The sequence below is a fragment of the Spermophilus citellus genome, assembly GCF_964194105.1.
Source record: "Spermophilus citellus genome assembly, chromosome: 16".
Taxonomy (NCBI): Eukaryota; Metazoa; Chordata; class Mammalia; order Rodentia; family Sciuridae; genus Spermophilus; species Spermophilus citellus.
In genome coordinates, this window is record NC_138196.1 from 35420051 (window position 1) to 35564229 (window position 144179).

A 144179-nucleotide genomic window follows, 5' to 3' on the forward strand; every position below is an offset into this window, starting at 1 on the left:
TGATGACCATCACATTCCACCGTCTTTCCTACCCCCATGCCCCCTCTCTTCCCTTTTCCCTTTTACCCTATCTAGAGTTCATTTAATCCTCACATCCTCCTGTCCCCCGAAGCATATTATGAATCAGCATCCTTAAATCAGAGAAATCATTCCACATTTGTTTTTTGGGGATTGGCTAATTTCACTTAGCACTATATTCTCCAGCTCCATCCATTTACCTGAAAATGCCATGCTTTTATTCTCTTTTAAAGCTGAATAATATTCCATTGTGTATATAGACCACATTTTCTTTATCCATTCATTTATTGAAGGGCATCTAGGTTGGTTCCATAGTTTAGCTATTGTGAATTGCGTTGCTATAAACATTGATGTGGCTGTGTCCCTGTAGTATGCTGTTTTTAAGTTCTTTGGGTATAGACTGAGGAGAGTCAAATGGTGAGTCAAATAGTGGTTCCATTCTCAGTGTTCCAAGAATTCTACATACTGCTTTCCATATTGCAGTCCCACCAGCAATGTATGAGTGTGCCTCTTCCCCACACCTCGCCAACACTTATTGTTGTTCAAACATCTTCATTTTTTTTTTGTCTGTTTAATGAGGATTTCTCTTTTCTTTACTTCTTCATATATCTTGCCATTTTTTCTAGGAGTTGTGCATTGTTTGTTTTTCTGTTTTGATGTGTGAGAAAATAAACTTTGTGAAGTTATTGCACCAAACTTTCCTATGTCTATGACTAAAAATTATTTATTTTATATTGTGTTTTATCCCACAAAAATGTTAAAAGTTTGTAGAACTTAATATGTTCAACACTTGTCATCATGTCAACTTTTGTATGTGTCCAGATTAAGAATGGCAACTCTAAGAAAAAGATGGAATGAAGGAAATAGAGAGATAAGAGAGATGGCTCAACAGTAACACAGGTATATTTGGGGTAAACACGCAGAGGGGGTCCTAACAAATGGTTCCGTCTTATGCTTACAGCCTATGCAAATTATAGGGGAGTGAGGAAGTGGGGAATTTTTGCTATTAGGCTGTTAGGGGTTTGTCAGGGAAGGGTCCTGTGGTTATCACCTTCATTCTTTCTGGTAGTCACTGTTCCATATTGAACCAGGAGTTTCTCAGGATTTCTGTCCCAGATAACAATTCCTTTTCTTTGTGTAATGATGGAGTATTTTCTCAAAGTTCAGGTCAAGCTATGTCAGTTATCTTGGGGTGATGTTGCTCTGAGATGGAGGAAATGTTTCAAGATGGTGTTGCCTAGGTTAAGTTGTCCCTAACAGCAATCGTATCCCATGTTTAAGTGAACTATCCCACGTTTCTCGTATTTTAATTATTTTTCACATGTAGGTCTCTGTTTTACTTCTTTCTGTAATGTTGAAATCTATGGATTGATTTAAAAATTTACCAAATGCATGGCCAGCTTTTCCAAGTTATTTAATATGTTAGAATTTCTCTTCAATAAAAAGGTTTTTCATAATGTAAGCATTTCACACACACACACATACAAACACATTTATCTATCCATATATACATAAACAAACATACACACATATGATCTGCTGTGTTGGCTGTTTAGTATTAGTTTATTCTAATTTCCATACAGTTTTGATATTAAATATTTATAATATCTAGGTATTTGCTAGAATAAGAGTTCTCTCTTTATTTTTCACTTTCAAAGTTGCCTTGGTTTTTCTTTAACTTTTCTCTTTCACATGAATTTTAAAAATACTTCATTAAGTTTCATGAAAAATTCTCCCTTTACTCTTGAATGTCTCTTCCTCTTGATTATGGTGGTCAAGAATTTATTCATATTATTGGCCTCAAAAATTACATCTTTTTCTGGGTATCAAATTACAAATCAAGTTTGTTTTTCCCCAATAATAACTTCATGTTTCCTCATGGCCAATTCAGTTCTTTTTTGTGTAAGTATAATATCAAATAATATAATAAGTATAATATCAAATCTCATTTTGGATTTTCTTTTTCTGATTAATGTGTTGAACTGTTTCTAAATGCAGATGAAACAGATTTTTTTAAAAAGTTTTTATTTTATTTTATTTTTTTAGGGTTCTGTAGACCTTTTGTTTTGGGAGCTCAAGTCTTGGATTAGAACCGAGGTATACATATACAATTTTATCTTTTTTTATTGTTTTCTATTTTTATTTATTTATGTAGATAAGGTTGCCGGTATCTACACATACAATTTTAATTAAATAAATGTGAATTTGTTATGCATGCATTTTATACACATATACATTTTTCTTAACTCTGTTAACTGAAAACTTTTTAGAATGGTGACTCTGCCAATAGTAATCATCATTCGTAACCTTAAATCTTGGAGTTTAGGTACCATTTTCCAAAAGAATTAGGGTTCTTTACAGTAAACACCAGTGCCAAAGCTGGGACTAAAAATGAGTTTTAAAAGTAAGGAAATGCTCAAAAGATGATGGGAATATGTCAAAAAGACATACAAACTAAATCGAACAAGGCCCTTATTGGTGAAATTTGAGATAATCTGGGTAATAACAATAAGTTAGTTTTTTCAACCAAAAAATAAGAATCTACAAATCCACATTGAAGATGAATATAAGTGAATAAATGAATGAATGAGAGGAGAAGAGAAAATTCTTCTCTGGAGTAGGATCTGGTGAAATGTTTGTGTAGAGTTTAAAAGATGCTATTTAAAAATTATTTTGGCTTCAGAAAGTTATTTGCAGTAGAATAACAACAATAAGTATGGATGGCATAATATATCCAGAAAATTATCATTCAGTAACCACCATAGTAATGGTTGTTTTAGTTAAGAATGAAAATGGGTGAAAATTTGATGAGAAACCTGAACAAAATGAACAAGTTGACATCATCATTAATGAAACAAGTAGATATCATGTGGCTCCTGATAATTGTGCACTAAGAACAACACTGCTCATGTAGTGTTTCTTGCAAAAATGTATTTTGTGAATCCAACCTCAAAGGGGCTTCAGAATATTACAAACTGAGTGTTAGTCTATCAGACAAATGACCATTAGTCTTCAGAATAACAATTAATAATAACAATGAAGATTATAAAGAATTAGGGATTATTTCTAATTAATAGAAAATAAGAAGCAAATACTGCATGAATTCTGGATTGGGTCCTGCTCCAGAAGAGAGGGAGAAGGAGAGGGAGAGAGATAGGGAGGGAGGGAGGGAGGGAGGGAGAGAGAGAGAGAGAGAGAGAGAGAGAGAATATTTAGCTAAGGTCTATAGATTAGAACACAGAACTGTAGGGCTGGGATGTAGCTCAGTGTCAGAGTGCTTGCTTAGCATGTTTGAAACCTGAGTTTGAGCCTCTGCATTCACACACACGCGTGCGCGCGCGCACACACACACACACGCACATGCACATGCAGAAAGAGAGAGAGAGAAAAAAAAACTGTACTAATAAGGTAAATTCCCTGATTTTGAAAACTGTATTCTGGTTGTGTGAGAAAATGTCCTTGATTTTAGGGAACACAAACTCAGATAATGGAGCATTATCTTTGTGACTTGCTCTCAAACAATTCAGAATATTTTTTACATCTACACAAAGAGAGGGAGAGAACATCAAAAAACAAACATGGCGTAAGCTTAAAATTATTTGAAAACAGCAAGATAGATTCTTTAAAATATGCATTATTGGCAAAGTATCCTACATCTGGGCATAGTAAGCCAAAGTATGCAGGCTATAAATTCCTGTCACAAGCAGATCACCAGAGGCAAAATTACATGCTGTCCCTTTCCACTGAATGATGGAGTCAGCATAACAATGGCCAGCTTTCAGTGATGCTATCTCTACAGCCTGTTGGCAGAACAAGGATACCATTTGAACAAATGCATAGCTTGGGCATTTAGCAGCTGAAGACAGGCCAACAAATGCCATGTAAATGGATATTAACCTTGGCTTAGTTTATAACTGAAAGAGATCTCCAAAATGTCCCAGCTCAGGCAGGTCTGCTTCAGAAAATGGAATCAATCCAAATCCAGGCATCACTCAGACAGATCCCACGTCTGATTTTAAATCATGCTTCCCCAAACCCTTGAGCATGAAACAAAGTAAAGTAATAAGCAAGTGAAATGGGTTCTCTGGAACTGCAGGGCACCAAGAAAACATGGTTTGCCTCGGTATAGTCTTTGGGTAACCGATAGTCACATTCATGTGTCTTACTTTAAAAGGCCATCCATGAGTGGGGGATACCCTCAGGCAAGGCCAAAAAGATATTTTTTTTCCTGCATCCAGTGGCAAAAAGTTTTACATAAACAGGAAATGGACTTGTTCAAGTTTTCTCATTACTGGAAATGTAGACTTGATTGAAGAAAGATGTTCAATGATTATTTTTCCCTGGGGCTCTGAGAAAGGAAAATTATTTTAGGTTTGCCTCCTATGACTTTTTATTGTCCATAAAGGGCTGTTAATGTAGGGTTCCATGTTTATGGGCACATTCAGTTTTTTAAAAGTCCTCTCTCACTTTCTTTGCCTTGACTATTTCAAAACAACTGAATTCATCTCTTAAGAAAGCTGAAAGCTCTGTGGGAAAGACAGAGAGAATTGACCCAATAAAATTGCTCTGACCTGATTCTTTGCTCTATTGCTTGACTCTTCTTCATGCTTCCTCCATTTATGCCTACAACTGTTATATCAGTGCATTCATTTCCTGGTTTATTTATTCATTCATCCATATGTTCACTAATCAAGCATTTATAGGGCACCTGCACTAGGTCCTCTGTTGTGGGAAAAATGGAAGGTCAAGACATTGTATGTGAGTGGATCTTCTCATACTTCATTATACAACACATACAGCAAGTAATAATATTAATTGCTAAATTATACAAAGCCCAAAGGTTTAAAACTCAGAAGAGATTTTTTTTCTAAGTTTACCAAAAACTTATGGAAGGTAGTGAAAGAAAAAGATCAGGTTGGTTGGGAAAGGCACAGAGAAGGGGAAGTTCAAGGAGACCTTGACAAATGGGTAGAACTGGGAGTCATACAGAAGGAAGGGTAATCCAGAGAACCGTGGTGAGATTGTTCCTAGGAAAGACTTGTGTGAAGAAAAAGTGGAAATATCTATCATGTCCTGTAAGCTCCAAAATGTGAATTCCATGTTGAACATATCAAAAGAATTTAGCTCAAAATACTTCTCTCTCCTCTTCCTGTCCTTTCTCTCCTTCCCTTGTGCCTTCCAAAAGATTGCACACATAGATATCAGACAGCCATATCATCTAGGACTTTGTGTTGTGATTCTAAGGATATGTGAGTTTATCCTACAAAATTTAGGGTAGCAACACACCCTACATTCTCTTTATCAGTTCCTCTATGATTTTACAACTGAAGGATTACAGTATTCTTTTAAAGATGTTTCTGGGGTCTGAGTGGGTCCATTACCAATAAGATAGCAGTCAAGCCTGTCTTGTATAAATTGATTTCATTTGGAAGTTAGTAAAAGCAAGAAGTCTCTCTCTTCTGCCTTCCCCTTTCTTCCTCTCTTAAATAGATAGAAATGTTGAAACTCAAATAGTTCTGGGAATGTACTCAAGGCACATAGTAAACTGATAAGAAAAATCAGAAATAGGGTCCTGCAATGGCTATTTAAAATTTTGTCTCCCTGTTAATATCTTAAATATCACAGGCAAGGCCCAGGGCAGTCCATCTTGGTTTCATAAAAGAATATGTTATTGTTAAGAAAAGCAGGTAAGTTGGCTATAGATAATTTTGCCAGTAAATCTATTTTTTAAAGATTTCTCTGGGCTGGGGTTATAGCTCAGGGCCCAGCATGCATGAGGCCCTTGGGTTCAAATCCCTACCACTGGAAAATTTTTTTTTTCCTTTGCCAAATGAGTGAGATTTTTTTTTTCAGACTTAACTTGGCTCTGGTTTCTTTTTAGCACTTAGATTTCTGTCCTCTTATTCCTATCTGTCTCCATCTTCCTGTTCTATCCTTGCCATCACCTATATAAATGGATGACATTTTTTAATCCTCATTTTTGTGAATATAATTCCTACCACTATCCCATAAGTTATCAGAACTTTTACAGTAACTCAGAGCCTAAGACCAGAGGCCACAGTTCATTCTCGGTCAGTGTTTAAAGGAAAGCCCAACTATTTCCATGAAGATTATAATAATAACAAAACAGGCTGAAATAGAAACAATGTCAAGGCAGGTCTACTGTGTGGGTTGGTGGGGAGAGAGGTGGGGCAGGGGTTCTAAGAGATAAAATGACTCAAAAGCATTTTAACAATTTAATAATTCAATTCGCTAGATCTATTAAATTCTATGTTTGAATAAATTGGTCATTCAATTGGATTGATGTTCAGGATGCTGTTTTAAAGCCCATCCATCTGGAGCTCATGGAAGGACTGAAATCTCCTTGGTAAAACATCCTCTCCGTCTTGGACAATGACCTTAGCCCTGTGGTCAGTTATAATGTCTTGATTTATTTATTTTTCTGTCCTCTGGGATAGACATGTTGCTCCAGTTATACAGAGGTCATATTAACATCCCCTTGGGGAAGGTTGCATGGACTTTTTCCCATCAGTACCACACTTTTTAGGATTTTGTTTTAAATATCGCAGTGAAAATTAAATTATTGAAAATACATGAATAAGATTAGAATGTATTTTTTCCTTTAATTTTTTCCCTTTTTAAGTGAGTTCTTAATCATTTTACAAAATTTAGAATCTAGTGCCCACGGAATACTTAAAGTAAATTCTTTGTCCTGGCTTTGGGACAAGGTTAAGTGGGAAGAGAAGGGGACAAAGTTAGGTGCAATTATTATGTTCTGGGACATACTTATAACATGACACCATTATTCTCTTATAATTGTATCTCTCCTTTGTTTCTGAGAATCGTGGGCCTCAGCCTCCATGATGTCCCGTTTCTCTGGAACAATTTGCTGTTGTTTTTAAGATTTCACTACACTGAAATCCATAGTACATAAATTAAATTTAATGGAGGGAGTGGGCAGATGACTAAAATCCTTTTTCTAAATTGTAGAACAGTATGGTTATGCCAGCATCCTGACTATTATTCACTAAACGGCAGGATTTTAATGTTTTGATATGCCTTTTATAAGCATCCACATGTATAGGTTTAGGTTGTATTTGTAAAGCTGGTCTTTGAAATGGAAGGGGCTACAGGGCAGCTGTGCACACAGTGAGACTTTTTTTGTTGATTTTTGCCCACAGAGGCACTCATTACCATTTTCTAAATAAACCTCTTTTTTTTTTTTGTTTGTTAGTTTGGGGTTTTGTTGTTGTTGTTTTTGTTTTTTTGGTACCATGTATTGAACCCAGGAGTGCTTAACCACTGAGCCCAGCTCCAGCACTTTTTATTTTCTGTTTTGAAACAGGGTCTCACTACATTGCTTAGGGTCTCACTGAGTTGCTGAGGCTGATTTTGAACTTTCCATCTTCCTGCCTCAGCCTCCCAAACTGTTGGAATGGTGTGCACCACCGCAGCTGGCTTACTTTTCTATTTTTTTCCCTTTCTCCCTCCCTCCCTCCCTCCCTCCCTCCCTCACTCCCTTCCTTCCTTCCTTTCTGATTTTTAAATAAACTTTTTATTTTGGGATAGTTATATATTTGCAGAATTACTGTTAAGGTGGTACAGAGAGTTCCCATATATGATTACCCAGTTTCCATGATATTTTAAGAATTTACATTAATATGCCAGAAGTAATGAGCCAATATTGATATGCTATTACTAATTGAATTCAATATTTGATCGAGATTGCCTCAGTTCTCCCCTGATATTCTTTTACGCTTCCAGAATCCCATATAATATTTAGTAGTCATGACCCCTTAGGCCTTTTTTGGTAGTGACAGATTCTGTAATTTTCTGTTGTTGATCATCTTTATAGTTTTGAGGAGTACTGGTCAGGTATTTTGTAGATTTCCCCTCAACCAGAATATGTCTGCTGATTTTCTCAGAGCTTGGTTGTGGTAATGTGTTTAAGGAAGAAAGACCACAGAGGTGAGCAGATCATAAAGTGCCCTTTTCATCATATCATATCAAGGGCATACACTATCACGTAACTAATGAGAATTGATGTCAATCTTGACCATCTGGATAGGGGCTGTATTTGCTAGTTTCTCCACTGTAAGGTTACTCTACCAACAGCCCTCACCACTACTATGCAGTATCCTTGCAAGGAAGCCACCATTTGCAGCATGGGAGTTGGGGTACATCTCCTTAAGAGTGGAATATCTACACAATGCAGTTGGAAATTGCTATGGTTCAGATGTGGTGCCTCCCGAAATCTCACCTGTGAGAAAATGTAAGGTTTGGAGGAGAAATGATTGAGTAATAGCCTTAGCCTAACCAGTGAATTAATCCCTGGTGGATTAACTGAGTGGTGATTGGAGGCAGGTGGGCTGTGACTGGAGTAAGCAGTTCACTGGGGGCGAGGCTATGGGGTATATATTTTGTATCTGGAAAGTGGAGTCTCTCTCTGCTTCCTGGTCATGGTGTGAGCTGCTTCCGTTCATCACACTCTTCCCCCATGATGTTCTGCCTCTCCTTGGGCCCTGAGGACTAAGTCTATGGACTAAGACCAGTGAAACCCTGAGCCCTCAAACTTCTCCTCTACAGTTGTGCTGGCTGAGTCCTTTAGTCACAGCAATGAAGAGCTGACCAAAACAGAAATCAACATGGGAAATTTTTTTCTAGTCTCCCCATTTATGTATTTATTAAAGCATTTATTTACATATGTGTAGATTCATGGATATTTACATTCTATTTTTTACTATAATCCATTATTTATTTAATTAAATTAATCAATTTATTGCTCAAATGGCTCTAGCTTTGAACATTGAGAGCTGTTTTGTTCAGCTCTCATGCTCCTTTGACATCCCCCCATCAATTCATTATAGGCTTTATGTGTGTGTGTGTGTGTATAAAATTTCCTTACATAATGCCACAGTACAAGATGATTCAGTCTCATCTTGTGTATTTCTCTGCCTCAATCCAACAATCTGCCATTTCTCCAAAGGGCCCTGGTTCCTTTTACTGAAAAAATTACAATAGAAACTGAAATTTGGTATGCTCCCTTTGTTACTTCTATGGTGTTTATATAAACATTTAAAAATCTGAATTTTCAATAGAAAATGCAAACTTGTTATTAATCACTGTCCAGAAAGCTGCCCATTACAGGATTTCAGACAGTATAAATACTTTATTAATTAATTTATTTATTTTGTAAATGGACACAATACCCTTATTTTGCTTATCTATGTATTTTTTTATGTGGTGCTAAGGATTGAACCCAGTGTCTCACATGCGCGAAGCAAGTGCTCTACTGCTGAGCCACAACCCCAGCCCCAATATGAACATTTTATTAACATCAATTCTAGAATTCTTGAAATAGCATGAGGAAAATCTAGCCTAGCCTCTGGCAGTGGACAAAAAATAAAAGAGAATTTGAGGTGGTAATATGGTAAATGTAGAAATGACTTTTTTATGTCAATATCCAACAAGCAGACTTTCTCAATTATAAAGTGGAAAATCATTTTTCTCTAAAGAAAGACGAAAACAAAACTGCTTTGTATAGTACACTTTATTTTCTGAACATTTTCTAGATTGTTTCTTCTTTCTAGAACCAACTTGATTCAAACTTAGGGAGTGAATAGGACATCCTCCTACCACTCTCTCCCATCTTGGCTTTCTGATATTTATTCTTTTATTCAATGAATTTTGAGCACCTATTATTTTGATGAGGATAGATCAAAGTCTAAGGTTCTAATCACCATTGCTACATAAAAAGATGTCCCAAAGCTCAGTGTTGCAAAAAAACAAAAAAACAAAAAACAAAAACAAAACAAAACAAAAAAAACCCCAAACAGGCATTTTAATTGGGGGATCAGGAATTATAAAAGGGCTTAGCAGAGGCAGGTCTATGGAGTGCAGAGTATATCCAAAGGCTGGAATCCATGGCTTGTTACTGATCTGAGGAAATTAGAAATGCACTGGAAATCACAATGCACACCCTACTGCTCCTGCCATTCTGCTGCAGTCTGGCTGCAGCAAAATAACAGGGTGGGGGGGGTGCGAAGAACTTGTGAAGGTTGATACAGCAGGAGTGGGAGCCCGACGGGTATATATCCATTCCACACAGCTTATTTTAATTAACATAAACTAGATACAGCAGTCAACCAATAAGGAATCTCCACACTTAATGGCTCGCTGGCTTTACTTCACAAACCACTCCCTCTGCAAAATGCCAGGCGCCATCTTGACTTGTTTATAGACTCTAACACCATTCTGCTTCCCACCACCTCACAGAGCCTCCTGTTTTCAGATGGTAGCCAGAGGCAAGATGGAAAAGAAGCCTTCAGCCCCAGCTTCTCATATTAGATAACAGATGGTGAGCTTGAAGATGAGAGAAAAAAGTAAATACCTAGCAAAGTAAAATTTAATAAGTATCTTAGGACTTCTTTAAGCACTGAAATTTATACAGGATCCACTTTAAATGAATATAAAATTGTGGACTCTCCATCACAGAAGGTTCCATATTTATTATTATTTTATGTCTCAGGCTCATTGATCATCACAAGGATCTATTGTGTTGTGTGAGATTCCCTGACTTCCCCAATATCAACTATTCTATCTCCTTTGAGATATTACTGATTTGTTTAGTTGTTTTTGTTTGTTTGTTTTTCTTTTCACAAATAGGTTCACACTCTTCATGTCACAGCTGAAAGTCAGGCCTGCCCTATGTCTGTATTTGTATTTCTGTATTTTCAGCTTAGTAATTAGATATGAACACTTATTTAAAATAACATAAAATAGCAGAACATGTGCATGTCAGTAATCCTAGCCATTTGGGAGGTCAATGCTGGAGGTTTGCAAGTTCAAGGCTAGCCTCTGCAACTTAATGACACCTTAGCAACTTAGTGAGATCCTGGCTTAAACCATAAATAAACAAATAAATAAATGAAAGAACTGGTGATATATTTCAGTAATATAGCTCCTCTATATTCAATCCCACGCACAAAAATAAAATAAAATAACTAAATATGTTTGAATAAATTCCTTAAGTGTTCATCTGCAAGTCAAATGAATCATCCTAATACAGTCACCATTGCATGCAATTACATAAAGGCTTTGCTTCTAAGTTTGGAGTATTTTAGCCCACTAGAAAACTAATTTCTGATTTAAAGTTGTATTATTGTGGAAAATGTTCTCAGTATTTCTTTTTCTATTTCTATTTAGGAAAAACAAAGTAAGGCTTTTGCTTTGAAAACAAATGGGTTTCTTTTATGACCTTTAGGTGGTCAGTGTCAAGAAGAGACACACAACCAGGGTTGTCCAAGCAGAGTAGGCACAAGAAAGCTGTTGAGTAAAAGGATGTTGGAGAGCAACTCTGATTTAGTATTTATTTCTTGATCTCTTAGGCTGCAGATTAACTTATATACCTTTTCTCCATAATGTGGGTGTGCAAAAGCTCGTAATGTAAAGCTCAAATGTAGTTAATGCAAAGAAAATGTTTGACTTAGCTGGGGCTATTCAAGCACAAAGAAAAAACTTTCTCTCTGGGGAATGATTTTTGATCATATTTGATTTTTGCTTAATTATTATCATCAAATCTTTATTCTCTCTCTTAGGAAAAATAATTTCAGATTCTTTAGTAACTTCATGGATATCTCTCCCAGCACTGAAATTTGGATAATATGTTTCTTGACCTAGTATCTGAAACTTCTTTTGGAGTTCCTTTTCATTGTCCTAAAAAGTTGTCTAAATTTCTAATTGCAGAATATTGTATTAAATGCCCAAACTCCTTAGGATAGAGTAGACCTGGTCTCTAAGCTTTGCGATCACTCAGTGAAGCATAAGATGTTCCTACAATTGATGATACGAATGTAGTTGTACAAACAGATTGCATGTTTGCAGAAAATGTTCTTATTAGAAAACAAGTCTACCTTAACTGGTACTTTGATAAATACATTCCCAAGGCAAGTAGGAACAAACTATAGGGAATTCATTGAACTATTATCTTAAGCATCAAAATATACAGGAATTACAAGTAATGAACAAGCACTACTAAAGCACGGTCCTGGAGCTGAGTATGTATCATACCTTTTCACTGTGCTCTTGTGGAGATATTAATAAGGCAGCTGAAAATTCAAATTTGAGATGTTGAAACCAAGAAAGACAATGGGATTCCTATAAATAGGGTGTAAGAAATGGATGTAGAAGTGTGTCGGGTTTCTGTTTGCGACTAAAAGGCTCAGGGGTCACTCCAAGTAACCTGGGCTAACTGGGCTATGCAAAATAACCACACAAATACCTTTTTCTTTGGGGTCGCTGTGATGGCTCCTCTGACCTTAAGGGTTAGCAGGAAGAGAGAGAGAGAGAGCATGTGCTGACCCCTTTTATTGAGGAGAAGCTATTCAAATGAGGCAAGGGGTCAGGTTTTGGGGCCTGAGTCTATCTTCATGATGTCCACTGTCAGCAGGTTGACTGACACCTGGGTAGGCCACACCCAAGGGCACAGTAAGAGAAGGGGACCCACAAAGGCACTTCTATGGAACATTCTATCCTAAACAGGGGAAGGGGTAATATTACAAAGGAACAGAGGAGCATAGCTTCACCCATGGGGCTGTAGGAGAACATAGTCACTGGAACCCTAGAAGAGTGGGGCAGTCTAGCAGTGTGGGTGCCTGAGGACACATCGCCCAGCAGGGGAGTTAACTCAGTCAAATGCTAGGTTGGTCTCCCACAGAAGTGTATTCTGAGGAAAAGGGAAAGAAAACTGAGGAGCAACCAGAGATTCAGGAGGAGAATCATAAGAAAGTGGCAACATGAAGTGAAAGGAATACTTTCTATTAAAAGTAAATGTTCAATTGAAAGATCAAAGAAGATGAGAACTAAATATTAGTAACTGGTACGTCTTTGATCGGACTCTAGACAAATAAAATGTGATAGCTCAATTTAAACTCAGGTGACTCAAATTTTACAATCTGTGATCTTTCCACCATACCATACTACCTGCTATTAAAACAAACAGAAGTATGCACAAACTTCAGCTTCTGTAAAATTAGGACAGATATCTATGTAGAAACATAGGTACTTATCAGCTAAATGTTGATTCCATGACTGCTTTGATTGCACATAATCTAGACACTAAATGTAGAGTGGAAAGCATATATGATATCTCCCCTTTATAGAGTTTCCAGTATTTTGAAATAGCTAAATATTAACCAAGTATCTACATTTACTAAGTGTTGTGAAGGAAAAATATCAGAGAGGGATATAACAGTGAATGACAGTAAAGGGATACACTCAAGAGTATCCACCTGGGGAAAGCTTCAAGCATATGGCTTCAGGTTTGAGCTAAGAGCTTGGGAATGCACATAGCAATGAGGTGGGATGGGCTGATAATGCCAAGTCTGGTAGGCTGTTTGAGGGTCTTTGTGTTAAAGTACAGAGAAGTCTGTACAAGGCATTAATGTTATGGGCAATCCCTGTACTGTGTTTCTGACCTTCCACTCCTTAGGTCATTCATTACCAGCAGACAGCAAGCACTGCATTCAAAGGAAGATCCTTATAGCTTTTACTGAGAAAAAAGTGCAGCTATGAATGGTATTTTTTTCTTCTTCTTCTTGTCAAAGCCAATTTAGCACTCACTGGATTTTCCTTTCTAACATCACCTAATAACCATGATTTGGCACCATCGTAGAGTTAATTGCTCTGAAAACACTACTGGTGTAATTCTACAGTGTAGATCCAACCATTACCGATGAAGTATTGGAGCACTGGAAAATAAATAAAGGAAAAAAAGTTAGGAAAAAGCTCACTGTGTGACAATTGAAAACAGGGAATTTCCTTTGTTTTTAAAATAGTGTAAATCCAGCAGTAAGCAATGCATTTCTCTTTGTAGAAAGTAGTATCAAACTTGTCCTAGTAAGATTTAGGATGACAACTTCAGACCTACAATCTAATCTGTCAGACAGGGCACTCATTAAATCAGTTTGCCATGTGAATTGTTACCTTTGATTCAGAATGGTGCAGCCCTATTGAGTCATTATCCTAAAACCCCCTCAGTGGGGGCAGAGGTTGGGAGTCCCTGAGATATGCACTGTTTGTGACTTGAGTAATGACTGTGCTTTGTTCTCTCTGTACTTCCTGCATTTGCCTAGATCCAGTCACTGAAAATCTTATCTGATAGACATCCATGTTTGCTCATATTTTTTCCTCTTCAGAGCAAGTTGCTATGCAAAACACTATATGTCTCATGGCTTCATCATTCACTATGAAATCGTCAAATAGCTCTCTTCAGCTTATTTGATCTCTCCCCCATACTATAATCTTACATTTACAATGCATACAGGGTATGCATTCAAATAATCATCTGTTATGGGTTAAATGGTACCACCTCAAAATTCAAATTTTGCCATTTCCCCTCAGTATCTCAGAATATGACCATATTTGAAGATAGGGTCCTAAAAGTGGCCATTTAAATAAAATTAGGTCACAAGAGTGGGCCTCAATCCAAAATGACAGGTATCTGAGTCGTTTAGAAGTGAATTTTGTATTTGTTGTTTCAATATTGGTGGGTGGGACTTCACCTGTAAATGAACACCTGAAGGTCTCCTTCATTGATTAATATTATGTCATTGTACAAAATCTGTCTTCTTAGAATTGGATATTTGAATGGAATAAAAGTCAGAAGAACAAGAAAGTTGTAGCACATGCAGCTAGATTCTTCTTTAATGGGTAGTTTTTTCTTAAAAAACAATTTTTTATAACTTTATCTTATTTATTTATTTATTTATTTATTTATTTATTTATTTATTTATTTATTTATATGTGGTGCTGAGGATCAAACCTCACCCATGCTAGGCAAGTGCTCTGCCACTGAGTTACAGCCCCAGCCCTCGAATGAGTTTTATGTATTTATTTTGGTTCATACTGGGGGATTGTCTCAGCTGTACTAAACTGAGCCACATCCCCACCCTATTTTGTATTTTATTTAGAGACAGGGTCTCACTGAGTTGCTTAGCACCTCACTTTTGCTGAAGCTGGCTTTGAACTCAGGATCCTCCTGCCTCAGTCTCCCGACTGCTGGGATTAAAGGCATGTGCCACTGCCCGGCATTGAACACATTCTTGATTGCCACTGAGATGGCCTGAGGATATCAGATTCTTATTCCTCCACTCTTCCAAAGCAGACTCTGCCAGTGATTCTTCAGGGAGTTTTCAGAAGCCTTCTGTCTCAAACTGGGGTAGCGTTGTTGATCCTTCTTGTTCTGAGGCATCAGTATCTTGGACTGTGCAAGTACTGCTTCCTCCAGCTCTCCAGCCTGCAGATGGCCATTATGAACTATCCAGCTTCTAGTTGTATAAGCCAATCTAATAAATCCCACCCCCATTTTTTTGAGGTGCTAGAGATTGAACCCAGGGTCTTGTACATTCGAGTCAAACACTCTACCAACTGAGCTATATCCCCAGCCCAATAAATTCCATTTTTATAATCATACTTCCTGTTGGTTCTATTCCTCTAGAGAACCCCAATACAGCACCTATCACCTAGGTCTGATATGAGGATTAAATGAGTTAATAAATAGAAGGTGCCTATGCCAATACTTATAATAGTAAAATGAATGTATATAATTATTCTTCTAAAGAGAATGGGGAATAAATAAAGGAGTTCTCTCTCTTTTTTAGTTGCCCTCTCAGTTTATGTATTAATAGCCACAAATCTTATTTCCCATTTCTACCATTCACAATTCTTTTACTTCTTACCCACCACCAATCCCTCGAATGACTTTATACTGAGCAAAGGAGGCTGAGCACAACTGAACAAACAAATTTGGTGATGATGGAAAATAGTGAAAATTATACAGACATGATCAGCGGAACAGTGTGGGTTTTATGGTTCTGCCTATGAACCAATAGAACTCCAAAAATAAACTCTGGCTAAAAGCAAAGGCCAAACTACTGCTTGGTGTAGACAGGGTGATCATACAAAGTATGTTTCTCCTGATTCAGGAAATACCAGACCTCTTCCAGATCAACATGAAAGATCCCCAGAGACCAGAATGAAATGATCTTTCCATCAGACAAAATTGCATATTTCTGACTTAATCTACTTACCACAGGCTACAGGGAAGTCAGTTAATATGCACTATGTCCCTCTCTTCCTCTTTCCTAAATTTTCCAAGGAATTTATGTAAAAATATTCTTTATGTAAACTAAAAAAAAAGAATGATCCAGTAAAAATCACTCTTATATAATCTTCTCATTCTTTTCTCTCCCCCCCCCACCTATTTATTCATCTAGTGGTCAGTTTCCATATGTCTAAAATGAGGAATCCAGATCCAATGACCTCTAAAATGCTCATGACATATTGTAATCTATGTGTCTTAGTGAGCCTTCTGTCATAATCAACTTATAAAGAGAAGATTTATTTTAGCTCTCGTTTTGAAATGTTAAATCCATGGTCAGTTTGCCTCATTTCTTTAGGGCCTGTGGTAAGGTACCACATCACGGTGGGTAATATATGGTGAAGCAAACGGCCAGGAAGTAAAAAAGAAAAGGAAGAAGGAAGTAGGGTCCCACCATCCCCTTTAAGAGTACACCTCCAATGGCTGAAAATTCTCCACACTAGGCCACACCTCTTAAAGGTTCCACCACCTCCCAATAGTGTCAAACTGGGGACCAAGTCTCTAACACATGGACATTTGGAACACTCAAGATTCAAACCGTAAAAAAAAAAAAAAAAAAAAAAGATTCAGACCATAGCACTATGTTACTCTATGCTTGTCACTGTGCTAAGAGTTATGGAGATTAGTAAACTCCTACCTGGGAATACTTGCTCTATGGGGAAAAGAAAAACCCATTTAAAATAAAAATCTTTTAAACCAAGCAATCAATGTATTTTGAAACTAATAACAAATAACATGAAAGAAACTATAAATGTGGTAAAGAGAAGAGACTAATTCTTAAACGACTGGGGGTTGGAGAAGAGTTTCTTGAGCTGAACTTAGAACCAGAAGAGGAGGAGAAGTAGGAGAAGATGCTGAGAGAGGAGAATGAGCAAGGCCGAGTCTAGAGCATGTGTCTCCTGAAGGGTGGTGAGGGCTGAATAGCTGAAATCTAGATTTCAGAATAAAAGTCAATGGGGGAAAAAAAGATAAAAGAGAAGTATTGAGACCACATCATGAAGAATTTTGAATACCAGGATAAGAGTGAATGCTCCACTTTTAGGTTTATTCTTCTCAAAAAATTCTACAGATGCATCCCCAAGGGTGTTGAAAATATCTGAATGCCTGTGTTCTCATTTAACTGCAAAAGGAAAAGTTTTGAGGTTTTTCTAACCACCTATGTGGATTCCTTTAAAAATAAAATAATGTATATGAAGGTTGAATTTTATTCATATTTATTTAAATTGTACTATAATAACTATTTTTTCCTTTATCAAAACTTCTGGAAAGTCTAAGTTGCAGCAAGATGTCTTATCTGAGAACTATACATGTATCAAAGAATACTTGAGCTAAAATTATTCCAACTAAAAAGCACCAGCCTCAGGCTATAGGAAGCCCTTGTAAATATTTTGACAAGAGAATCACACACTATTTAAAGATATGAGATTCTTTAAAAGAAACAAGAGCTATAGGCAAATAAAAACTCTTTCTGTTCTTAGGGATCCTTTCCTAAGCTCTCCTCCACCCTGCAGACTCCACACAGGACAGCAAAGGCAAATGCCATCACTATCATTGCTAAACATGGACAAGCTTTACCTCTTAGAAGCACTGGCACATGTATTATTTTTATTTCATCATATTCTCCCAGTATGCAACATAATCTTCAGAGGCCAATAGAGGACTACCAAGGAGTTGATTACCAGAAAAATGCATGCATGTCAGAGACCACGCTTTCTTTATTAAAATGTCAAAAGTTTGGAAAAGTTTGTGTCTTATGAAATAGTACATTTTCAGGTACAGGTCTTTACTCCACAGTGATGGGCCTTTCTTAACGGTGGAGCAATGCTACGTTCCATTAATGAATGTATCTGAGCACGGCTAAGAACATTGCAGTAGAGTCTCTGTGAAGGCGAGTTGGCTGATCCTGGTTCCTAGGAACTGGCAGAGATGCTTCCTTTGAAGTACATCTATTCTTGAGGCTGTTGTGAGAAATTGTCCATTGAAACAGAGTGTCTACATTGTCCTGATCCCCTGTACTTGTGATTGACAATATTTATTTATAATTGGGGTATAATGATATGCTGGAATGTGCATGTTTCTTCCTATTGCTATTCTTCTTTCAACCCAGGGACTCAAAATCCAGCAAAATATTATGGACTGAATTTCTGGATATCTTCTAGGAAAGGGAAGAATGGAAATTAGTCCTATTTGAGACCCATGATATTTGAGTTTGAAACTTATAAATAGATATTAGAAAAGTACTGATTCAAGTGGGAGCTGTGAAAGTCTTCCCAATAACAAATATCTCCTTCTACTTCCCTGTCAAGAATCTGTCAAAAATAAGGTCATCAAAAGTCCCTTACTACAATATACACACCTTTTCTGGGGAAGGACTTCGGGAAGTGGCTGTGAGGGGGTGAGAGTCAAGGCCAGGTCAACGTTAGCTCTAGCTGAGAATCTTAGAAACTTATAGGAGAATGAAATAGAAAGGGTCATCCTGTTCAGTCTTTCACCTAGGACCCAAATGCCTTGTAATTGCTAAAAATTATTCATCCTGCTTTAGTACAAAACTAGACAATAGCTAGGATTTCACCCCTGAGTAAGGCAATTCCTTCCATAATTACACCATTACAATGGTATTTGTTTTAACCATTATAGTGCTGTGCCACTTTCCGCATACCTTTTCATCTGTATTGTGTATTTAATCTTTCTCTATTAAAGCTTTCTTTCTTTTGTTGTTTGTTTGAACCAAAATCTACCTTTAGGCAACTCCCACCATTGGATCCCAGCTGTTCTACTAGGAGCAGTGCATACAGTGTGATTTCCTTGAAAGCTCTTCATGCAAGCAAAATTTATGCTCAAGCCCTCTTAAGCCAATCTGAAGTAAGGTTAGGAAACTTGGAGAGGGGAAGAGTTGCTGACCTACTGACAAACAATAAGAGTTTGGAAGAGAATTAAAAACTATACATGTGTAAGTTTACTTCTCGAAATTTAATTGTACAAAATCATAATAACTTAGAAGTCCATCACTGGGAGCTTAGTTTAAAATATTATGTGTGTATCCTATCATATGATACAACTATTAAAATGAGAATGTAGTGATACATTTTTGGACTAGGGATGATAGTCATGGCATATTGAGTGAAAGAAGCTGCTAATAATATATATATATATATATATATATATATATATATATATATACATTTGTATATATATGTTATTTAAAGATTATAAGTGTGCAAACACATATGTATGTGTATATATGTATTTATAAACATGTATGAAAGGACAATGGAGAGTTAATCAATAATCAATATTGATTATATGTGGGTGGTGAATATTGATTATATGTGGGTATGTTTTTCAATAGGAAGAAGAAAAATTGAAGAAAATATAATTTTCCCAAAAGCAATATATAGCTATTTTCAAACAAAAACACAAACAAATGATCACTTACTGTCACTTGGTATTCAGAATATATTTGTTGAACTTAAACTTGATAGTTAAAATGTATTATCTTCATTCTTTAAGATCAGGAATGAGACAGAGAGAGAGAGAGAGATATTGATGTGTGTGTGCATGTAAGAGAAACAGACAAGCTTAAAATTTTTTTTGGAAAATATTTTCAGGGTGGTCTAAAAAGAGCAATAGAAAGGAATTAAGAAAAATGTCAAAGCTGAATTTAAAAACTAAAATTCCCAGTGAGAGATGCACTGGATAGTGGCAGTTGACCACACGGGAAGTGGCAAGAGTCTGTTGCTTGAGTCAAGTTGAAAAAACAAAACAACAAATAACCTAAAGCACTCTTCTCTTTTTGGCTTTTCCAGTTTCTAAAAGTTAACCTTTCAGGTTAACAAACATCTCCATGTCTTTTTTTTCATTATGAGGAAATAGAAAAAGTTCAAAAGTATGTATCAAATTTCCGCTAAAGCAGCTTAGGCCAAGGATGAACCATCTTTGGTATAAGAGTGACCACTTGGTGACTTCTCTGTCCACAGCACAGGCTTTCATCTCTGGGGAAATGTTCTTTGTAGAATTGTAGCCTGGGGCCTTCGTAGCCAGCTGGCTGGGCCTCAGCCTTGTAGGTGCATCATGGAAAACCCAAGCCTGCCTTTGTGACATGTGGGCTGTATTTAAACAGTATGTGATGGCCTCCTGCCTGTGTGTAGGTTTGGAGAAGGTCAGAACACATCTGGTTCTAGTCTATGCTCACAGTTTGAGCAGGCAGAAAGTAGTCTCAAGATGCTGTTTTCTTACCAGTAAGAAGGGGGCTATGAAGCTATCCTTTACAATGAAATCAGATACAAAAAGTATTTTAACATTTTTTATTTCTCCTTTTTATTCATGTGATCTGATCTTTGTAACTCTTCATTTCAAGCCACAAAAATAAAATTAAAAAACAGCTATGGCATTGAACCTGTTATCAGATGAATCATGGCAGTTTATATTCACGGCAATACTATATTTGGTAACAGGTAGCCTCTTGATTCCCATTTCCTAAGAATCTCAGGTTCCAAAACCAAATCCAACAGACATTAAAACAAACAAAAAAGCAAACAACAACTACCCTACCCAAAGTAATAAACCTTGTAGTTGATGCCGATGTCTCTGTAACTGCTATTCTGCATCACACTTTCTAGTTTGTTCTTACCCTTTCTCATTTCTTTCTGTGATCAATATTCAGCAACTTTGTTTAGCAATCTGCCTTCACTGCCTTCTAAATTAACTGCTGTGTTCTGACTTGAACCATAGCTACTCCATTAAATTCAGCTACTTCATCCTGTGGAGCTCATTCTCAAATTCTACATCCTTGATGTCAGTAAAATCTTGACCCCTGTGCCTGTCTGCTTCTCAGAGCTCTTCTGTCTGTTTCCATAGCATTGCATCCCAGTTGCTTCTCCTCCTATTCCTTCACTCTGCTTTCATGGCACACTAAAGATCTTTCCCATTCTCTCTGCTCCTCTTTTTCATTCTAATTCTGTTGGAGAGAATTAGCCACTAGTGGCTACCAACACAATCACACTACCTACTGTGCACATTCACAAACTCAATATGCTAAATCAAGCTAATCTTCCTCACTGAAATCTGTATGCAATCACAAACATATTCCCAGTGGTCCTGTTCTCCATCTCCTCAATCTTGAAGGCTAGAAGATTTGCAATTATGTTTTATTCTTCCAATCCCTGCTTCTGTGTCCATCCTTCCACCAACATCTTCTATTTGAAATTATCATACAAGCTTATTGGTTGATCCACCCCTCTCTCATTTATGGGTTCTTATTGCTGCAGCTGCCCCAAAGTTTGACCTCTCTGGAAACAGTTCAACTGATATGGTACATGGCTATAAGATTAGTTCTCCTGAAATAGTCTATGTATTGGATTGTTCTATTTCTCAAGAGCCTAGAATGATTTACTATTATAAGTAAAAAGTGTTTAGTATTAGGTTTAGTTTCCTAGGCCCTCCAAACCCCATTCCTGTCCAATTGCTTCCACTACCTTTTGAACTTTTTAGCTCCCTACCCCACCACAGAAATCAAGTCAAGCTGTACAAGGTAGATTTTCTTCTAGTCATCATGTCCTTTCTTCCTCTTCTGCGCCAGCAACTTCTGTATTAGGAAGGGACAGAGTCCACCTAGAGAGCATGTCTCCCATGCCTTTTTCAGGGCTTTAAGTGAGTTTAAACTCAATAACCAGTGAGAAAGAATTTTAGTTATGAACTGTGGAAAAGAATTTTAAATAGAGAATAAAGTGCTTTCATCTTACTTTTTGCCTGAAGCATTCGTGTATAAATCACTGCAGAAATTTCATGTGAATAAAGCATTTCCTTCCTCACATCTGAATTCACGTTGACTTTAAAATGAAACCAAAAGCAATAAATATAAGTTGTTGGAGAAAAAATCCAATTCAAATGGGTTTAATAATAATGTCTTTACTCATTTATATTCTCAGTAGGGAATGAGTATCATAAACACTTTTCTGTTTTTATCCCTGAAACTATTCTCCATTGCTAGGTCAATCTCAAGGGGATTTTATGCACATATGTACTGAGAAATTTTCTGTTTAAAAACCAGATAATGCCAAACTCCATCCTGCTTAGATATTTATAAGCATCCTTCATTGCTGTGATAACTGGGATAAATTGAACATTTTCTTCACTTTTAAAATTCAGACTGATAAAAATATTGTAAATATTTTAAGGCTATCTATTTTGAGGTTGTTTCACAAGCTGGCAATGGTTTTGAGCTTGCATTAATTGAACTTTAAATTTTCCTGTTAATGATTAAAGAATCTTTAGAAAATAAAAATTAGTTATTCAAAACCCTCTGGGTTAAAATTGATTTGCGATGGCAAGTAAGAATATTTTGCAAAATGGAATACTATAATTTGGGGATTCACAATTTTTTTCTGATTGAATGATAGAATTCTGACAGCCTACATATGACACTTTCAAATATTGCTGGGAAAATATGAAATAAAGGATGAGTATTTCTACTTCACAATTCTAATATGAAATTAATAACAGAAAATAGTATGTAAAACATATCAAATATTTCACTAACAGAAAACACATGTGCTATCATTCACCTCACTCACAATCATTCACTCTTTCCCTCCTATTTGTTTAGTTGTAAAATATATAGAACATGAAGAATAGTTCATGAAATATGAATGTACGGTGATAAGAATGAATAATAAAGTGAACCCCTATGGGTTGTCTGCCATATTAAGGTATTGAACATTCCCACAGAAGTCCCCTGTGTGTCCTCTCCCTTCTCAGTTCTCTTCTTGGGCTATAATGAGAAACTGAGGCTACATCTGCTGCCGTATACAAATGGCCTGATAAACCTTTTATTGGCATTTCCAATTAACCCCTATCTCTTTTCTTTTCCTGTGCGGCCCTGCTTCCAAGTGCTCAGACTATTGGTGTTCTATATTCTGCCATCTAGAAATCCAGTCCCACTTCTTTTGAACCCGTATCTGTCGGAATCCCAACATGAAATAGATGCACATTCAAAGTTTGAGAAGAGTTTAATAGAAGATAGTATTTTTTCACAAAGTTCTGTGTGGAATATAGGGAAACCAATATGGAATGACTCCCTTCCTGTAATGCTCTAAAGTAGCTTGACAATGGAAGTTTCTGGTGCCCAGAACTAAAACAAAACAAAACAAAACAAAACAAAAAAAACAAACATGTGCAGCTATATGACACATACCCTTTTGTAAGAGAGAGAGCTACCATGAGTATCTAGCAGAGCGTGATCCAAGAAGTGATCTTCCTCCAGACTCACCTTCTTTTTGGCTCTGACCTTGTGATGCTTATTCCTCATCCCACTGAAGGAACCAAATGAAAGACACAGGGCAAGAGAACCCGTTTATGCAGCCATGAGTTAGTCTCCTGGGGTACTAAGTAGATGAAGATGAGTGGAGAATATATCTGGACAAAAATAAATAGGTAAATAAAAGGCATGCACCACTCCTAAGGTGCCAGTAAGAGAAGCTCTATGGAAACCACCTTGCCCTAGTGTCTTTGGATAAAAGGACAACTTTCTGATGCTTCCTTCCTCTTCTTCTGTGCTTTCTTCAGATTTGATTCCCACATTCTTGGGATCCTCCAAGGATCCCTCTGCAATCTGATCATCTGAACACACAAAAAACACTTCTTTATGATATCTTTTTTATATGTATGTCTGGCAAAATATAATCCATCCTGCAAGACTCATTCTTTTTTGAGTGGAACTTTCCTAATTAGAACTGTCTTCTCTTCTCATCTCTTTTTGCATACCCTTAGTCCATACCCCCCCTTTTTTTCAAATTTTTAATCACACAGTTTTATGAAGGAAAAGAAATGAACACATCTCTAATCTATGTTAATTCATGTTCATTTATAACTTATATGCATTGGTGGTATTAATATTTACACTATGAAAAGGTATACATATAAACCTTAAGATAATAAATTAGTACAAACAAAAGTTCATACAATTTTTTTTTTCTTTTTAGTCACCTTATTAGTTTACCCCACTATGGAGTCTCAATCTTTGGTCCATACCTAGGGAATATTTGTATACTTTTGTGCTCACGATGTTTTGAGCTCCTAGTGCAATGTTCTATAACTCTTACCATCATCCTAAAAATAAAAGAAATATAATAGAATTATCACTATGTGTAAAGTTGGTAAGTTTTTGTATTTGTGTTTGAAACTTTTGTTTCATGTGTGTTTGAAGGGGAGGGTTACATGGGTGCATATATTCAGCTATATCCAGCCATCCTCCAAGAAGAATCCCTGGCCTCCTAAATTGTTACACTCTATTTTCTCTTATATTATAGTGCATATTTCCTCACCTTTACTTGGTTCAGAGGTATGCCAAACCGGACTATGCTGATACGCAAGACAAACTCCCATTACAACTAAAATGTGGCTATATATAAATATACTCTTTCTTTCCAAAAACAGAATCACAACATTTTGATGATGAAAGGCTACTAAAGATCATTTTACTTCATTCCCCTTCATTCATTGTTTTCTCTATCTCTAAAAATAATTCATGTTTCATATAAAAATCAAAAAATATAGAATAAAAGTATAAAATGAAATATATTTCACATCTAGAGACACCAGATATTAAAATTTTAGCTTATATTTTAGTGTTTTTTCCATATAGCATCTTTCATAACCAAATAGAAATTGTACTTGTTTTAAAAATCTTTCTTTCAGACTTAATATATGATGAACATGTACTTTGAGAATATACTAGTCACTGTTTAATAAATATTCCACCACAAAAGTCCATAATTTAACAAACCTTTACAGTTACAAAGTTGCATTGTTTCCAGATTCTTACTGTGAAGAAATCTCATTCTCAACTCTTTGTATAGCTCTTATATAATATAAATTTATAAAAGTGCTATTTCTGTTTCACAAATATAAAACTTTCAAAAATGACTCATACTTATTAGCATATTTCTCTCCACTTATAACTATAAGAAGATGCTGAACATTCATTTAGTGGAGATTATATAATTTTTATCTACTTGCCAATTGAGTAAATAAAAATTACTAAATATTTTATTCATCACGTTTCTTTGATTGCTAGTGAGGGCAAATGCTTTTCCAATGTGTTTGTTTGCTAGTTGTATTTCTTATTTTGCAATCTGCCTGTTATATACCATTTTTTCTGTTTTATATTTATCTTTTTGAAGAGTTCTTTATACATGGAAAATGTTAATCATTTGCCTATCTTATATGAACCCAGTATAAAATCTTGCGCTTTACCTACAAAGATCTGGGTCACAGATAGGCCTCATGAACTATACATGGTAAAATACCAATCAATGTTTTAAGAAGCATTCTTCAGAAACCAGATCTTACCAAATATCAGGCCCTTTTAGAGATTTTATTTATACTGTAAAGGTAACCAGTTACACTGCCTATAGCTGTAATTTCCTTTCTTTCCTTTATCCAGATATCCAAAAGTCTTGGTGCCTTTGTACTGATTCTTATCTGGTTTTGTCCTTAGGTCCAAGCTCTCTCTGCAGTCTTTTCTGCAAGAACCAAGAGAACAAAAACATTTTCTCCTGGAGTTGCATAGGAACCAAACAGTTTCCTTGTTAGTTTATAATTCTGACACTTAATGTTAACAAAGAGTTTCCAACACCACAGAGGGACAAGTTTTACTTAAAATATTAAGATAATCATCGAAATAAATCATGCTAATCTGACACAAGCAACCTGACAAGCAAAATGTCTACTTAAATGTGATATGAAAGTGGTGTGATGTAAAAATGTCTAAAACAACTGTTATTTTCCTTTTGAGGAAAGTAAATTTCCTAGTAAATAGTTTCTTCATAGTCTCTATCACTTTTAGCTTCATGTAAAACAGACAGATTGTTGAGGAATGTTTTAAATTCATTGAGGTTGAAGTTTACTGTAGCTTAGATCTTAAATGCTCCCCAAGGACTTTTGTGTTAAAGGCTTAGTCCCCATCTGGGTGCTATTGGGAGGTTGCGTAAACTTGTATGAAGTGAGGTCTGGTGGTGGGGCATCTTTTGGTCATCAAGGGTTTGAAATGGACTGTGGGGCCCTAGGGCCTCCACTCTCTCTTTTTAATTCATAGCTATGAAAGGAATACTTTGCTCCCACATGCACTCTGTGTCTTGAGGCACCAATCTGCTGCAGACCAAAAGCAATGGAGCCTATTGATCATGGACCGAAACCTCCAAAACTATAAGCCAAGATAAACCTTTCTTCTTTATAAGTTGTTTATCTTGGGTATTTTGATATAGAAATGGAAAGCTAATTAAGACTTTTAACATTTTTTGTAGTACTCTTATTTAAACAGGATCTTCTTTAGAGCTTTGTTGAAATTATCTTGTTTTGGGCCTCAGTTGTCTTAAATGTAAAATGCTACTGAATTAACTGTCTGAAGGAAAGAGACCAGAAGAGATCTCTCCTTGTGTTCCTTCTCACAAACCCCTTAAATTAACCCTCCTCCTCAAACCCTTCTTCTTTGATGAAGCAAATCTGGTTTCTTCTGTTGATCCTTCACTGACTCAGGATTAGCTGGTATAAATAAGTAATCCATGAGACTCCTTATGTCTTGTAACTCTAGCAGGATACTTTTTAAATATTCTTATTTTTGTTTAATAAGATGCAAAGCCATCACCTAAGCCACTGTTATAGAGGTATAAAAATGCTAATGTAATCTTTATAAGTCTGTTATTGCTTCTCTGGGAAGACTATAAGATAAATCAAACCTACATCAACACAGCAAATACCAAATCGTTCAATGGAACTTCCTTTTCCTGTGTTGCCACCAGGCAGTGATAATGGTTGTAAACAGCATATGCCAGACATCTGTATTTCAAATTCTGGAGGGTTCCAGTTTACCTTCTGTCTCTATTTGTTCTTCCAAAAATGAGAATTCATCAGCTTTTCCTCAGAAGTTACTTTTTAATTATCATTCTACTTAATGAGTACAGAATTCAAAACCACATTTTTATTTGACTTAATTTACAGAAGTACATTATGATGGGCTCCTTTATTCTTTTGTTTACAAATCTGAAAATTGAAAATGAGTGAAGCACCTGACATTCTTTATGTCCTAAAGCATTTAGTTTCTCAGAGTATCCAAGGTTATCTTCAATTGAACGTGTACTCCTATCTGCACTCCTTTCTCATCTCTGAGGAACAGTGTGAACATTCGTAGGAAACTTCCTTTGCCTCACAGTTATTATGGTACTCGGTGGCATAATAACATTGATAAAAGTTGCTAAAATTATTAGACCCAGTTGGATAATAAATAATTTGACAGATTTTTGTCCCTGGTTCCTGAAAGGGAGACTCTAAATCTTTGGAATTTTCCAAGTGATATGAGTGAGTGCCTTTGTTATTTTTGATGGGACTTTGGGATCTCACTTTGAGGTCAGCCAAATCTCCCAAACCTGGGGGAAGGAAGAAGGCTGGATATTGAGTTCAATCATATAGCCAGTGATTCAATCAAATGTGGCTATGTAAACCCCCATAAAAACTCTGGACCCTGGATTTTGTGGAAGATTCCTGATAGGCAGACACATCAGAATCTATGATTCATTGAACACAGGAATTAATCCTCTACTTTAAAAGGATGTAAAGGTATACACAAAAGCTCAAAATAGAGGCTGTATTTTTTTTAAGCAATAAAGAGGCACTTTTTGTCTGTGTTTCACAAGTCCTTTCCCCTGAACTGAGATCTACTCTGTTTTAGTATTGCCAATTCAAATCATGTCAGTGAGAGACACCTAATGACTATGAAACCTTTCCATTTAAAACTTACTTTGATGTCAGAATAAGACTCTGAATATACAAATTATATGCAAATGATAAGGAGAATGTGCATATGAATACTTGGAAATCAAAAGGAATAAATCTAACATAATTTTCCTATGTACACTTATGAAAATACTTAAGTGAACCCCACCATTGTGCCCACCCATAAGATTGGGGTCCTAATTAGAATGAAATATATAGCTTATGCTTATATAATTTTATCAAAATGGATTCTACTGTCACGTATAACTAAGAAGAATCAATAAAATAAAAAAAATTAAAGAAAAGGTCACATATAGACAAAACATTGTCTACATTAAGAATGAAATCACCATTTCTTTGCTAGGTTGTGAGATTTTATATCCAGAGATTTGACCTATTTATTACTCAAATATTCTTGAAGTTGTTCCAGAGCAAAAGGTATTTCATATAGCAATAAAATGAAAATTATTGCAGTTAAACCTATTGGCCACACTTTGCAAGCCAGAGTTCTACAGATATTTCTGAGTAATATCCAAAAGACTCAACAGGTAGATATTGAAAGATTCTCTAATATTGGATTGCACTCAGAATGACAGATGAGAGTCAGATTTCAGTTAGGAGTAGCATCATGGGAAATAACCAAGATGTCAAACAAAATTAAATCCATCAAATTTTAGAAAAGCTTAAAGATAATTCATTGAGCCTAAAGAAACAGACAATAAAATAGTAAAGGAAATTAAAAGTGGGCAGGAAGGATAGAGGGAGAGGAAAAGAAACTTGAATAAACTTAAAGTTACAAAAACAAACAAACAAAAAAACCTTTCAACAAAATCTTTTGCAAATCAGCAAGTTCAAATTGTTGAGAACAGCTCAGTGGGAAATATATATTCTATGCAATGGACAAAAGAAACAAGCTCAGTTTATTACAATAAGTTTTTAAATGATATCTCCATAATGCACAGATTTGTCAACAAAGCACCACCTGGAACATGGCACCAGTTTGCTTACTCTGATCAGATTTTCCTTACCTTGACTGTTTAAAACTTCACTAATTCAGAACAATTAGTACAACCTAGCATAAGTGTAAATTGTGGAATGTTTTAAAATAATGTGACCTGTATCAGGCTGCCTATACAAGTGTACATTTGTCAAGATAATAGAGAGTATACTATAGTATATATAGTATAGTATATACTGTTTATTTTATTTATTTTATTGATATCTTAGTGAAAATCCTTCATCAAATATATTAGAGAATTGAAAGAAATTATCTTTTATCCCACCAGTTTCATCATTCTGTAATTTGGGCATAGAATCTTAATTGTCCGTAAGTGGATTCTTTAATATTAGTAAGTAGTTTATACTCTTCAGTAATTCTAAGCAACTCTACATTAAATTTTAATTTAATTATTCATTTACTTTGTAAGCATTATATTAATAATTAATAAACACTTGCTGCATTTCTCTAACATTGCTTTAATTGTATCTTTGCACATATCTAAAGGTCCTCTGTTTTCTAGTGCATCAAGCCAAATACCACAATGTTACCTCTCTCTATTACATTAGGTTAACTTCATGTAATCGGCAATTATCTATTGCATGATATTAAGAAAATACTACATAAATTATTACATGCACGTAACACTATTCTCATCAATTTGCAGAAGCATACATGAAAGTTTAACACATATTTAAGTTTCTCTTTGCATATTCTCTTGTTTTTCAGGCCTACTTTTAATTTACTGTTTTCTGCCAACATGTTTTTAGTTTGACTCCAAGTTTTTATAGCCAGTTCCTTACCAGAATTAATTTTTTCCCTACCTCCCAATTTAGAACCTACATAAACTTCAAACCCTCGAGTCACTCATTACCTCTTTGGTGACTTCTTCCTTGACCTTAGTCCATGCAGTTCCACACTGAGTCCTCCTTGGTCTTCAGTTGCAGCCATGGGACTGATGTGAGTTATAGGCCATATTATTCTCAAGTTGACTTAGTTTCTTCATGCATTTAAGGCAGACACCATGTCTTAACGTTTGTTGTTTCCTTCTTGTAAATTGAGGAGGACAGTATTGAGATGATATTGGATATCATTGACAACCCATGTAGTATTCTCTTAATACGATGAAATAAATAATTGACAATTACATGGTATTTATCTAATATGATAAAAATGCAGAGATTAACTTCTTTTGAGAGTAACAGAAGAAAGGTTCGGGGGTGTAGCTCATTGGCACAGCACTTGCCCAGCATGCATGAGGCCCTGTGTTTCATCCCCAGCACCACAAATAACAACAAAAAACCCACAACAGTATAAAAATACAACAGGTGAGCATGAGAGGATTTTTTCTTGAAGACCTAGCCACATTGTTCCAGGTGAGTGAAAAGAATGTTCAAACAATAGAAGAAAATGTTACACCCCAAACGTTACGCCCAATGACATAATTTATAGAGGCCACCTGCAACTTGGCACAAGTCTGCAATAGTGGCACGAAGTCTCCAGCAGAACAATAAAGCGCCTGCCTCTCCTAAGCAAGATGAAACCAACAGGCCCCAGAGAGGGAAATACAGGATTTCCCCAGCCGTCAGCACAGTGAGTCAGTGTCTCCTGCACTGAACAATGGATGGATACACAGCCACTGAGTGACCTTTCATCCTTCTCCTTTTTTAGCACAGCATGTGCCCTATTTTCATAGGTAGGATCACTGACGCCTCAGTTTTTTTTTTTTTTTCTGCCCCTCTTTGCCACCATTTGTTAGGCAGGAAATCTGCAATGTTATTTTCAGTAAGTGGGAGGGGTCCGCTGTCAACCAAAATGTAGGCAAAAAAGTTTTAGGTCAGGCCAGTCTTTTAGAAGTTGCCTAAAACTGTTGGGGGTATGTAAAATAACACAGAAAAATTGGTGATCAGCTGCAAAGAGAGAGTTATTCACGAATCTAAGTGGTGTGAATTTTATCAAGAGATCAGGCCCTGGATTGCTTAAATACTTGTTTAAAAGGACATTTCAGATAAGTTTACCCAAAATCAATCCTAGAGCTCTGAGACCTGGAAACTCACCTCTAAAAGCAATGCTTATGCCATAGTTCTTGGCATGATTTGTACTGTTTTAAACCCAGTATATGAAAGAAGAGAAAACTATTTTTTTAAATTCATATTTCATTTGACTCAGTGCCATTATCCATCACTATCCAACACAATGACCTTGGAAACTCACAACTTAAAGTCCCACATTTTATGTTATAATCTGCCATGTTTTATTTCCTAGGGAAAGTTGGAAACCTTGAGTATATTCCACACAGGAACCTGCTAATAACTCCTGAGCTCCAGTCATAGGTATCACCCTTGGGTCTCTGTCCCTTAGGGATTGCATTTGGCCACTTGTAACAGAAACCCCAAATTGAATGCCTACACAAATTACGGTTTGTTAATTCTCCTCACCAGACCATCCAGTGTTGGTATGGGGGCTTCACAATTGCACCAGGACTCAGAATTCCTTAGTTTTGTGCTCCTCCATTCTTACAGAGTGACCTCTGTCCTCATGTCCCCAGAATGACCCTAGAGCCATCATGAAAAGAGAAGAAAATAGGATGATAATGCTTTTGATCACATGGAAAGAAATTTTCTGGAAGTCTCATTCAGTGACTCCGTTTGCATCTCATCTAGAATTCAGTCACATGACTGCATTTTACTTCAAGGGAGGATATGATCATGGTCAGTTCTTGCGAGAAAAGATCATTTTCAGGTAACAGTCTCTACCCCAGTGGAGAAGTCCACTGCAATGCCTATCCCCAATCAGAAGCCTGCCGAGACAAAGTCATCTCAGAAAGGTCCTCTGTTTCCCCTTGAATCACAGCGAAGATAACAGCAAGCATCAGAATAATGATAGCTGTCCTGCCTTGAACATCAGGTACTACTTCAGGAGTCCTGTTTAAAATTTTGGCTACAATTCTTCATTCTTTTAACAATCTTTAAAATAACAGAACCTGTTTGCTATTGGACCGGTATAAAATATCTATATGACAGGTTTTCCTTGTGGCGTTATGTTCATTATTTCTACTATATTATCTAGGATTTGGGGCCATGTTTAAGTACAAACTACTTGATTTAGCTTTCATGAGCTTTTTCAAATAAGTTTCTGAGCTGAAATTCTTAGTGCACACTAATAAGAATACTTATTATTACACTTAATCTGCTGTTCTTACGTTGGCTGTATCCCAAAGAAAGATCCAGGTTCTCTAAAGTTTGCCAAGTTCAACATTAATTTAAAAAATGGTGTCTAATGGGTCATGCCAGCTCAGGGACACTTCAGATATCACTAAAATAACACTGGGCATAATTTTCTGCAAAATACATTATTTTTGTTTCTATTATCAAGTTGCAATTTTTGTATCCTTCAGTTATGCCATCAGATCTTAAATTATAAAGAAATTTTATTTAGATTCTGAATGGTGCCAAGTAGTTAAGTCTCTCAACTATCTCGCATTAAACAGTAAAACAACTGTACTAGGAAGCAAGTCTTAGAAACCATTGCTTTTGCTTCATCTTGATCCCATATTGATGTGCAATAGATCCAATTAGAGCAGTCAATGTATTTCAATATAAGGATTACCAATTTGCCTACTAATGTATATAGAGCTAGACATTTTTATTCACATAACTCATTTATTTGCCTATAAGCTAGCAGTTATTTTTAGCCCCCAAACCTGGAGCCCTCTGAGACCATTCACAGATGTGCAGGTGGTGAATAATTTGTACCCCTGATGCACATGCCCTCTACCAAGGCCTAATACAGGGGCATTCTGTTTTCATGCATCATATTACAAACAAGTGTTCTTTAGCAGTGTATTTTGTGCCACATTTTTCCAAATTTTATTTTTTTCTGTTGGTGATTCTGCTGCTTTAAATGGCCTCAAAGACTTGGGGGTGTAGTACAGTGCTTGCCTAAAATGCACAAGACTCCAGGCTTAATCCCAGGACCTGAAAGAAAACTAAAAGGCCCCAAGGGTAGTGCTAAGTGCTGTTTAGTGCCCCTAAACAAAAGAAAGTTGTGGTTTCCCTTTCAAATAAAACATATTTATAAACTTTGGTCACGCATGAATTATAAAATGCTATTCACTGAGATCAATAGTAATGATCTGACAGTGCATATTACATAAGATTTCTTTAAGCAGAATACACATAATGTAAGGTATGCATTGACTGCTTAATGCATATGTTATGACTAGAGACTCACAAGAAGCTCACCCTACCTTTCTCCTGAAAGCTATGTTTCTATTATTTACTAACCTAGGTGCCAGTGACTTTATAGCTAAGAACTATGACTAATAATGAGAATCAATGGTATTCTGTCCCAGTTGGTCCTTACACTGGGCCTTTCTCTCCACAGGCAAGCCACAGTATATAGACCTTTCTTGTTTCTGATTTCATGCCTCCCTGGTCTCATTACCCGCATGGCTGAACTCAAGAGGTCACAATTCTCAGCTGCAGAAAAAGAGTGGATGAAACAAGAGAGAGAGAGAGAGATAGAGAGAGAAAGGTGTACTCATAATATTTTTTCTGAATACTTATAAGAATTAAGAGTATGCAATTTTATGCTCTATTAGTGTGTCTTGGAGGTCTGTATGTTTTTAATCACTTGATTTTCCAATCATTAGTTACATGGAACTGCTCTTCAGAGAAAACCGAGTCACTTTCTGGTAGCCTGCATAGGTACACTTTTGTGGCCAACCACCTCCAACCATCTAGCAGGTGGTATCATTTGACAACTATACTAAATTCTTTCTCTCTCTCACATGTACACATGGCATACACAGAAACTCACATAAGGTACTGCTGATTTAAAATCAATCAGCACCATCAATTTATGTATTGAACACTATGGACCAAGTAAATCATTCTGGGAGAGGAAAGAGTTGGCTGAAACTTCTCAGAAAACTCAAGGTCTATTGGATCAGTAACAAAAAAGGAAAAAGAAAGATTAAGAAGGGAAGAAAGAAATGCAAGCAGTAGTGTGTGCTTATTCCTGGCCCTGTTTACATTTGGCTTCTTAGCCTAGAAAATCTAGACACCTGTGGGCAGAACTTCTTGTAAAATGACATCACTAGAGAGGGGGCTATGTGTTTGCCTGTGTGTGTATGTGTGTGCATGTGTGTATATGTACACATATTTATGCCCGTGTGTATCCTTACCCTTTGGTTTCTGTGCCTTGTACAAAGCATTCTAAGTGAAGCCGTGCATGTGGGTTCACATGTGCTGTTTACTTCAGCTTTAATTGGGAGTTCTTCCACATTTCCTGGGAACACTTCGAAAGTGTCACAAGTTTCAGCTTTGTTTCTAAGATTGACAAAACTCTGTAATTTACCTAAGTCAGTAGCAATTTATCTTGTCATGTACAGCACTCTAAGGAACTCAAGAGATGACACCACATTTATAGGAAGTATGAGATAATTAATTCTTGATGAGAATCTAAAATTCATCACATCATTTCTCCCTGGTTTTGCATAATGAGATTAACTTATGCTTGTGTCAGGTAAAGAAAAGCTTAACACTTGTTGGCAAAGAATGGAAGCCCCTGTTCACTGGGGGAGCAACGCTTCTTATAGGGGTGTTCAGGTGTCTTCCCCATTGGACGTAAAGTTATGTCATGGAAAAAAGTTTTTCAATCTTGCTCCCTTGAAAAATCAAACTACCATACCTGAATTTAATCCAAGTTCTCAGTTCTGAAAAGTCAGTTTCTGCAAGAGATAAAAAATAAAACAAAAAATATAAAAAATAAAAAAAAACAAATAAAACCAGAAACAGAGGGAAAAAGAAAAGAATCAACCAGAGAGAAAAGAGAGAGACAGAAGGAGAGGGAAGGAAGCTGGGAATTTACCACAATAACACTTTATATTTGCACTCAACCTACTTTCAGATGTTATTTAAGAAGCCCTACAAAAAATTAAATATTAAAAAATTAAAATAATGATAAAAATTTTGAAAAAAATAATGAAAGGAAAGCAGCCACTCTAAGCCAGGAAACACTGAGCAAAAGTATTTATGAAAATTGAGGGTCACAATTTAACTGTGTTTTCTGCAGCTGAAGCAAAGTTGAATATCCACAAAATAGAAACCCCTCATTATCCTATTAATTGAGAGTGAACCTCTGCAGGAAGGGATGCAGAATGTGGGAGAAATGGCATTCTATCATTGGTGAAAAAACTCATAAACATCCTGTGGCTTTGTTCTTGCTCTCTTGGAGCATTAGCTCTTGGGGGACTCCTTTTGGAATCTAGTTGCAAGGATGTGGAAGAACTCATGGAAAAATCGTGTTCAAAAGCACCAGCTATGTTTCAGGCCAACAATAGGCATGATCTTCTGGCTTATGAATGAGCTTATCTTGGATATGTGACCTACTTGAGCTTTAGATGACTATGGCACCTAACAACACCTGCCTGAAAACATGAAGAACCACAGGAGAAAGCACTTAGCTGAGCCACATCCCTCTCAAAAACATGAATGTGTGTTTATGTGTGTGTTGGTAAGAGAGACTTTAGAAGATGTTCTAAGAAACATCTGAAAACAGAAAAATTATTGATAAAAATTTTGAGTCAAGTATACTTGTGATATTTCAAATCTACTTTAGTAAAAATATTAATATTGGCACAGGAAAAATACAGGACAGCAAAGGAGAGACAGTGATTGAGAGGGAGAAAGATAGAGTAAAAAACCGGGTGCTGTGATGCATCCCAGCGGCTTGGGAAGCTAAGGCAGGAGGACCACAAATTGAAAGCCAGCCTCAGCAAAAAATGAGGCACTAAGCAACTCAGTAAGACCCTGTCTCTAAATAAAATACAAAAGAAGGCTGGCAATGTGGCTCAGTGGTCGAGTGTGCCCAAGTTCAATCCCTGGTACCTCAAGAAAAAATTAACTGTAATAAATAGTTTATTTTCTGATAAACTAAATTTTAGTAAATGAAACCATGAAGTCAAGTCTGTAGCTATAGCCCTAGAAAAATGTACCATACTCCTTCACCTTTGTAAGAATTATGTCCTCCTATGTTGCCCCTTGCTTCTCCCCAGATTGACTTCCAAACCATTTTTCCATTGAATAGGCAGAGTGAACAAAATCACCTTTTCACTTAAAATCATCTGAAAATCTAGAAGTTTGAAATTCAAATTCCTGATCGTGATCTCTACAGATCTATGGGACCTGATCCTGCTTCTATCTGACATCCCTTTTTGCATCACCTACCATATTGGAGTCAGATTGGCCTTCCTTCTGTGGTGGAACATATCTGGCTTGCTCTCATTTTAGACTGTGCACTTGCTAGTTTTCTGTCCACCTGCAGTGAGGCTCCCCAGTCATGCTTAAAACTGTCCCTTCGTAATAATTTAGTTTCAATTTCTATGAGGGGATCCTCCTCAAATCTTCCCTTGACCCTAAACGTAAACATGCAGCCTCTCACATGTGTCACTCAAGTTCCAATGGCTCCATTTTATTTCCTTCCTGAACTTGCAATTACTTGAAAAAAAATGATTTGTCTATTTATTTATTTAGCTGATTGTTTAGGTGGACTGTTGTGGCCGCTAGACTGTAAACTCAATGAAGGCAGGTTTTCTGTCCCCTATCATTTTTATAACCCCAGTACTGAGGTCAGTGTCTGTCATGTGGAAGGTTCTTAATACACATTTTTGAATTATTTTATAATGATATTTTTCCCAAATGCAAATTGGAAAAAAATAATTTAAAAATTGGATAAACTTTAAAATATCAGGAGTAAAATGAGAATCGTATTTGCAAAATAATTGTCAAAGTATTAATATATTTACTATGTATTAAACATATAATGATTCAGTAAAAGAAATATTAACAGACAAAAAGAAAACTCAAATATATGATAGAATAGGGAATATAAAGAATATAGAAACATAGAAATCATTTGACCTTTGTGTTATTCAAAAACATTAAAACATTATGCTGTTCTATTTGCATTTCAAATTTTTCCAAATAATAACATTAAAAACTTGAAAGAATAAAAAAAAACATTAAAACAGTGAAATTCCATTTTTACTTATTTAGAAATTAGGTGCTTGAGTTTATGCTGTGTGTGCAGAGAGAATATAAATAAACTTCTGGATGATGAATTGGTACAAATGCTTTAGAAGTATTCACACACTTCATCCCTACAATTCTACCTGTGTGAATTTACCCTTGAGGAAATAATCAGATGTAAGCGAAGATTAATGAACAACAATATTTACTGAAATATCATTTATAAATTAGCAATAGCCTAGATTTTCAACAATGGAGGTTTGTTAATATATAATGTATTAATGTAACTAAACACAGGGCAACAATTTAAAGTCACATTCACACTCACAAAAAAATAATTCACACAGAATGTGAGTGGAAGAAACCAATATTTGTGTAGCCCCAAAGACAAGAATGGTACAAAAACCATATATTGCATACCATATGCTCTAAATTTTTTAATAAACATATCCATATTTTTGTGTATTTATTTTATGCATATGTGCACATAAAATCAACTGAAATAAAATACACCAACTGTTATCAGTTCTTATTTGAGAATAGTAAGACTAACCAATTTATATTTTTGGCATTGTATTTTTTGTGTTTTCTAAATTTTTGTTATAAATGTACATTGTTTTATGCTAATTTTTTTTAAATTGCATGAAAATAATGATTCATCATACTCAGAAAACTATGGATATTCAGCTGAACTTTCTAGCACATCATGAAAGTAATTGAGGGTTTGATTTTGAAAGCCTGAAATTTTCAGCAACAGGACTCACCTGTGATACTCAATATATCTAAAATCCCATATAGTTAGGAAAAATAAAGTAATACCAGTTCAAAATGAATCAAATAGATGACATGATGAATCATTGCATAAATTACCACTTTCACTTAGCATAACTGCAACTCAGATTAAAAAATGAACTTATTCCCCAAGATGTAAAAATAAACATTGTTTAGGAATCTCTTGTATAAATTCTTAAATCATGGGGACAGTTAAAAGTAAATGGAAAAAAAAAAAGTAAATGGGATGTTTTCACCTGATATAATATTTTTTACTTAATTGGCCTCAATTCTTTTTGTACTAACTTGTTATTGGTATTGATTCAAATATAGAGCTTCACTATAGAAATCACACTGTAACATATATTACATATTCCTTATGTGATACAAAATCACATCACAAAATTTATGATAATAGGCTTTGTTTGGAGATTATCTGAGATTAGTCCTATTACTGGGGTCACCAAATTCATGCATTCATTCAACAGATGCTTATATGGCCCCATTATACCCAGGCAATTTTCTAGATGTTCAATAAACCAAATAAATAATCTTAGTACTTTCAAATACCCATATATTATATATAAATATAAATGAATGCAATTACTGCACACACAGGAACATAAAAATTATTTTAGAGCATGATAAATAGTGCTGATAAAAATAGAATTACAGAACAGGAGTTGGTTGGGGAGAACTTTTGATTAAATTCTGAATTAGTTTCTTGGGGCTTTAATACGTATGACCATGAATTGGGTAGACGAAAACAACAAGAATTTATCCTGCCTGAGTTCTAGAGGCTAAAGTCTGAAATCACTATGTTGACGGGGCGTGTTCTCTCTGAAAGTTCTCCTGAAAGAATCTTTCTTTGCCTCTCCTAGCTTCTGGTTGTACTGGAAATCCCTGGAATTTTTTGCTTGTAGTTGCATCATTACTCCAATATTTGCCTTCACCTTCACAAGGCCTCCTCCCCTGGGTATCTGTGTCTAAAATTTCCCTCTCCTTATAAGGATACCATCCACCGATTAGGACCTAGCCTGATCCTGTATGACCTCATCTTAACTTGACTATATTTGCAATGACCGTATTCTCAAATAAGGTAATATCCATGGATTCTAGGACTTAGGGCTTCCACATATCTCATAGGGAGACCCAATTCAACTCGTAATGTTAAAGGACGCTTTATCAGATTTAAAGAAAAGGAGGGGGACAAAACAAAACAAAAACAAAACAAAAACCCAGTCCTTGGAATGCCCTTTCTGTTCTCAAAAACCTAAGTAAATAAAGGGAACAATGAAAACTGGACTGGAATGTGCAGCTCATATGATCTTGAAGAACCCTGGCTTTTCTTTCATGATATTGAGAATTAGAGCAAGTTTGTGTTACCTGCAGAAAATGGATTTTGCACATACACCAGGACAGTTGCTCCTTGGGATGCTGGTTATATGAGGAGCCAAGCAAGCTAAAGCTGATATCACTGTTTCTGTAACCTAACTTATAACCCTGCCTCCATGCTGTAACTGGCACTTACCAGAGCACCGTGGAGGGGGACACTGTCATCTAGGTGGCTGTCCCCTGGATAGCGTTTATAGGAAAGGAAGTGCTACTTTCTGAGATGCTGCAGGAACTCATACAATTGAGGAAAACCTGTTCAGATCATTGCCACTGAACCTACTGGGGAAGCACCTGTCCAGCCTGTTACCACTGGACATCCCCCATAAGTATTTCTCAGTAAACCCTATATCTCATCTGTAAGTGTCTTTGCTAGTCTCTTGGCAATCTATCCCCCTACCCTAGCACAACTGGGTAGTGAATGGTATAGAATCCCTCTATAGAAAGGTGACAATTAGAATTAGGTTGACTGATAAACAGGAAAGCACAAGGTCTTCTGGGGGAATAATAAGTCCATATAAAGGACAGTTTAAATGTCCTAAAGAGGTCAATGTTAAGAGGCAAAAGTTAATACTCGCCGGGTGCAGTGGTGCATGCCCGTAATCCCAGCAGTGTGGGAGGCTGAGACAGGAGAATCACAAATTCAAAGCCAGCCTCAGCGAAAGTGAGACTGCCAAGCAACTCTAAATAAAACACAAAAAGGGCTGAGGATGTAGCTCAGTGGTTGAGTGCCCCTGAGTTCAATCCCTGGTACCAAAAAAAGAAAAAAAAGAAACAGTTAATACTCACAGGTTGAAGCAGTGAGTTGCTGTGAGATTTATTTTTGACACTGTAAGTAATATGATATTGTAGATAAAGCACATCCTGGATGTAGATACCGGAGAAAGGGGGAGGGAGATCCAGAAGTTTGACCAGGGTAACAGCGTGTGGATGCAATAACTTGGTGGAAAGACTTGATCGGGTCTTAGATTCAAATAGATTCAAATAAAAAGCAAGGCTTAGTCTTAGGGTATAGCTTAGACGTAGAGCATTTGCCTAGCATGCAAAGGGCCTGGGTTCAATCTCCAGCTCTCCAATAATAACAACAACTACAACAAAACCCTGTGTATTAATTTCTTTTTTTTTTTTTTGTATTAATTTCTTAACTGAACCTCTCTCTCCACAAATATCTGATTAGCTGTCTTAAAGGGTCCTGGTGATGATTTATAAAGTGTATGAAATGTGCCCCCAAAAGGGGAAACTGAGAAAATTATATTTCTTTTTCCTCTTTCTTATACAAACACTTGGACTTCTGTTGGCTATTTCCCATTGCTAGTTGTTTATGAACATCACCTAATGTTCAAATTTCCACAGTAAGTTTTCTCGAACAATTTTCCAAAAAAAAAAAAAAAAGAAAGAAAGAAACAAGTCTCCCCCTTTCACCATCAACAAAATAAAAATAATTGATAAATCAGCCAAATAGCAATATCTGGGCTTAAGAGCAAAGTAAGAACTTTTTAGTTGCCTCCTTAAAATGATGCATGTGTGGTCTGAACCAGAAGCAGAAGGTGAACAGTAAGATGGGTCTAGGATTGCTGTAAGGCTGGATCAGTCTTGCAGGTCTCAGAGAACCAAGAGCAAATTTTCTGAAAGAGGGTGAGTTGAGCTCTACAGGACAAACCTCTGACCTTTCACACACATCTCTTTTCTAAAGAATGTGCAGCCCCTCTCAGCTCTAAAATGCTCAAGTGCACTGATTATGGTTTTCAATTTTAGTGTAAAGAACTCAACAAGGCCATTCTTAAAATACCTGTTAAATAGATTTTTCACTCTGAGGTAGTTTTTCTCAATTTTTCTACTTCTTGACAAACAGAAAACTGTGATCTAAAGTTGAGAGGCATTCTCTTCCCAATTTTCAAGTGGTATGTTTTTGTTTGTTTGTTTGTTTGTTTATTTTTCCAGAGCTGGGGACTCAACCCAAGCTTTGCACATGATAAGCATGCTCCCAACACTGGACTACACCCCCTAGCCTTTAAATGTCATATATCAGTGACTTCCTGCCAGGAGTACACCAAGGAAGGAAGATGAGGATGGGGGAACAGTCAGATTCTGTTTTCACACAGCCTGAACCTTTCTTGCAAGCCCCAGGGCGTGGGATTCAGAAGCACCAAGGGCCAGTGAGCTGGTAAACTTGCATCTGCTTGCTGTACAGCCTCTGGCTCTGCCTCCCTACTTCCCTGTGGATTAAGCACTGGCCGAGAGCAAACATGCCAAGAACGGCTATAAACTCTGTGGACACAGAGCCTGACTGGACAAGAGGAAAATCCGGGAACTTGGTGTTCTGAAGTCTTTAAGGTTAGACAAACAGAGTGTTGGAAATGAGCTAGGAGCTGGAGCTGAAAAACTAGCCACAGTTTGAGTGAACATAACTTGCCAGAATGCTGTGCACACTCCTTTGAAAGTCAAAGTAAGTGGGCATCAGGCTCGACAGCAGCCCTCGACATATGCTTTGTGATTTACCAATAACTACTACTGGTCAGATGTGAAATCCAGTAAGGATTAGTGAGTGAGAAGTGGAGTACAAATTGTGACCAGGAAGGAGGGTTGACTGTGCCTTTATTGATAGTGGAAAGCTGAGGTTCTACAACATAATAAAAAATAAGGCTCACATGCAAATACCTGCTCTAAAAGATAACACAGAAAGTTATTCTCCTTTGCCCTGAAGTATAAAGTGCTGATCTCTATTCAGTGGCAGAGTATGAACAGAAGGGAAGGACTTTGTTACCTTGAAAGAAGCAGGAAGAAGAGGAGGCTGGGACACTAAATACCAACTTTGCCCACTGTCCAAACTCCAGGAGATCATTAGATACTGATTTCTAAAAAAACAGGTTTTAGTCCTCAAAAAAATTACCTCATCTTCCTGAGTCTAATCTGTTAAATAGATTATCATGCTGCCATTCTGTTCACAAAATCTACATGATAGGACAGATGGCATAGCTCTGCCAACATTTCAACCAAATTCATTTGTTTTTTACTGGAGGAATTATTCAATGTAAACAATTCCTAAATGATTTACATTAAATAATTCTAAAGTAAAATTTAGAATGCAGTTAGTTAAGTAACATTTAATGAGATCTGAGAGCATGTGCAGTGCATCAGACCTCAAGAAGAAAAAGACAAAATGCAAAACAAAGTTTTTGTCAAAGACATTTTATTTATTTATTTTAAAAAGGTTTTTTTTTTAGTTATAGATGGACACAATACCTTTATTTTATTTATTTATTTTTATGTGGTGCTGAGGATCGAATCTAGTGCCTTACACATGCCAGATGAGTGCTCTACCACTGAGCCACAACCCCAGCCCCTCCAGTCAAGGACATTTTAAAAAAAGAAAATTATAGGAAAATAAAGAAGGTCAATATACTCTAAAGGGCTCAGTAAACACTTAGTCAATATGGTTCAATGACCATGGACGAATTAGTCAATGTTCAAAATGAAAGCAAGGTTCAGAGACCATGATACATTTCATCTGCATCTGAGACATAAAATCCATAACGAATTCTTATTGAGTGCTAATCTCATCTCAGAGTAATCATGAAACACATTATTGTGTTAAAGACTAATGTCCTTTTTTTTTTTGGATAGATTTCTATCATCTGCCTTAAAACTTAGGTTTGACATGCCTGAGCAGAAAAGTAAGTATACATATAGAGATGTATGCTGAGATTTAATAACAGTTAAGCAGCTTGCCTAGTGTTTTAGGGACTCTCAAATTCATGTGTCAACTAACAGTAAATGAGCAAAGGGTCAGCTTTTGACTCTGTAAATTCTGAAAAGAGAGGCTATTGAGCATCCTGGGAGTGTTTTTTATCTACTTTGTCAACTTTTACTCAAGGCCACCATGATCTCCATCATCCCACACCCAACAGCAGGATCATGGTCCTCTGTCTTGCCCCCCTTGGTCTCCCAGCTTCTGTCCCACTATCTCTCATCACAGGAAGAAGGAAAAAATCAGGATTTTCCAAGGAGTGGTAAACAGGACTAATAAATTTATATGGTATTAGCTTCTTTAGAAGCCAGTAAAGTGGATGAGACATATTTGAAATAAAATTTTATTTTATTGAATAAACATACAAATGAACAAAGGAAGGAATGACTGCATGGTCTAGGCTATTGAGACACATTTATGTAGTTCCATAGTTATAGAGTTTTTTTAAAAAAATAATTTCAAGAATAATTGTAATGATACCCTTTGTACTGAGGTGTCTCATTTTTGGATGACTATTGTGAAAGTCTTAAACACAGTCATCAAAGATAGCAGCGATAGCAACCACCTCATTATGTGCAAGTTTATTGAAGAAAATGATGACTCTCTAGGCAGTATTGCAAAGTCATTAAAATTGTCTAGTTCAATGGTTTTCAAAGTACAAGTTGTGGCCTATTAGTGAATGATGGGATCAGTTTAATGGATTGTGACCAGACATTTCTAAAAGATTATTAAATATAATAGAATGGAAAATAGAATAGGGTATAAATCTAATCAGTTGATTTTCCTCTGAAATTTGTGTTCAGTATAATGTTTATCATTTATAGATGCATTTCATATACACATACATACATCCTTATGTATCATACTTGAAACAAAATTGTAACACTTATATATGTATATAACTTGATGATAAAATCTATTCATAGGAAAAATAAATATTCATCTATTTCTACTACTTACCTCTAAAATATTCCTAACTTCAGTTGAATAATTGTTCACCACTGACTCTCTCATTAATTCTCCTTAACTTTACCAAGTCAAAATATATCTGAAGCTTATGTGTTGATCTGACTTCTGCCAATCGGCCCCTTTCAGATAAGCCTAATTTTTCTACCATGGAACACTTCAATCATTGGAACTGAGATGTTCTGTGCCTGCTCAGGGTTCTCTTAACCTCAAAAGCTACATCTCAATGGACTCTGTGAACCTTTGCTGAATAGATTTTTCTATGCTCCCTTGCAAGTTTGAGAAACATACATTTCTTAGAAAGTCAGACAGACTTAGGTTGCCCTGCAGAAAGAGGTGTCGGATATGACTACCCCCTGTAGGAAAGAAAATAGAGGAGGAGTTTTAGGAGTGACCCTGAGTACCATTTGCAACTCAACAGAACTTATAAAATTTGGGACACGCATGCAAGAAGTTCTCATTTCCCTTAGTAGTTCCATTTTGAGAATGACTGAAATATGCCAACGTCACAGCACTGAGCCAGAAGCATGCCATGAGTGGGTAGGAGCTCTGTGTGGGAGGAGATGGTTCAAAAAGACTTATTTTGGTTTAGTCATAGATTATAGAAACACACATGTTGCTATAAATATGTATAAATATCTCATGCTCACTTCCTGAGAAAAACATGTTAGTTTATGTTCACAACTGTTTTCTTTTTAAAGAAGCTATAAATATCAGGGCTCACTATCTGAATCTGAACAGCTAATTAAAATTATAAAAAGAAACAGTTTATCTTCAGTTTCTTTTTTAGGAAACATTTCAAATATAGACTGATGGTTTAACCAGAGACAGCTGTTTTATTTCACATGCAAAAGCATCATTTAAAAAGAAGTACTTTGCAAAAAAACATGGTTTTGGCTTTAATTCTTTTAAATAAAGCTGTGGATTTTCCCCCATAGTTTGAAAGACTTTGAAAATGCATTTACTTGTTTTTTTTTTAATTTGTGTTGCTTCGGAATTTATTATTTTCTCTCTATGATACAAGCTAAATGTCAAAATAAGAATGTCTAAATACAACTACCACCCTTTCTTATCAGCAATAATTCAAGATTTAGAATATACTTAACAAAGTTTACTGAATAAAATGTTTTCTGATTAATTTTCAAAAGGGATTAACTACAACTATAGGAGAAATGGAAAGCTAGAATAGATCTCAGATAAAAATATGAAATATAACAAAGACTTTAAAACAATTACTAAAAATAATAATTGTCTTTTCAGTTGTTAAGTATAGAAAAATGGAGGAGAGGGGCTGGGGATGTGGCTCAAGTGGTAGCGTGCTCGCCTGGGATGCGTGCGGCCCGGGTTCGATCCTCAGCACCACATACCAACAAAGATGTTGTGTCCGCCGAGAACTAAAAAAAATAAATATTAAAAAAAATTCTCTCTCTCTCTCTCCCCTCTCTCACTCTCTCTTTAAAAAAAAAAGAAAAATGGATGAGATTCAACAACAAATAAAAAGCAGCAATAAAACCACTCACCAACTGTTTCAACTTTGTGTGCGACTTAGTCCTCTTAGAGCTAAATTTAAAATTATTATTAAAATATTTAAAATTATTAAATAGTTTTCTTATGTAAGACAATTCTAAAACGAGTTAAAGTCTACTTTGTGCCAAGAACTGTTCTGGTTTCTGGATTTCTATGTAAGTGGGATAAACAAGCTATTGTCAATGCTGATTTCTTGACAGTCTTTACTGCGGGGGGGTGGGGTGGGGTGTGGTGTAAGAATTAAAATCACACTTCAGATTTTCCTGTGAGCATTAGCTTCCCATATTCCACTGTCCTGGCTGTTTCCCAGGTATTTCAGATTTACCGAGCACATTACTGAACTCATGATATTTCTCTCCTATCCTCTTGGCCTCCTACCTTCCTCATGTCAAGCCTTCCCACCATGCTGGAAGTTACCCTAATTCATGACCAAGTGCCATTAGGTTTATTGCCAAAATACATACAGAATAATCAGTTTACTCTCTAAAACCACAATTGTTTTCTTTATTTATGTCTTTGATTGTTCTATAGCTAAAGAAATTTCAAAACATAAAATTAAGAAGACTGAGCAGTTCTCCTTCCATGCTTATAATATTTTAAGAGTATCTACTCCACTTAGAATGAAGCTTTAAATCTTTAACATGTCTATCAGCACACTCCATAATGGGATCCCTGTCTGCCAACCCAGCATTGCTTTTTTCTTCTCATTTCATTGGTTTCTGTTTCCTAGGTACATTAACTTAATGTCTGTTCTTTTGCCTTCAAACCCATCCTATCTCAGGGACTTTGCACAGAATTTTCCTTCTGCCTCTAAAGCTCCTTGCTGTGATCCTCTTATAACTAATTTCTATATTTATTTCAAGTCACGGCTTACAAATAATTTCTTCAGAAATATTATTCATGACAACCAATTTAAATGAAATGTTCACATTGTTTTCTCTTTTATATCATCTGATGTGTCTCCTTCTCAGGTACTTTTAACATTTTTCTTCATATAATTTTTGTTTACTTGTTTACTTAAAGTCTCGTCTCTTTTCTAGATCTAATTTCCAAAAACACAGGGATAATTTCCATTTTCCTTTAATGTATCCCTCATGCTCACAGCATTTTATCTGGCACATAGTGAGTATTCAGCAGATATTTGTGAATGAGATTTATAATTCATTGAATGAATGCATTAAAAGATAAATAGAAGAAAGTTATATTTAAATTTAAAACTACAGAATTTGAGAAAATTATAAATATAATTTCAACATCACTAGCCATTAGAGAAATGCAAATTAAGACTACACAGAGATGTCATTTCATTCCAGTCAGAATGGCAATTATCAAGAATACAAATAACAATAAATGTTGGTGAGGATGTGGGGGGAAAGGTGCACTCATACATTGCTTGTGGGACTGCAAATTGGTACAACCACTCTGGAAAGCAGTATGGAGATTCCTCAGAAAACTTGGAATGGAACTGCCATTTGACCCACTTATCCCACTCGTTGGCATGTACCTGAAAGACTTGAAATCAGCATACTATAGTGACACAGCCACACCTTTGTTCATAGCAGCTCAATTCACAATAGCTAAACTATGGAACCAACCTAGGTGCCCTTCGGCAGATGAATGGATAAAGAAAATGTGGTGAATTTACACAATGGAATATTACTCAGATTTGAAGAAGAATGAAATCATGGCATTTGCCTGTAAGTGGATGGAACTGGAGGCTATCATGTTAATTGAAATAAGCCAATCCCCCCCCAAATAAAAGAAAGAAAAAGAAAAGAAAAAATCCAGAGGCTGAATATTCTTTCTGATATGTGGATGCTGACATACAATTAGCAGTGGATAGGGAGGAGTAAAGTTTCATCAGATTGGCCGGGGGAGGATCAGGGGAAAGGAGGGTGGATGGGAATAGGAAGACAGTAGAATGGATCAGACATAATTTCCTATGTTCTTATATGAATACATGACCAATTAACTCCACACCATGTACAACCATAAGCATGGGAAGTTATACTCCATATATGTATGATATGTCAAAATGTATTCTACTGTCAAGTATAACCAAAAAAATTAAAAATTAATTAATAGAATCAAGATGCTATCTAGTGGTGGAAAGAATGCAGGATTCAAAATCAGAAAGTAAGAGTTCTAGTGCCAGCTCTGTCATTTAATTAGCTCCAAGATTTGGGGAAGATTAGTTAACATCTGTAATATTCATTCTTTTAATAGATAAAAGAAAGATAGTACCAGTGATGTTGTGATAGTCAAATGGGATAATATATATGAAAACACTTTGTAATTTGCAACATAGCATGACATCTTCTTTGCTGAAACAAAAATGTATAGGGATAATTCAACTGAAATTTAAGGTACAGATTTAAGAATGCTGTTTTCTATATTCATATTCAGGATGTTGTTACACTGTTAGAATATAAAGTGTACATCAAAGTGAATTCTGTGTTCTTACATTCTTTTCTTATTCATGTAATAACTTACTTTTTGTTGGACATATACTACATACCAGTCACTATATTAAGCATAAAAGAAATAAGTAAGAAAAAGTCATAATTTCTAATATAAAAGGATAATCCTAGATATCAGTGACACTAACAGGAAAGGAAAAATTTCATTTAAATGTCAGGAAAATCTTCTTCCTTGAGATTAAAAGAAAAATCTAGATATGAAATCAGCTTTCACCACTTTCCAGGGCAGATTTTTTAGCCTCCCTGAGTCCATTTTTTTTTTAATTTTGGTGAAATATTCAAAAAGTAATAATAATATTATTATAATATTCCAATAATATCCCAAAGAATGATCTCAATATTATATGTGTAAAACTGAGTATACTCATGGCTCAATAAAGGCTACTTTCCCTTTGTTTTCTCAAATCTCTTCACTGAACACAAAATTAACCAAGCACATTCATTGCTGGCAAAGAGACATTCAGTCTCTAAATGATAAATATCTACTGGAAAACTGATGGCCAGGAAGAAGGACATTAGCCAAGAAGCTGCTTCTTTAATTCACCTTCATCATCTTTTGTCTCTATTGAAGAAAGAAAAGAAAAACCTATAAGGCATCCATGTGCGATCTGTGAATCCCTGCAAGAAACCCTTAGATTCTGTTGTTCACAACATCCACTGAAAATACTTGTACAACAAAAGGAACGAGTAGGATGGTATTGCTAAAAGTCTCTCTAAACACACATGGAGTTACCTTTGACAAAGAGCACCAGGAGATCCTAACTTTAAGCTTTGTGTGGAATTTCTGGGAAGCAGACATTGTTTTCCTGTGGATGGTTTGTCATCTAAACAATTTCTACACTTCTTAATCTCTCAAGTTCATCTGAATGCTCTAACAGTGCTTTAATAAAATGGCTCAATGTCATGGAAAAATGATATTCAGACTTGATGAAAACAAAGTTCTCAGCTGATTTGAGAGCTGCCTCCAGAGGATTTAAGAGTCCAGTAGCACTGAATTCAAGCTGTCTTAACACAGCGGTAGGCATCTGGGAGTGTATATTTGTTCCTTGTAGTTGCTGAAACAAATTACCACAAATTTAGTGGCTGAAAAGAATATGAGGTTATTACCTTACAATTGGGGGTTCAGAAGTTTGTAATAGGTGTGCAGGGGTACAGTCCTAGAGGATGTGAGGGACTTTCCTTGCTTTTCCCAGACCAGTAGAGGACCCTGCACTCCTCTGGTCCATGCCCCTTTCTGCCATCTGTCCCTAACAGTACTTAAGTTTCTCTTCTCTCTGATCTTCTGTCCCCTCCTTGTAAGGACTCCTATGATTGCATGGGCCAACATGGACAATCCAGAGCGAATCTCCACATCTCAAGATATTTAACTTATTCGTGCCTACAAAATATCACTTGCCACATAAGTCTCTTTTGCCTGTATTTAAACATTCCAAGGATTAAAATATAGACATTTTAAGGTTCCTTTTCTTTTTTTCAGCTTAATGCAGAGAGTAGGGTTTTTAAAATTTCTTTATTTTTTGTTTGTTTTGTTTTGAGACAAGACCGCTCTGTGTTGTCCAGGTTGGCCTCATATCCCCAGGCTTCCATGATCCTTCTACTTTGGCCTGCTGAGTATCTGGGATTATATACATATGCCTCTGTGCCTAGGTCTCTTATTTTTAAAATGGAAATTATGATAACTTCTACTTCATAGATTCATAATGAGGATTAAATTAATCACATACATTGTCATTTAATGCTACTATAAAATCTCTATATTAAGTAATCTAGGAGTTCTGAACACATTCATGAGAAGGGTAGATAGGATCCCTGCTCAGAGATAGACTTTAAATGAACAATCACCAAACTAAACATATGTTTGCAAACTCCAGTTACTAATTAAAATTAGTATCACTAAAGAAATGAAATGGGTAAGTTGGCAGAGCTCAGAAGGTCTATCTGAGCAAGTGTCTTTATTCAGCATTTTATGAATGACTAGGAATTACTTAGCTGAGATTAAAATGTAGAGAACATTTCTGAAAAAGGAAAAAAAAAAATACATGCAAAGCCCTGTGACAGGAATGAGAGTGGTGGTATATCAAAGAAATTGAAGGTATTGGGCGAGTAGTGGCAAAATCTGAGGCTTCAGAAGTAGTCAGAGATCCCAGAAAGTCACATTTATGCCATGTTTAAAATTGAGGGCTAATCCTCATTGAGGGCAAGAATGGTTTAATCCAATTACTTATTAGAAAATATTGCTCTGGGTACTGTGTAGAGGACGTAAGGCAAGAGCAGAAGCAGAGTGCCAGGAAATAGATTTGGCCTTAGATCAGGTGAGAGAGAACGCAGTCACAGGCTGGGCTCTGGAGGAAGAAAACCCTGAGGAGATCAACAGGCAGGTGACTTATTATGAAGCACTGTAGGATCAATGCCTGCAGAGGGGAAGAAACGGGAGAGGACAGGCAATATTAAAGATGCTCTGAAGTATGGATGATCCCCAGGGTTAGGACACCTGGAGGGGGTGGGGTTTGACCTTCCATCATCAGTCACTGGACACAGCTGCTGTGGGAAGGGGGAAAGGAGCACCCTTGGTCAATGTGAATGCTTTCAGAGGTGACAGTTCCCAAAGGTGCTGATGGCTGAGCTTCTGAAAGAGAGTTTTGGGTTGTGCATTATCGCATTCACCATGAGGCAGCTTGACTTTAATAGTGGCAGTGAAAATGGAGAGAAAGTGAATGACTTTGAGAAATATTTTGGAGATAGAATTGGAAGTACTTGGTGATGGATTACGTATAGGGGCAGAAGAAGAGGAGACATCAAGGATGAAAACTAGATTTCTGCATTTTATAGGGAAATAGAAATTTTATCATGTTCTATCTAGTTGTATTGATGAGTTAATAAATAAATGAGTCTGTACTTCAGAGGTCTGATCTGAGCTGGAATCAAAATGTGGGAGTACACAATGAATAGATGATAATAAAAACCATGAGCCCACATAAAAATCACTTTATGAAGGAGCATGGCATGACAGGTTGAGGAAGCCTTGAGCAATTAAGATGAGTTATGTAAATTCCTTGTCATCATGCATGGTACATAGTAAAAACTCAGTAAATCCTCGTTGCCATAGTAATAATCATAAAAACAAGGTTTTTTTTTTTTTATTAGCCAGAGAAATGGACTGTCACAAAGATGTGTCATGCATGTCAGCAAATCCACAATCTTAGAAGTCAAAACATAAGTTCTTACAAGGAGAAACTGGAACACACATTAGCTGTTGTGGTTGGTGAGCTGAACAGCAGGTCATGGAGAATAGTCCTTCAAGGAAGCATCTGTGGAAGATATCATCCATTCTAACATTTTTTTGCTTGAATTAATTTGAAAGTCTCTTAATTAGTCTTCTTGTTCCTCCCTCTCTGCTTTCCTCCCTACATTTTATTCTTTACTGATAAGTGGCAGATATCTTATAAAATGATAAGGAAAATCAGGCCATCTCTCTGCTGCAAATTCCCCAGTGGCTAACTACCTTGCAGAGAGTAAAAGTTAAATCCAGGACCAAAGCTTATGAGGTCGCCTGCAGTCTGACTTTGCATTTTTTCTAGTGGCTTTTCCTCCTGACCTCATCTCCTTTCTCACTTCCTGGTTCTCTCTGCACTGACCACACTGGTCTCTGGCTATTCTTCATACACTCTAGACATACTCTTGTCTTCAGGCCTCTGTACTAGTCATTTCCTTTCCTTAAAGCACCCTTCCTTCAGATGTCTCTCCAGTACACCCACCTTCAGGTCTTTGCATAGTAACAGATTAAAAGAAGTTACCCCTGACTGTCCTGTGAAAGTCTCCACCTTCCCTTCCACTCTTACACAACTCTGTTTCATTTTTATTCACAGTATTCATTATTTCCTCATGTGGACATTACATCTGCACATTCTTCCACTATCTATCTCCTGCTAGAATGTAAACTTTATCAAAGGAACATAAGAATTCTTTTCCATTGCTTTCCTTTGTTTGTTTGGTTTGTTTTCTTATTATATTTCCAATGCCTAGAAAAGTTTAGACTAATAATACCCTTTAAGAAATATGAATTAAACAAATGCTTGGGTGAAGCAAACAGTGAATGAATGAATAAATACAAAGAGTCCCTAACTCAATTTTCTAGTGAAGTGACTTCACACCATTTTCTACCTTTATGCATTTTCCAGATCTAAGTTGACTAGATAACAAGAAAACATAGACTTGTCCTGCTCTTTTGGAGGGCTAGAAAGTACATCAGGTATCAGGTCTCTGTGGTCCTTTGTTACTAACATTTAGTGTATGATAGCTTCACACATCTGTGGGGACACTGGCTGTTTGAATTTGTGGATGACAGGAATGATAAATTTAAATTCTTTCAAAAAACTCTCTGGGTGATTCTTACAAAAGTAAACTCACTTCTATTGGGCATTCTGTATAAAAAGCACCCAATTCAATTTTCTTCCCCAATTTTTCAATTGCTCATGTTGTCCATACATGCACAAACTTAAGGAGATACTACTATTGTTGTTGTTAATTTGCAATTTTATTCAGTGATTACAGATGAGCACTTGTACTCAGTCTTTGAAAAGTAATGGTTTCAGGCTGAACTGTGTCAGCACTGTGTAGGTAAAATTCAACTCTATAATCAGACATTCTCAAAACTGTTTCCTTGATTGTTCAAACTTTCTCTCAATAGCTCTGGTATCGCCCTCAAGGGGAAGTCCAAAGGGCATAAATGTGGGCTTCTGAATGTTTGCAGTGCTCTGTAATAACTTTCTTTGGTAATTAAAACTTTCCTGGGTTTGGCGGGACTCCTTGTTTCAACTGTTGTTTGGGAAGATTTATAGAGTCTAAGCTATCTCATTATGTCTCATATTTACACTTCACTGATTTCAACTTTTTTTTTTTTTTTTGTAAAGAAGGGCTCATGTTTGTACCATGCAGTTGCCACATACGATGTGAAATCTCCACAGCCCTGCCCCTGGTCACTGAACGCAGCTTTCAGAAGCATTTTACACAAGAACAGGATATTGGCAACTCAACTGTTAAATCTGTCTGTGATTATTCTTCCTTGAGATCACTCTGATGTCACCAGTGTAATTTGAGCCGGGAGCTTTTGTTCACACTTTAAATAGTAGTCCCGGAATGATTTTGCTACAGACTCTCTGGAGAGCCCCGGAGCTGAATTCCAGAAGATCCCCATATCGATGAAAGCAAAGCGAAGCCACCAAGCCATCACCATGTCCACGTCGCTTCGAGTAAGCCCATCCATCCACGGCTACCACTTTGACACAGCTTCTCGCAAGAAAGCTGTGGGCAATATCTTTGAAAACATAGATCAAGAATCACTACAGAGGCTCTTCAAAAACTCTGGAGACAAGAAAGCAGAGGAGAGAGCCAAGATCATATTTGCATTAGATCAAGATTTGGAAGAGAAAACCCGAGCCCTGATGGCCCTGAAGAAGAGGACGAAAGATAAGCTTTTACAGTTTCTGAAACTGCGGAAATATTCCATCAAAGTTCACTGAGGACAAGAAAATGGATAAGGACGTTATCCACGAATGAACATTTAAAGACCCAGTGAGTTTGTGAGACTCTAACAGAGGCAGCATTTTGTGGCTGTGTTGCAAGCTTCTCTCCAGTCAGGACTCCGAGCCTGAGAAGGGACAGAGCAAACTGGTGGCAAAGACCCCAACCAATTCCACACCCTGTGCGATTACAGTGGAGAACAAAATGCTTTCAGCAAGAATTTGAAAACTCTCCCTGCAGGAAAGGACAGATGCTGGTAGAAGAGAATGGACAGATGCAGTGCCAACAGATGGCCCAGGAAGACAGACAGACATCCAGGGCTACATTGTCAGGCCCTGGGACTTAAATCCAAACTGAACTGTGTTCATCTATTTTTCTCCCCAATTGAACTGAGCAGGGAGAGAGGAGGGTGAGAGAGAACGGAGAAAAATACCAAGCATCAATTGTTTACTGAATTATTTTTATCAGAATGTTTGAAATGTTGTCAAGTCTCAATATTGTCTATTGGTAGAGATTTTTAGAGATCTAAAATTATTTATTTGCATTTATGACAATGCCTGAAAAAGTGTACCACCTGGGTGTTAAGTACAAATGGAAGGAACTTTCTCAGCTCAGTGAAACCTACGCCACCTTCTGGTTTGTTTGTAAAGGGATTTTATACATTTCAAACAGGTTGCACAGAAGTTATTAAAATAATGGGGTTCTTCATAAATCTGAAGTACTGTGAAAAAAAAATTTATAATGTTTTTTAATCTTCTGACTAATGCTAAAATATAATCTAATTAAATTTCTTATAGTTACCGCAATAAGCATTAGGAAGTGAATATGATATACTAAGTAGTTTATAAAGATGCTATGGTTTCTATAATTTATTATACATGCCAAGTGATATGCAACCCTAATAAATTATTATAAACTTAGCTGCTCTTGGTCTGTGATGATTGGTCTCGAAGGAATAAAATAAGATGATAAATTTTGATTTTTATAAACTCTTTTAAATATTTGACCTTAAAAATAAAGAGTGCTTTGAGAGTGAATTTACACCAATTGCCAAACTTTAAAAAAAAAAAATTTACACCAAAAATTGGGGAGATTTCTTTGTCCCAACTTTAAAACATAAGATATAAATATAGAAATTCATAGACTGACTTATCAACATGGTATTCATCTATCTATTCAGAGTGAATTTTAACTGGCTTTGTCTTCATATATTTGAATTTTGTCCTCTGTGATTAGAGTAGATATGTACAGGTGACATTTACTTCTCCCTAAACAATATATTTTAGGGTTAGAGTCTGAATTGTAATTAAGATTCACTGTTTAATATAAGCCAATATGGGAATGACATTACCATCTCTTTAATTGTTTCCTTATAATATTATAATAAATACACATAAGAAGGCATACATCAATGCTCTTTCCTAACAGACAGAAATAAAAGTTTCCCAGAAATTGAGCATTGCGGAAATACTTACAAAATTGATGTTTTTATGTCAATTATAGTAAATAAAACAAGTCTAAATCTTTTGGAAAGGTTACAAGTCAGGATTTCGAATACTAAATTTTTTAAAAGAAAAATCACATGATTAAAAAGTCAGTCTTTTAAACTACAAATTGACTGATCTACTGAAGATAATAAAATAATCACTGCATTATAAAGAAGCTCTTTCCAAGAAAGAATCAATGAAAACCAGGAACCAATATGCAGAGTGTGTGTGTGTGCGCGTGCGTGTGCGTGCGATTGATGGCTTTTTTCATCATATTTTCAATGACAACCCTGAGACCAAAAAAAGAAAAGAAAGTTAAAAGATAAGAAAGAGGAAGGGCATTGCCAGGGGTGGCTTCGCTACTGGTGCTGTCAGGGGATTATGAAAGTGAAGGTTGTTAAGAGGGCCCTGCTCTGTCACTCCATCTCCCCAGCCTTTCCAACTGAGCTAGCTTAATGTTCTCTGCATGTGCTGGAAATAAGCTTCCTACCCCTTGCAGGTCCCCTCTGGGGAAAAATGTAAAGTTACTTTCTATTCAAAGATTGAAGCCCACCTTAGCTGTTGAAGGCAGTTCAAGTGCAATATTTATTATATATACCCATAACCACATACTCTATCATTGTTGTTTTCTTTTTCATTTGCATGTATTAAGTTGTTTTATTTCAGTATATTATCATGATTTTCTGATTTCTAATCCAAACCAAGGGCAACAAATTAAAAAAAAAAAAAGGTAGGGTAGAATGCACAATGGTGTGGAGAATAAGAACTCTTCTGGTAGATTATTTCCTCTTCATGGAGAACAAAGGGAGGAATCAATGAGATTGCACAGGCATATTTTTGGCTCCATAAAACATTTATTATGTAATCTCAGGTGAATAAGCATTATTAGACCAGGGAGGACTAGTTCAGTTCAGAATTCCATCTGTGGCCCAGAGATGGCCACATAGATTTCAAGACATATTATTTTAATAGAAAAAATAAAAGAAGTAAAGATTAAACAGCTTATTAATAGTATTTATCTTATTGGTATCATTGAGCAGGTATTATTGACCTGTTTTCTAAGATTTTTTTTGTATTAAATCACTAAGTTCTATAACATAAGAGGGAAGAGCAAGTGTGTGTATGCATGAGCATTTACACATATATAGGCGTATATATAGTAATAAACCTGAAGCACAGAGAGATGAAGAAATTTGGCCAAAGTCACACAGCTCATAAATCCAAGATTCAAATCCAGAAAGACTGGCTTTCATTTCTAGCCACTAGGTTTGCCTGCCTCACTAGGAGAAAACAAGCTTCTCTTTTTCCTTTAAAGTGATAATGTCTTATATGCTATTCAGAAAGGGAGAGAGAAGGGAAAGCATATGGAAATGGTAGGAGACCTTCAATGATACACAAAATTATAAGAGGTTATGAGGGGCAAGGGGGAGGGGGGAAAAAAGGGGAGAGAATTGAACAACAGCAGAGGAGATAGAGAGGGAAGATGGGAGGGGAGGGGAGGGGAGGGGGGATAGTAGGGGATAGGAAAGGTAGCAGAATACAACAGTCACTAATATGCCATTATGTAATAATGTGAGTATGTAACAGTTGTGATTCTGCAATATGTATTTGGGGTAAAAATGGGAGTTCAAAACCCAATTGAGTCTAATGTATGAAAGATGATATATCATGAGCTCTGTAATGTTTTGAACAATCAATAAAAACAAGCAAACAAACAAACAAAAAAAAAACATGGGAAGTCGTGGCCTCTGAAAAATCACTGTGATCACACGTGTCCATTTGTCTGTTTAGTTAGCACTTGTACTGCATGGGGAAAGTGTCTTGGTTTAATACTTTTAATTGCACCAAGCATTTCTTAGATGGAGGCTTTGAAGCCCGCAGTTAAAATAACCACTGTATTGGCACCTTGGTGTAAAAGGCCACGCCTAGGGTCTCTTCCACTCAGCTAAGGCATTGGGCCTTGTTTGCTGTTTAGGGAAGTCAGGAACCACAGATTCATTATTCCATTTGCTCAGTCCATCACCTGGCCCACAGCAAAGGAGGATTTGCCTTGTAGTTCGGATTTACTGAGAAAGGGGTCCAGGTTATGTGTCTGACTATATTTTTCCCATTGTCCAGGGGTAATCAGAGGATGCAATTGATGTTCCCCTGGGGAGTCTTATCTGTTAATAGAAAATGATTAAGCCATGGTCTGGGGACTGTCTGTCCTTTCAGAGCACATCCTCTGTCCTTCTGGACTGCAGAGAAGGGCCTCCCAGCCTGGCATGCTATTTAACTAACCCCTTTCCCACACAGTGGAAATCAGAGATCACAAATAGGGAAAGCATTTGAATTTTATGCATTCATACAACATTTTCCTTCTCAGAGGAGTCAAAATGCTTTAAAAATGAACACCATACAGTGAGATTGGGGTTGGTTCAAACTTGATGCCATGGAAGAGAGTGTAGAAATTTGTGTGTATGTCTGTGTGTGTGCATGTGTGTGTGTCTATGTGTGTCTGTGTAGATGGCTATGTGTATATCTGTATGTATATGTGTGTCTGTGATTTTGTGTCTGTGTGAATGTGTGTGTGTGTATGAATGTGGTTGTATGTATCTGTGCATGTCTATATGATTGTATGTCTGTGTGAATGTGTGGACTTGCCTGTGTGTCCGTGTGAGTATCTGCATGTGTGTGTGTATGAATGGCTATATGAGTGTGTATGTGTATGAATGGCTAAATGAGTGTGTATGTGTGAATATGCATGTGTGTGTGTGTGTGTGTGTGTGTGTGTGTGTGTTAGCAGAAGAATGGGAGGAGATCTAACCCTGTCTGGGGAGACACTGGAAGATTCCATGGAGATCTTCCCCATTTCAAAATAGGAGTTGGGAGAGCAAAGGGGAAAATTTCTATTTCAGCTGAGCTTAAGCAATTCTGGGTGATAATTAGAAAAACAACAGGGCCTTAAATGACGAACTTTAGTATTAGTTTTATTCTGAAGGTAACAGAAACATTTATTGCCTAAGTATTATGTATTATGCCATAGAAAATGTATGATTAGTATTTTGAAGAATAATATACTGCCAAGCAGCTGAACTCATGGTCAGAGTCTATAGTGATTCTTCCATAACTCTGTGGCCTTAGCTTTGGTCTACTGAAGTGAAAATTCATCCAGGACCTTTGCAATTCACTAGCAGTGAATTTAGCTGCATAGCTAAATTCATCTGAAGATGAAACAAAAGAGATTATAAAGACAAGTGTTGTGAGGTCAGACTGGGCAAACATCTTGTGCCTACTTAAATTTTGAAGGAATTGTGAATATGCTTAAACCTTGTGATAGGCCTTCATATTTAACAAGTATTATGACGAAATGACTACTAAGCTCTCTCTTCACTTGGATAAGCCTTCTGCAAACAGTTTCTAGACATTTGGAGAGATTATCGCAGGTACAAACCAATGTGTTCTATTTCAATACACACTGACATCGGAGATGGGTTGGCTAAGTGTTGGCAAAACTGTCTTACAGCATTTTGGAAATAAGCATCTTCTTCCTATGAAGTTTAGCAGAGATTTAAAAAAAAGTAGATGAGTAGTCAGAAGATTTTTGTTGCAGTCACTTCACGCTTTTCCGTACTTTACACACACACACACACACACACACACACACACACACACTGTAGACTGGCAGTCCTTCAAGAGTACAGGGGATTCTCTTCCCGAGCCTTTGTTCCCCCTGCATACAGCAACAGCATGCAAAGCAAACATCACCAGACTGATACTAGGATTCTGGGTTTTCCCCCAACTCTGCCTCTGGAAAATTCATCTTTGATCTCTGGATTTCATCTATAAAGGAAAAAAAAGAAGTTTAATTAGATAATGTCTGTGGCCTCTTTTAGCTCTCATAGTCTGCATCAGTGGCAAATCATAAGGGTACAATGTTACATGATAGGATTTCTCTCTGGATCCAGTTGGCATCTGCTATAGGACAGGAATTTCTCTTAAATACAACAAAGGCCCAGTTAAAATTTTTTGATCATTAGCAGTGGCTGCCAAGGGCAGGGAGTTAAATTTCTGTGGCTAGACCTGTGATTTTAAATGGAATGTATTATTTTTGTTGTTGTTGGTTTGTTGGTGCCTGTCCCAATACTAGCTGTTAATATTTCGATTATCTCTTCCACATCCAAACAATGGCAGAACCACTGAGACTATCACCACTGTTGTGCGAATGTTAATCTTCTGTGAAGTTGGAAAAATATAGATCCCTGCTTCCAAATTCTCTGGGAACAGTGCCCAAGACTAGCTATTTTTTACAAAGTTGTATGTCTAACATCAGATTTAAGGAGTCACTTCTTAGTTTACATTGGAACTTCCATTACTGGCATTTCATAATATAAGATCAAGGAAAAAGATGAGTTGATTTCATGGAATTAGAGTTTTTCTTACCATAGTACTTCTTTCACTCATGGAAAAATGAGAACAAAAAAATTTGAGAAGACGACGATTACTTTAAGTTTTAATAATTGCAGTCAGTATAGGTTAATTCTTCCATCACTTTTCTTGGTGTCATTTAAAAAAAATGTATCATGATATTTATTTACTTACTTGGATACATACAAGTTTTACCAGGGGAAAAGTTTCTGCTTCCTACCACTGCCTTTCCCTCCTATTCTCCTGAAATTTGCCTATATTTGTTATTTACATCCTAATCTTACCATCTAAAAGGTCTCGAAGAATGCCGCTGGTCCTGGAGTGTACAGGGAGCCACAGTATCTGAAGTGCTATTTACAAGAAGCATCTTCTACTGGTACTGCAGACAACCTAAGGCAGGGCAGCATGCTAGTTTCCAAGCCTACTCTTATCAGAATCTCCTGGGGGACATTGGAAAATCCAGGCCTCTGGACTTAATGATTCAGAATTTCTGGGGCTAGGCACCCACTCTTTGCATTCCACAATCACTCCCCAGGTAATGCTGCTGCTCAGTCAGATTGAGAACTGCTGACCTAGATTAAAGTCACAAGCTGTGCTCGGTGTGAGGACATGGCTCACTCTAATTCATACACACATCCCCGGGAGTTTTGCAAGCCTCAGTGTAGTCTGCACCAAACTGCTGATCAAGGATGTGATCCGTGGACTTACTGGTGGCATACATTATTTTTTAATCATCTTTAATCTAAATAACACCATTATTTTGACTTTGCTCTAAATTCTATTTGTTCTGAGAAATCCTACCTTATCACAGCCACCTGAAGTAATTGCACCATCATTGAAACTTCTGTAAAGCATAGAGTCTTAGCAATCACAGTATATTTTTCAAAAGAATGGAAGCCTTCCTTCCCCATAATATGCTTACCACTGGCCTTCTATTTTGGAGATTTATTTCTTAATTTAGACAACTTAATCTTTTAAAAAGGATATTTACATGCACCACTAGTTGTCACTTACATTTTGGTACATTTAACAAAACACACTGCCTTCCTAACAGCAAATTGTCTGCTATTGAGACAATATGGCTTTAATTTTAGGGGGAGAGTGCAGAGGAACAAATCTTTTGAAACTAGAGATAGCAGACATCTGAAATTGGTAAAGGAAAAACACCTAAAGGTGATGCTCTGGAGGAGAACATCTTTCTGATTTTTTTCTATTACCTATCTTGTATGCTGGAGAGCTAGATAGTTCAATGGACATGTGGTGTGGTGGACATTAGAAAGATAAATAGAGCAGAGTAGAGGGCTTGTGTGTCCAATTTTGTCTCAGCCATTTACTGGTTACATGTACATTTTGAGTGAATTATTTATCCCTCTCAAGCTCACTTTATCATCCATAAAAATAGAGACAGCAACACCATCTGTATTGGTTTTGAGCACTGCCAAAACAAAGCACCTCTGACTGAGGAGCTTAAACAACAGAAATTTACTTCCTGGTAGTTCTGGAGGCTAACAGTTTGAGATCAGGGTTGGTTTCTTCTCAGGCCTCTTCCGTGGCTTCTAGACAGCTGTCCTCCCCCTGCATCTCCATGGTCTTGCCCCCATGCATGTCTGTGTCTTAATCTCTTAATCTCCTGTTCTTATAAATGCCTCAGTCTTTTGGAATTAGGGCCCATTCTTGTGACCTTGCTTTCACTCCACTACTAACCTTTCAAGGTTCTATCTCCAAACACAGTCAGATTTTCAGGCTGTGGGTTAAGATTTCACCATATGAATTCTGACTGGAGTGGGGTACAATTCCACTCCTAATACTTCTGTATTTATTTCTCTTGATTGTTGTAAGAATAGCACCAGGTAATAAATGTGAAAATGCTCAGAGGTTAAGTACCTGTAAAGGTATGTTTTTCTTATGGTTAAAGATTACAAAGCCTTTAGCCCAGAGCTTAACATGAGGTAGGTACTTTAGAAGTGTTTATTTAAAGAAAAAAAATCAGACCCATGCACACATCACTTTAACATAAAGTATTCGTTTGATGTATTGGTTTATTAATCTCTGAAATCAACATCTGCATCCCTTTTGTCTCTCAAAAATCTCCAAGGAGAGCTCAGACCACAGTGGCCTATTAGCGTTCAATAAGTGAACCATGGCAAAAGCCATAGTTCACGCTGGAAGAGCCGTGTCCATAATGGCCTTTTGCGATGGTGCATTTCTACCACTAAGCACTTTGTTTGCTTTTCATTTCACATGAATGGCTTCAAAATGTTCAGTGGAAGAGAACAAGTTCTTTGAACTTCTGTGAACTGAGTTTGCTGATACTGTCTAGTCCTGTTGTTCTTGACATACTTTCTATATCTGTGATTATAAATCTAAGTCTGAAAAGTGTTGTTTTTTCCTCTTCTGAGTCCAGCTGCAGAATCCTATTATAACCAGCCACTGCCACTGGGCATTTCATTTGTGTGAGTGTGAAGAAGGGAGGGGACAATGCTGGAAGGTTTAAAAGCTCCAAGTGCTGATCACAAAGGTAATTCTATATATCTTACCTTACATGGTAAGAATTTCAGAATGAATGCCATGGACTTAGAGTTCCATGGTCTGTGCTTAAGAAGTATGAGAAACTTTTTGAAATAAAGCCTTCCTCGTGTTAGAAACCAAATGCCATCAGTATTGTCTAATTGAAATTGAGAAAAGAAAAGTAAATATGTATCATACCAGCTATAAAGATCATACTGATAGGACACTGAACAATCACTTGATACAATCAATGGGCTAACATAAATCAGTCAAGCAAGTGTAGGTTATTATGTAGGCAAGATAACAATCTGAGTGGATTTTACTTGTGATCATACTGAGTTGGTGAATGAATTATTGTTGTCTTTTTATTTTACATTGAGAAGATGAGGTTACCTGCTTCCTCATCTTGCTTACAAGATCAAAGGGGCAAGTGATGTTTCAATGACATCTAGTCTGACCTATGGACTCTTCATACATGAAAGATATCATGACCCAGAATTTGTATTTTATTGAATGCATTTTGTGTTTATTTCAGTTTCTATTCCTTTATAGCTTTTCCTATTATTTTAAAGTAGCATAAGAAAATGATTTTTAACTTAAAATTTAAAAGCTTGATGTTGTTGTCAGTTACATTTGTTATGATTCTAGATAAATAAGTCAGAACTGGTTGCTTGCACAAGGCAGGGACATGCCAGATGCATCACCTCCCAAAGTCTGCTCTTTGGTAAATTAATACCAGAAATTCAATATTCTGAGAACTAAGGTTAAGAGACATGAGAAGACTAACTCTTTCTTACTAAAGTCACAATTTGCAATATAAACAAGAATTTACTCATTAATGGGAGAAATTCACCTACAAAGAGGAAGACAAAATATAAGTAAATGCAAAGGGAGATCCAGTGTCCTGAGGACACCCTCACCCTGGCTTTGTTAATGTTTAAGAACTTGCCTTTCAGCAGAGATCTATTATCTACTGATATCTACAGCAGTGTTCATCCTGCGTGGCAAACCAGTCCAATACTTACTGATGTAAACTGGCAACTCTATTTAGCTCATGGTTCTATGTGTCAACTTGGACATTCTTCTGCCCTGGGTCAACTCAACTATCTTCAGCTGGGCTCTCTCATGCATTTGTTGGTGATCTGGCAGGTCAGTTGGTCAATGATGTCAGGTGGCCTTACTAACACGCCTGGTGATTGACTGGCTCTGAGACAGGGCATCTAAACTCTCTTCCACCATTTCCTGCAATCTACTTGACTAGCATATAAGGATTCTCAACCACAACTGTGCTAGAAAAATATTTGTCAAATCCCATCTTTCTGTTTTCCCCATTTGTAGACACCATGGTCACCATCTACGTTTTTTTTTTTTTTTGTGCCATTATCCTTTCTATAACATAGTACATTATAATAATTACATTATACCTTATTCATGAGAATCACAACCTGGACCTTCTTCCTGAGATCAGATCCAGATTTCATTCAGGAAACTCCATCATTCATTTAGAATTTTAAAAAATATTTATACTCATGGCTAGCTGATTCTATGCACAAAGTTCAGTCATTTCAAAATGATTTTTCACTTGCTCCTATTGCTAGCTGAAGTCTTCCACAAAATGTCAATGTTAAAAATGTAATATTCAAGGAATATTTGTTATTGTCTTTCTAGAGTCTTTGATTGAACAGGAAGGGCAGAGACTTCACTCTGAGCCTCAGGTACCAGTGCCAGTGTCAAAGCAGTGGACAGGGATAAGCAGATTGCTGACAAATCTTAACTGTCCTAATCATAATCTTTAAGCGCTCTTCTCCCTATGGAATGTGTAAGTTCAGACTATTGATCTTCTGAGCTTGTTCTTCTTGCTAACCTTGCTCTGTGGAGGGATCAAAATTAACTGCCTGTTCTGTTCTCTGGAATCATGGATGTTGAGAGCCATTAGCCTGAGGGAGACAGACTGACTCAGGGAAAAGAATTAATGGAAGCACATGGCTCCCGCAGGCAGGAAATGCTTTGATAGGCCTTTTCCTCTTTTTGTTACCCAGAGAACCTTGACAATAGACTCCACCTTGGAGCAGCTGCTCTCTCCCCCGTATGATGATCGCAGCACATTTTCCTTGTCAGACTTGGAGTCTGCACCCGGGAGTGATCAGGAAGGGACAAGTACAATGTTGGGGATCTGCCCTTGAGTCTCCACGCTGTGTGATGGGTGGAGACATCACCCCAAAGACACACACGGATCCCTCTGGCACACGTTTCAGGAAGACCATCTGTTTCTATTGTTCTTCTGACCTTTTGTTAGAACCCACCCTTAAACTGAAATGAAAGCATCAGGAAAAAAGTTAAACTCTATAGCAGTGTCAGACCCTGTTTTCACAGCGAGTCAAATTAGAAAGTATTAGGTTAGTCCCTAAGATGCGCCCTATATCATGACCAATGTTGGCAGTAGAGGAAAAGCTAACATTTCCCATGCTTAAATAGTATTAGGACTACATAGAATGATATAAATTTCATTTACCTTTTCCAGCGTTTCTGAAATGCAAATGTTGTTTTTTTTTCCCCATTTTATAGATAAGGAAACTGGGGCTCTGGGTGGCTTGTCAACTTCTCTGATATCAGTGCAAATTCATAAGAAGATAGGGGAATACAAAATAGGAATTCTATCTCAATTTCATGTAGGATACACTTTTGGTTCATGTATCTCTGATGTTTAATAGTTTTTGTTCCCCATTTCTGTGTTCAGTGTCTAAAAGGCTCCAAGGCAATTGGGAACGAAGGGGTCTGGTTCTAACTTCATTCTGATAGGTGACATGGAGTGAGTCACTTACCTGCTGGGTTTTAGCTTCCTCTAAAATAGAAGGGACACGAACTAAATGAGATTGCAGCCTTTCTTATTTCTAAATATATAACTGTGTTATACAATGTGGTCTGGACTGCATAGTCATTAGAACAGTTATTACCAAAAACTAATAACTATAACCCAGGAAATATCAAGAGATTGTGGAGAAATTAGAACCCTTGTGCATTAATGGTTGGAATCCAAAATTCTAAAAATAATGTGGAAAAGAGTATGGCAATCCCTTAAAAATCTGAAATTTAGAGCTAACATATTATCTAGCAAGTCCTCTTTTGGTTATATACTCAAAATAATTGGAAGAAGGATATTAGTTTATAATAAACGTCTAAACTGGGAAGAAAAACAGCATATACAAGAAAATTAGAGCAAGGCGATGTTGCTGCAGCCGAGAGAATAGAAGGAAAAATGGCATGTGCTAAAAAATGGAGACAGAGGCAGGACAAAATCATTTGGGGCCCAAGGTACAGAGTTTGCATTATGTTGTACTGCAGATAGAATCACTGGAGAACATCAAACTGAAGAATAGCAATATTCGAATTTGTGTTTTTAAAAGGTTATCCTGGCAGCTTTTGTGGAAAGAGCCAGAAAAATGAAATAACACAAAATATTTATTTTATAGTTGGCTATGTAGTTTTCTGCCTTTTGTAAAATGGAAAACAGAGAGAGAAAAAATTAGATTTCAGAGATACTTTGGAAGGACATGTCAGCAGAATTTGGAGATATACTGGTTTAATCCTCTGCATTATTTCTCAAATCAGTTATTTGCCCTGGTGCCATAGTCACCTACCTGGGCTTCAATCATCTTCCACTGGAGGGTTGCTACTATTGATGTGGGTCACTGCCTTTAGTTCAGAGCTTGATTTGGTTTTCTAAAATGCCACGCACAGTATACATGTAACTTCCTTGATAACAATTTTCAAAGTTTACCCATTGCAAGAATCAAATCCAACTTCCTTAGACTAATGCTTGAAACCCTTTGTGGTCTGGTCTCTATAAACTTGCATTGCCTTAACATGGGCTTAGCTAATTTAAAAAATTTATTTCTTTAGCATCTATTCTAGGCCAGATGCATGGCCACTGGAAACTCCTTTATAAACATTCTTGTTGCTTCTGTCTGTCTTTATGGAGTACCTCACCTTTCCTGCCATTTATGGAAATCCCACTCTTCTTTGTCCTGGATTAGAACTCATTTTATCAGGAAGGTTTTCTTGTGCTTTTAGCTTGTACTATGCACAGTTAGCATTGTCTTCATCATCCATGGGCACTGGCTTGTTGCTAAAGTAACTTTTTTATTTCTCACTAGAAATATAAATCTCATTTTCTGTGGAGAAAGTACTCAATATTCAGAGATTGCAGCCTATGATGTCAATAATCACATGCTTCGCTCAGAGTGGTAATGAGGCCTGAAGGTTGGGGATGCTGAGAGGCTGTGGTGGGGGAAGTCCCCAAAAGGGAAGGTGAAACATGTCTGGCATTCAGGAAACAGTTGTTGGATAAGTGGATAGATGATTGATGACTTTGTCTAGTGTACAGTATTGACATACAAGTGACTTGGGGATAGGGTAACATCTGACTCTTGTCCGTTATATACTTGCAACTTCAGTTCAATTATTTCTTGCATACTACTAGGTTCAGAAGATGCAAAAAATTAGATTTATTTCAAATGTTGACAGTGGGTTTAAGGGAAGGTGGGAAGAGGCAGACACATAAATGAATCATCATAACATAGGGCAGTAAGTCTACCAAAAGAAAAACATAGGTGACAGCAATAGCTCAGAAGAGGAAGCCATTAATGATGCCTAAAGAAGGTATTCATTGCCTAGAATTTATTACAACCCCAGTTTGACTGAAGAATATCACTCTCATTCCACTCTGATCTTTCCTCTCTCAGGTTCTTGCACCTACCTTGCGCAGCTGGGCTGCACTGGCCCAGCTTGTTATCTTCCAAGAAGCCACACTTCTCATTCTGTGTGCTAGCTCAGTGTTCCTCAAACATTAAAATGCATACAGACCATTTGGGTATCTTGTTAAAATGTAGGTTCTGATACGGCGATGCTTGGAATTTTACTTTTCCAACAAACTCCCGGGTGATGCCAATGCTGCTGGTCTACAGAACAAACTGAGAGTAGTGAGATTACTGTCACATCCCTGGAATAGCTTTTACCCACATTCAAATTCTCTATATTTTTTATAAGTAAAATCAAGTATCTTCCCTACAAAGATCATCTCCTGAACTTCGGAATTGGGCATCAGTGTTTTTATCTCTGCATTCTCTGAGAGATATTTCTCTCCAAGTCTTGCCCCCAGGAGAATTCAAAGGTTTCATAGGGAAGGTCTTGGTCTAATTCATCCAGACTCCTGGATGGTATCTGTCACAGAGTTGTGACTTAATAACTATTTGTTCAATTAAATTTGAATTGAATGGGACTTGTGGGTGATATATGCCCTATTCAATGTATTCAGACCAGATCAGAATCCATAGACAAAACCAGGTCATTGTAGCAGTATGTTACCATGAACTGTAATAAGATACAGATTATAGTTATCAGGGTGGGAGAAATCACATATTTGATAAAGAATATATATTTTTTACTTGTTGATAACTGGGTCTTCAGAGTCTAACCTGTGCCTTGCATATAGCAAATAATAATTATTTATTGAATGCTAAAGGATTAAAGGATGAAGGTACTAAACTTCAAATCTGTAGTTATCACAATTTAACCCCTACAACATAAAGGGGCTAAAGTCATGTTAAGATTTTAATTTTGCTGAAATAATATTAAAATATACAAAAAAGAACAATATCCTGGGCTTTTCCACTTAAGAAAAATAGGGCTGTAAAAATCTGAAACTCTTTCTCAATACTGAATACACATCAAATTTGTTAACTTTTATTAAGAAGATTTTCATACTTATCAACAAAGCAAAATCTAAGGCAGTTTTCCATGTGAATCGTCTTTTTTTCCTAACATACCAAATTGTTTTAGAAAAACAAAGAATTTGTTTTGTTACTATTAAATATCAAAAGAGTCTCTTCTAATTGCAAACATGAAAGATTCTTCCCCTGCATCTCCCTTCTTTTTTGCTGATGAGGAAAATTTCATAGTCTTGGTTGGTACCAAAATAGCTCTGTTTTGCTGACCATTATCATCTTCATAGGGTGGGGCAATGATAGTGAACTTAGAACACAGGAAGTTTACCATCTCACAGTATTAAATTAGAATATCTTGTTAAAAAAATGCAACTAGAATTTTTATTTTGTGTTTAAGCAATTAAAAGTTTTATTTTTTTCTGTCTGTTGATATTAATATGCTATATTAATATATTAGGACAGTCAAGTAAGTAATACTTTAGAAATATTGTTTCATTGTCTATTTTTATTTGAATGATTTAAAATGTCCTATTGTCTGTTAAACAGCATAGTTGTCATAGTTTGCTGAAGCCAGTGTTAAACAAACAGCAAACTTTTTTAAAGCCCATGTTTCTCTATAAAGAATTAAGTGTTAACAATTATTTTTAAGTGCCAATGTAATTACAAGGATAGAAATTGAGAATAACATTTGATGAGTACTGTACCTACTGTAAAGTTAATTCAGAATAAATGTAATCTCATTTAATCTGAATAGTAATTCTTATAGATATCTATAGCCATTCCCATTTTATAAGTGATAAAACTATCAGAGTGATTTGGTAATTTGCCAAAGGTCTCATAGAGTAAATACTGGAGGTAAAAATTTCTCATCTTCCTGACTCCAAAGCCCACATACTTTCTGTTATAGCAGGTTGACCTCAGAAAGCTACTATTTTATTAAAATGTTATGCCTCTGTGTAAAAAGTATACTACACTAGGATGTCTATATCTTAGATAATAGAATTTTACTTTGTTCGTTTCTTCAATAAACATTTACTGGGCTTCTCATATTTAATTGGCAGTTTGCTAAGTGCTAAAAATAAAGATAAAATATAGTGGAATTAGGAGAGACAGACAATTCAAAGACAAATGCAATATGAAATTGCCAATGTTCCTCCACTTTTGAGTTACAAAAAAAGCCAATTTCATATGGTTTATACTAAAACATATTATCCAATAAAGAAAATGGCTTATTTTATTCCAACTATTCCAATTTAGCATTTTAGAAAGCATGTCAGCATTATTTTCCCAACATTTTAATCATACTAGATATGTAGACAAATTTTTTTTTGTTGTTCAGTGGAATCCTGTGTTCTTCTGAGGACACAGCCACCAGAACAGAACTGGGCTTTAGGTAAGCTGGACCCTTAATGTCTCATCTGCCTGTGTCATTTACGAGTTTGGCAAGTCCTATAATCTCTCTCAGTTTTATTATCATTATTGGAATAATGGAGAAAATTTAGTCTATTTCAGAGTCTCATTCTTCAATAAATGAGTTTATGATTAACTTATGCCATAATGTCTGGTCTTCCTGTACCCAACACCTTCATTCTAATTTAAATCCATCGATGTTGGAAGAGAAACAATCAATATTTCAGGTTTCAAATCCTTCAATTGTCGTCGCCTTTCATTGTTATTTAAATTCATTCTTAATAAATTTCTGTTTTGGATTTTATTATTGCTGGGGGTGGGGAGAGTTTATCACCAGGCAGAGTCTTTTTCAGAGAGCCTGTCATTGGTGCTATATTGTCGTCCATCTCAAACTGACTCACCAATTCCAGCTCCCAGGGGTTCCCTGAGAAATGCCCTTGGATCTGGATCTTCTCTACCACACAGAAGTGACAGCCCAGATGCCAAACCAGCCTGGTTAAAACAGAGATCAATCCCCAGCAAGTCTAGTACCACACTCAAGGAGTGCCCAGAGCAAACAGGAAATGATTCAAGACTAGTGTTAGCCAGAAAGAGTATGTGTGCCCCCGCCCCCCCCACCGCGGACTATAATAAATGGCTTGCATCAGCAACCTTCCCTGAGTCCTCAGTGATTCAACAGGCTCCAAATATTGTGAAATAAGGGGTACTTTGGGTGCACATCTTTGATAGTGTTTACTTTAGAACAAGGGGTATTTGTAGGCCTGTACGTCACTCCCCTTCTTACACTCTCCACTATGTTTAAATGAGATGAATCCCATTCAACTTAATCAATGTATGTATAGTTTCTATTGCTTCCCAGAAATGGCGTTAGGCTGTGGGTATAAAGTGACAAAATAGGTTTGCTGTCTGCATTTTTGGACCTGCACTTGTTCACGTGGAAATAAATGCTAGTCACAAATACAAATAAATATATAATTACAGAATGTGACCGTGGATCTAAGGTACAAGGTGCTATTGGAGTATATCAGGGGACACTTTATTGACATTGGTCCTCATTGAAGTAAGGTTATCCCAGTAAAGGACAGAAGAAAATGGAGAGGCGTTGGGATAGGAAAGAGGTAGTCCAGTGGATTGGGGAAGGCTAATCTGCTGGGGTGAAGCTCCTACAATTTTGGTGGGAGCAAAGCAAAGCAAATGAAGCATTTCAAAGAGATGGCTGGTGAAATGAGCCCATATCTGTAAAGGTGGAACATAGATGGGATAAGGGACAACAGCAGGAATAAATAAAATAAAGGAAATGGGTTGTCAAGGAACATAGAAAATGATGTAGAAAAGATAAAATTTCTGGAAGGAGTGGTTGGAGGTGAAGAATGGGGAAAAACTACATCTGAGACATAGGCTGGGTGCAAAGTCCTCGAGACATAGTTGGAAAAAAAGGTCAACAAAGCACAAAACCAGTGAGGCAAACTGGTAAGGACTCGTTATTGTGGATGAGGACTGGGGAAAGGGTTTGCAGATTTTGAATCACATTCTTTTAAGGAGATCTGGATGAGTCCACTCATTTTCTTCCTTATCACCACTGCCACCCTGATTAACTGCAAGAGAATAGAGCCCATGCAGCAATGCTGACCACATCCTGAAAATATGAGTCCACTTGCTGCCCAATCCCCACTGGACCTAGCCCCATTCACCCACTAAGTACATTATGGTCAAGCAACAGCACCCTGACGTTCTCAAATGCCCTGAAGTAACCCTCTCTGACGGCATGTGGTTAGCAGGAACTCCTCATTGTCCCCTCAGATGAAAGACTAAGCCTACTGGGTGGCTCCTACAGAGAGCAGCTCTTCCTGAAGAACACTTTGCCCTTTTGAGTGTGAATAGTAAGACAGAGATGACTCTATTCTTTAAAGGTCTCCCAATGACCAAATTTGGCCCCTGAGAACTGGACCGAAACATTTCATATGAGTCATGTCTTATTCCTCATTGTCTGTCGTTAGTTGTTATGGAAACTACACAGCACAGTCCAAGGGTTCAGAATTCCTGAAGTTAGTCTCAAACTTACCCGAGGTTTATTCAGCAAACAAGTTTGCTTACTTTGTTAATCTTTAGCTATTTCCTGCCCTGTTCAAATTGGAAGCTGAAGAACTCAATATTGCCTGGAGCCGGTCCTGGTCTTTTCACATGAAACAATATACATCCCTTTGTTTTCTGCCCTGAGCATGGTATTGATCTTTAAAAGAATTCCAAATCATTTCTAGGGTTATCTGATTGCCGGATCAAAGCTGCTCCCCAGCTAACATAGAAACTCTACATATGGGAAAGGAATTTAAGAGCTCTTCACACTGTCTTTTTGGGTTTATCCCAATCTCTTGGCAAGATCTCCAGCCAAATCTTAATAGCCACCGGGCTTACTCTGGGAAATATGTACTTCAGAAAGATGTTTGACAAATTTTTGCTAGCTGAACTTCTTTGATGATATCTTCAAATCTCTGAAACAGACACAAGTCTTATGTCCATGATGCCTCCTGTTTATTCAAAGACCAGTGATGAATATTTTGTGACTTCTTCAGCAAGGAATCTGAATTAGACAGACCCAGCTTTGTAGTCTGGCTCCATCATTTCGTAGTTGCTTATTTGAGTGGGTAACTTATCTTTGTTTATCCATTTATAAAATAATAACTTCACAACTATAAGACCATGCAAGTTGAATACATTTGTAGAATAGATACATTTGCTGGAATAGATGCAAATTACTTAGAACAGGTTTTACACATAGTAGATGCTATGCACAACTTGTTAATATGCTATTAACAAATGTCAATAATCTTCCTTTTCCATCAAACTTGCTGCTTTGTGGCCATTTTGCTGCTCTGTAGCACTTTCAATTGCACATTAGCAGGATGACAAGGATGAAACCACAGGTAGAGATGGGAAGAGTCAGGGAAGTTGGAATATCTTTCAGGTGTTGTATTTAACTTCAACTGCAATTTAACTTGGGCAGGACTGTAATCTGGATGAGCTATGACCATAAACTCAGAAGGATGGAGTAGATAATTCTGAAGCCAGGCACTTTAACAGTTGTGAAGAAAGTACCATTCATGACTACAAAACCAGATGTATGTATGTATATATGTAAAATCTCATCCTGGTATTTCTGTGGATCAAAGGGTCAGTTTCCCATAAGCTCTCCATTCCCCTCTCAGGTCCATTAGTTCATATATTCTTGTTGATGTTGGTGACCTGTGAATTCACTTAGGGGAGGTCACGCTTCACTGCTAGTGGTATTGTATTCTCTGTGGGAATGCCCAGTTCACATCTGTAGCAGGTGGTTTTCTCCTAGTATTTTACATGCCAGAAGGTTGCCAAGTTCCAGCAGGCACCTGTTGGATCTGCACTCCTGCTCTATTCTGCATAGCTATGAGAAGAACAAGTCTCTACCATATTCCATTTACAATCAATCATCTGGACTTTGGAGTAAACTCCTGGGTCCTGTGTACTGTTGTTCCTCAAGAAATGAGCTGTTTACAGCTTCTGCATAGAGCTCAATACCAATCAATGGAGCCAGAATATGGACAAATACTAATCTTGAGCCAGGTGCGGTGGTGCACACCTGTAGTCCCAGAGGCTTGGGAGGCTGAGGCAGGAGGATCACAAGTTCAAAGCCAGCCTCAGCAAAAGCAAGGCACTAAGCAACTCAGTGAGACCCTGAATATAAATAAAAAGTACAAAATATGGCTGGGGATATGGCTCAGTGGTCGAATCCCCCTGAGTTGAATCCCCAGTACAAAAAGAGAAGAACAAAAAACAAAAACAAACAAACAAAAAAACCCCAAAAAACAAACAAAAAAAAAAACCCCACAACTACTCCCCCAAAGGCCTTGCCTATTATTTAGCAAGTAAATGCAGACAGATTAGAATATCAACTGAAAATTAAGCCAGAACTCTCTACTAAAAGGACAGAACTTTAAGAGTGAAAGGCAATTATACTGAAGAAAGGCAAGAAAATAATGGTTTAGAAAATTTGCCATAGAAGTCCTGAGAGATAGTTAACACCAGGACAATATTATCAATGGCATCCAGTGCTAGATATTAATTTACTGAATCTGACAGACTACATGCAGATTCATTATAGATGTGAAATAGATTTACATATGCTATTTTTGTAAGTTTAGTGACTCAGAATTAAATCCAAACCTTAAGTGTTATTGTACTTTTGTACAAATTATGTACCCTTTATAAACATTGCTGTATTCTGTGAAATTGGGATTACCCTACTTTTATTAAAGATTGCTGTGAGAAATATTCAGATGATTCATGTTGTTTGCACAGAACTCAATATGGGAGGCCTTTATTTTTTCTCTTAATACTAGACTAAAATGAAATTGTTTGACAAAAACTAAGGCTAAAAATTAACTGTATGCATTAATTATTTATCCATCAGTGATACATACCCTCAAAGATGACAATGGAATAAATAAATAAATTTATTTATTTATTTATGTATTTTGGAACCAGGGATTGAACCCAGAAGCACTCAACCACTGAGACATATTCACAGCCCTTTTTTATTTTTTATTCTTATTTTCAGATAGGGTCTTAGTAAGTTGTTTAGCATCTCACTAAGTTGGTGAGAATAGCCTTGAACTTATGATCCTCCTATCTCAGCCTCCCAAGCTGCTAGGATTACAGGCATGTGCCATAATGCCTGACAACAATAGAATAATTTTAATGTCATAATTTAGGAGCAAAAGGGCAAAATGGTAAAATTATTCTGCTAACTGTTCAGATTTTTTCCCCTTTTAATCCATCATAAACTATATCTGAACCCAGAAAACTGAAATACAACAAATAATGATATCAATAAAGATGTTCTTCCCTGTAGTAGGTATGGTGTTATTGGAAAATGAGTTTGCCACATTAGTTTCTCTGAGCTGATACTATATTATTTAATGCTCAATGTGTTCTCTAAAATGTATGCTGCCACTTATGCCCAAGAATTCAAGAATTTTGGACTTTTCTTTGTTTATTTGTTTGTTTCTTTGGTTCTGTGGATTAAATCCAGAGCCTCAAACATGCTAGGCAAGCAGTCAACTCCTAAACTATATCCCAGGCTTTTAAAAATAAATAACAGTACTCTCGGCATATGATCAACATAATACACAACTCAACGGTTTAACATGTGAATTCAGTACATTTTATTATATTCACAGAGTTGTGCAACCATTGTTTATCAAAGAACTTCTGTGATCTTCAGCTGTCACGCCCCTCTGTGCCTTATTGCTAGATAATCGCTGGTCTACTTTCTGCCTCTATGGATTTCCCGATTCTGGTATTCATATATGTATAAAGAATCATATATAACATGTTCTCTTTTGTCTCTTGTTTCTTTCACCCAGCATGTTTCTGAGATCCATCCACATTGAACCATATATTACTACCTCATTCAACTTTATTGCCAAATACTATCCCATTGTATGACTATACCATATTTCATTTGTCCAGTCATGACTTAAGGAGATTAGGGTTGTTTTCCGTCTGGGGCTATTATTAATAATACTGCTATAGAATCAGAATTTTAAACCTAGAAGTTGCTATATGAGAACCAAACCTGATCCCTGTTTTTATATATATATATATATATATATATATATATATATATATATATATATATACACACACACACACACACACATATACATGCTCAATAAAGCATCAGAAAGGTTAAGTGAATGGCCCATTTCTTACTGCTTTTAAGTAACAAAATTTAACTGAAACTCAGCTCCTCAAATTGTTTTATGATTGCCATCTGATTTCCATCAAGAGTTTGCCAGATTTTAGAGAGCCTTCTGCCAACAATTATGATGCATCCAATAATTAGATAAGAGCCAGTCTCTGTATCCTCAGCAACACCCCATTTAGTGAAAAGGTGATTGTTCCTATTCTATTCATTTCTGAGACACTTTTCTCAGCATAGAACACACAATGAGTACATAATAGGACATTGTGCAAGTGGTCCATTGAAATGGCTGAACTCGTGAGGTATGAGCACAGAAGCAACTTAATGTTCGATTTTTATTTTCCCTTTAAAGCTAATCAATATAGTAGCTGTGATAAATAGATGCAAAATCGATTTACATATGCTGTTTTTGTAAGTTTAGTGACTTAGAATTAAATCAAATCTTGGGTGTTTTTTTATTGTTTTGCTTTTTTTTTTTTTTTTTAAAGAGAGAGTGAGAGAGGAGAGAGAGAGAGAGAGAGAGAGAGAGAGAGAGAGAGAGAGAGAGAGAGAGAATTTTTAATATTTTTATTTTTTAGTTCTCGGCGGACACAACATCTTTGTTGGTATGTGGTGCTGAGGATCGAACCCGGGCCGCACGCATGCCAGGCGAGCGCGCTACCACTTGAGCCACATCCCCAGCCCCTTGCTTTTTTTTTTTTTTTTTAAAAAAAAAACACATTCCTAAATTTAAAACTTGGATAGGCCCCAAGAAATTAAAAGTCCTAGAATCTATATCACAAACAAGTCTCAACTCAGTATTTAGAATGCTAATTCTATGTAATGGCAAAACGTTTTCATCTTCATTGCAATTCATTTCTCTCCCACCTAAGATCCGTGATAGGCCACCAGCATGCAAGGGATGGGTTGTCAAGACACAAGGAGAACTGGAGAATGCATATAGGGCTGGTGCTATAATAAAGTGACCTGGTGCTCTCTGGACCTGGCAGGTGTTTACAGCCTATTTCTGTCACAATCATTTTTATAGGTTCCAAAGAGACTTTTTATCCTCCATCACTGAGTGGTTACAATTCACTTAACTTGGATAGTTTGCACTGTGCTTGTTTGTCACATTCTCATTCCAGGAGCACAGTAACATTTCAGCTTCTCTGCTGAAGCCAGATCATCCTTTAAGGTGGCCCTCTTGGAATGTTCTGAATGTTTCGCTTAATGGACAGCCCTCTTCAACTCACTGGAAATTGATTCTCCAGAATCCCTTGCCCTTCAAAGTCAAAACCAAATGCCCAGTGCAGCTTCTCTACAATTAGTCTGTCAACAATAATGATCCATCCTTATTTATTCTTTTTTTAATTTTTTTATTCGTTGATAGACCTTTATTTTTTTATACATGGTGCTGAGAATCGAACCCAGTGCCTCACATGCCAGGCAAGTGCGATACCGCTGAGCCACAGCCTCATCCCCCATCTTTATTTATTCCTTATTTTTCTTTAGACCATTCAAGGCTGTCCTCCTTCTTTTCTTGCTATGTACTTCAGACCACATATATTTACACTTTGGGTCATTTCCTTGAAGTCCCCTTTTTCATCTGAGATACGGAATAATGTTTCTCCTTCTTTAGGTATTGATGTGTCTTGGGACTGGGAAAATTCACATCAGAACTCTGTCCATGGAAATACTTCTAAACATTCCCTAAGCCTTTGATACAATGCATGTAGGGGAAGGGTTCAAAGGCCATCGTATTGCTTTTCATTAAACAAACATAAAAATTTGAAATTTTGCATCTTGGTCTGTTACCTTACTTTGGAATATAATATCTGTTATTTCTTGATGCCTCAAAAGTAATTTCCAATTTAACATCTGGTTGCACTCCTAAATTATATTGAAGACAGGGTGATAGAATGAAAAGAAATGCTAATCGAAAGCAATATTAGCTATCATGTGCATAACTCTACCTTACACCAGATTTTATGCTAAATACCTTATCAATATTATCTCATCAGCCTCTTGCAACAACTCAATGATACCACAATTGTGATCTTCATTTAATAAATGAGGGAACTAAATCTTCAAAATGTGTCGTTTAGAATGATATCTTCAGTGCATCATTTAGTTGAATGGTTTCAACAGGAGGAAACATATGACAGATGACTTCAAGAACAGAAACAAGTTCGACTTTACATAGTAGTGAATCCAGACATGGGGAAAATCCAATATTCATTAACTTAATGACTCAAATATATCTGAGAATCTGAGTTCTTTCCATCTCTCTGTTTTGCATACTTGGTATTTAAACCTGTCCTAGGTTAGTTTTTTTAATAGTCAGTACAGTACTACATTTCTGAAATCATGTCTAGTTAAGATCAGTGGTAGAGCACTTGGCTAGCATGCCTGCCCTAGCAGCACTACTGCAGAAAAGATAATTCTTAGAAGAATTGTTTTTCCTTTAGTAAAACTTTCCCCTAAATCCCCACTCTAAATACCTGAACATATTGGAATTCTGTAGCAGAAAAGAAAGGTTTGGATGTATGACAATTGTGGAGCAGGCAGTTTACAGTCTTTACTACTGGTGACAATCATACTCCCAAAAGACAACCCCACAAATCATAATCCCAAATGTTAAAATCCTAAAAGATCAAAATTCCTGAAGACTAAAATTTCTAACATCCCCCAAATCACAATCCTAAAAGATTAAATTGAATCTTTTTTAATTGAATAACCCAAATATAGAAATCTGAAAAGCTAAAATCTCAAAAATTTCCATTTCCATTGAAAGAAAAAACATATAAAGATAGAAAGCTGAATTCTGTGGAGAGGATAATGTGTTTTTGGTTGTACCCAGGACACTTACTTGCATGATATTAGGATAAATACTTTAATAGTGAAAGAGAAAATCTTAAAAACTAATTACTCCTGGTGGTGCTAAAACAGAAAATCACTAAATTGTAACAGCTAACCAATAACCAGGCTTGAGCTATGGCCAGCACATATTTATAAAACGTGTATACCACTCTCTAAACACTAATGCAGAATTTTGAAGATCACAGAAGTGAAAACATAGGTGAAAAAAACAAGAAAGCTCCCTTGGCAAATTATTCATTCAGGTACTATTTCTGCTCCTTCACACAAAGCACCATGCTTGACTTAAAAAAACGTCCTTTGTCAGAGAATATAAAAGAATTCAATAAGCTCTATGACCTACTGAACCAAAGACACTTGCTGATGTAGAGGTTTCTCCAGTGTTACAAAACACATTAAGGGGTAAACTATCCTGGGTTAGGGATTTGACTGTCAAAGACAGATTTCTTGTACTCCCCACTAAATCTAACACAGACAAACTAGTGCATGATTTCCTTTGTTTCACAGATGACATTTTTAGCACTGTCCCCACGTTTTCTTTCTTATTATTTTTACAAATATACACAATTCACGCCCTTGTTGGATCCACGAATGCTGCTAGAATTTATCCTCTTATTTATGTGTTATTGACTGCAGAAATTGAGGCACTTTATTAATGCTTACATGAAAATTTGATTTTTGGATTCTGCAATAGAAAATGGATTTAAATGGAATCTCTGAATTACAGAGATCGATTTGGCATTAGATATGATCAAGGCTCCTGAAAGTGAATTTGAAGCTGTATCAATAGTTTGTTTTTGCCATTCAATCCAATTCAATTGGTGGGGAAATTTGGATTAGTAGACTGACTTCAAAATATGACAATAATAAAAGATTCCATTAAGATATATCGTTTTTCTGCATGAAATTCTGCATAAATTACTGATGAAATTCCATTGCCTTTTAATGAGTATAGCCAATTCTGCTGAAGAAGCCAGTGAAATAACTGGTTGGAAAATCATTATGAGTGCTGTGGAATAAGAACACATTTATGCAACAATGTTGGTGTTTGAACACCAGTGCTGTTTGTACCAAATCCTTGGTTTGTAAATGAGAATGTGCCAAATGGATTAGACATATCCAAAACAACATAAAAACATGGCACAGAAAATGGGGAAAATTTAATTGAGAATGCTCATGTCAGTGGATATTGAATCAAAGAATTTCAAACAGAGCAAGAATTTTAAAAAGTTTTAAATTTTATTCCAGAATATTATTTCTTGGATTTTGATCCTTTGATATTTCAACATTCAAAATATGGCATTGGAGATTCTATTTTCTGGGATTACAGCTCCAATCATTTGTTATGGGGTTAAGGAACTTGATATTGATCATACAAGTCCATAGCAGGGGTGAGATCTGAACCCAGATTTAGTTTACTCTAAAAAGAAATGAATCTCCAGAGTAGACTGATTTATATGTCAATCCATAATGGGCATATAGAGTGTGAGGAGAAAGTGGGCATAAGTACACTGGGATAACATTCACCCAAGTCAGTTTCCCAACCTGTTAAGCAACACTTTAGAGAACACCCTGTACAGGCAGCCAGTGAACACTGGGCTCAGATCATCTGGGGATACTAGTTTGGTTCCATTGCTACTAATTCCCACTATTTGCTGGTTTTGGCTAAGCCTTTACTATACAGAGATGTTTGCTTGGTGGTGAGTACGTGACTGAAACAACCTCTTATTTCTAGCCAGACATTTCTTCCAATCTCCTGACTTTTCTATGAACCTGAAGAGACAGGGGTTTACTTCAATTTCTTAGGAAAAGAACTCTCAAATATATCCCAAATTGAACTCTTAATCTTAACTAGAATTATATCACACCTATTTATCATTTGCTTCTCCACTTCACGCTCTCAGTTCTAATCTAAATGATGTCTGTCTGGCATGTGCATACTCTCTCATTCTTATCTCATTGCATAATTACTCGTTCACCTGTGTGCCCCCTTGATCACATCATCATGCATATCAGGAGGGCAATGTCCACTGTGTGGTGGTGATTCACCACGAGAATGTGATTCCATGGCATAGGATATTTTAGGTGCTCAAAATGTATATGTGGGATTCACGAAAAGCACTGAATCACAGTTTAGAAGTTTGGAGATGACCTTTATTATTTCTGAAGAATCATGCAACCAAAGAAATTGCTAGGAGGCTGTAATACTTAAAACATATCTGCTTGTTGAATGAAATCAAACAGAGTGAAAATACGTGATAGTGACATAATATTAGAGTATGCTATTTTCAATTACTAGGTATACATTTAATATTTTAAGAGAAGATTGGGGTAATAATGGAAAAAAATTACTAGACAATTCAAGGAAAATTTGATTAATGTTTATTTATTATGAAATATAGGATTGTAAACTAGATTCCTAGTCCATTAAGCACATTAGAGAACTTTCAACCCCTTATTTGACAAATAGCAAAGTTTGGAGTGTAACTTGATTTGATCCCTATAATGTTGGATTGCAAAAAGCAATAATAAATCCTGCTCTCTAATTCTTGGTCCAGTATTCGTTTCATTTTACCATACTTTCTTGGCCAAAGTGATAAGGACTGTGACCATATAATATTTTGTGATATAATTACTTTATTATTAAGTGGTTAGTGTTTTAAGTGGCTGATGTTTACTAAAATTTCTTTATTTCAAAGTAAAACTAATTTCTTTATTTTGAGCTAAAAAGGTTTTTATATTCATATATTTATAAAAATTTATATATTTATACATTTATTAAAAATTGTGTGATATTCACAAGATGGAATATATTTTAGTGCTAAAAGGAATGAGCTGTTGATCCCTAAAAAGACATGAGGAAGCTTGAGTGCATATTGCTAAGTAAAAGAACCAGCTGAGTGCTGGGTTTGTGGCTCAGAGATAAAGTGTTTGCCTAGCATGTGGGAGGCACTGGGTTCAATACTCAGCACCAAGTAAAAATAAAATAAAGATATGTGTTCACCTGCAACTAAAAATATCTTTTTTTTAAAAGAACCAGTTGAGAAAGTTACATTCTAAATGGTTACAACTATGTGATATTCTGGAAAAGGCAAAGCTATAAGGACAGCAAAAAGATCAGTGGTTGGTCAGGTTTGAGTTGGAGGAGGGAGGTTGGAGGAGGGAGGAATGAATGGGTAAAGCACAGAGGATTTTTAGGGTGGAAAAAACTATCCTATATAATGGTAGATACTTGTTATTATAACATTTGTCAAAACCAAGAGTGAACCCTAAAATAAATTCTAAACCATGGGGAATAGTAATACGTCAATGTAGATTCATCATTCATAAAAAATGTATCTCTGGTGAGAGGTGTTGATACTGAGGGAGGTTGGGCTTGTGAGGGATCAAGGAATATGTGGAGATTCTGAATTTTTCACTCATTTTTTTTAATAACTTAAAAATATTCCAAAAATGGAGTCCATTGATTTAAAATGAATGAGTGAATGAATGAATGAATAAATAAATAAATAAATAGGGTAGGGAGATGATGTTTCTCATTCTTTTAACTTTCATCAGTGGTCATCTCCACAGCACTACAGTTTGTGGGGTGCACTACTTTAAAGATAGCCAGAGAAAAGCATCTTCGCCAAACCATGGTCAGCACACAGCTTGTGCTGACTGTGTACTGCCATGTATGGTGAGTGTGTGTTTGTGTCTCCCAAAAATTGACATGTTGAAATTCTAGCCTCCAAGCGATGGTATTAGAAGGTGGGAACTTTGTGGAGGGGTTATATCATGAAAGGGTTTAGTGCCCTGGTAAAAGAAGACTGAGGGAACTCACCAGCCCCTTCCAAATATGAGAACTCAGCAAGAGGATGGCCATCCTTGGAATATAGTGAGCCCTCACCAGACAAGGAATTGGCTAGCACCTTGACATTGGACTTCCAGCCTCCAGAAGTATGAGAAATAAATTTCTGTTGTTTATGAACTACACAGTTTATAGTATTTTTTCCATAACATCTCAAATAGACTAAAATGCTGCCTAGCATCAAAGGTGTCTTCTACATAGACTCTGATATTGGTCTCCTCCATATGTGCCATATAGTAGTAGCCATTATTCAAATCCATCTTCCTTTAGATGATGTGACTCAGTTAATATAATTAATATTTCTAAATTCTTGCCATCTAATTTACTGTAAAATTGAGATGGTAACATATACTTCATAGACTGCATGAAGAAATACACACAAGGTATCATTTTTAGGTGGAGCACACACCTATTAAGATAAGTGTTGTCCAGTCTATTGATTTCTCAAATGCAATTTATCTTGTAGGGCAAAACCTTCATATCATGGATTAGAAGAAGAGGCTCAAATATTGCATAAGAAAAAAAGTGTGTGTGGGGGGGTCCTGGTGGGATGTGGTTAAACCTGATGAACTTCATCATGAAGAATAGAAACAGAAGCACTATTCAAAGTGTAATCACTTGAAAACATAAACTACAGATCAGGGTCCAGGAGTTAGTTCTAAGTGGTGCTCTAACTTTCTTATGGTTGCTTCTTTTGATAGTGTCTGTTATTTTTCTTGAAGAAATTATCATTTGAAACCTTTACTCTCAAAGTTGCCTTAAGAGGTTTTGAGCACATCACAGCCAATTTTGAGGAGAACAGACCTACAGGGATTATAATAGGTGATGGTAGCTTAAGGAAAAAGTGAAGCAGGCTGGGTAGGAGCAAGTATCAGAAGCTTAGATGAAGATGTCAATGAGAAGGATGTCAGAAGCAGAGGCAGGGGCGGGGAGCGGGGGAGATTCCACAGAAATTGAAAATCGAAGGAGGGTCAGTGGAATATAAGAAAATGACCAGAGGGAGGGAGAAGGCAAATAAAGGGGAAATACTGGGGAATGGTATTGTTCAAATTAGATTATATTGTGTGCATGTTGGAATATATAACCATGAATCCTATCATTCTGTACAACTATAATGCACCAATAAAAATATCAGAAAAAAATGGAATATTAACCCCCACAAAAAAAGAAATGATTGGTAGCCATGCTGGTTACAAAAAGAACCATTACTGCTGCAGTTACACACAAGTGAAACTGCCTCCACTTGGGAAGGGCTCAGTAAAGATAATTTTCTTTCCTTTGAAGACAATTTTATTTAGTTTCCTGGAGAATGCTTTCTTTCTTTGTTCCATTTTTTTTTTTTACGTTTCTTAGACACAGCCATACATTGCTTAATGTTTCAGGCAACAAGGGCTGGACTTAAAATACAAAATGTTATGGTGGTCTCATGTAGCTTAATTGTGTAAGGATTACACACCTGTGCCCCATATGACATTCACACAATGAAGAACTCACCTAACAACACATTTCTCAGAAAGTGCCTGATGGTTAAGTGACACCAGTTTGTATGAAATATGGCTCTTTGTCTTGGCTAATAGTGTAAATAAAGTGTATTCCCTTGAATCATGAGAAAATAGAAGGAGTTGTGCTGCTATAATCCTGTTGCAAATATTAAAAAATCTAATCTGAATGGAAGGTAGATTTAGTGCTTTCATAGAGCCTATACTATACTCAATGTATACTGGAGAGATATGTAAACCAGGGAAACTGGAAGATGGTGTCTGACCTGGTTGGCACAAAAAGCTTAGAATCGTCCCTATTTACGAGCTAATGAAATAGGGAAAGATAGTCTCTCTTTTCAACCCAGTCTGAAGAAACTTGCTTTATTTATTATGCATATATTTCTTTCCTAGGAGAAGTGATTGTTTAAAAACGAGACCCTGCTAGATTGAATTCTGCCAAGACTAAAGAAGGAATCAAAGCAAGATTTACCTAAAACTATTTACTCACAGAGAGAGAAGAGTTAACTCTACCTAATATAATGTGTTAAGAAATGTGTAAATTAGCGCAAATAAATGTTATTGAATGGTACTGACAAGAGGGTATGGGTGCCATTCAGTTCTTCCATTGGATGAATTCTCAATTTCTTTTCTACAGGTAAAAGAAAAATTAAAATCTAAAGAATTTAAGAATTCATCAAATCTATATTGATTATCAGGAAGCCGGCAAGAATTTTAATATGAGCCAAACCACACTCCTCAGTATGAGTCCTGTATTGCTTCAATATCTAGACGCTCTTTGCCAATAAATACATCTTTAAGGACATTCATTCAATTAACCAATATTTCTGTTATGCACCACTGTTTTAGGAATTGGGAAGCCCTCCTTGTAGAATACCTATTTATTTTGAGGGGACAGACAGAAACCAAGAAAACAGAATTAAAAATAGAAACAAAGCTATAAAAATGGTTTATGAATTTAGTAAAGTGGATCTAATATTCCTTTATAACATAGATGCCCAAGGAAAGCCTCTGTGATGATTTGGCTTTTCTGAGATTAAAACGATCAGAAGAAGCTGAGATTTAAAGGAGTTGCTCAGATAAGTAAATGAGTAATTTTACAGAAAAATTATGGACCTATTTATGCAGTTCTAACGGGCCTCTTAAAAGTGTCCTGCATAATAGTATGTGTCTGAGTCACTTCCTAGGAAGCAGGAAAACAGATTCCTGGGCTCCACTTTTAGTGGTTCTAATTTAGTTGGTGTCAGGCAGGGTCTAGAAATTTGTATTTTCAAGTTTGTTGAAGTATGTTCAAGTATGATGAAGGAATGGCATGTGGCTTTTATCTCTATTATTCCTTTAGTCACTTATTCATTCAACACATATGTTTTGAGATTCTGAAGCTTGTACAATATTTTAAATACAACGGTAAGCAAGAGGAACATAGAGCTTATGGTTCAGAACAGGCAAACACTGAGGCAATAGTATCATAATGTATATGAAAATCATAAGACATGTGTGTATACATACATACATATAAAGATCACTTTATAAAGATGACAATGGGAATAAAATCTGCACTAAGAGAAATATAGGAGGAAGAAGCTGTTTGATATGTGAAGTTCCAGGAAAACTTCACAGAAACTGACAAGGTCATTCGGTTAGTAGGCGAGAAAGCCGTGACAGTCTCCTAGTCCCAGTGCTATTTCCCCTAAGCCTTGACAGTCTCTTAGTCTCAGTGCTATTTCCCCTCCACTATGCTGTCTCCTAAGATGCACAAGGTCAGGAAATCACAAAGTCAGGAAAAGGACAAGGCACTCAGACCAGGAAGTGCCACTGTCTGGGACTGAATCTGAGGAAGACCCACACCCTGTGGATGCAAGGGCTGTCCCAAGAGCAAATCATCACATCGAGAAGCTGGTGACACTTTATCAGTGAGTTGAGTTTATGGTCACTTACCTTGTCAGGAAGCATTCATCCAAAAGACCATCAAAGGAGGGAGGAAACTAACTGGGTTTTTTAGATGTTCTACCACATATTAGGCATTTGTTCTACTACATTGGAATTTTTGGAACTTATCATTCCCTTCTTACAGATGAGTAAACTCAGACTTGCAGAGGTTAAATAGCATAATTGAGATCACACATCTTAGCAGAAGTTGGTGAAAATCCATCTCTGTCTGACAAGAACGTCAGTTTGATAGGTAGCTCACAACCAGGTAGATTCACAGGTCTAAGGAAATGAAAATAACTCACAGGAAATCCAGGGATTTGAGGTAAACTTTTGACTCTGACCCAAGCATTAGGTGAAGACAAGTATTTTTCTCAGAAGTTTTCAAGTCTGTGTAAACAGAAACACGGTATGTGCTTCAAACAGATGCTGGAATCCATGATTAAAGAATCTGATTTGGCAAGTCTGGGGCATAACCTGATTTGTACACACACACACACACACACACACACACACACATACACACACACACATATCAGACATATATACATACATATATACATGCATATATATGTGTATATATAATGTGTATATATACATATATTTGTTTTGTTTTTGTGGTGCTGGGGATTGAAACTTGGTCCTTGTGTATGCTAAGCAAGTGCTCCACCACTGAGCTACATCCTTGGCCCAACACACACATATTTTTAATAGTTTTCCAGGTAATCCTAAAGCCCAGGTATGTTCTATTCTATCAATTTCATTGTTTCCAAGCCTGAGGATAGGTTGAGTGGGAAATATATATTAACATAACTGGAAAACAAGTAAGAAATAGAATAATAAGGACATATTTTAATATTTTTATCACTAAAGCTATTATTTAATATTTTATAATTCATTTGCTCAAAACCCCATGCTTATCAAACTTAGAGATCACATTTCTAATAATCTTGATATGGGCAAAGACTGTCCTAGGGAACATAGCTCAATGCTCTTATCATCCTGCAGGTCTGTCTCTATAAATGGTGTTTTATGAATGTTGTTCCCAGGACTTTATTTCTTACAACCTCATTACCCCTTAACTACCATACGGACTGTGATCACCATCACTTGGAATATGGTGGTTACATAGACTTCATGAAAACTTCAGTGAGAAGACATGGTAGTATAAACCTGTAATCCAGCTGCTCAGAAGGCTACAGGAGGAGCCTTTAAAGTTAAATACCAGTCTGGACATCTTAGCAAGACCCTGTCTCAAAATAATGTTTTTTCGTTTTTTTAAAAAAGGGTTTGGATGTAACTCATTGGTAGAGTGCTTACCTAGCATGTGCTTGACCCTGGCTTCAATCCCCAGCACCACAACAAATAAACAAAACCTCAGTGAATCGCTCTTGTCTACCCCAAAGCCGCAAACTAAGAACAAGATGACAAGTACAACAAACTGTCAGAGAATAGGTGAGAATTCTAGAAAATAAAAATAAAATGCCTGATTGCAAAAATGAGAGAATCGTATAGAAGAATTAGAGTATCCAATTGAGAAAAATTCTTAGAAGGTAGAACAAAATGGGCAGTTTAAAAAAATGGAGCAAAGAAAAAAAATAGGAAAGCAATGGGGAAAGGTTCATCAATGGGTACAATAGATAGGAACAATAAGCTCTGGTGTGCTACTGCCTAGTTGAGTGACTAGAGACAACAATAATGCACTTACTACACATTTAAAAAGGTTAAAAAGGAAGAATTTTCATAGTTCTAATCATGAAAAATGAATGGCTGAGGAGTTAGATATTTTTAACATGATTTAAAATTATACAATGTATGCATGTATTGAAAGATATATGGCACCCCATTAATATGTATAGGTAAAATACATTTAAATAATGAAAGTACTAGAAAACCAGAGCAGGACATCCATTATAAAATTCACTAAAAGAATGGAAAAAAGTGGACAGTAGAAAATGTATTAAAACATTAATTCAAGAAAATTTTCTAAAGTTGAAGAATAAGTGTTTTTAAATTTAAATGATTCACAAAGTATCAATAAAATGAATTTTAAAATAAATTCTCAGTGATATTATTGCAGAAAGTCACTGAGGATAAAGATCTTACAAGATGTCTGAAGAATAAGAACAGGTAAAAACTAAATCCATTAATGTTCTACAAAGCTGGAAAACATAACTGTGAGCATTCTGAATATAACAATGTGTAATCTAGAATTCCGTACAGAGTCCAATCTGTCAATCAAGCGTGATGACACAAAAAAGAAAAGATCATACAGGCATCAGGTCAACGTGGGCTTCCACCAACACTTTCTGTTGAAGATGCTGGAAAATATATTCCCATACAATGAGAAAATTCAAAAGAATGAGAAAGACTCAAAATTCATAGAACAGGAGGTCACAAATGGTCATACTGTAAGACTGGAGTATAACCAACCCAACGGAGCACTTGGCAAAACTCTGATTTTTACTTTCTTTTTGTTTAAAGGGACATTGGTGAAGAAATGGTTCCTTTGAAATACAGTTTTCCTATAGGCATTTTTCAAATAATTAGTATTATTTAAAAAATTAAATGAAGAATAAATGAAGTTGCTATTAATTTCCAGGAAAACATAGTTTCCGGGGGTAAATTTAATTAAAAATGTAATTGGAAAATTTACATAATTCAGTATTTATAGTTTTAGATTATAATCATACATTAAATCACTAGATATTTTTACCAGTAAAGGTGGTACTAGCAGACAGGATATATAAGTTAGGACAATGGCATGTATAGTAGTCCCCCTTTATTTATGATCCAAGAAACTCAGTAGATTACTGAAACAAGGGCCAGTACTGAAATTAATACACACACACACACACACACACACACACACATATATATATATATTCCTATATGTACATACATGTGATAGAGTTCAATTCATAAATTAGGAATAGTAGGGCTAGATGTGGTGGTGCATGACAGTAATCCCAGCAACTTGGGAGTTTGAGGCAGAAGAATGGCAAGTTTGAGGCCAGCCTGACCAACATAGGGAGATCTTATCTCAAAATAAAACATAAAAAGGGCTTGGGGTGAAGCTAAGTGGTAAAGAGGCCCTGGGTTCAATTCCCAGTACTATAAATAAATAAATAAATAAATATTAGGCAATGTAGGAGATTTATTATTATAATACAGTAAACAATTATGATAATATAGTACAATAAAATCATCAACATTATTACTCTTGAGCTGAAGGAAGGTAATTTAAATACAAGCACTGAACTATTGAAATAGTCAATCTGTTAACCAAGTTATCTAATAGTACCCATCAGGCAGGTAGCTTATATAGTGTGGATACGATGGATGAAGGAATGAATCATGATTTAGACAAAATGAAGTAGGATAATGTAATATTTGATCACACTGCTCAGAATGATGCTCAGTTTAAAACTTATGAATTATCTCTTTCTAGAAATTGTCACTTAGTATTACTAGGTTATAGAGGACCACAGGTAATTGAAATTGCAAAAAGCAAAACTGTGGGTAAGGAGGAACCACTGTAACTGTTAAACACTCACCTACAAACAGCTTCTGTTTACTGAGCCCTTGCTGTATGCTGGGGAATGTTCTAGATCCTTTACATGTTCTACTCCTTCAACTCCCACAACTAAGTAGTGAGTACAGCTCGTATGCCCATAACACACACGAGGTACCTAAGACACTGATGAAGCAGTTGTCACTCAGCTGGGAAGAAGTGGTCCCCAAATTTAGGCCCAAGAAGGCTAGCTACACTGTTCTCATTTTAAGCTTTTACCCTATATTGCCCTGAACTTGGATAGCATAGCCAACAAGAGGTGGTTTACATCTATAAATGGAAATCTGGAAATTGTTACTTAAGAATCCCATTTAGAATTATGGAGCCAAATACAAAAAAAAAAAAAAAATAGCAGTTCAACCAAATTGTTCAAGCCTGAGGACCATGGCTGAGGTTGGGAAGATGAGGTCAAGGAGAGCTGTTTTGTGCTAAAGGTCTTTTTATGCTTTTGAAATTATATGCTTGTATACTTTGTTTACAATTAAAATTAATTATTTAAAAGGAGAATTTCCAGCCAGGAGTTAGAAATCTTCCATCCAAAGCTTAATATCCTTTGGAACTATCTTTTACTAAAATGTCCTGCTCTTATGTTTACCCATACAGAAAACTAGGTCAAAGTGTTTTTCAGTCATATAAGTGACTTTGCTATAAACTCATGATGTGATAAGAATTTATAGGAACAGGTAATAGTCAGATGGGTGTAGGCTAATAAATTCTTCCAGTGTAATGAAATAGAAATGCCTAGTAATGTCATTGAAACTGCAGTTGATAGTAATGATGGTGTTTTTTCTGTCTCCCCATATCCCTATCTCCCCACTGCAGCCCTATTAAAGCCCTCTCTCCAGCCACCCCAAGTTTCTTGGTGCCATTGTCAAAAATAGTAATTACATAGGATGAATCTTTGTCCTAGCTCATGGTGGCAGTTCTTTAGTTCTTGAGCTGAATACCCCAACTAAAATTAGACTCTGATTTGAAGTTGTGTACTAAAGAACTATTTGAAGTGAAGGAATCTAGTTGTAAGAATTATTTATGTTTGAAACATGAGCAATAGAATTAATAATCTGCTGATAATTTGGAAAAAAGATAGGCAAGATTTGTAGCCACTTGAATATTTTAAAAGAAACTTCAGGGAAAAAAAGAGGAATTTCTCTTAGATTCTTGCAGCTGATTTATTTAAGCCTCTTACATGGAGCAATGCAAGCATATTTCTAAGCATGAAAAATAAGCAACCAGGCCAAAATGAAGCAGGCTTGGTTGAACAAATTGTAAGAGAGAAATCCTACAGAATAGTAATGATTCATGGACAGATAATTCAAAACTATTTAAATATCTAGGGCTAGAATAGAGGTGAAACGGAATACGAATATTGTTCTTAGAAAGATACCAATTTTCTTTCAACTAAGGGGAAAAGTGGCATATAATATAATAAAAAAAACTTTCTAAGACAAATCCAAGAACATCAAAAATTTTAAAATCAAAGAACCTTGAGCAGTAGTCTATACAGGCTCCATCAGCCTGCTATTTAGGGACATGAGATACAGAGATGTACTCACATACTCAAAGTCACACGATGAATTAGTGGCAGAGTCAGACTAAAAACTCAGGTTTTTGTTGCTGCTGATTGGTCATTGAACAAAACACATTTTTCCAGCCACATCTATGAAGAGCTGAATATTCAGGAAAGACAAGGAGGGGCTCTAAGCCCTGAGTTGTGGCATTCCTGGTGAGTGTTGATAATGGCTAATATGCAAGTGTTCCTGAAGAGGGCAAGGAGAATAAAATCAGGTAGGACTTTTGTGCAAGCATTTCTGGAAAACTGAGTAGATGGGCACTAGAAGAAAGGGATTTATACTTGAAAGCTTCTGCTTATGTATAGAAATTTATTTTCTTGTATCAAAATAAATAAGCAATTTTATGGCTAATGCTATAATCATAATTTCTTTTCTTAAAAAAGACATATAAAATTATATGTGCTTAAGGACTGATACAATCTAGAACCACAGAACCCCTTGGATAGAGACCTCACTGAACATCATTATAATGTGGGATTTAACAAATCATAAGAGAAGGCACTTTGGGAATAACAATGAGTCATAGACAATTCAGAACTATAAAGTCTAATAATTACCTAATTTTCACCTGAATTCGTCTGAAAAAATAAAAACTAAAACTTATTTACACTGCAAAATGATCTTTTGCTCTTTTGTAAAGGCCAAATAAATGTTTTAGGTTTTGTGAGTCATAACCACTTAATTGTCATTCTAGCATGAATGCAGGCATAGAGGGTACTTAAATGAATGAGCATGGTGGTGTTGCAATAAAACTTTATTTATAAAAATGAACTGTGAGCCAGATTTGACCCACAGACGTAGCATGCCAACCCCAAATCAGAAGTTATTTCATTTTTTAAGTTATTTTGAATCATGTTTCTCAACTTCAGTGTGATAAATATTTTGACCAGATAACATTTTATTGTATGTAGCTATTCTAAGCATCTACTATTGCAGTATCCCTGACCACTATCCATAAAATGTCAGTAGTATCTCCAACTCCTTCAGTAGTGACCACTAAAAATATCTCTAGACATTGCCAAATGTCTCTTGTGAGACAAAGTCAGCCTCAGTGAAGAAGACTTCACTAGATTTAATGGAGTTTTGAAATGTGTGTTTGGACAACGAGAGTTGGGGAGAGACCTTCATATCTGAATAACCTGTGGGACTTGGTCTGAGTACATAACCTCCATCTCTGTACTTCCTCCACTTGTCCCCTATCCTCTGAGATTATGGAACACTTGCAGTGAGTAATTCTCACTGGTGACTCAGAAACACAACTCCACCCTCATATGTCAATTACAACTTCAGTTTTATTTACAAATACAAGATTCATAGCAACAGTTCAATGTTTATACTATGTAAACTGAGACTCCACTCTTTGTAACTAAGATATTTCACTGCTAAGTTTAATTTTTATATGATCAATCATCTGTAAAAAATCTAAGGAATATCTTAGGTATATTTCCTGTGGGTGCATATTTTATATAGTCTGGCTCTTTAAATTCAAGACATTATAGTAATAAAATGCTGTGCTGGAGCACATGTGGAATGCCTCAAATTCTATAAGCATTGATCCTCTGCAATATCCAATTCAGTGTCCTTTGTGATTCTGTACCTTTAAAGAAACAGGAGAATGTAAACCCAGAGCTTCCAGGTGTGTTCTCTATATTAGGAGACCACAAAACCCAGACAGTGAGAAAGAATTCTCGAAGCCATAGTATTTCCTGATGCTGTCATCACCTGATGCTAGTGATGTGGGGTTGGGAATTCTCTCTGGGATAATTTTCTATGCTCTTTTAACATGAGAAATTCAGAGGGCAAATCAAATGCTACAGAATCCCTGACCAACTTTGTTTTCTATATAAGGGGGAAAACCATTTGTGCTTGCATTTCCTTCTTTGTAGGTAGCATTTGAGGATTGGAGAGTAACTTCTGAAGCTGATTTTGATCCAACATACTTTAGTCTGTTACGAAACGCAACTTCATCCTTACTTTTAAAATTAGGTTTAGCTTTCACCAACCCTGCTGATTAGAGGTGTTTTCAGCACAGGAAACCTAGAAACTTTGTTCCTATTGTTCTTAAAAATGTTCTTTCATAGTAAATCAATATACATTTGATCATAGGACTGGGGGCTCTCAACTCCCTAAGTAAATAAATTAGACATAATTCAATATTTGATTATAAGATTTACAGTTCTGTTTCTTATATTTTTTTTCAGGTGAGTGCCCTCTAATTGAGCTCAAGTGAACAGCTCCATTAATTCTGAGCCTGGTGTAGGATGGATCCTGAAAGCCTGGCCCTGCTAAGGCAGATGTGTAAGAACAGGAGCTCAAGGAAGAGCAATCCTTTCTCTAAATTTCTGTTCTCCTGCTTCACAGCTATGTTTTCTTTTCATATTTCCATCTCTAGGGAAACACTGCCTTCCACAATTGGAAACCAATGAAGCATTTATTTCTAAGTGGGGTCCACCTTAATCAGATAAGTAAACCATTTTTAAGCTAATGCGATTAGAAGGAAGAGAGGAAAAATGGATGTACTCAGCATGCCTCCAGAAGAATCTCTGCTTTCTTTTGTAGCTTTGCTGAGAAAATACCAATCAGTATACACTGTGGAGGGCTCAAGAGCTTAGTCAAACATGAGGGAAAAGCAGTTTGCATAACAGTTACTATGTGGGACTCTTGAGACATCTGGGAAACTTTGTAAGATTCTTAGTTATTTTTCCGGGGACTTTTTATTTCTTGACTTATGGGCTCATAGCTTCTGATAACACTCATGCTAACACCCAGGCAACCCTTGACTAATTGCCCTTCCTGGGGCATCACTTCAGAAAGCTGAAAAACAAACTCTCTGAAAGAATGCCACATGAAGAAAACCTCCTATTTTGTGCCCAAAGACCTGATAATAGAGACTAGGTTATATTTAGCTGTGAAGACTATGCCTGGTTACACAACCCACTTCTGTATATCCAGTAATAAGAAAGAACTCATAATTAGATCCAGGTGCTAAGACAAGCATAGGAATTTCTTGTTGAGCAGGTTTTCAACAACAACAACAAAAGAATCCTAATGGAGAAATCTGGCCTTTGAAGAAATTTGGTCTGAGTCATAGTATCACTGGGAGATTCTGTGTAAGCCAGCCACAGAGAAACACATGGTCAGCATTACAATTCTTGTTACGTGATGTTCATTTGAAAGGTGTCTACAGAAGAACTCATCTCCAAAGAAGTGGATGACTTAGAATTAATTTTGAAGTTTCTTCCTAACTCATGTAGGTGGAAAACCAAGAACAAAGTGACCAGATATGCTCAACTCTATCTGTATCAGAAAACACACGACCTATGTACAGTAAGGTAACTTAGAATCGGCATATATTATATAACTATGTAATATGCATATATAATATACATGTGATGCACATTACATGTAAACATGTATGTTATATACACATAAGATACATATTACATGTGTTATGTGTTCACATAATACATACTATAAACACACATACATGCATATGTTTCTATATATGTGTACACTTCTTAGCTACATTTTTACTCAATAAAAGGAACCTCAATGATGCAGTTTTTTAAAAAATATTTTTAGTTGTCAATGGATATTTTTATTTTATTTATTTATATGCAGTGCTGAAGATTGAACCCAGGACCTCACACATGCCAGGCAAGTGCTTTACCGCTGAGCCCCAACTCCAGCCCCCTCAGTGATGTTTTTTAACAATCACAAGGACTGCTTTTTGGGCATTGATCCACCTCAACAACTTTAGCATCTGAAAAGAGGAGATTCCTATAATTGAAGAAAAAGAAAGAAAAGGATAAAAATTCAGATACAAGAGTATATGTTTCAATCCCACATAGCTACATCCTCTCTTTAGTTTCCCCACAAGGTAAAGGAGGTTACAGATAGCATTTTGCTTTACCTTTTAAACAAGAAGACAAAACAAGACCAGAAAAAGGCTTTTAAAACTATAATCCACTCTCATGCTTAAAGTACAAATACAGCTGGGTGAGGTGGAGCCCACCTGTAATCCCAGTGGCTTGGGAGGCTGAGGCAGGAGGATCATGAGTTCAAAGTCAATCTGGGCAAAAGCAAGGTACTAAGCAGCTCAGTGAGACCCTGTCTCTAAATAAAATACAAAATAGATCTGGGGATGTGGCTCAATTGTTGAGTACCCCTGAGTTCAATCCTTGGTACAAAAAAAAAAAAAAAAAAAAGCAAAGAAAGCAAAAAAAAAAAAAAAAAAAAGCACAAGTACAGATCAATGTGATGGGGTGGGTCTTCAAATCAAAAGTCAAAAAAAGACTGCAGAACGAGGCCTGCTCTTTTATTAAAGTTATTCTCAATCTTCATCAGCCCTGCCTAGAGCCTTCTATCTATTCTCCCTGCCACCATTCCTATCCCACTCAATCAGACTTTCAGAGCATCTGGGGTGATCTCTCAACAATGTCTATCTTACTATTTTTCCCCCATATAAACTGGCAAGCATTTTTAGCAAGGCTCACAAAATTTCTGAAAGTTTAAAATATACCTGATTCACCAGCTCCATCTCTCTCCTTTCCCTCTCTTGAACTTTGATCTTGACTTACTTTAGTTCCCTAAACACACGGTGCCATTGTTATTCGTGTGCAGTTGCAAAATATTTTCTTCTGCTTATGGAGACTTTCCTCTCTCAACCTACCCAGAATGCCAGTAATCATTCTCTACTGAACACCACAGATTTGTCCTCTGTGAGGCTTCTGTGTTCTAGACAAGCAGAATCATTACCCCTCCCCGTATCACCACTCTGTCTGATATACACTTATTTTCTTCATTCTTGTTTGTTTTCCTGTTTACTTGCCTACTTACTCCTAATATCAAAACCTGAAAACATGTCTAACTCAACCATGATACCAAATGCCCTGTACACTGCCTGACACATAGAAGATGCTCAGTGTTTACTGAGAGAATGAATGAATGGGGGAAAAGAGTTTATTTTTAGTCTTAGATTACCTCTCTTTGCTAATCTTTATTACTTGATGGCTACATGTTTTCCACTATTTTCCATACGCATCTATCCCCTTTTGCATGGCATAACAGATTCTTCACACCTAGATATCTCTTTTCTCATTTCTTCTCCCAAATCACTAAAGCCACTGCCTTTCTGATATGTCCTCCCAGAAAATTGTGTCTTGGTCCCTTAATCCTTTCCTATTCTTTCACATCTATGAATTCCTTGCAGGATTATTCAGGTCATTTTACTTATCAAAGTTTCCTTTGCCTTTACAGAGTAATGCAAGATTCCCAGAACACAGGATAGAAAAATAACAAGAGGAAGGTGGGAAGAGAAAGAAGAATGTCTCACACAAAAGGAGGTGGAGAATGAGTATCAAGAACTGGTACACTAACTACATCCATGGGGTGAAGGCAGGAGGCAAGTAGTTCAACTCAATATTATAACGGTAATTAAGATAGTTATTATGCAAGCTCTTTAAAGAGTGTTTCACTCCTCTAAATATAGACACTTAAAGCATTCTGCTTAAAAAACAAACAAACAAACAAAAAACACTCTAAATCTAGCCATCAGGGCTTCCAACCCACCCCTGATCAAAAACCCAAACCCAAACCAAACCAAAGGAACAAAATCTTCCTTGGGTCAGTTAAACCACACATTAATCAAAAAGATTAAGTAATGTTTTCATGTATTTATAAAACTACCCACCCAAACTGAGTCACCTTGATTGAGTCTATGTGAGTAATCCAGTCACACAGAAAGTTCACAAAAGTGTTTTGACCTTAAACTGTAGGTATCTATATGTTCTGCTGATTGCTAAAGCACTGTCTTCAATGTACCCAATTCCATACTGATTCTTTGAATAATATACCTATAAGCTAAATCCATTTGATAGTCATATCCTAAATATTTATTAAATAATTAATAAAACCAAGATAGTTCATAAACTTAGTAAAACTATTAGACCTGGAAAGGGTCTTTGAAATCATCTGACCCAACTCTCTGATATTACAAACTGAGAAACAAGAGATGATGATGATGGTCAGTTATCTAATGTCATGCAACAGGAGAAATGGGATTCAATTAGCTCGCCAGAATCTTAGGCAGGATATTTCCCCTTAAATCATTATGGACACATCAAAGCGCATAAAATTCTAAACAGAATGCATAGTTTACACTTATACATACAAGTAAATATAAATATTTACTGCCAAATAAAATTAAGGCCGGGCGCGGTGGTACAGGCCTGTAATCCCAGATGCTGAGGAGGCTGAGGCAGGAAGATCATGAGTTGAAAGCCAGCCCCAGCAAAAGCTAGGTGCTAAGCAACTCAGTGAGACCCTGTGACTAAATAAAATATAAAATAGGGCTGGGAATGTGGCTCAGCAGTCGAGTGCCCTCAGTTAAATTCCCAACACCCTCCCCACACAAAAAAAATTAATTCAGTTCATTGCTTCTAAAGTTAAAAAAGGAGCAATATTTTAGGAGAAAATTCCTATTAAATACAATCTCCACATATTTGTTGACAACTCAGTTATTTTTACTTTTAATTGTTATTTTAAAATTTGCTTTCTTTTTAAATTTAAAAAGGCAAACAGTGAATACCCAGACCAGTCAATACTTGAAGAAGGTTTCAGGGAACCCAGCCCCTCTGAAATGAAGAGTATTTTTCTTTTTCTGTCTGACTGGGTTGGAAAGAGCTCCCTCTTGTGTTCATTAAGTGGAATAGATTCTTCTGCCTTAGAAACTACCCTTCCTGCTAAAGAAATCCCACTCCAGAGGAATTAGGAGTCTGAAACATATAATAGCCATCTTGTCACTCGACCCTGCACACACACTGCATGTGTTAAGGACAAATCAAAGCATTAGTGTAAATAGTGAATCTTGGTATTTTATTCCTAACTTTGTTTTCTGCAATTCATTAACTTTCCTTCAAGGGTACACAGAAACTAATTTAAAGGAAAAAAATAGCAAAGAAAGAGTGCTTCTTTTATGTACAGAACTCAAATGTGTTATTTATTTGGGTTTTCAGAAGCCAAATCAGGCTAAACTCACCCTATTCCTTAATGACCCACATCAATTAATTTGTTAACTTAATAAATACATTAACACTGTTAATAATTCCTTTTGGAGTTTCTAATTTTCATAAATCAATGTCAGTAATGTGGTAAATATGAAAAATTAGGAGCTATTCCTGTCCTTAAGGAACTTACTACAGGGTATTAGAAGATAAAATGTAGTGCCCACAAAGTAAAATAGCATATGGCATAAATGACATCTCTCATGAAGTAACACACAGAGTTGCCAGAAGAGTTCAGAGGAGAAAAATTCTTCCTGAGGGTATGGAGTCCATGGACACCTTTGTGTAGACAGTGGCATGTCACATAGAACTCGATGATAAATAGCTTTTTACCAGTTAGATGAGAGATTTGGGAAAGAATCCTGTGGACAAGAAAAAGATAAAATTTAAGAAGGCATGATATCTGAACCTGCTGGAGTAGCAGTATGTGCAGAGAAGCCACTGACGGGCTGGCAGATTGCAAGGAGGCAGGCTATATAGAGTCTTTGCAAGTCTCTTTGCCATAATAAATGAAATATGAGGACTAAAAACCTTAGCATCCTCAATGTAGGAGAGTCCAATCCATGACCTTCGTTTTATTTTTATCATTATACTTTTCTAATCCTCTGCACAAATAAGACCAGAGAAATAAACTGGCATAAAAAGGACAGTGATTCACAAACACATGGACTGTCACACTGATACCGCTGTTGACCGGTGACGAGTCCTTGCTTCCCCGATGTTGAAGAATAACACCAAAGAAGCACGCTGAGGCAAGGTCAGAGTAGAAATTAGAAGTTTATTAAAGGACAGCAGAAAAGACTTCTCCCGGAGGAAGAAGGGGACCCAAGAGGTGGAATCCGTGGAAGTGCGGTTGTTTCCCCTTTTTGTAGTTTTGGTGATGGAATGTAGGTGGGAAGGGTTAGGACACAGGTGGGCCAAATGGGCAGGAAGGACTTTTGGGATGGGCTTATCACTTCTCTGGGATGGGCTATCTCCAAATCTGTTGGGGGCTGTTTCTTTGAGGTGGACTTTGGCCTAGGGCCTTTTCGGGACTTCATTAACATTCCATGAGTTGCCCTGTGTTTTCCCTGAGTCATTCTCAGCATGGCCTCCATTTTAGATTTCACTTGATATTAGACCCGATTTACCTAACTACACTGACTACCTAACTTTAAATCTGGCTTCAACACTCTATAGTGACATTTTCAATAGAAAGCCTAACGGCTGGTCTGTCAATCTATCTACTCTTGATTCTGCTCTCCTATAACTCTTTCCAAGTAACATTCCCAAATTACATTCAAATTATCAGTTATCTGCATTAAGGAAACAGAACTGTGGAATGGATAGTCCAACTGTCCTTTCTTCTAGTTTTTGAAATGTATCATAATGGGAATTTGAAGGAGAAAAATTTATTCTTTCCAACTCATTTTTTTCATTCATTTAATATGAATGTGCTCTCCCTTATATCAGACTACCTTATATCAATGTATCCATGAATAGGCTACAGAGGGAATGAACCACAACTGCTAATGGACATCCCTTGCTGACTGTTATATGCATTTAATTTTATTTATTGATTTATTTATTTTGCATTAACAAGATGAGACTTTTCTACTTAAGTACCAGGATAAGAAATGTCAACCTTCTCATATCTTTGGCCTGGTTCCACTCAACTCCCACTGGGATGAGATTTTAGTTTAACATTGAGTTCACTAAATCCTTGAAATGGGGTCCTTTGACAATCTCTCAAAATAATTGTTTCCTCATTCACAGTAATGAATGCATATTAGTTTCCTGGTTATCAATATTTAATATCTTTTTCCTTTAGCTCAACATGCCCTCATATCCTCCTTCATCTTTTCAATGACTCTGCCACATCTCCTTCCCTGATGGCAGGGAATTTTCAAGAGTAACTCTTCTAAATAAAAGGTAAAAGGGGGAGTTAGGTTAATATCCCTGAAAGCAAAGTAGGGACAATTTTAGAAGTAAGCAAAATTTATTATTTGTTTGACTTCAAATACCAGGGAAAATTCTGCTACAGAATATTACAGAGTCATCTACCATGATCTTCACCTGCCAGCATCACAAGCCAACTGTTTACTTTATGAAAACTGCTGACAAAAAAAAAAAAAAAAACAAAACAAAAACAAAAACAAACAAAAAAACAACAACCACTACCTGGCAAGGATAGCAGCGGGCTGGAATAATAGACAGGACACATTCTGAGATGCTGGTGCCCTCTAATGGTTGTGATGTTACCTGATGCCTTAGGGAGAGATTTTATGTGTCCAGATGGGAAGGCTTCAGTTTAACCTCTACAGGAGTCACGTTTGAGAAGCATCTCAAGATCAGTTGGAATTGTGAATGCAAGAAGGAGTGGAAATGTTATCAGGTTCTTGCTCTTTACCCCAGAGTTATTATTCTTGTTGCCATGACCACAAAAACCAGATATTGGATCCAAGAGGTGGTATACATTCTAGGGTAGATGGAATAATTGATTAGGGCAAATCGTCCTCTGCACACGTAGGCACGTACGCACCATACATACACAGGTGAATTTGTTTCAGATGTTTTCATGGGAGAAATTGAATTTAACAAATATAAAAATAAGTTTAGTGCAACTTAAAAATAAGCTTTATTGTAAGTTTAAATAATCTTACATTTGGAAAGCTTTGGAATATAATTACATTCTGTACTAAGTCTTAGAATAAAGAAAGATTAAATTATGTGTGGGTTTTTAAAGCATTTTTGAACAGCGCATGACAGCAAGATAGGAAAGATCACCTCAAATTTAATGCAATGATCATAAAATATATGTTTGTGAAAGCATTCAGTGAATTTGTGAATTTTCTCTCTTTTTTTTTTTTTTTTGATGTCCAAATCCCTTCTGAAGAATCCATTTTTTTCCAACCATCTAGTGAAGCAATTCTAGTCCTACATTTGTTCGTGATTCTGGCGACTCTCCAGCAACCCCCTTGTTAACAACGTGTAATCTGCCTTCATAAAAACTTGTGGTTTTACGCTGCAATTTTATCAGAGAGGGATAGTTGAGTGAGTTCCAATTTTATAAGTGATCAGCTTATTAATGAATATTTTAATATATAGCAGCTTTTTCCATCCCAAAGAAGTTAGTTCAGAGAATCCATTCAGAGATAATTAATTCACAGAAATAAAGAACTCTCATCCTTGACCACATAGTTGATTTGACAATAGCTCATAGTAGATAGCTGGACTCCTAATCCTTCCCCTTATAGCACTGCCTTCCTCTATCTCCAAAAACTCCCAGATAATCAGACACTCTTGAGGATCAGAGGATAGCATCCTAGACATTATATTAAAATTGCAAATGGCATGTTGAAGCTTCATAGCTCAGGAAGCACTGTTTAGACTGGAGTAAGTTCAGTGTTGGTCTCATTATCATTTGCCTTGGGCTGTTTATTGGTATAATGACAGCCACGCATTTGTGCCAACAGCATGAATAACAGAGTAGCTTTCCATTGCCATCATAATTATCATTTTAGCTGGGAGAAAAAGGACATTTGAAAGAAGCAAAAGGGGCAACTTGGTTAATATAGAACATGACTTCAGCACTGAGAACTTTTATCTGAATCAAGATAATGAATCCTAGTTGCTTCAGTTTCTTTTGAGGAAGGGGAATTTACTTTTTGTCAATTGTAGTAAAGACTTACAAATTGTGAGCTAAACAAAGTCATTACCTCATGAGTTAGCTTTCATTTTTTTTTTTTTTTTTTTTTCAAAGTAGCATAAGATTTTTATTTTTTTTTTTTTTTTTTTTTTTTAGGTTTTCTTTTTTTTTTATTGGTTGTTCATAACATTACAAAGCTTTTCTTATCAGCTGTCATTTTTCCACTTGTTGATCATTTTTTGAAAATATTTTAAATTATTATTATTTTTTTTTCTTGTGGTGAGGATTAAACCCAGGTCCTCTTGCATGTGGGGCACCTGTTCTACCACTGAACTTCATCCCCAGCCCAAGAACTGAAAGCTTTATATTATCTGGTCTTCTGTGGTTCAGTCTGAGAGAAATGGAACAGGCAATGAACAACAAAAATAGACCAAATCTTTTGTTTGTTTTTCTTGAAAAACCTGAAATGTGTCCATACACACAGTCCAAGGAAATCTTACAAAGATCACCCATTCCTGCCTACACTCTTCCCCCATACTCGGCAGCTGTTGAGATGTTCCTCTCTCAAAAAACCCTTTGAACAAAATGATTTCCTACTTTAGACTTTTCAACTTTGTTCTTCTCTCTCTAGTATTTCTGGATTATTTAATTTATATTTTCTATCTAAGGCCTTCCCCATTTCAAATTCTCTTCACACTATGTTTCCAATTTTACATTATAAAAATTTCGTTGTGCAGGGCATGGTGTCACAAACCCATAATTCCAGCTACTCTGGAAACTGAGGAAGGAGGATCACAAGTTCAAGGCCATCCTGGGAAATTGAGTGAGACCCTATCTCAAAAAGAAATTATAAGAGAAAAAGAATGGCTGGATATATAGCTCAGTGCTAAAACATTTGTGTAGCACACATAAGGCCTGGGTTTGATTCTCTGCACCACAAAAGAAAAACAACTCATCAAAATACTCAAATGTGCTTGAGACTTAGGAAGCAGAGAAAGGGTTTTTGAAGATAGCAATGAAGACAAGAAAATCAAACCCTCCTTGGATGAAATTGATATAGGTAGAAGGCTGGGAACACTTCATAGTTAATAATCTTAGACACATCTAAGCATTTATCAAAAAAGAAAACAATCCATAATTAGTGGTTGAAAAATGTTTATCTTGTTGTCTTTATTAATGTTACGAATACAGTTAAAGCTAAACCAGAGGCTGTATGTTAAGAGAATCAGTGAATATGAAAATTTAGAAAAATCCCTCAGTCTGACTCAGCTTTGTGTTAAAGGGTGAAAAAACTCAGCTCTTAACACTCTGCACCATGATTTCTTAAACTGTGGATATATGTGCATGAACTGGTGAAAAGACATCATCCAACCACCTGGTGGACAAATATTGTGCAAGCTAAATAGCTAATTATGCAACATGAGGGCTGAAAGAACCTATCAGGATTATTTCATTTACACCCTTCCTCACCCATTGTTTTTAGGGCAAGATATTGAGGGAAAGCCTGGAAACATTATGATATTCCCACAGCTAATCATTACTTCCTGAATTTAAATTCTTAGCCCTGGAGCACAAAGCATACTTGCAGGTCTGTCCTCACTCTGAGCACCAGAAGATGCTAGGGATGAGACCTGGCAGCTGAGAGTCAATGGGCTGCAGGGGCCTTCTGTTTGCAAGTTTCTGGGCCTCCATCCCTCAGCTTGGGCCTGGAGGAGATTGCCAGGGCTGCTCCTGCTTATTTCTCTAACACAAATGGAAGAACAAATAGCCCTTCCAGAGATGCTGACCAAGGTAATCAGCATAAACATACAGCAGCCCTTTCCTGAAAAGAGCACTTTTTGTCAGAAGGTGGGAAGACCAAGCTTACCCTCCTGCCAGTTTCCCTTTATAAAGGTTCTAAGCTGCCTCATAGAGTCCAATCACTGTATTCTTCCTTGAAGAACAGAAAAGAGAATCTGGAAATTCAAAAAGTCCGTTTTTATACATTTTTTTAATTTTAGGGTTTAATAAATGAAACAACAACCCACAAAAACCTCCAGAATGTTTCCATCATCCCCAGAGAAGCTAAGAGCATTTCTCAGGATCCTTTAATTTCATGCCATTTTCCTAAACCAAATATTAAATTTTTTCCTTTAAGTGAGAGTAATAAATCACGTAGGAGAGAATTGGCAGCTCTTATGAAAAAAAAAAAAAAAAACTCTCAAAACACCTGAGGTAAGAACTGGAAGCGGACACCTTTCTCCCCTCCATTTCCACCCTGTGCATAGCTACGCAGGCCCTCAAGGTGTTGGTGCCCCTGACTGTGCGGGTGAGTCTGTTCTGCTGTTTGCTTGGTGATGTTCACCTTGTTTTGTTTTGTGTTCTTGTTGTTTTGCTCTCACAGGAACAGGTGTGAGTGTTTTGGTTTGTTATTTTATACCTCAGAAGCATTTTGATTTAAGTCAATAATGACAGCAATGTTTCCAAAGTGAAAGCAAACGGGTCTATTGCTTCAAACAACCAGGTAGTTGCTTTGATTCTATTGTTCTATCAAGGCTCTCTCTTTTTAACTTTCCAAAATAGCCCATGTGGGTTGCTTTAAAGCATATGTAGGTTGAGATTTATTTTGCAGAATTATATAATCTATACTCTCTGATTTTCAAAGAGCCTGCTATTTAATAAATAAGAAAGCTTAACCTATTATGTTCCGTCGTACTAAATAAACCTATTAAAAAAATCCACAAAGTTTGATGAAATTATAAAATTGCTCAATTTGAGTTTTTATAGGTGTCCTATATATAGGAATGATAAGACATATTGGGTTAATAAAATATCTAACGTTATATGCCAGCCTGTTAACTTTATAGTACCTATCAAAGCATTTTAAATACAACGTGGAAATACACTTACAACAAAAGCATCATTTGGTGTAATTCTGAAGACAAATGAAATACTGTAGTTTGGATCTGGAATGTGCCCCAAACGCCCCTGTGTGTTAAAGGCTTAGTCCCCAGGAGTACCATAGGCAGGTGGCAGAACCTTTAAGAAATGGCCTAGTGGGAGGTCTTCTTGTTATTGGGCCATGGCTTTGAGGGATATAGAGGGATCCCAGTCCCTCTTTCTCTTTCTTCTTCTCCATGAGGTAGATAGCTTTGCTCTACTCGCACTTCCAATGTAACAATGTGCTGCCTTGCCACAGGTCCAAAGCAATGGTGACAACCAACCATTAACTGAAAACTCAAAAAATGTGAGCCAAAATAAACCTTTTATCTTTTTCAATTTATTCTCTCAGGTATTTTGTTAAAGTAATGGAAAGGTGCGTAACAAGAGAGAATCTTCTTTTTCGTCTTCTTTTTTTTTTTAATGTGTGTTTTAAAGGGATATTTGCAAAGTAATTGGATATTTTATAGATTTTTTCCTTAGTCTCATTTTAATAGCACAGGGAGGACTGGATTCATTGACATTTGGAAGATAAGACATTTATATATGATGTGGAGCTCTTAAAAATATCAAAAAACCTTGATATATTTTTGTGGTTCATATTTACTGTTTCACAAGCACTGAATTTTGGTAGGCTGAACTCTGAGTGTTTGTCACTTGAAGGAGAGCTTCATTTCCATAATTCAGCTATGGTTTCATATGCCTCTTCTTTTGGTGATATTGTATGAAACAGCAATCTGAATCACATATAAGGCATCACATCTGGAATCTCAAAAATCTTTACAAGTACCCATAACTGAGGAATTTGGTAACTTTAGAATCTGTACCCACGACAAGAGCTACTATTGTGTGAATCAGCAATGGCTGGACTTTGGATGCTCACTGAGGTTGAAGTCAGTCTATGATCACTACAGGAGGAAATCTTTTTTTTTTTTTTTTTTTTAAAGAGAGAGTGAGAGAGGAGAGAGAGAGAGAGAGAATTTTTTTTTTAATATTTATTTTTTAGTTCTCGGTGGACACAACATCTTTGTTTGTACGTGGTGCTGAGGATCGAACCCGGGCCGCACGCATGCCAGGCGAGCGCGCTACCGCTTGAGCCACATCCCCAGCCCAGGAGGAAATCTTCAGTGGGTAAACTGGCCCCATGGGGAAAGAGATGAACAACTTAGGAAATGCAATGAAAGAATGCAAATACAGAAAGAAAAACAATTTAAGTGTGCTAGCAATGCACACAATTTAAAAGACATTAACAATATTAAGTAGTTGCTATTTGACTTGAAAAGATGACCATTACATTGAATTGGTCTGGACTGGGGCTCAGGCATGGGTAATTTTTCCAATCTCCTAAGCACTGTTTCTACCCAGCCATGATTGACAGCGAGGGGAGCATCACTTTTAACCACCTGATAGGAACAGAGCAGAGGGCTCCACCTCTGGGTTAGCTATTGCCTGAGGAAAACAGTACTTTTGCTAGTCAGTTTTTTTCCCCCAGCTTCCCTGGAGATAGAAGAGAATAAAATAAAATAAAAAAGTTTAAATGAGAGTATGAAGGATTTGGATTAGATAGACGAAACTTTTAGAAGGAAGAAGATTTAGTATTAAAATGTATCATACCACATTATTTTCTGGGCCATTTCATAATGAGGATGATGACTTCGATGTTGTGTTTTTAGTAGAATGCCTATATGGTACTGAAGACTAAAGCACATTCTTTCAGATAAGGCTGAATTCTGCACTTGATTCATTCAAAAAGAATCAAGTTGGTTTTTTTTTTTTTTCCAAAGTGCCTTATAATATCCTAAAGGGGGCCTCTGAGTTGGATAAGTATTTGTGTGTACACAGAGGATTGTGTCATGTTTATAAAAATCATAAGAGGCTGTATTGGATTTTGGCTAAGCATGTGGTCTCTACAGCCAAAGAAACCTGATTTCAGCTCTTCCAATTATTGGCAGATAGATACACTCCATAATCTCTTTTGGTTTATTTGTAGTGGGGATGATGGCCATGATAATGTAGTACCATCTTCAATATAGTGACTCTAAGAGTTCAATGACTTAATGTAAAGAACTTTACCATTCCTGGAACATAGTAGACACTTGTATAAAGATCAGACATTTTTTTCCATTAAAATTCATTTTAGGTAGTGTAAGTCATATGTTTATTCTATACCAATTTATATTTAATTTGCAAAACTAAAATATACACTTGTTTTCTCTGTTTTTTTTTTGCAGTTTTTGAGGTTTTATTTAAGCACACACATATAAAGTGCACATGAGCTCTCTATTGATTTCTTTCACCGCACAGTCTGACGTTGGGACTGGTGACTAAGGGCCAACTGAGCTACTCTTCCCATGATGTTTTATGGTTCTTGGAGGAAGCATTGTGAGCAGCCTCAGAACAATAAGGTTTGTGGCACATCAGCAGCACTTCTAGCTCCTTGGCATAGTGGACCAGGAACTCCCAGAAATCAATGGGCAGCATGTGCTTTGCTTTCTTGTTCTCCCCATGACCAAGGCTGGACACCAAGATCTGGTCCTTGAATCTTCTCACTGTGTTTTCAATACCTCTGGGTTTCTGCTAGTTATCCTTAATTTTGGCATACTTGTCTGATGGATGCCCGACAAACTTCTTGGTCCTGTTTCTGATGATTTGGGCCTTTGTGAGAGGTCTGAGGGCAGCTATGATGTCCAATAGGAGATGGCTGCAATTGGCAGCGCCCAGGAAGAGAGCTTTTTTTCTGTTCTTTAAGCCTCCACAAAGTACAATATAGCCTTGGGTAGCCAAATCAGTGTCATAGGGAAATGGATAAAGTACAGCATAGCCTTGGATAACCAAATCAGTGTCATAAGGAAATGGATAAATCATTCAAGGATCTGAGGAATCTTTCTTAACACTGGTTACACAAAAGAACCACCAGGGGGAGCTTTAAAACAATACCATTCCCAGGCCCAATCCCAAACAGAAGAATTGAATGTGGGGCCAAACACATTTCTTGGATGTTTTTTGTTGTTGTTGTGGTTGTTGTTGTTGTTTTTAGCTTTTACATGTTATTCCATATTGTAGCAGAGATTTCAGGCCATATAAGAAATTTCCTCAACTCATTTCTTTTTAATACTTCCATTGACAGAAGCCTCATTACCTCACATAAAATTGAATGTTTTCTTAATTTCAATTAACATAATTGTTATGGTTTGGGTGTGAGGTGTCCCCCAAAAGCTCATGTGTGAGCAGGTTTAGAGGCGAAACAATTGTGCTGTAAGATTCTTAACCCAATAAGTGACTTAAATCCCCTAATAGGGATTAACTGAGTGGTAACTGAAGTGGTAGGGTGTGGCTGGAAGAGGTGGGAATTGGGGTATGGCTTTGGGCATATATTTGTTTGTTTGTTTGTTTGTTTGTTTTGGCAAACATTGGTAACTTTTACTTCAAAGATTTTATAGTAAATAAACAGATACATCTTTCAGTGGGTTCTCAAGCAATATACAACAAAGCGTGTACTTCTTACCAACATCACTATAAGACAGCAATGTATTCTCTTTAACTTTTACCTGTTGGTAATCCACTACAGGGTTTCCAAAACTTCTGCACATTGTGCTTTTCATATCAAATTTTTATTAAAGATCTTAGCTATTTTCTAAATGAATATCTTTTTTTATTGGACTTTTCCCAATTACAAATGAAATTTCATTTTACATCTATAATTAGAAACAACACTTACTATGGGACTGTACAAATTTAGGTCAAAATAAAAATATATGTATTTTGTAGCTTCATAAAACATCATTTACTGAATCTTTAAAGAAAGTAGAAGTAGGGCTGGGGATGTGGCTCAAGCGGTAGCACGCTCGCCTGGCATGCGTGCGGCCCGGATTCGATCCTCAGAACCACATACCAACAAAGATGTTGTGTCCGCCGAGAACTAAAAAATAAATATTAAAAATTCTCTCTCTCTCTCTCTCTCTCTCTCTCTCTCTCTCTCTCTCTCTCTCTCTCTCTCCCCCCACTCTCTCTTTAAAAAAAAAAAAAAGAAAGTAGAAGTAACAGCAATATATGTAAAAGTAATGATTTAATGACTATAAGCAAGAAAAAGCAATAGAATTGTGCTTCTTTTGAAGACTGAGGACAATGAAATGTTTAGCTACAATTTTCCATACAAACATGAAACAATATTCATATAGAATAAACACCCTTACAAATAACTGATGGGTGATGAACAAACACCAAGTTCGACCAAAGCAAAACATAAACTGAAAAGTGTTGGGGTTGTTTATGTTTTAAATTTAACATACTTGCTCTATTTAAAAAATATCTGTAGAAGTTCATAATAAATTGCTTGTATTTCCAGACATTACAGAGAAGGCATATTCCATTGTTAATTGTTGTTAAAGCAATACTTAAGTTTGAAATTATTCTTATATTACATATTAAAATAACTTTAGATAAAATGCCTTCTTCCAGCAATTAGCTGGTTTAAAAAAAAAAAAATGGGCATATATTTGTATCTGCCGAGTGAAGTCTCTCTGCTTCTTGATCACCATGATGTGATCTGCTTCTCTGTGCCATATACTCTGCCATGATGTTAAGCCTTATCTTGACTCCTGAGGAATGAAGCCAGCCTTCTATGGACTGAGACCTCTGAAGCCATGAGCCATCAAATAAACTTTTCCTCCTTACAGTTGTTCTGGTCAGACCCTTTAGTCACAGCAGGGAAAAAGCTGATTAAACAATAAGCAAATAATTCAGACTGACCACATTCAAAGTTAATTTTTGAATTTAAATTCCTCATCTCCTCAAATTGTTGGCCGAAGGTTTAGTCAATCAAGTGATAAATGCTAAATATAATGAAAAAATTCTGCAAGGTCTCTAACCTTTTACTACCATCACAGTTAAATAAAATGAAATACTTTAAAAGTAAATTGAATTCATTAGCAATATATAATACAGCTATTATAACTTTAAATGAAATGACATAAAGATAGCATTTCTGTTTTGAAAGCTATTTGGGAATCTGGCTCCACATGATCAATTTCACATATTTCTTTTAGAATTTCATTTTTTCATCTATTACCAGTTGTACGATAAACTATTATCAAGAACCAGTGTCAGGCAGCAGCCTTTAAGCATTAATAAGTCCAAAACTAAAGCTGGATTTAAGATTTTGTATTTTCTCGATGTTCAACACAGTTATTTCCTTCCTCTCAACTATTGATTGCATTATAGGTTAGTAATTTAGGTAATTTATAAATCAACCTTATATATAGGAATCCAAAGTTGTAATTCAGGTAAATTAAGGAGTGAGGGGTGGGGAGATAAACTGTGGTCATTTTTGAAAAAGCGTATTCTTCTAGTTTATTTAAAATATGATTTAATTTGCCAGTTTCTGGAGACACTGGTCATGTAAACTCAGTCCTGCAAACAACTGAGGATACCTTTGCTTTGATCCATCTTTAAATATTGGAGTGTATTGCCTTTAGGTTGGCTTAGAGGACAGAAACAAGATACGAAAAGGACTCTCAAAGGTTAGGTGCCATTTAATTAAATAAGGACAGATGATCTGCTTCTGTGTGGCCAGACAGAGGGGAGGCAGAAGTTGATCATTCCCATGAAGGGCATCCAGAAGGACGGCTACAAGGTAGCTGCAAATCACAGCGATTCCATCACGAATGGCTGCTGAAGATGGTTTTTGCAATCTCATCAGAAAAATACTACTAAATTTTTATTTTTATGGCAAATTATTAGTGGGCCAAATATTATGTGCACAAATGATACAAGTAATAACAATCTTCCTAACCTTGTATTTAAACACCACTATTTCTCCAGCCTTTCAAGTACAGTTTTGGGGACTGGATTTATTGTTTTCTGGTTATTATCACTAAAACATGTCTTAGAAAACATTTTGTGTTATGGCTTTCCTCTGTTTGTTACATTTCCAGCTGAACTGGCAGAGACCAAAGGAACCAGAATTAATCCAATGGAAGACAATTAATATAAGTGAGAAAGTATTTAGAATAATGTTGATTGGGAAGAAAACTGTTGATTGGAGTTTTAAACATTTCAATGGGCTTTATTATTTTTCTTAAATAGTAAAGTAAATCTTTATAGGGTGCCTAGTTATTCTTTATTATACATCCAATCTCTCATGTTCCAGTGTGACTACGATCCCTGCGAGTTTTTCCCCCAGTAATACACAGACAAACATTAACAATACTTAATTTAGATTTATACAATTCCATTCTTTGGAAAGACATATTCTCCTGTTATTCTCACAGCAGTTCTGCACTGAAGGAAAATGCATTCTAAGGCAAGAAAGTTTTGGTTCCGTTCCTGTTTTTCTTTTAATTCATCTGGCCTTGGGGAAGACCTCTAAACTCTGTCCTCGTCTTTTTTATCTATAGCAAAAGGGATTTGAATAGGTTGCATATAAGTCCAGCTTTGACATCTTATAGATCTCCCATATGGGCTGTGTTGGGATGGTGTCACAAGCCTTGAGAGGTAGAGAAGAAGCCAAGTCTCCTGTGTCACATTCCAAGGTCTTTCCACTCTGCTGGATCACTTATTCTTGTGAATGTGAAAATCAGTTCCCGGTTTACCTAATTATTTTCTTTTACTCTTGGGATAAAGAAATCTATTTAAAGTCTCACTGCCACGTGGGATTGTTAACTAGTAACAAAATGTTTTAAGTAAAATAGTAAACAGTGTTTTGTTTTGTTCTTTTCATTCAAGTGAGAAAACCAGGGGAGGAGGATTTCTGTTCTGATCTGCTGTCACCTCCGGCCACCACTTGGTTTCAGTGATTTCATTTGTGCTATGGGAATATGACCTGCAGATGACCACTTCTTCTCCAAGAGCAAAGGGAAAAGGATACCCACATAATTAGATTAATTATCTGATTATGTATCTAATTATACTTAGATAAGTTTCTCAGAGTTCTATTGTTTGCTTATTTGTATTTAAACTAACCCCAACTTTATAGATTTCTTAATCAAGAATATGTGAAGTTTCAAAGCTAAGCCTTTGAAGAAGGTTTATTAAACTAGTGCTCTCCTCTCCTCCCTATAAAAGAACCACATGGACCCAGCAGGGGTGATCCCTCTCTTTATTCCATCAATCAGTTGTCCCCATCAAGCTGACTGGTGAAATATTTGGCTTCCATTTGGCTTCCACTGGTCAATGTTGCTAGGGAATGGGGCCATTGCATCGAAATAGCAAAGGGTCAATTGCTTGTTTCTTTGTGGGTTGCTCACACACTCTTGTTTCTCATCTCTATGCGAAAAGCTCATGGGGAAGGGTCTCTTTCTCCAGAAACATTCCACTGTTCTCTGACTCCATTGTAGCAGGTCAATTGGAAGAGAGGTAACTGGGCTTGATACCTTCTCCAATTCAACATTGCTAGAGAGCTCTATACTTTGAGAGATATTGGCAATCCCTTGATAAAACTAATGGACTGGTGGGGTGGCTTAGTGGTACAACACTTCCTACCATAGCATGTGATGCCCGGGGTTCAGTTCCCAGCAGCACAAAAAAATTTAAAAATAACCAACCAAATAACAACAACAATAAAAATAAATAAATAAATAATAAATAAGAGAGAGAGAAAAGAAAATTGATGAATTTATGTCATATCTGGCTCCCATCTACCTAATTCATTATTTTTTAATGTGTTTCATTTCTGAACAGAGAGATGACAGATGTCATTAGCACCTCTAAATTCTAAGAGAAACCTGCAAAATCAAATGATTACAGAAGACTACAATATCTGCTCTTAAAGTTTGCTAGAAAGTGGATGTTACAGTCCCAGATTAGGAAGTCTGTTCAGGGATTTAAATTATAGTCCATTTCTAATCTAGTCTAATTACATGCTAATGTATTCACACCTTGTCAATTGGTTGGAGAAAATTATACTTGGAAGCATCATGTGCCTCTCTTTCGAACGATTATCTTAATTTGTTTTGCTCACTTTGTATAGTAATGTAGCACAAGGCAAAAACCCAGTGCCCCAGCAGGTCAGTGAATATTACTTCACTACTCAGTACACATTTGTAGATCATAAACATAGTTCATTAGTTTCTCAAAGACAAGAAAGTTTTCTTGCAGCAGACGTTGCTGAAAGCAATAAAAATGATGTAATCATTCTTGAAGAACACGTAGTGTTTACAGTCATATTAAATTTTTCATGCACATGTGCACAGCTAACAAACGCTGTAGAGATCTGAAGTTAAAAGGAGCTCTTTTAGCACTTAAAGCTTCATGTCAACACTTTCTTTAATTGTGATAAATTCTGTTCTCTCACCTGAGAAGGTGACATTTCATGGCAAATAAGTCTGGGAAATCTTCTGGAACAAGAAAAGATTTCCTGTTTTGTAAGCTATTTCCTATAATGACCAGAAAGTTGTGGACAAAAAGCTAGACGGCAGTACAGTTGCTCAGAGCTTTGGCAATCGCAATCAGGAAAATGATGCTTCTGTTTCAGATCTCAGGTTCCACTCCGCATGAACCCATCTCAGAGATGTGGGAAAGTACAGTGAGTGCCTCTGCTGCTGAGTTTCAGGTCACTGGAGTTCTTACATGATTAGGCTTGCAGGAGGTCAGAGGCTAAGCACTGATGTTGACAATAGGTATTCATGCATTTTATGTGCTGCCTTCTCCTCTTGCTGTGGTCCAGCCAGCACCTGTGTGATTACTCCATTTGCACAGGTACCTCCTTAGTCATTTACACGAATAAGAATGGGACTTGTACAAGCTAGTTTGAAAGAATGTCTCACTCTTTCTACAATTCTCCATCAGGGCCTGTTCCCCTAATGGTTGATTTTCTCTTTTAAGGTCATTCTTGATATTTAATTTAATAAGATACCACAAAGTTATTGATGAAGCAAAAGGTCCCAATAGTATAATTTTTCTCAATTTAACAGACAAGAAAATGAAGCTCTCAACATGTTAAAAGGCAGCTTCTCAAATGGATGAAAAGGAAGAACTTCTCAAAACCTGTTGCATCATCAAGTGCTTTTGTTTAGAGTTAGGTTGCTTTGCAAATACTTGTCCTCACAGAGATGAGTACTAGCTTTTCAGGACTAGTTAAGGTCAACCTTGGAAGAGCAAGCCTGTAAACAAGAAGAAAGAAGAGAAACAAGAGGCAAAAGAGGAGTGATGAACAGCAAGAAAGAAGTATCCTGTTCTCTTTCTCTCTGTTGGACTTTCAGAAACCAATTAAAATCAGTATCTTTCCACTTGGTCCAAAATCATATCCATAAACTTGAACTGAAAGGAACCCTTCAATGGGCAGTTGAAATCCAGACCATTCAAATGAAACATGCTTACATGCACAACAAAACAAACTGAATTGAACACAGAGAAGATGCCTTTATCCAAGTGGGCCAACTATCTCATGATTCTCAGTGTCTGTAAGGAGATGTGGCGAAAAGAATACTGCACTGGAAATTGGAAATTAGATTAGTTCTGGATCTAGTTGCTATGCAACCTTGGTAAACTCCTTAGTATCTTACCCATCTCTTAATAGCATGCTAGAAGTAATAGTTAATTTAGCCCTCTTAAAGAGTCAATGTCAAGGTCAAATGAAGAAATCAATGGAAAAGTATAATGTAGCCAAGCATGGTGGTGCACACCCGGAATCCCAGAAACTTGGGAGGCTCAGGCAGGAAGATCACATATTCAGTGCCAGCCTCAGCAACTGAGGGAGACTCTGACTCAAAATAAAATAGAAAAATTGGAGATGTAGTTCAGTGGTAGATCACCCCTGGGTTAAATCTCCACTACCACACACATATAAAAAAAGCATAATGAAATCATAAGGTGCTAATATTTATCCTTTTCTAAAATTATTGTTGTAAATAGTTTCACTTTCTTTGTTTACATTTTTAATTTCCTTCTCTAAGCCTTAGGAGGAATAATAGAAACATAATAATCTCTCTTAGTCTTTAAATTTAGAAGATGAGGTTATAACTCTATTTTTAATTAAATCAAGTTGAGGGAAAAATAAAGATAAAGATTAGTGTCTAGTTATACCACTTTGACTGTTCCCTCATGCCAAAACCAAAAACAAAAAACAAGAAAAAACATCAAAAAGAATCACTACAGGTATATTCATTTAATTAATCAAAGAACAGCTTGTAGTTGAAATTACAAAATTGTATATCACTCAGTCTAGAGTAGATGACAGGCATGAAAAATGTAATTATATAGTAGAAAAATGCAAAAAAAATTTAAAGAGAAAATGGTAACTTCCACCAAGCATAGGGAATCAGAGACTTCAAGGGAAGGTATCATAAAGCAAGAGGCATTTAACGGAATCTTGAAAGATAAACAGTTCTTTTTTTTTTTCTATGTGGACAACATTCTGTCATCACTATTGAAATTATAGAAGCTTCCTTTTATATATTCAACTGAAGCTTCCTTTTATATATTAAACTAAGACTGAGGGTGTAGCTCAGTAGTAGATCTCTTGCTTACCGCATGCAAAGTCCTGGGTTAGATCCTCAGCATTGCCAAAAATACATACATAAATTAAAAAAAAATAAGTAAATATAAAAACTAAACAGCGAATTTATGTGAGTAAATATGGTAATTATCTTTCGCAGTAGGATAGGTTCTTTTGAAAGCAAATAAAATACTGTCTCTACTCAAGCAGTTCAGCACCTCAGGCAAAGCTTGTTAAATGGTGGGTCTGGATGGAAATCATCTTACTGGTATCAAGTAGCAACACAATCCAGTGAAAGAAACATGCCTGAAAGACAGATGTTCCAAATGAGCTTAGAGGAAGTGAGAAGGAACTCAAGGGAGGGGAAGGTATGAGAAACTAGAAGAGAGGAAGTCTAGAGAAAGAGGTGGGGTGGGGGAAGCAAGATTCTGACTTTCTTACTCATTTTTTTCTCAATTCCTTTAATCACTATGCCCCCTCCATCCAAAATGGGTATACAAAAGAAGAGGGACCAATTAATTGGCTTCAAGAATTTTAACCATTCATATGTCACCAGTTTATTTATAGAATGCTTAAGTTAATAACATCTTTATTAACTTGAGTTTAAAGCACATGGTACATTGAACTAATATAGCTTAGTGGACAGTCTGGATGAAGCTCACCCTGATACTGTTGTCTGTTGGATGTCACTGATAAGTTCTGGAAAGCAGGAAGAGCTATCTTCTTGTACTACCTTCTGAAGGAGCTCAACAGGAAACAAGGAAGTGAGATTTGTTCTGTTTCACCTTAACAATTTTCTGCAGGGCTGACCTGAATAGGGAGGTGTCAGTTCTGTGCAAAGCTAGCAAATACTCCTCAGGAAGCTTTGCAATTTTTTTTTAGCAGAAATAGTTTCATTCCAGCTAAAATAATTCAACATAAAAAAATTGATCTTAGGGAAAGGCATTTCCCAAACCTGATTGAAAACAGAAGCTTGGAAGAAGGGTGGAATGGGCCTAAAATGCTGGGGAGGTAGGACATAGCATCAAACAGAGACTCCAGTGTGCCCTGTGGCAGGGCTGGCTGTCCCTTCATCTTCATTTCCTTCTTTTCTCCACCTCTAACATCTCGAAGCCCCTATCTAATTCACTTCAGGCTTTCAAACACTTTTAGAACATCTCAGATTTGGGAAAGAATAATTGGTCACTCAAAATAAGTCGCCACTCCTGTATACACTTGGGGTTACAACAATAGTGCTTCTCAATTAGGTGTATGTATGTATTAAAAATGCAGCCCACAGGACCTTGCAAAAAGCTATTAGAGTAATATGTTCTTTTAGTCAGCTTTTTTTGTTGTTGTTGTGACTGAAAGACCCCCACAAAAACAATCAGAGAAGGAAAAGTTGATTTGGCTCATGGTTTCAGAGGTGAATGACCCTCAATTCATTCTGAATTTCACAGATGAATGACTCCCTAACTCTGGGCCCCCAGTGAGGCAGAGCATCATGGCAGAATGTTATGGCAGAGGAAAGCATCTTAGCACATGGAAACCAGGAAGCAGAGAGAGCTCTGCTCATCAGAGTCAAAATATAAACTAAAAAGCCCTGCCCCAAATGATCTGCCCTTTCTAAGCACACCCTACCTACTGCCTTCACTTTCTACCCAGTTAATCCATACAAGGAGATTAATCCCTGATTAGGAGGATAAGGCTGTCATCATCCAATCATTTCACCTCTGAAACTTCTTACATTGTCTAACACATGAGATATTGGGGGATACTTTATATCTAAACCATAGGATTCTATCCCTGATCCCTAAAAGCTTATGCCCAACTCACAATGCAAAATACATTAAATTCATTTTTTAAGAGTACCCATAGTCTCAATAGTTCTAGCATTGCCTCTGAGTCTCAAGACAAACTCCGTGTGAGAGTAAAGTTCAAAAGCAAGTTAAATTTATCTAGTATATAGAGGCACAAACACTTTCATTCCAAAATGGAGTAACAAGGTTGTAAAAAGAAGAGATGAGACCAAAGCAAGACTGAAATCCACTGGGCAAACAATGTCGGTAGCTCTATCTTCCAGTATCTGGAGTTCATGGCACTGTGATGTTCTCTCCAAAGGGCTTGTACAGATCTGCCCCTATGGTCTGGTTGCAGCTCACATGGCCTCTCTTATGGCTTGTGTCTGCTATATTCCTGCAACTGCCTTTGGCAGACACCTTTCCATGGTAGTGGAATTTTTTAAATCTCATGAGTCTCCATTGCAGCTTTGACTTCATTCTCAAATCTTCATGCATTGCCCTCTTAGGGGCTGCCTGCCGGAATAACAACCAGGTTACTTTTTGCCTCGCCCCTCAGGCCTTCCTTTGAAATCTTGGTGGAAGCCTCCATGACCCCCTAAGGACAGCATCTTGCATTCCTGCAGAACCAGCACCATGTGGTTGATGCCAAGGCACCATGTGGTTGATGCCATCTTAGCAGCAGTAGCCAAGCCTCCTGGGACCATTACTATAGCAGCCTCTGGGTGCCTGTTCAGCCAAGCATGGTGAAACAACTTCCTGGAAGAGTAAGCAGGACACCCCCATGGTCTTTTCTCAAAGAAGATATTACTTTTACAATCTTGAACCCCAAATGGGTGCGGTCTTGTCAATTTGAGACTCCCTCAAGTTATCTTTCTTATTGTTTCTGGGTAAAGTACTTTGAGTCTCTTTAGTGACTATTATCTCTTTAATAACCACATTTTCCTTAGCCCCACATTTCCTTAGTTTTTCTTGCTAAATTGCAAGCTTTTCAGATCTCTCTGGTCTGCTTTTTGTTTGTAATAATCAGAGTCAAGTTGGCTATAAGCTGCCAGTAATCTTTGTCTCTGCTTAAATGCTGTTCTGCCTTGAAATTTTCTCCACCAGATTAATTAGTCCATCACATTTAAATTCATCCTCACATAAAGTTCCTGCATATGGGCAAAATGTAGGCAACTTCTTTGCCACAAAGTAACACAAAGGCCTCTAGTTAAATTTCCAACAGAATCCTCTGAAATGTCATGAGCCCAGTCTTTACTGTCCCCAGTTCTATCAGCTTTCTGGTCTTCTGAACTCTCACTAGAATCGCCCAGTGAGGAGCTCTGCTTACAACAATCCAAAGTTTTTTTTTTTTTTTTTTAAGAGAGAGAGAGAGAGAGAGAGAGAGAGAGAATTTTTTAATATTTATTTTTTAGTTTTCGGTGGACACAACATCTTTATTTTATTTTTATGTGGTGCTGAGAATTGAACCCAGCACGCGCGCATGCCAGGTGAACGTGCTACCTTTGAGCCATGTCCCCAGCCCCCCCAATTTTTTCAGCTTGCATGTATAGACTTTTCAAAATTCCTCCCTCAAATTCAATAAAGCTCCAAAACTTCTGAACCACATAGTTAGGTTAGTTACTGCGATGACCCCACTATCAATACCAATTTCTGTTTTAGTTAGCTAATTGTCTCTGTGATTCAAAGATCTGACAAGAATGATTACAGGAGGAAAAGTTTATTTGACTCACAGTTTCAGAGGTCTCAATGCATATATGGCCAACTTCTTAGCTCAGGGCACAAGTGAGTCGATGAGAGAAGGGTGTTACAGAGGAAAGCATCTCAGAATAGGGCAACCAGGAAGCATTAGAGGTCTGCTCACCAGAAACAAAATATAAATCCTGTGATCTACATTCTCCAACCATACCCTACCAGCTTATGGTTGCAACCAAGTTAATCCATATGAATGGATTAATTCACTGATTAGATTAAAGCTCTAATATTTCAATTGTTTCACCTCTACACTTTCTTTTGTCTTACACATGAGGTTTTAGGATAGAGCTCATATCTAAATCATAACATGTCTTTGGGTTTCAGAAAAGGGTATATATTTTTAAATTTTCATTTTTTACTTTTGTAGGCTCTTCTGGTCAATAACCACTTGTCATTTATTAATTGTTAATAATATAATTAATTGTTAATTATATTGTTAATAATATAAGCCATTTTTTATTTTATTGTATTGTATTTATTTTTGGTACCAAGGTTTAAACCCAGGGGCACTCAACCACTGAGCTACATCCCCAGTCTGTTTTGTATTTTATTTTGAGGTAGGGTCTCACTGAGTTGCTTAGGGCCTTGCTAAGTTGCTGAAGCTGGCTTTGAACTCCTGATCTTCTTATCTCAGCCCCCCAAGCCTCTGGGATTACAGATGTGCCCCACTGTACCTGGCAATATAAGCCATTTTAATACTAACTCCACTTCTACATTGTAGAATCTCTTTGAAAGGGACTTAGAGATAATTCAAAATATCCTTAAGATGACTTTAAACCTCAGTAAAATTATAGGATTGGTGCTACTTAAGGTAGAGCCTCACTTACTTCAGTTAAAGGGAAAGTTAAACATCTTAATTTTGCCAAGAAATAATATTTTTGATCTCTGATTAAATGTCAAAGAACTTACCTAGTTATTTGAAGGTGACTGTATATAATCATAAAGAAAAAAATAAAAGTAATTGTGCACAAAGTGTATCTATATTTGCTTTAAATTTGTAGAGAGTCTCATTTTTTTCAATGTTTATATTGTTCTTTCCAATTTTCAGTCTTTTTATTTAAAACATGTTGCATTCTTACAAAAAATACACACATTATTTTATATATTTTTCTTGTGGTCTTGGAGATTGAATTTAGAGATGTGTACATGCTAGACAAGCACTCCACCCCTAAGTAATTGTGTAACTATGCAGAGTGAGTACATTCAAGATTGTTTTTTATGACAAGCCTTTACAAGGCTTAATTCAAATTAATTTAAATTTGATGATTTACTTTATAGATAAGAAATATAGGGCTTTATGAATTTCCTCTGTTTTGCAGAAAGATTTAAAATCTCATTCCCCTGCCTTTTTGGGGACATTGTGGCTCTCAGCCAGACTAACATTTCCAGACTCCCTTGTTTAGGGTTTGGTTATGTGATGATGCTCTTAACATAGGAGTAGGAATTATGTGTACACTTCCAAGGGTATATTATACTTCAGTAATTGACTTTGTACTTTTTTTTTCCTGTGACACAGATTCCCTTGCAAAAAGGAAATGCAACAACAGCAATTCCATAATGGACATGTCAAAGTAGTGACTTCAAACATGAGACCCTGGAAGAGTGAAAGCAACTCAGCTCTATTGACCTGGACAGGCCTTGTTGAGATTGCACAAGAGAGCAATAAAATATTATGGTTTCTCTTTTAAGCCATTCAAGTACTGGGTCTACATTTTAATGTGTTCTATCAAATTTTCTAAACCATTCCAACTCTTGAGTTCCTGAAACAGGGTATTGAATTTAAGACATGTCAATTTGATCTTTGTTTATTTTTTGTCTGTTTTTGTTTGCAGTGCTGGAGAATAAATTTAGGGCCTTGTGCATGTTAAGCATGTGCTTTGTAACTGAGCTACATCCCCAGTCCTCCTAGTCAATTTTTGTAACCATGATTTAGAAAAGGCCTGGAACAACCCCCCCCACACACACACACACATTGTGTGTTTGTGTTTGTATGTGTGTGTGTATAAAGAATGTATACAGACATGATTTAAAAGAAACTTGCTTAAGAATGCATAGTCAATTCCTTTAAAACTAAGCAGAAGTCTTTGTGTTTTCAATTATTTTTAATGTATCTTCAACTCAAATCTCACTTGCTTATTCTGAAAGAAATAAAAACATCAATCTTAGCCTTGGTCATGCAATTTGGCCCTCCTCTATGCTACTAAGAAATTTTTCTTGGAATATTCTTCCTGTTATTATTAATTATCATCAACCAGCTAGTACTATCCGAGGATTGCCCTGGTTATGTTTTCATAGCAGACACAACATCTTGGTTTGTCAAATGTATTACAATTTCAGAGAAGAGAAAACAAGCCACCCCAATTATGTTTTGCCATTTGTCTGACATTTTCATTATTCCATGATGTAATTCGTATCACATGTTGTCTTGTTGTAAAAGCTATTTCTGTCAAATTAACTTAGAGAGGGTTGAAAATGGGGGGAAAAACAGCAACAAAACAAACAAAATAAAAAAATCTTCTTCTCATCTCTTTCTACCACCTAAGAATCAGCAAAGAAATATAATTTTATCATCTTTCAAATTAAATCAGATTCCGAACTTGCTGTTTCTGAAATAATCTAATATAAAATGGAAGTGTTGCATCCATCCATGACCACTTAGAAACATCCTCAGTTCACAGAAAATCAATTGCAGCTGAAAGCCATGTGGCTCTCTATGATGCCCCATTAGGATTTCCTTAATTTTTGTAAATCTAGTGACTTATTCATTTGAATGCTATCAGAAAGACGACATCTTCAGTTCAATAAAATCTTTATTCAGGAAAATCATCTGGGCTCTGGTCACAGTTCCTACCTCTATCAGGAAATACACAGTTTCTACTTAATGGAGAGGAAAAAAATAGGTTCTAAACTTCTGAAACATCTTTATAGCTTTTCTTTTAACTTTTTTTTTCTTGAATTGGCTATAAACACATCCCTATCCCTTACCACATACAAAAATCCACAGGGCTGGAGGTATACAGCTCAGTGGTAGAACACCTGCCTAGCATACATGAGATCCTAGGTTAGAGTCCCAGCACCAGGAAAAAAAAAGAATCCATTCAAATTTGATTATACATTTATAAGTAAGATCTGAATCTGTTAAAATATTAGGGAAAACAGAGGGGAAACACTTTAGGATGTTGGAACTGGCATATGATTTTTGGGGGGCAAGTCTCCAACAAGCATAGGAAACAAAAACAAAAATAGATGAACTAGAATACACCTCAGTAAAAAGATTCCACACAGCAAAGGCACAATAAACAGAGTGGACTGACAACCTGTGGAATGAGACCAAATATTTGCAAATTATCAATCTGATAAAGGGTTAATGTCCAAAATATGTAAGGAACTGAAACAACTCAATGACAAAATAACACCCCCCCACACACACCCAAAAGCCAAAAGCCAATAATCTGATTAAAAATTGAGCAATAGATCCAAACAAATATTTCTCAAAAGGAGACATACAAATAGGCACTAGGTATATGAAAAAGTGCTCAACATCACTAAACATCAACTATCAAAACTACCATGAAACATCCTATCGCCTCAGTCCCGTTACAATGGCTGTTGTCAAAAAGGTAAAAGATAAACCAGGTGCAATAATGCCCAGCTGTAGGCCTATCTACTTGGGAGGCTGAGGCAAATACATGGCAAGCTGGAGTCAGCCTGGACTACTTGAAAGACTCTGTCTACGAGAAGCTTTTAAAAAGTGGCTGAGCATGTATCTCAGAAGTAGAGCACTTGCCTAGCGTGTGTAAGGCTCTAATTTGATCCACAGTCCCAGACACACACACACACACACACACACACACACACACAGAGAGAGAGAGAGAGAGAGAGAGAGAGAGAGAGAGAGAGCAATTACTGTTGAAGATGTTAAAAAAAAAGGAGGGGAATTCTTGCAGACTGTTGTTGGGAATATAAATCACTATGGTTAGGAGGACAAACTGTATTGGGTTCCATAAAAAAGTTAAAAATAAAACTACCATATGATCCAGCAATCCCACTGCTAGGTAATATACCCAAAGGAAATGAAATCAGAGAGACATTTGCACCCCCATGTTTACTATAGTACTATTCAAAATAGCCAAGAATTGAAAACAACCTCAGTCTCCATTAACAGATAAAGAAAATGTGGCATATATACACTATGGAATATTATTCAGCCATAAAACAGAATGAAAACCTGTCATTTGCTACATCATTACATAATGAACTTGAGATTATTATAGTAAGTGAAATAAGCCAGGCACAGAAAGACAAGCACCACATGATCTCACTCATACGTGGAATCTAGAGCACTGAGCTCAAAGAAGTTGACAGTGGAAAGATGGTTGCCAGAGACTGTGGAGAGTAGGGAGGAGGGAGGATGGGGTAAGGTTGATTGATGGGTACCAACTAACCTTTAGACAACAGCATGAAATTCTGGTGTGCTATTGCACACTAGCGTGACTATCTATAATGATAATGCATATTTTTCAAAAACTGGAAGAAAGGATCTTGAATGTATTTTTCTGTATTTTTAAACCATTATCTGAATGGGATAATATTAACGATTTTTTTGGTGATTCGTACTTTTTGCTCTACAGTAAATATGTAAAATATTTTATGAAACTATATAAATGGAGCTATGAAATAACAGCTGCTGGAAAGGATTAAAAAAGAAAACGCTATGTGTTAGAACACAGAATCTAGTCAAGAATATGGTAAAGGATTAACTATTTTCTAATCCTCATTTATGTTGACATTGCTGAAAGGATTCTATTGAAGCTAACAAGACTAAGAAACAGATAATGTAATCTGAATAGTTTAAAATAAAGTTTAAAGTTTGGGAAGAATTAGGAAAGATACACGTGTACGTGAGTTTTTGACGAAATGGAATTGTGAAGAGAAAAAGTTCAAGACTTAGAATGGAAAAATACGTTGACAGAACACATAGCCAAAATGAAAAAAAAAAAGATACTTTTTGAGTAAATAGTTTTAAGAAATATTGGGGGTCAATTTTAATTGCAAGAAAAATATGCCCAACTTGATACATAACTGAATATATACCTGATATACAAACAACTGAATATACAAGAAAATATGTATTTCCATGGTTAAAATGATTTTTGTCAAGGAAAAGTCAGATAAAATTATTAATCAGGTAAATAATTTTAATAATATCACTCAGAGGTTTGGTTAATATTTTTCATGTGTTTTTTACAGATATATTGAGTGATATTCTCATAACATAAAATTTTTTCACTTCTTTAAAATGTCCAGTCAGTGTAAATACTTTGTGGCAAATTTCCCCTGGTTTCAATCACTCGTACTAATACATAAATAAAAATACAAAATTGGAAAAAAAATCCAAGAGAATGTATGATATTCATTCTAGTATGAGTCTGAATCTAAAAGCAGGAGAAGATTGATGTCATAGCTCAATGGGAAGCAAGAGGGAATTCTTTCTGGCTCAGCCCTTTATTTAGACTTTCAGTAGATTAGGTAAGAACCCCCACAACTAGGGAGGGCAATCTGTTTCATTCTTTCTAAAAATTCAATTGTTAATGTCACCTAGAAACATCCTCACAGACACATCCAGAATAAGATAGTCTCCCACTCATGTTGACACATAAAATTAATCATCACAATAAATTTAAGGAATATTATCATCTTAACGATATTAAGTTTTCCAATCTATATGGATGAATGTCTTTTCACTTCTTTAGATTTGCTTTAATTTCTTTCAATGATCATTTGTAGTTTTGAGTGCACAAGTCTGCACTTTGTGTGTGTGTGTGTGTGTGGGGGGGGTTACCAGGGGTTGAACTCAGGGGCTCTCAACCACTGAGTCACATCCCCAGCCCTATTTTGTATTTTATTTAGAGACAGGATCTTACTGAGTTGCTTAGCACCTCCCCGTTATTGAGGCTGGCTTTGAATTCTCCATCCTCCTGTCTCAGCCTTCTGAGCCTCTGAGATTACAGGTGTCTGCCAGAGTGCCCAGCCTTGTTCTTCTTTTATTGAATTTATTTTTAGATGCTTTATTTTTTGATACTCTTATAAATGGGACTCTTTCCTTTTTTGCAATGCCGGGATATAAGGATTATTTTCTTCATTTCTCTCTCAATTTATTTATGGCTAGTGTGTTGAAATACAATCATATTTTATATTGATTGTGTAGGCTGAAATATTCCTGAATATGTTTATTAATACAAATAGTGTTTTAGTATATACTTTTAGATTTTCTGTCTGCAATACCTTGTCATATATAAATAGGTAGTTTGTTTTTTCCTTTGCAATATGAATTCCCTTTGATTATTTTCTTACTCAGTATCCCCAACTAGAACTTCCAATACAATACTGGAAAGAAGTGGGAAGAGCGGACACTTATCTTGTTCCTGATTCCATGGGGGAGACATTCAGCCTTTCTCCATTAGTATTACTTAGCTATGGATTTTTCATAAATAGTCTTTATTAGGCTGAGCAAATTCCTTTTATTCTTAATTTTGGTGTTTTTTTCTTTTTCTTTTAATCATGAAAAGCTATTGAATTATGCCAAAATTCTTTTCTGCATATATTGAGGTGATTATGTGGTTTCAATAATTTACTCTGTTAATATAGTATAATGCATTATTTGTTTTCAAGATATTTAATTAATCTTGCATTACTGGAATCAATTCTAATGGTCTGCTAATATTTTCTGGGGAGTTTTTCTTCTGCATTCAGAAAACATATTTGTGAATCTGGTTTTTTTTTTCTTTATTTTTTTGACTGTTTTATTTTTTGTTGTTTTTCTAGTGATAAGGAAACCATTCCCAGACCTGACTGGTTATGATAACATACTAGCATCAAAACATGAGTTAAGAAATTCTTTCTCTTCCAACTTTTTGGAAGTGTTTGTGAAGGACTGATATTAATTCTTCTTTAAGTGATACAATTCACCAGTGAAACCACCCGAACCTGGCTTTTATTTTTTTGAAATTTAAAAATTACTAATTCAATCTTTTTCTCTTTCTTTTTGCTTGTTATAAGTCTCTTCAAATTTTCTATTTTCTTGAATAAGTTTTGATAGTTCCTATATTTCGAAGATACGTACATCATTTCAAAGTTACCTAATATATTAGCATATGGTTATTTATAACATTCTTTTTTATTGTCTATTTTGTTACTGTAAAGTCCCTCTTTAATCCCTAATTTGATAATTTGAAATTTTCTTTTCTTGGTGAATCTAACCAGAAGTCGCCAATTGTATTGCTCTTTAAAAATTATAGAGTTGTAGTTTTATTTCATTTTTGTTTTGATTCTCAATTTTATTTATATGCACACTTACCTTTTCATTTATTTCTTTTTTTTCTTGTTTAGAGTTTATTTTGCTTTTCATTTTGTAGATTTTAAGGTGAATTACATTATTGATTTGAAATTTTTAGTTTTTCAAAACATATTTATTTACAACTGTAAATAGCCTTCTAATCACTTCTTTATTTCTTCTTATGAATTTTGCTATATTGTGTTTCCATTTTCATTCTTAAAGTATTTTGCAATTTTTCTGACTTTTACTTCTTAAGCCATTTGATCATTACTAAGAGTGTTGTTTAATTCCACAGTTATAAATTTCCAACATTTTTTTCAGTTGATGATTTCAAAATTAATTCCATTGTGTTTGGAGAACATATTTTATATGATTTCAATCCTTTTAAATTTGTTAAGAGTTTGTTATGGTCTTTCACATGGTCTGTCCTGGACCATGCACATCTGTCTTGAGAAGAATGTGTTTGGTTGTTGAGCAGAGTCTTTTAGAGATTCTGTTGGATCTTTTTGGCTTATTGTGTTCTATTTTCTTGCTGATCTTCTATACATTGTTTCAAGTAGGTGTTTATGTACAGCTATTACTTTGTAATTGTCTAGTACTTTCTTCAGTTCTGCTGTTTTCTTCATGTATTTTGAGGCTCTGTGCTTAAGTTGTATGTGAATAAACCATTATGACTTCTTCATGGATTGACCCTCTTCTAAATATAAAATATCCTTCTTTGTCCCTGGTAATGATTTTTGTTTTAAAGTCTATTTTTCTTATTTTAGTGTTACAACTTAGGTTCTTTTCTGATTATTGTTTGTATAGAATAGCACTTTTTATTCTTTTATTTTCAACCAATGTGACTTTTGTAGATCACCTATCTAAACAAATAAGTAGCAATCACATTATCAAATATAAAATCTGTCCTCTGCAGAGAGTATATATTTGTTTGATTTAAAAAATCCATTTTGTCAATCTCAGACTTTTGATGGTTTAACATGCTTTCACCTACTGCAATTACTGCTAAGGTAAGATTTATGTCTGCTATTTGCTTTATGTTTCCTATATATCTTTTGTCTTTTTTCTTCCATTATTTCTTAATTCATGTTTGCTTTTTTGCTAGATTTATATTTTAGCTAACCTTTTAAATTACCTTGTTTTTCTTTTCTGTATTTTTAAAGTTATTATTTAGGGAATGATTGTTCAATGGATTAACACTCCAACTTCAAAGAATCTACTTAGGATTAATAGTATCTTTAGTTTAGCATACAAGTACCATTACATTTTCTTCTATATATTTTGGCTTCCTTCCCCCTCCTTTATATAATTATTGGTATACTAACTGTATTTTTAAATATTATCAGTGCATAAACACAGTTTTGTTTTACTGCAGTATTGAGGACTGAACCACAGGCCCTCAACCACTAAGCTATATACCAAGCCCTTTTTACTTTTAATCTTGTCTCATTATGCTGTCTTGAACTTACAATCCTCTTACTTTAGCCTCCCAAGTCACTAGAATTATATGGTGTACTGCCTTGCCCAGTCAGTTTTATAATTATATCTTTATGTATTTGTCTGTTAAAATAAGACAAAAAGTTGTTGTAAACCAATACATTTTTACTATATTAATCCTATGTCATTAATTTTATTGGTGCCTTTTTAGTTTTTAATTCAAATCACCAATTAATGTCCTTTTCTTTCAGTGTAAAGTACTTACTTTACTATTTCTTGTAGTGCTTGTCTGTTAGTAATGAAATTTCCATTTTTATGTTTCTGAAAATGACTGACTTACTCCCTTAATTTCTTTTTATTTGGGGCGGGTACTAGAGATTGAACCCAGGGACACTAATGAGTTACATCCCCAGCCTTTCAATTTTTTTTTTTTTAATTTTGAAACAGAGTCTTGCCACATTGCTGATGATGACTTTGAACTTGCAATCCTCCTGCCTCAGCCTCCTAAGTAGCTGGAATTACACATGTGTGCAGCTGTGTCCTACAACTTCCTCAATTTTGAAGAGCCAGCTACAAATAGAAATACTGATTGATAGTGCTTTTATTTAATACTTTTATTTAATACATTCTGTTTTCTGATCTCCAAGGTTTCTATGAGAAATCAGTCAGTAATTTATTAAATATCCTGTGACTACTATGCCATTTTTCCCTTACTAATCTCAAAACTTTCTCTAATTTTTATTAATTTACCTATGTTATGTCTAGATATATATGGGTCTCTCTGAGTTTATTCTACTTGTAGTTTGCTGAACTTATCAAATATATCAATATTTTTCATCAAATTTGAGAAGGATTTGGCCTTTATTTCCTATTGTTCTGCCCCTTTCTTTTCCCATTATTTTTCTGGGACTCTCATTATGCACATGTGATGGTTTTTGACAAGTCCCTGAAGCTTTATTAATATTATGTCATTCTCTTTACCCTTCCTCCTTTGCCTCCTCTACAACCTTCTTCTTTTTTTTTTTGTACCAGAGATTGAACCTAGGGGTGTTTAACCAATGAGCCATATCCCCAGATCTATTTTATATTTTATAAAATATTCATTGCCATTATTATAAATTTTAATTCTAGAGTTTTTTTAAGACAATTTCTTCTCTGCATTATTGTTATTTATTTGGTCAGAACTTATTGTCATAATTTTATTTTGTTCTTTAAATATTTTCATTTATAACTACTGATTTAAAAATCTTGCTTGGCTCAATGGTGCACCCCTGTAATCCCAGCAACTCAACAGGCTGAGGCAGGAGGATCACAAGTTTTTCAAAGCCAGCCTCAGCAAAAGCCAGGCATTAAGCAACTCAGTGAGACCCTGTCTCTAAATAAAATACAAAATAGGGCTGGGGATGTGGCTCAGTGGTCTACTGTCCCTGAGTTTTATCCACGATACCCCTGCACCCCCAAAAGTACTTTGTCCACAAAGCAGACAATCTGGACATTCTCAGGGATATTTTATGTTAGATGCATTTTTCACTACAATTTTTTTTTAATTTCTCATAACATTTTTTTTGTTGAAAAATGATCATTTTTGGATATATTATTGCATTGCTGGTATTAAATTTCTCTGTTGCCCATGGTTTCTTGTGGCTTATGATCATTGTTTCTGTTGTTTTGCTTTTTGCTGCTCATTTATTTAGTGACATCCCTGGATTAATTCTGTACATTTTGAGGTTTTTGTAGTGTCTGGCTTCTGAGTCATCAGCTAATGTTTCTTTTTTCCCCTTAAATTCTTAATCTTATTAAAATTGTCTTCTCAGGGTTTATGCCTGGGGTCAATATGTGGTCAGCCAATGCATGGCCAAATTTTCCTAAATGCTTTGTTTTTAAACATTTTGTCTTTTGCAAAAAGAAATCTGTATGAGGAAACAAGGCTTCAAACTTCATATAATTTACAAGACAGCCTTAGTTTTTACTTGCTGCTTGGACAGAGCCTCAAAATCAGCCATAGGTGCGTGAGGTATGCCTCTTCTACCAAGATTTTCCTGGGATTTCACAGTGCTGCTTAGAAACTCAGGAATACTGGGGAACTTTTCAGAGTTCTTGTAGTTGCCTACTCCTGGATTTCCTTTTAAATTCTTGGCCAGCCTCTTGTTTACCTCAGCTGAAATCACAGCCTTTCACTTAGGCAGCTGAAAGTTGATAAGAATTGCTATTGTTTTAGTAATGCCCTGTGGGTAGACTTCCTCCTCTTCTCCCTGGCACTGATCTGAGCTCTGAGTCAAATCACATACCTACCATGCTCTGAGAATAGACATTTTTCCAGGGAGCTGCAAGTGTGAACAAAATATTGACTGTGCACCAGAGATGGTGCTCTGAAAGACAATCTAAAGCAGTCAGATTCTTTGTTGTCTCCAGGGCTGGCTTGATGTATCATGCCACTGAGCTGAGAGAGAAGGGGCATACAAAGAGCCTCAAGTTAAACCTTTGTAGATTCTCCTTCCCTCTTACTTGAGGGTTCATCCTTATTTCTTGGATAGGTAGTTTTCAGGTTGCTTAGTGGCTCTCCTCAAATGACAGGAGTTTTGAATTGGTCTGCTTTAGTTATATTGCCTATATTTTTTGTTTTGTTTTGTTTTAGAGGGAAAGCATTTTCTTCAAAATGCTTGCTGCCATTCCAGTTGTTGTCTTTTATACAATTGATGAATTTTATCTCATAACTCGTATAATTAATCTATATATAGCAGTCCTCATATGCACTTTGCAACTATTTGCTGGGCTAGAATTCAGGGCATCACAGCTCATACAAGGTCAGACAGCTACAACGCCTGCAGTACTGAGTGTCTGAAACCTAAATTCTCTAAATAGTACATTTTTCGCTCTTACAAAGAATCTCTCATATAGAGATTAACATGTAGATGGAAGAAGAATAAGAGATGAGCTTCAAGATTACTTTGGTGTTTGGTTGTATTATCAACTCACATCTTTTCACCCAAATGATTCCATTTAATGCTGCTATGTAACAAATGACTCCCAAATACAGTGGTATCAAACAAAAAACCATTTTGTGAATGTCACAACTTTGTGGGTCAGAAATTCAGGCAGGGTTCTATAATGCATGAGGTAACTCACTCAGTGTTTTTTTCCCTAGTGGCTGGTCTGGTATCTAACTGGCATGCTCTGTAATAGCATTATTCACATACCTGGTACCTTTGTGAGGTGACTAGAATGATAGGCTCTACTGAATCACTCTGTCTTCCTATCTGTGAAGTATCAGAGTTTCTCCGTGTGGTCTCTCCTGCAAGGTTGTCAGACTTTTTCATGGCTCAGAGCTCCCCAGAAAGCAGAGCAGGAATCGCTAATCCTTTGGAAAGTTAGGCCCAGAATGGGTTAGTATCACTTATCCTATGTCTATGGCTCAAAGTCATCAAAGGCCAGCTGAAGTAAAGGGGAGGTAAAATTGACCCCACCCTTTAAGGGAAGAATGTCAAAGAAGTTGATGATACCTTCAATCTGCCACATAGCCTATCTCTGGTCTTAAAATGAGATACAAAGGATTTAGCAATTTTCTGGTCCAAGGACTAAGCATGTCCCTGTGAATCTTGCATCATAAAGGGCTTCTGAGCCATCCTTAATAAAGCCAGGGTTTGGTTACTCCAGGCAGCCATTATTCTGATTCATTGAGCATGACAGCAGCGCCACCTTTTGAGAATTACCACAGCATCAGTGGGATAAAGCCTTTGCTTTTCAGAAGTAGAAGGGAAAATAGTTCCCCAGAATTGGAAAAGTTCTCCAAAGATGAAGTTTCTTAATTTTTGAGAAGAAGGTACACCCATTTCTAGCACATAATAATGATGTAAGGTATAGTTCTTCTTTCCTGCTGGACCACTTAGCAACACAATCTGCCTAACTGGGGCTCCCAGGATAACAAAGCCTTTAGGAGGAAAGTGGCTTCGCTTCCTTAGTACAACTGAGCTAGGTTTTTCTAATGTTTCACCATTTTTTTCACCCATCTGCCTTGTCCTGCCTCAGGGGCACTTTGTCTTAATTGACTTAGAGTTTTTCTTCATTATAAAACTCTCACTTCTCTTTTCTGATCCTGAGGCATCCTACCATGGATATATTTATTTATATATCCCTAATCCTCAAAATCTAAAGAGGCTCTAATATTCTTCAGCTCCAATAAATCACAGACTGAAACAAAAATAGGTCCAATTTATTGATTTTCTTTTGAGGAAGTAGATTGTCACCAGACAATCTTAACTTATTGATTTTAAAGAATATCAAAAACAAAAGACAGTTTACATCCCCCAAAGGGTAGAAGGAGAGAGGTAGATAGTTATCTCTCTCAAACATGCCTTCTTCATTGCTCACCCACCACTGAAACGCCATGCTTCGATAATGACCAATTTTCTCAAGGATAGAATACTGGCAGACTTATACTAGAAAAGAAACAAGAATATCACAAAGGTAATTACAATGGATTCTGCTTGATATTGAACATCTACTATGTTGAAAGTTGGAGACATTGCACTTTTCATTGGAGGTATAGTAGAAAATGAATAGATCTTAAAATTATGGAGTTGACCTTGTGGTATGAAGGAAAACACACATGAGTATAAACATGTGGTATATGATTTAATGTAAAGGAAATTCAGTCTGCAGATACGAATAAAGAGAATTTACTTAATCTAGACTGAAAGTTAAAATAGTTCTTGAAGAAATAGCATGTGAGATGAAATTTGATGACAGGATAGGAGATAATCAAGGGAGAAAAACATTCTAGACAGAGACAATAACATGTAAGAAAGGACCTGATTCAGAAAAAATAAAAATGACACATTGGAAACATTGAAAGGAGATCTACATGATTGGAATGCTAAGATTACATATAAGAAAAGGTTGAGAGGAAGGTATATACAAAATCATGGATAGCCTGTGGACCATTTTAAATACTTTTCTCTCACTTATAAATAAAACGGGCATATAGTTAAAGGATTTATACTTAAGAATGGCTGTAATTGACAGTAGGCCTGGGTTCACAGCAGACACCCGCTGGAGCTCAGCCTCTGGCACAGGACCACCTCTTCCAACCAGAAGACCACCACAGGAGCTTAGGCCCGACCCAGATCCACCCTCATGGACTTGTGTGTGACCCAGGCCCAGGGTAAGTTCGAGTTTGCCACCCCACTCTCCACCTGGTAGCCCAAGCCTAACCCACTTCCATCTTGGGACACTGCAGTCATCACCATAGTCTTCCAACACATTATCACCTACCTTTTTTACAACAGACAGTGCTAGAAGCAGCTGCATCTCAGAGCAGGCATCCCAAAGACAGTGTAAGGCCCACCTTTCAGCCCCATTTCTGTAAGACATTGCATCCATCTTGGGGCACCTCCAATATTATCTTGCATTTACCTTGGCTATTGTCGCTACCACTTCAGTTGCAGTAGCATACATTGCGGGACACCAGCAGGATCTGGAAGCCCAACATCAAGGTGAGGTATAGACAATCTGCATGGGAACTACAAGAATATAGGGTAGAAACTGTAATATCTCAGATGCATACTACAAGAAAGGAAGACACATAGACAATATGAAAAAACAAGGGAGGAAAGTGCCCCAAACAAACCAGGATACTACAATAACAGAATCATGGACAGCAAAGTTGATGAAATGTCAGAGAAGGAATTCAGAAGGTTTATAATTAAAATATCTGTGAATTAAAGAATGACCTAAATGAGCAAATACAGGCAAAAATCGATCACTCCAACAAAGAGATAAGAGAGCAAACACAGGTAGCAAAAGATTACTTCAAGAAATAAATAAAGACTCTGAAAAAAAAACAATCAGAAATCCTTGAAATAAAGGAAACAATAAACCATATAAAAAACTTGAGAGAAAGTACAACCAACAGGCTAGATCACTTGGAATAAAGAATGTCAGATAATGAAGACAAAGTATATAATCTGGAAAATAAAATTGACTACACAGTGAAGATAGTAAGAAACCATGAACAGAATATCCAAGAATTATGGGACAGCATCAAAAGACCAAATATAAGAATTATTGGGATAGAGAAAGGCACAGAGCTTCAAACCAAAGGAATGCACAATTTCTTCAATGAGATAATATCGGAAAATTTCCCAAGCATGAAGAATGAATTGGAAAACCAAATACAAGAGGCTTACAGGACAACAAATGTACAAAATCACAACAGATCTACACCAAGGCACATTATAACAAAAACACCTAGCATACAGAATAGATAGAATCTTAAAAGCTGCAAGAGAAAGAAATCAGATCACACAGAGGGGGAGACCAATTTGTATCTGAGCAGATATTTCAACCCAGACCCTCACAGCCCAGAGATCATGGAACAACATATACCAAGCTCTGAAAGAAAATGGGTGCCAACCAAGAATCTTATATCCGGAAAAACTAAGCTTTAGATTTGGTGATGAAATAAAAACCTTCCATGATAAGCAAAAGCTAAAAAAAAAATTAAAATTAGAAAACCCGCACCAGAGAACATCCTCAGCAAAATATTCCACAAAAAAGAAATGTAAAACAATGATGACAATCAGCAGAGTGAGGTATTACACTAAAGGAAAAACTAATCAGAGGAGAAACCAAGTTAAGTTAAATACCAAAAATAAACAAAAAGCCTGGGAATACAAATCATGTATCAATAATAACCCTGAATTTTAATGGCCTAAACTCACCAATCCAAAGATATAGACCAGCAGGTTGGATCAAAAACAAACAAACAAACAAAAAAGACCCAACAATATGCTGCCTCCAAGAGACTCATCTCATAGGAAAATATATCCACAGATTGAAAGTAGATGGTTGGGAAAAATCATACAGCTCACATGGACTGTGGAAGCAAGCAGGGGTTTCCATTCTCATATCAAATAAAGTAGACTTCAAGCTAAAGTTAATCAAAAGGGACAAGATGGACAATACATACTGCTCAGGGGACCCATACACCAACAAGACTTAACAATTATAAATATATATGCACCAAACAATGGAGCATCTACATTCATAAAATAAACTCTTCTCGAACTCAAGAGTCAAATAGACCACAATACAATAATTTTGGGTGACTTGAACACACCTCTTTCACCACTAGATAGATCTTCCAAACAAAAGCTGAAAAAAGAAACTATAGAACTCAAGAATACATTCAATAACTTATACTTAACAGACATATGTAGAATATTTTATTCTTCAATGAGAGAATACACTTTCTTCTCAGGAGCATATGAATCCTTCTCTAAAAGAGACCATGTACTATGCCATAAAGCAACTCTTAGCAAATATAGAGATACTACCCTGCATTCTATCAGATCATAATGGAATGGAAATAGAAATCAATGACAAAATAAGACATAAAAGCTACTTCAACACCCAGAGACTAAACAATATGCTACTGAATGAATAATGGGTTGCAGAAGACATCAAGGATGAGATTGAAAAATTTTTAGAGGTGAATGAGAACACAGATACAACATATCAAAATTTCTGGACCCTATGAAAGCATTTCTAAGAGGAAAGTTAATTGCATGGAGTTCATTCCTTAAAAGAAGAAAAAGTCATCAAATAAATTACTTAACATTATATCTCAAAGTTCTAGAAAAAGAAGAACAAATCAACACCAAAAGCAACAGAAGACAGGAAATAATTAAAAACAGAGCTGAAATCGATGAAGTTGAAACAATTTCAAAAAGAAACAATTGAAAAAATTGACAAAACAAAAAGTTGGTTCTTTGAAAAAATAAATAAATTTGACGAACCTTTAGCCATGCTAACGAAGAGAAGAAGAGAGAAAACTCAAATCACTAACATACGTGATGAAAAATAAAATATCACAACAGACACTGATGAAAAAGGAAATATCACAATAGACACTACAGAAATACATAAGATAATAGAAATTATTTTGAAAACTTGTACTCCAATAAAATAGAAAATATCGAAGGCATTGACAAATTTCTAGAGTCATATAACTTGCCCAAATTGAATCAGGATGATATATACAATTTAAACAGATCAACTTCAAGTGACAAAATGGAAGAAGCCATCAAAAGTCTACCAACCAAGAAAAACCCACAACTGGATGAATACACAGCCAAGTTCTTACAAGACCTTTAAAGAAGAAGTAATACCAATACTCTTCAATTTTATTTTAGGAAATGTAAAAAGGCCAATATCACCCTGATTCCAAAACCAAGCAAACATACATTAAAAAAAGAAAACTTCAGACCAATATCTCTAATGAACATAGATTCAAAAGTTCTCAATAAATTTCTGGAAAATTGAATACAATTACATATCAAAAAGATTGTGCACCCCAATCAAGTGGGATTCATCCCAGGGATGCAAGGTTGTTTCAACATATGAAAATAAATAAATGTAATTCATCACACCAATAGACTTAAAGATAAGAATCATATCATCATCTTAATTGACGCAGAAAAAGCATTTGACAAAATACAGCACCATTTATGTTTAAAACACTAGAAAAATTAAGGATAACAGTAACATATCTCAACATTGTAAAGGCTATCTATGCTAAGTCCCAGGCCAACATCATTCTAAATGGAGAAAATTGAAGGCATTCAATTCTGGAATAAGACAAGGATGCCCTCTTTCCTTATTTCTGTTCATAGTTTTGGAAACACTTGCCAGAGCAATTACACAGATGAAAGAAATTAAAAGGATATGGATAGTAAAGAAGAACACAGATTAGCACTATTTTCCAACAAAAATTCCACCAGAAAACACCTAGAACTAATAAATAAATTCATCAAAGTAGCAGGACACAGAATCAACACTCATAAATCAAAAGCATTTCTGTATATTGTGAAAAATCCTCAGAAAGGGAAATGAGGAAAACTATCCCATTTACAATAGCATAAAAAAAACAACAACTTGGGAATCAACTTAATGAAGAGGTGAAAGACCTCTACAATGAAAATTACAGAATACTAAAGTAAGGAATTAAAGAAGACTTTAGAAGATGGAAAAATCTACCTTGCTCTTGAATAGTCAGAATTAACTTTTCAAAATGACCATACCACCAAAAGCACTATACAGATTTAATGAAATTCCAATCAAAATCCCAATGACATTCTTTATAGAAATAGAAAAAGCAGTCATGAAATTCATCTGGGAAAATAAGAGACCCAGAATAGTCAAACCAATCCTTAGCAGGAAGAGTGTACCAGGTGGCAATCACTACTCCAGAGATTAAACTATACTACAGAGCAATAGTAACAAAAACAGCATGGTATTGACACCAAAATAGACTTGTTAACTGATGGAACAGAATAGAGGACACAGAGACTAAACCAACATAATCAAAGTTATCTTATATTGACAAAGGCACCAAAAACATACACTGGAGAAGAGAGCCTCTTCAACAAATGGTGCTGAGAAAATTGGAAATCCATATGCAACAAAATGAAATTAAACTCCTATCTCTTACCATGTACAAAACTCAACTCAAAGTGGATCAAGGACATAGGAATTGAACCACAGACACTGCTCCTATTAGAAAAAAAGGTAGGTCCAAATCTCCATCTTGTTGTATTAGGCCCCAATTTCCTTAATAAAACTCCTATAGTGCAAGAATTAATATCAAGAATCAATAAATGTCATGGATTCAAACTAAAAATGCATCTTCTCAGCAAAAGAAACAATCAGTGAGGTGAACAGAGAGCCTACTAAATGGGAACAAATTCTTACCACATGCATGTCAGAGCACTAATCTTTAGAATATATGAAGAACTCAAAAATCTTAATACCAAAAAAAAGAGCAAATAACCCAAACCATAAATGGGCCAAGGAACTGAACTGACACTTCTCAGAAGAAGATATGCAATCAAGTAGCAAATAGATGAAACAATGTTCAACATCTCTATCAATTAGAAAAATGCAAATCAAAACTACTCTACATCTCACTCCAGTCAGAATGGCAGCTATTAAGAATACAAACAACAATAATTGTTCATGAGGATGTGGGGAAAAAGGCACATTCATACATTGATAGTGGGACCGCAAATTGGTGCAACCAATCTGGAAAGCAGTATGGAGATTCCTTAGAAATCTGGGAATGGAACCACCATTTGACCCAGCTATCCCACTCCTCTATCTATACCCATAGGACTTAAAAACAGCATACTACACGAACGCAGCGACATCAATGTCTATAGCAATACAATTCACAATAGCTAAACTGTGAACCAACCTAGGTGCCCTTCAGTAGATGAATGGGTAAAGAAAATGTGGTACATATACACAATGTCATATTATTCAGCATTAAAAGATAATAAAATCATGGCATTTGCAGGTAAATGGATGAAGCCAAAGAATACAATGCTAAGTGAAATTAGCCAATCCCCAAAAAACAAATGCCGAATGATTCCTCTGATTTAAGGATGCTGATTCATAATATGCTGCAGGGGGTAAGGGATGAGAGGATTAAATTAATTCTAGATAGAACAAAGGGGAAAAGTGGAGGGAGGGGAAAGGAAGGGGCATAAGGGTAGAAAAGATGGTAGAATGTGATGGCCATCATTACCCTAAGAACACATATTAAGACATGAAGGATGCTACTCTACTTTTTTTAAATATATAATTTTTAAAATATCTACTTTGTGTACAACCAGAGATATGAAAAAAATGTGCTCTATATGTGTAATATGAATTCTAATGCATTCTGTTGTCATATATAACAAATTAAAATTTAAAAAAAAAGAATGGCTGTAATTGTCAGGCATGGTGGTACATGCATATAATACCAGCAGATTGGGAGGCTGAGACAGGAGGATTGCAAGTTTAAAGCCAGCCTCAGCATCTTAGTGAGGTCCTAAGCAACTTAGACTCTGTCTCAGAATAAAAAATAAAGAGAGCAATGGGGATGCAACACATCTGGATCAATCTCAGGTACTGTGAAAAAAAAAGAATGGTTGTAATTGTAACTATATTTAGTGAAAAAAATCATGCAGCTGAATTATGAAAGATGGATTTGATTAGGGCTGGATTGGCTCTGAGAAGAACAATGGACATTGGGAAATATTTTTCACCCCAAAACATATGATTCAATATCAAAATAAGCTTATGACTGATTGAATACATGAGATATGATTCAGTAACAAAAAATTTTAGATTTTTGCAAAACCATTAATTTTGACACATTTCAGATATAATTAAATTGTTGCCAGATTAGAATTAAAGAGATTTGGGGAAAAGGAGAAAATGCTGGAAGCTTTTAATTGGGGGCAAGGAAAAAATAAAATTGGGTATATCTTTTTTTTAGAGAGAGAGAGAGACAGAGAGAATATTTTAATATTTATTTTTTAGTTTTCAGTGGACACAACATCTTTATTTTATTTTTTATGTGGTGCTGAGGATAGAACCCAGCGCCCCACGCATGCCAGGTGAGCACGCTACTGCTTGAGCCACATCCCAGCCCCAAAATTGGGTACATCTTAAGTGGGGTTGTTTTCAGACAATTATGACAAAATCACAGGATGGAAGAGAATTAATGGTAATGACAAGAATGCCACTAAAATGTTGACCTATGAAATATAAACTAGAGAAATGAAAATGGAAATAGAGGGCCAAACTTTTAGGAGAATTTGAAAAGAGTGATAGATTTCTTGATGGTATGATCAAAGGAATAGCTTGATGAGCAAGTTGGATGGAGGGAAGGCTTTATTCAAAAGCAGAAACCTTAACAATGCTTCTGTTTTCTTATTTCCCCTCTGAGAAAAGGTCTATAAGTTTCTACTATCTAGCTTTCAGATATGGTGTATGACTCTGTGTTTCTGTATGTTAATAAATTTTGTGTCTGTTCTCTTATTGAATATGTTTATTGTCAGTTCATTTTAGCAAAACTTTGGAGAACAAAGTGAAGGCTTTTCTTTTGTTCCCACACTACATACACCCTACACACACTAGACTCGCCCCCTGATCACCTCTAAACATAAATGGCTTGATTTCCTTTACCTAAATTCTCCATTGAGAACCAATAATTCAATTGAACCACTGTTATTGATCATGGTATGTATTATCCTTCAGTGTTGAGGAAGAAAGAAAAAAATAAGGACTTTGGCATAAGTATGATTTGGGCTGATTATATTATTATTATTATTATTATTATTATTATTATTATTATTTATAGTGATGGGGATTGAACCTAGGGCTTTGGGCATGCTAAGCAAACACTCTACCACTAAGCTATATACCTCAACTAAGATAATTATTTTGACTAAAGGCAAACACAGAGACATCTCTAAAATCAGAGTAGAAGTTCCCTTTTGTAAAGGTAATTCACATCTTATAAGAAAAGCTTCCTTTGTAATGACGTTTCCCTCTTCATACCTGGAACAAAGGTCTAGAGCATACCAGGCACGTACTCTATCACTGAGCTAAATCCCAAGTCCTTAACCTGTTTTTTTTTTGTTGTTGTTGTTAAGGGGAGCCTAGTTAATAACTCAGAGAGAGTAGAGGAAAAAGTATTTTTCCTTCCCTACATATACAATAAATACTCGACAAACATTTCTTTATATTCCAGATTATACTGAGAGCAGAGTTAACAATTAAGACTTTTATACCACCATCATCTTTTTCAAGTGATAGAATTAAAATATTTTTTTAGAAATCATAATATTTATTTAGTCCTTCTGATGAGGTAAAGACAGACTTGAGTCATTGGAACAGGAGGTGAAGGGAATAATTCTCTCAACTGGGACCAATGTGCTGACCCCATCTTACTTTCACTTTTAAAAAGTAATTTATCTGCAGCCCTACCTGACTTAAGTCCACAGGATATATTATATTCCTCAGCAAACTACCTGTTATATGCAGAAGAAATGCAGGCCCCTTAATGTCAACAAAAAGATCAAGAGTTACCCTGAAGGGGGAGAATTTTGTGACCCTGGCACAGATCAAATCCTAGAACTCAAGGAGATTTGGATAATTCCCCCTAGCCATAAAATCTGTAAGAATAGGTTCCAATTAGAACAAGTTAGCATGAGCCAAAATGACAGAATTGTCATGGCAGCGGGGACTTGAGAGTCTTGATGAGATCCTGCTTTTAGGCAAAAGTCAAGAGGTGAAACTGCATGGAACTCTCCCTTGAGAGTATCCCCCTTTCCCTTTTCCTATTCATTCTAATAAACACATGCCTACTACTCTAAGTGACCTGTCTGAAATCTTTCTGACCTGATTATAAGAATCAGGGAGACCTTCCTGCTACCTCAGTTTCCCAGAAAGCCCCAACCCTGTAACACATCCCACGGCTCTTCACATCTATCCATTTGGCTCTCCTGTAGCTCAGAGTAATTGTTCTAACCTCTGTTTATCCCAAACATGATTAGGTTGCTCAGGAATGATCCTGGAAGAGCTCAGCCTCAGTCTCAGGATACACTTTTCTCCCTTCTCCTGACACTGGAAAAAATCTGATCCCCTGGAGCATGTGTTATTTCCCAGAAACATTGAAGCTCTGATTAATCTAAATTATGATAGACTATTGGGGTTTCCCAACAGCATATCTCTTAGGGATGTCTCTTGTTTCTATTTAAAATGGAAAATATGGGTGGAAGAAAGGAAAGAAAGAAGGAAATAAAATAATGGTAAAATAAAGTGAGCCTGAAGTCTGGTAGAGTCAGTAGAGATGGAGTTTTTTCAAGATTTAAGAAGTGTAAACTGAAGATTAGGTCTCAGAATTAAACAACCTATCTACAACCAATAAAGATAAAATAACGTGATTCAACCAAGGTGAAAAAACATGCCCAAGATTATGCAGAGAGAAAACTCTATTTCTGTGTCCCTGCTTTATTACATTTTTAAAGTGGAGGCTTTCTAAGTGAACTAGCCCTACTTTATTCATTCTATCACCGCCCCTCAAAGTTTTTATGACATAGTATATAATAAATGCTCAACTGAGAGAAGAAAATGAAGCTTATCAATCCTGGAATGGGTCCTGATGTTATAACAATGGCTTAGGCTCTTCCCTTTTTCTGCAAACATCCACTGGGTGGCTAAAAGCAGGATTAAAGATTTAACATCGCTGCTTCCATTTTGCTTCCAGTTACCTTAGGTTCCAGACTTTGGAACAAGGTCCAATTTGATATGCATTTTGTGATGAGTCAAAGCTACCTGCAAGGCAACAGCAACTTTCTTATCTGGGACAAGGCCCCACCTGACCAATTCTGAAATAATGATGGACAGACCACAGACATGAAGATTACTTGCTTTGACAGCTGTGAACAGCTGGCAGCTGTGCAAACCCTCCAGCCCTTGCCTTCATTCCCCTTTCTATAAAATCTCAAAGATATTCTCAGCTCCTGGAAGACAGGGATAAGGACTAAGGTCCCCTTGTCTTCCCAGTGTACTACACCGATTAAAGTTCCTTTCATGCTTTTTATGATTACCTCTTCTGTTTGGTTTTTATAAACAGTGGCTGGACCTGATTTTTCAGGTCCCTAGAGTCAGGTTTCTGGCCTAGGACTCCAGTAACAATGTGAGAAATTTCTTACGTAGGAAAGAGTTCCAGATATTTAAAGACCATATGCAATGGTTTACTTATCTCAATTTTTGCAGGAAAGTACCCGCTTCAGATAACAGGTATGCTAGTTCATCTTGGTTTTCAAATTAACTAGATTGACAGGCATCTAGAGAATTGCTAAAGTATATTTCTGGATGTATCTTTAAGGGTGTTTCTAAAGAAAATTGGTATGTGAATCAGTGAAATGAAAAGACAAGACCCATTCTGAAATACCCAGTGGGCTGGGGGCATAGATGGAATGAGAAAGAGTGGAGGAGAGGGAGGTTCACGTGTACATGCTTGACCCCTTCTCACCAGTGCACACACAATTTGCTGCAATTATTGCCAACATCCAACTCCAGATTCTTCAGCCTTGGAATGCAAACTTGCACCTCCCTAAGGGGCTTTTAGTTCTTTCACTTGAATTGAGGCTGCATAATTGGTCCCTCTTGTTCAGAGACATCTTCATCTGAACAGCTACTGGTCTCCGTAGCTCTCTAGCATGCAGATGGCCACCAGAGGACTGTTCAGCCTCTGAGTGTGCAAGTCAGTCTAATAAATCCCCTCTTATGATTCCACACATAGACACACACACACACACACACACACACACACACACACACATTTTTTCTATTGCCTCTGTGCTTAGGGAACTGTCTAATACAACAGACTATTACTAATTCAATACAAATTATATAAATAAAATGTATAGGTCTTGGGTCAACCCAGTGTGAAAGGTAAAATTATTTACTCCATTTTATGGTTAGAGAAAGTAGAACACAGTGTAGGTAAGTTACTTACCCCAACTTTATAGTTAGTAAATAGTGGAATAAGGATTGAATTTTGTGATTTTGACTTCTGCCAAATTTATATTCTTAACCAGTACAATATACACTACCATAACTCACACTCAAAACGTGTTCTGTAGACTTTAATCCACGTGTGATTATGATATATCCTTAAATACCTTCTTTGATGTAAGAAATGCAATGTTTTGAAATATCACTTTAGCTCAATTCCTCAGTGCCAGGAGTGGAAAGAATAGAGACAGAGATCACCATTTGAAACACATTAGGGTTTCATCATTGACATTTACATGTGATAAGATTTGTTGAAACTTTACATGTATTATCTTATTTAATCCTTGCAGTAGCCCTTTGAAATAAATATATGTATAGTGTTACCATTCTATAAACACTGTTAGAAACTGTCAAAATTATTTTAACAAATTCAGGCCGTCTGATTAAAGAAAAAAGTGTGTGTTCTGAACTGATAAACTACACAATTTCCCCAGAAAAACTGACAGATAATTGTAATAGCCCTTGCATAACATATAAATGTACCAAACATGGTGTCATAAACTGAATTATGATTTCTATGTCATAAGGTTGGTAGCCTGAGTCATATGAATAGAGACCTGAGTGGGGTTATTTTGGGGCAGTAATGCTTAGGGGTAGAAGAATTAGGCTCAGTATAAATCATTATGTTTCATCTCTGAAATTTTTGTCAAAGTAGAATCCTCATGTCCTTGGGATAAGGGGAGGGGCATGGTACTATGAAGGATGCTGCAAAAATACATTAATATTCAACAGCATTCTGTGGTTACCCATCCTTAAGAAGAAAGGCAATACTAACAAGAGGAGCGCAGTGAGCAGGAGAATTCATAACTCCACAGTCACAGCTCTGTGTTGTGTAGGGCAAGAAATGATGAGAAAAAGGTGCATGGTGATTGATAATTATGGGAGAAAGACAGTCTTCAAAATTCTCAAGCACTGAATCTCCTGCATCTACCCTCTTCTTTCCAAGCCCCGAAGAAGCTCGTTGATGTTCTGTGTCCTCAACCACAATGAATCACACAGACAAGGCAAATCATCTATCAGATTCTGTAGGCCCCCAGAAAAGGATGATCTGTTGAGAGGCTGAATTTCCCAAGATCCTGTAGAGAATAAATCTCACAGAAATGTTTCATTGATCATATTTAGCACCAGTTGGAAATTACAAGGTATTTCACTGGGAGAAACTTTGCCTGTGACCATACAAACTGAAGGTCTTTAATTTGTTTCTTCTATAGAGGCCTCTCATCCAAGCAGCATCAAAAATTCTGCAGAGACTCTGGAATTTGATCTTGACTGTGGAATATATGTAATTACTGAACAGGGGGCAGAGGAAGCTATAGATATTAAAAAGAAAAATAATGAAAAGGGCTTGGAAGCATTTTATGAAATGATTATAATGGTACCATCAGCACTGCCTGCCAAAATTGCAATACTCTGGTAAACTCTGAAGATTTTCTAGGGATCCTGTAGGTTTTATCAGCTCTTTTTTTAGATGATTTGACACTTGCATGAACTCTGTTGTGCTAAAATATGGAGCAAAGTTATTTATGATCCCATAGAAGGGAAGTGGGAGTTGGATGCTGCTGCCAACTGTCACGTGCTTAAATTATCTGATTATGAATATGTTCTCTCACTGCGAGAAATTGTGGCAAAGACTGACTAGCTATTCACCAAACCCATTCATTCTACTTCCTGTACAATAACAAGCCTTCCTGGTCAGTTCGTCCTGGAGTTTTGTATGAACTGTGATGGAGTTGTAGGCAAAGACTTGTTTTATTTATTTTATATATTCTGGCTCTCCTTCTTATTGTTAGCATTGAAGTTTGATTCAGATTTTTATTCTTATACTTTTATAAGACTATAATACACACTTCTAATAAATTGTAATCTGTACAAAAACAATACTAATTTTATGAAAATTCTCCAAAGTAAATATTGCCAATGTTTTTGGAATATATTTTGACACATCTCTCTGGACAGAGAGGGAGATTCTCTTCTGCACTGGTGACCTTTGGTCCCTCTATCACTCATTATTATCTTCAGCTGTCTCAGCAAGGTAGGTGGTGAGGTCATAATTATGTGTGTTGGAGATACAGCTGATTTGATAATGCTTTCAACTCTTTCACACTTCCAATATGTGTTACACATTATTATTTTTTTTAGATTTCTTGTCATTGTAGAGGAGGATTTACTACTCTTACAGTATCTTTTTTACATATTCCTACTCCCCTACTCTTCTAATATTATCATCTCCAGTTAATTCCTAACTCAATTTTTACCTATGACAATGAAAGATCAAGATATTATTTTAGTACTAGCCCCACTAAACACATTAAGTTTAGACTTTTTATTGTTTTTATTTCTACATTAATATCTTTGTGTTTTGAGGAATGAATAATTTTGCTAATATTATATATATAATATTATACATATGCATATGAAATAGTACAAGATTTCCTCCAACAAATCTATGAAATATTCTCACAGTACTATCCCTGTGAGAGCAAAT

At 36.3% G+C, this 144179-nt stretch overlaps 1 protein-coding gene across 1 annotated transcript; it reads left to right on the plus strand.

The window, feature by feature from the left end:
• The first annotated feature begins 52975 nt into the window (after window positions 1–52975).
• TCIM (transcriptional and immune response regulator) lies at window positions 52976–54297 on the plus strand. Its single transcript, XM_081268940.1, has one exon. The coding sequence runs from the start codon at window positions 53056–53058 to the stop codon at window positions 53374–53376; it is 321 nt and encodes a 106-aa protein (XP_081125066.1). The 5' UTR covers window positions 52976–53055; the 3' UTR covers window positions 53377–54297.
• The last annotated feature ends 89882 nt before the right edge of the window (window positions 54298–144179 follow it).

Bases quoted from the DNA above. Each gene is read 5' to 3' on its own strand.
- TCIM (XM_081268940.1), top strand. From the start codon at position 53,056: ATGAAAGCAAAGCGAAGCCACCAAGCCATCACCATGTCCACGTCGCTT.